The sequence below is a fragment of the Ochotona princeps genome, chromosome 18 (assembly GCF_030435755.1).
Source record: "Ochotona princeps isolate mOchPri1 chromosome 18, mOchPri1.hap1, whole genome shotgun sequence".
Classification (NCBI taxonomy): Eukaryota; Metazoa; Chordata; class Mammalia; order Lagomorpha; family Ochotonidae; genus Ochotona; species Ochotona princeps.
In genome coordinates, this window is record NC_080849.1 from 51,611,151 (window position 1) to 51,754,911 (window position 143,761).

Here is a 143,761-nt window from a genome sequence, read left to right on the forward strand (position 1 = left end):
TTACCTGTTACGTTCCTGATCATCTATGAATTCTTCCTACAATTTCTTTTCCTTGCTGTGCATCTTTGTAACTAGAGGGGTTCATTTCTCTCTTTTCTTCTCCTCCTCTTCCTCCTTTCCCATTTTCCCCTCCTGCCCTTCCTCGTTGTATTATCCTAATTCTAAACTGTTTCATGGAGTCTGTGTACAAACTGTAGGGTGAAAAACAGGAGGCAGGGCCCGGCGGCATGGCCTAGCGGCTAAGGTCCTCACCTTGAAAGCCCCGGGATCCCATATGGGCGCCGGTTCTAATCCCGGCAGCTCGACTTCCCATCCAGCTCCCTGCTTGTGGTCTGGGAAAGCAGTAGAGGAGGGCCCAATGCATTGGGACACTGCACCCGCGTGGGAGACCCGGAAGAGGTTCCAGGTTCCCGGCTTAATAAAGAAAAAAAAAAAAAAGAAAAAGAAAAACAGGAGGCAGTTCAGCAGCGTTTTTAAAAATGGTTAACTTCATTTCTCCCTGGCCTACCTCCTATTGCACGGCATTGAGAAACTGATGTTCAAAATCTGAACTTGATGCCACAGAGTGAGTGGATTCACCTGCAGCTGCTGTAGCTCCCAGCAGGGTTTTGTATGGGTGCTTTGTGTGCGGAAGCTTGGTGGATGTGTCTTGTGCATCAGCTAAATTTGTGATGGTTTCTCAGCTGTGTGGAGGCTGCTGCTCCTGGCAGGTGCAATGCACAGCACTGAAGACCTGTGATGCAGAGCAGCCAGGGCTTTTTCTTTTTTTTTTTTAATAATTTATTCATTAATTACATTGTATTACGTGACACAGTTTCATAGGTACTGGGATTCTCCTTAACCCTCCCAAAGCCCTCCCTCCGTGGTGTATTCCTCCACCTTGTTGCATAACCACAGCTTAAGTTCATTTTGTATTCCCTCATTGCAAGCATATAACAAACACATAGTCCAGCGTCCTATTGTCCAGTCAAGTTCAACACCTTCTTAGGGAGACCCCCTCTGGTCTGAAGGCAGAGCCAGCAGCGTCTCATCCCGCTCAGTTAAAAGGTCCAACAGGCCTGGAGGTGTAGCCAAGCGGCTAAAGTTCTCACCTTGAAAGCCCCGGGATCCCATATGGGCGCCGGTTCTAATCCCGGCAGCTCCACTTCCCATCCAGCTCCCTGCTTGTGGCCTGGGAAAGCAGTTGAGGACGGCCCAATGCATTGGGACACTGTACCTGCGTGGGAGACCTGGAAGAGGTTCCTGGTTCCCGGCATTGGATCAGTGCGCATCGGCCCATTGCGGCTCACTGGGGGAGTGAATCATCGGACGGAAGATCCTCCTCTGTGTATATCTGGCTGTAATAAAATGAAGAAATCTTTAAAAAAAAAAAAAAAGAAAGCTATGCAATTCTCTAAAAAAAAAAGAAAACCCTGGGAAAGTCATCTTAACCTGGTCTCTTCAAATTCTCATTTGGTACCAACAATTGAGAAAGGTGGTGTGTTAATTGATTTTGGGATATTTGAGATGGATTCAGAACACAACAGCTTAGTAAATTAAGGTCTTAGTGCACCTGTACTTCTTTAATCTAGAATAGGCCCCTGGAAATAAATTTGCTGTAATTTCTTATGTGTTTGTGTATGTTTTATACTCTTCAAATGTATCTCCTTTTTTTTTGTTAACAGTTTGAGTGTTTCTGGATGCAACGTGGAATTTCAGAACGAAATCTTGCAAATAGGAATTCTATCAGGCGCTGGCATTCGGGATTGGGAACTCCTCAAGGATGCTACTTTCCTGCCTCCCTTTTCCAACATCGTTTTCGTAAGTGGACCATTATAAGCATCCTCTTTTCTGCGTGATTTAGCGGAAAGAGATGAGAATTGTGAATATGTATTTCTCTATGGAGTTAGTCACTGTTGAGGGCATGACTTTGTTGGCTCTCCTCTGTCTGCTCAAACCCATCTGGTGCTTGGTGCAGGATGGCAGCATTGTTTTCTGCATTGTATTTTGACCTGCTGTCCACCACCCAGGCATCGGGAATGAGGTGTGCCCTTCGGGACACACGCTGCCATAAAGTGAAGTAACATGCCACTAAATGACTAATGTGTAACTGAAGAAATGAAAATCAAGAACCTTCTTGCAGAAAATGATGCTACTCTACGATCTATGAAACACTGAATGATTTAATAGGAAGAAAGTGTTTTGAAGAGATGAAACTATAGAAAGCATCAAATCCCATGCAGTAGAGTTTCCACTGATTTTTGTTGGTGAATTGTGTCTCTTCTAGACAAGAAATAGATAAGTTTTGTTTTTTAATGCAGTCTTCCAATTGAGAACGTTTCATTGAGATTAAGCCATTTACAATCAGGTTTAAGATGTATGGGTTGTAATTTGGTCCTGTCATTTTAGGAATGACTGTTCATTGGTTTAGTCTTTTGTTGTCATTTTCCTGCGATGTTCTTCCCATTTGTGTTTGGTTTTGCGTTTGGTTTTGGTGGGTGCTATTCCTCTTCCCTGTCAAGAGAACATCTTGAAGTATCGTTTGTAGGGCAGGTTTGGAAGAGGCAAATTCTTTTAATGTTTCTTTCTGTGGAAGAATTTTATTTCGTATTCAAAGACAAAAGAAAGGTTTGCTATATATGTGATCCTGGGCCGACAAGTCTCTGCTTTTAGAATCTGGAATATGTCACTCCATTCTCTTCTGGCCTGTAGAGTTTCCTGTGAGAGATCTGCTGTGAGTTTAGTTGGCATTCCTTTATATGTCAACTGGTATTTTTCACATGCACATTTCAGGATATTTTTCTTATGTTTGATTGTAGAGAGCTTGAAGATCATGTGTCTTGGTGAAGATCTCTTTTGGTCAAGCCTGTTGTGAGTTTGGTGCCCCTCCTGGATGTTGTTTCCCAATTCTTTCTCTAGATTAGGGAAATTTTCCTTTATGATTTCATTAAATATCTGTGTAAAACCAGTTTCTCCTTCTGCACTTTGTTGGACTCCCATAACTCTTATATTTGGCCTCTTAATAGTGTCTTTCAATTCTTGAATAGTTTTTTTTTCGGCCTGATCCAGCTCTGTTTCCAGTTTTTTGTTTGCTTCCCCCTGGTGACAGGAAATATCTTCCAATTCTGAGATTCTTTCTTCTGCTTGCTTCATTCTACTTTGGAGACTCTCCATTGTTCTTTTAATTGGCTCTACTGTGTTCTTCATTTCTGATATATCAGCCTTGATTTGCTTTATTCCTGCTGTTGCTTGTGTCAAATATTCCTTCAATTGTTTGAACTCTTGTATGTGCTTCTCATTGTTGATGAGAAGCTTTAAAATAATTTTTTAAAATTCTGTGTCCCCCATTTTCTTGGAGTCTTCCTCGGTGAACTCTGAGCTTGGCGCAGGGTTTTGCTCCTTTGCAGGGGAGTTTTCAGTACTATTCATTGTGCCTTTGTCTCTTCTTTTGCTCTTGGTCATTGTACTTCTGGTGTGCAGAGTCTTGTCCTTGAGGCAGGTTTCTAAGCTGTGTCACCCAGAGGTCTACAGTTTGATATTACTAGTTGCAGTTGGTACACAAGTCTTTGCTTGTAGCCTATGGTGGCACTCCCTCCAGTAGTTCCAGGTCTGGGTTCTTACGTTAGATTTCTCTTTTTTTCTTTTGAAGTCTATTTTTGACAATCTTTATATAGTTAATTAGGGTAAAAAGGTTCAAGGCCTTAGGAAAGTGGGTAAGACTATTATTTCCTTATTGTTTCCTTCATGTTTAAAGGGGGATATTAAGGGAGAAGGCCCACCCAGTTTCCCACCCACCACTTCCTGGATGTAGGGCATGATCCAAGGTTCTTGCTCAAGTGGTTTTGATGGTTCACTCCTTGTGAATTGCTGCCAATCTTGCTACTCCAAGCACAATGAGGTCTTTAAAGAATCCACTGATTGACATAGTGCTTCATAGAGTGTCCGTTTGCCCATTATCTTATGTTAGATTTCCACAAAGAACTCCGTAGCCCCAACTGCTGGCTCACCAGTCTCCCCCTCCTGTGATACGTTGCTGAGGCTGCACTGTTGTCTGTACAACCTTTCTCCCACTTGCGGTTGGAGCCCGTTCCAGGATTAGGGAGACACCCGGTGTCATATATAGCTAGGTTGTTGGTGGCGCTGATTTTGCGGGAACCTGTTGGACGTTAGTTCTGAGTGCCACACGGACCTATTTTGACCCGTACAATGCCAAAGTCGGTATTATTTTCCTGTGGAACCAGTGCAATCCACAAAACTCAGTGAGTTCTCGCATGCTCACCACATGCGCAGTTGACTGTTGTCCCCTACAGTCCTAAAGCTTTTGCTACAGTGTACAAAATGGCGCCTGACATACCACTACTAGAGTTCTTGATCTGCTGGCTGTCAGGTCTGAGGGCTACCCAGACCTGTCTTGGGTGGAACCTGTAGGATGCCACGTTGCTGCAGTTCACTGAGTCAGAAATGAGTTCACTCCCAGCTCAGCATATCCTCAGTCCTTTCCCTTGCCTATGCCTCCTTAAGGAAAATGGCACCCAATTAGGCTCTTGGGTGCTGACTGGGCTGTGAAATCCACCCTGTTCTCGCACTGCCCATCTGGGATCTGCTGCTGTGTCTCTGCTCCTGGTCAAATCAAACGGACCAGCAGGACCGAGTGTTCTTTGTCTGGGTTTACCTCCCAAGCTCGCAGTGAAAGTCCCTTCTCACCTGGTTGCTGGTGGAGTTCTCTCTGCTGGTGGAGTTCAGATCTCCATTAGCTGAATGCTGCTGGAGTTATCAGTCACTGCAACAGCACACTGTTGTGTGCATTGCTTTCCTGTGTCTGTCAGTCTCCAGGTACCCTTTTGCAGCTGTTCTGTCCTCTCCTGTTTTCTGGAATGTGTCTTCTCTGCGTGATCCTGATTACATGTTTCTCTGTCTGTTTAAATGTGTCCTTATCCTATTCCACCATCTTGATTCTCCAGGACAGTACCATAGGGGAAATGAGTGGGGAGATGGGATTTGGAGAGAGGATGAAGGGATTTGCAGAGGGAAGAAGGGGAATTCACAGAGACTATGGAACTCGATTGTAAGGTACAAAACATTGCCCAAAACATTTTGAATAGGAAAGAAACATGATTGGCAGCCTTATGTCTATTCGTTAAGAGAAGAGGCTCTAGTTTGTCAGCATTCAGCATGTAAACACACAACCTGTTTTTATTTTTATGCTCTTAGCGTTAATACTATGTGATTTCTGTAGCTTGCTTTTCTTTGCTTGCTCTTTCTCCCTCTTGCTTTTGCTCTCTCTCTCGCGCTCTCTCACACCCTTCGTTCCCTTCCTACCCTCCTTCATGTCTTCATGTCTTCCTTCGTTTCTGCTTCCTTCCTTCCCTCCCTCCCTCCCTCCCTCTCATCCTTCCATCTTTCCTTGCACGCCTGCACATGCGCAGGAGACTGAAAGCAAACTCCAGTCCCCTGGCTTCAGAGTGTCCCGGATCTGGGTGCTGTGGCCATTTGGGGAGTGATCCAATAGGTGAATGAACATCTTTGTCTCTCCTACTTTCCCTGTGAACCTGCCTTTTGAATATGAAACAGAAAGGCAAAACCAACACAATGTAGATCTTGGTAATGAGAAAATGATCCTTCTAGGAAAGGCAGGATGACAGGGAGTGAAAGAGAAACAGAGATGTGCATTGTGCTGGGTCAGTCTTGAAATGGCAGGCAGGGTAGGAGCCGTGCTGAGCTAGAGTGAAGCCAGGGCTCAGGAGGTTTGTCCAGGTCTCCCATGTGTTGAGCCCAGCGGCCAGGTACCTAGTTGATTTTTTTCCTACTTGCCCATGCGAAGGAGCAGGGAGCTGGATTACAAGAGGAGCAGCTGGGACTAGACTCAGTGGCCATGTACGATGCTGGCCTGCAGGGAGATGTGTGCATGATGTATGGTGACACCGTGCTGGTCCCCAGGAAGTCCTACTGTCTGTCCTCCCCTCTCCCCCTCTCATGTCACACCCTCCCTCAAGCAGAAATTGGTTGTTGAAAGTTCTACAGAAACTCCTCCAAGCAGTTTGTGGATGTAAGAAACTTTATTAAAACCTTGTCGACGTAGTGTTGTGGACACTTTCTGAGTGTCCAGTTGGTGTCTGGAAAGTACGTGGTGCTTCCATTGGAACTCTTCTGGTGGTCGTCCTGCAGTCTGCTCTTGGCAGTTGTTTTCTTGCAGTCTTCTTGTGTAGACTTCTGTGGTGAAGGGGTCAGCTTTCCTTCTCACTGCATGAGTGAGAGGTTCCAGTGCGTCTCTTTGTCTTGGGAAGCAGAGAGCTGCAATGGCCATTGTGTCTCTGCTGATTCGGCCTCTTGAAGTGTTTGTGTATTGACGGCATGAGGCCGCCTGTGTCTGGGTCCTTTGTCCTTCTTGTGTGGGTCAAACTAGCCTGTCCCCACCATTCCTCTGCTAGGAGAATGGTATGGGGTGAGCCAGTGCATCATTTTGTCTTTGTCAGGGGTTTATTTTCTTGTGCACAATTGGTAAGTTGGAGTTGGCAGATGACTATGGCCAAATCCAAATCTCTTCCAAATGTCCACTTGGACAGGTAGGAAACAGTTGCCTCAGTAAACCTTGCCAGGTGTCCTGAGGGAAGAAAGTCTGTGTTGATGATCCGGAAAGACAGCCTCACGTCAACGTCAGCTGCGTGAAGCGTGTAAGAATTGTGTATCTGTAGGTTCAGTGGTCAAGAAGTCATTCTCAGTCAGTGCTGAGGGTGGTCTTGGCATGAGTGGTGGTGTTTGAGGCGTGTGACTTGCATGTGCGGTTGCTTGGTTTCTGGGTGAGTGAAGGGGACAGGGGTGGTGTTGTTGAGCCGGGGCCTCCTTAGCAAGGTTGGGGAGCAGGTGGAGTGTGGGCAGAGCACTGTGCGGCCCTGTGGTGTGAGCCCTGTTGGTGTTTGTGGCTGTGTAGGCGGCTGCAGGGGAGCAGCTGAGAGGTGGCTGGTGGGCTTGGATGTCTTCTGCCTGTTCTTGGGTGTGCCCTTGGTGTTTGCATGCAGCCGTGCCCTGGCAGCTCGCAGCCCTTGTGCCTGCCCCGGCAGCAGAGTGTGGGACTCTTGGCTTTGGGTGCAGTCAGGTGGCCGCTGGTAGTAGGGTGGGAGGCTTGGGGAGCGTTGGGGCCAGCGAGGGGGTGCCTGGCCTTCTCAGGTGCTGTCAGAACTGCCCTTGTCACAGGTGAGGTGAGCGTGTGGGAGATGGCAGTGAGGAGCCCTGTGTCTTAGGCCTGGCTGGGAATGGCCGCACTGGGCCAGGTGTCTGCTGCCGTGGAATGCAGCTGCTCTGGGGCCTGTGATGTTGGCCTCCTGCACCGCCTGTGGCCCTGCACCATGTCGATCTGCCCATTCTTGCCATCTCCTTGGTCGGACAGGTACTTCTTGGGCTTCTTGTCCTCCATCCTGGAGGGCTCAGGCTCATGCTCGTGCTGGGGCTGAAGCTCGGCCTCGGCCTCGGGTTCCTGCTCAGGTTCATGGTTGGCGAGCAGTTGCTGCTGGGTCTTGTCAGCATCAGTTTTGGCCAGGCCTCTCAGGGTGTTAGTTTCAGTGGCCAGGGCCGGCTGTGTCATCCTGGGCTGCTTCCCGCAGTGTGTCAGTGTCCCTGGGTCAGTAGCATTGGTGCTGCTGCTCAGGGCTCTGTCTCTTGATCTTGCTCTGACTCCTCCTGCTCCTCCTGCTCCTCCTGCTTCTCCTCCTGCTCCTCCTGTTCCTCTTGCTCCATCACCTCCTGCTCGTCCTATTCCTTCTTCTTCTCCTTCTCCTTCTCCTTCTCCTGCTCTGGCTTCTGCTTCTGCTCTGGCTCCGGCTCCAGCTTGAACTGCTGCCAGTGCATGTGCTTCAGGCAGGCCTTGAGGCAGGTGAGAGTCTTGGGACTGTGGAAGATGGGGGTGGTCCTTGTCGTGCTGGTGGGTGAACGTGTCTTGTAAGCTCTGCAGTGAGCTGTGTAGGGCCCGTTCCTGCAGGTGTTTCTGGTGCAGGACCAGCAGCACTGTGTCTTTCTCCTGCTGGATCTGCTTCAGGATGGCCTCTGTGGCACTGAAGAGCTGCTGGCATGTGTCTTGTTTTTCTCGGAGCAGCCGCTCACGAGTGTGCAGCTCCTCCCTGAGTGCACAGTCAGCCAACGGGTCCTCTTGGATTGACGTGGGGCTCTCCGTGTTGGAGTCTTGGAGTGCCTTGTTCGTTTCCCGAGGTGTGTCGGGTCTTGTCTCGTGTCCTTGTGTGCATTGCTGAATCTCCATGTGCAGTGTGGACACGGCCTCTTGTAACTGGGTCACAGATTGCTTTAAGATCCTGTTCTCCTCCTCCTTCTGGACAAGGGTGTCCTGGAGCGTGCGCAGCTGCTGAATTTTGCATGTGAGAACTAGGTCTTTCCCTTGGACAAGCTTCTCTAGCTCCTGTTGTTTGTTCCTCATTTCCTGGAGTGCTGAAGACTCTGGGTCGTGTTGTGTCTCCGGTGACATGGTGTCGGTGTTGGAGTGTGAGAGTGTGCTCAGGGTTTGCCGTAAAGTGTTATTTTCCTTCTCTTTGTCCTGGAGGTTCTTGTGGAAAGCTCGTAGCTGCTTGTTTTTTGCCTTCATGAAGAGGTCTTTGCCTTTGAGTAACTTTTGCAAGAAATGCTGTTTGTCCTCGAGTTGCTTGATGTGCAGAGACATTTGGTGTTGTTGCGTCTCGAGTGTGGTGGTGGTGTTCTTGGAAGAAGGCATTGTGTGTGTTTGTTCCAGGAGGAGCGTGGTTGTGGGTTGTGTTGGTGCGAGTGATGGTTTGAGGTTGTGGGTGTCCCCTTGGAGGAGTTGAGAAGACTGGCTTGAGGTCCCAGGTTGCGTGAGGTCTGGAGACTCTGGTGTGAATGGTGTTGTGTGGGAGGCGTCTGGGGAAGCTTGGAGGTGTCTTAGGCAATCTTCTTTGTTGGGAGGGAAGTTGCCAAGAGTCTGTGGGATTTGGCGGGATTCGTCCTCAAACTCTGTGGCTGTGATGTTGTTGTTGTGGAGATTGTGTGTCAAGTGAGTGTGAGTTGGTGTGTTCTGGCCGAGGTTTTGTGTAGTGTCCAGAAGCCTCCTGAACTGGGCGAAGTTGTCCATGGATTGTTTGATCGTCTCGTTTACCTGCTGGATCTCTGCCAACTGGTTCTGCAGAGCGTGCACCTCCTTCTTCTTGGCTTTGAGAAAGAGGTCTCTGCCCTTGTCTATCTTGTGTAAGAACTGTTGCTTCTTCTGGAGTCGTTTGATCTCAAGGGCCACTTGCCGGTGTTGTGTGTCCACGTGTGTGGCTTCTGTCACGACCTGACATAGTGTGTGGATGCTTTCCCGGAGGAGCCTGATTGCTTCATCTTTGGTGGCTAGTGATGTCTTGAGGTTTTGATTTTCCTGCAGGAGCCATTGAGGAGGCTCAGAGCAGGCCAGAGGTCTAGTTTCTTGATGAAAGGTCATCTTGTTGGAGGCTTCTAGTCGAGGCTGGGGCGCTGTGAGGAGCTGTTTGGTGGGAAAGTGCCCAAGAGTTTGCAGGTGCTGGGCGCCTTCCTTTCCCAGCTTTCCCACTTGTGTTTTTTCCTCTGTGTTGTGATGGGTGCAGTTGGTGCTGAAGAGTTCTGATTCGATTGTGAATTGATCCAGAATTTGGGGTAAGGTGTGTTGAGTGGCGGTGTGCTGGGTGTTGTGCAGCTCCCATGCCTGATAGCGTGCTTCCACGTCTGTGGAGAGACTTGTCAGCATGTGTTCTTCACATCCTTGCAGGTGCTTCCCCCACACGCCTTTGCCAAGTCTGTCTGTGAAATAGCTGCCAATGTCCTTTGCCAGTCCCAGGTAGTGGCCTAGCCTGGCGCCTAGGCCCCGGATCCCTGAGAACATGGCTGTGGGTTGCTGAACTGGACTGGAGCGCTCAGAAAGCGTCCAGCTCAGTCGGACAGTCCCACAAAATGTCACGGGAGCAGTGCATGCTGGGCCTTATATAGGCAGCTCACAATGGGCGTTGGTTAGCAACCAGCTGTTGCCTGGAGATGCCCGGAACTTGGGCATGGGCCCCGGCCCTCCCCCTCAAAGTCCACTAGGTCTTTTGCCCTGTTCACATCCTCATGATAGCCCTGAAAGCCCCCAAATGAACTGTCCCTCCCCTAGAGTGTGTGAGCATGCATAGGTTTGAATAATACAGGGCCTGTCCTTCCGGTGTTCCCCCTCCCCCTTCTGTGCTGTGGTTCTTCCTGGCGTTGGAGTTGATTCCTGGATCCCCATGAGAGTGTAGCTTGCCGCTCCTGTGTGCTCTGGGAGGCATTTGGTAATGGCTCAAGTGTCTGAACTCCTGCCATGTTGGTGTCAGTACAGGTTGGCGTTCCTGTCTCCTGGCTCCTGCCTACCCTGTGTGGGCTGTGGTGGGCTTTGGGAGAGTGAGGTCTTAGCACATGCCAGCAGGTTCTCTCTCTCTCTCTGTCTCTCTTTGTGTCTCTCTCTCTCTCTGTCTCTCTCTGTCTCTCTCTGTGCTCTGCCGTTGAAATAAGTAAAAGTAACAATACCAAAAGAAAAATAACATACCAATAAAGCCTGACTTGTATACACTCTTGAGAATACTCAGTTTGCATGAGCTTTTAAAATATTTTTATGTGTGTGTTTGTGTGTGTGTGTGAGAGAGAGAGTGTGCATGTTCCATATTAGTCAACTGAGTTACAGAATCAGTGTGTTTGGGAGCAGAGCTGTTGTGTCATGAGTCAAGCTGGCACCAGTGATGCAGGCGTCCTGTCTGGTGTTGTACTATTGATCCAGATCCCTACTGATGCATTTGGGAAAGCACTGGTTGATGGGCCAAGTCCTTGGATCTCTGCCATCCATGTCAGAGAGGAGAGGAAGCTGCTGGCTCCTGGCTCCTGGCTCCTGGCTCAGATCATCCCCAGCCCCTGTGGCCATTTGGGAAGTCTCCCCATGTGGGGAGAAACTCATTCTATCTCTCCAACTCTGTCTTTCCAAGAAATCTGAAGGGAACTCCCTAGCAAAAGAATGATCCTGGTTGGTTGAGGGGCCAACGATTCCTGTTTGGCTTTCCTGTGCTTTGCATGCAGGTGTCACTTCATTGTCCGCTGTTGGGGGAACTTCCACGGGAGACTGCTGGAGGAGCAAAGCAACTCCAGTCCTCTTGAACCTTATCTGTCTCTTCTGGTTAGCTTGTAGCTTTTCAGAACGTAGATATCTTCTCAGTAATTTTGAATATTTGGTCAACCATGAAGAAGTTTGTTGTGAGCACTGGACTTAAAAGAATATGCAGTGCTTCAACTTTTTCAGGATACACGTACATGTGCAACTTGTTGTCATGTTACTTTACTGCTAAGTCTCTTGATTGAAAGTTTTGACAGTGGCCTGAGAGATTACCTTTGATGATCATCTTGTTCTGTTAGAAGGTAGTTGTGTTTGTCAAGTAGGTGTTTGTTTTTGAATGGTCTATTTCACGGGCCCAGGTGAAATGCATTTTAGGATTTCATGTGATTGTGGCAAGAACTGGCCTCTTTCCTCTGCTTGCAACACCATTCTTTTCTCCCACACTTGGGTGTGGTGACAGAGAAGCAGGCCTGGAGTACAACAGGCCTGCCGCCCAGCACAGCCCATGTTCTTGGGCATAGTGTTGCTAAGAAGCTCTGCCAAGAGACGCCATGTTGTCTAGGTGAAGCAAGGGCAATGCTAGCCTTATGGTGCTCTCTGTGCTTGTGTCATTTGCTTGTGTCAGAACACAGTCCTCTGAATCAGGATGGTGTCATAGGCAGGTGCTTTGTTAGGTGAGAATTTCTTTCACCTCCAAGATCTGCCGTTTTGGACTTTGTAGTGAGTCTGGTTTTCAGCTGTGGGTCACGCTGGAGTCCTTTTGTCTACTGATTGTGCAGAGGGGGATTTACATCCTCAAATGGAGCCGAGCCATCTAGCGCCATTGGGAAGAGCATTCTTTGGAGTAAGCCCAGGGCTTGGTGTTTCCATGACAGTGTTTGCCTGCCTTGCAGATTGGAGTGCTTGTTTTGAGCGCCAGTGAGTCTGCCTCGGATCCAGTTTCCTGAGGATGTCTATGCAATGGGAGGCAGCAGAGGGTGGTTCAGGTGGATGGGACCTTGCCACCAGTGTTTCATCCTGGCCCATCCCTGCCAAGGACAGGCCTTTGGGAGTGATGCAGGAGGTGGAAGATCTCTGTGTCTGTCTCTGCTTTTTTAGTGTCAACCGGGGGACAGAAGACCACTTGTTGGCGTAGAGCTGGAAATGAGTAGAGTGCTGTTGGATCATCTCTTTCGGTTGTGTTGTTTGAGAGCTTGTGAAAATTGGAATAGGCATTGGCGTTATGTTGAAGGAGCTTTTCTTTTTTCTACAGATTTCTTTAATTTTGTTGGAAAGGCATATGGGCAGAAAGGAGGAGAGGCAGAAAGGTCTTGCGTTTGCTGGCTCGCTCCCCAGATGTCTGCTGCAACAGCTGGAGCTGAGGCAATTGGCATCCAGGAACTTGGTCCTATCCACCCCATGGGTAGTGGTTCCCAAGACATTGAGCCATCCTCGAGTGCTTTCCCAGGTCATCAGCTGGGAGCTGGCTGGGCAGTGTAGCATCTGGACATGGACTGTCACCCATTTGGGATGCCAGCACTGCCAGACTGAGGATAGCCACTTGAGTTGTCACACCAACCCCTAGAGTATTTGTATCCAAAGCAGCAGTTTTTGAATGCTACAGGAAAACAAAAGCCAAATGCCCATGCCCTAAAGCAGTTTGTTATATGTTTGGTATGAACATGGATAAAGCCAGAGTGTGTCCTAGACACAGGTCATGAGTACACTGTGATACCTATGCATGAGTGTAATTTGCATCACAGGGGGAAAGCACCTGGTAAGAAGGCCATCCGAGGAATGTTGTATGCACTCCAGCCCAGGTTTTGCCAGTTCTAGAGTAGTGGAGGTAGTCAGTTGATCCTTTCCCTCTGCTGAGAAGCTAAAGCAGTAGTAGGTTGTGCAGCAGGTGCAGAGTGACCAGGAAGGCCCTGCTGCTACAGGTGAGGCTGTTGACATAGTTCCCGAGGCCTGTGCCCATGAAGCCTCAGCAGTCACCCTACAGCTTGGGCTCGGCGGCGTGGCCTAGAGGCTAAAGTCCTCGCCTTGAATGCCCCAGGATCCCATATGGGCACCGGTTCTAATCCCGGCAGCTCCACCTCCCATCCAGCTCCCTGCTTGTGGCCTGGGAAAGCCTTTGAGGATGGCCCAATGCATAGGGACCCTGCAGCAGTGTGGGAGACCCAGAGGAGGTTCCTGGTCCCCAGCTTCAGATCAGCGTGCACTGGCCGTTGCGGCTCACTTGGGGAGTGAATCATCAGACAGAAGATCTTCCTCTCTGTCTCTCCTCCTCTCTGTATATGTGACTTTGTAATGAAATAAATAAATCTTTAAAAACAAATCAAAAAATAAAAAAAAAACCTCACTGAACAGCTTGCACACACAGAATCTCTAGTGCTGGTCACTGGGTTCTTCCTCATGAACATCATAAGCATGATGCGTGTGAGGGGAATGGCCGGTATGCTCTGGGAGGCTAGCTGTAGTGCTTTCTGGGGCTCAGGCTGGACTACGATGCCAAACTTTTCAGGCACAGACAAGTCAACAGCAGTTGAGCCAGACAGCATTCAGGGCTCTGGTCTTCCCGAATGGGTCCTCCATCCGTGATTAGTGGAGACACGTGTGGCTCAAAATATGGAAATAGCTCCATGTCCAGAGAACTGGCCCAGGAATGAAGGTTGGCCCTGGCGAGGGCAAGAGACCTCACAGGCATATGGGCCAGGTGTTGCAGGGAAGCATGGTCAGGAATCAATGCCCTCAAGGGGATACAGGGTTTCGAGTTTCTGTTGGGCCCTGTGAGCTTTCCTTCACCAGGGTTACTGGTCCCGTGAAGACGTCTGGGAGGGCTGAGGAGTCCTCACATGGCAGTCCCTGCAGACGTGTAGCACATGGCCCAGGCCCGTAGCCAGGGACTTAGGCTCGTTGAGGCCCTTGAGGTGACATGCAGCACCCATCCCTTCTGAGCAGCTGGCCTAGTGGGAAGAGCTTGTGGGTGGGGAAGAACCAGCATGGTGTTGAGGCTGGCTCAGCCTGCTGGGTGCCACTCTGTGTGCCTGGAGGCGCAGCAGCTGGGCCCCTGGCGCTGGGGCTCTGCAGCTGTAGGAGAGTGCCGCTCCTGGCGCAGCCCGCAGAGCTCTCGCCCGACCCCATGCCTGGAGCCCCTGTGGCCCTCAGGCCTATAGGTGGGCCCATGGGAGACACCTGTCCCCATAGAACATTACTCATGACTTTGGAGTAAGGTGGTCCCGGTGTGTTTGCCTGAAATTAGGATTCTCATTTCTATTTTTGTGTGTCTCAAATGATTGAACTTGGAGTGATTATCCATGACTCATTGAACACTGCTTTTTCAAGATTGGTTTCTTTTCGTTGGACTGTCAGCTATACAGAGAGGAGGAGAGTCAGAGAGCACGATCTCCATCTGCTGATTCACTCACCAAGTGGCCACAACGGCCAGAATTGAGCTGATCTGAAGCCAGGAGCCAGGAGCCTCCTGCAGCTGTGACGGTGTAGGTCTGTAAGGGCCTGGGCCGTCTTGGACTGCTTTCCCAGGCCCCAGGCAGGGAGCTGGATGGGACTAGTACTGGCGCTCATTTGGGATCTCAGCACATGCAAGACGAGGCCTTAAGCCACTATGCTACCATACTGGACCCATTCAGCATTGATAGAACACTTTCTAAAATGCCTGTGATCCTAGATTAGGCAAAATACAGTGAATTATGAATGGTTGGTTTGGGCTGGAAAGATTCTAGATGACTCCTGTTGCCCAGTGGTGTGCTAGACCTAAGGAAGCAATGCAAGCCACTCACAGTATCTTAGTAAAAGGTGGTGTTGTGTGTGAGGTCATTGTCCTTTCAGTGTTTGCGAATTTTGAGTCCTTGCAAGGGAAGAAATGAATGAAGAGGTTGCAGAAGCATGTTGTCTTCCATATAATACAGTGAGCTTTGCCCATTTTCCATTTTGCCTTTGCTCTTCCAGGTGGCCCTTGAGTCCTGCTGCTCTCTCTCGAGCCGCCAAGTGCGAAGTGGAGATGCTACTCAGGTGTACAAGGGGTAGGTACCTTGCGTTTCAAGGGGGTGACCTTGTATAAGTTGGCTATGCTCTGGTGAGAATGAAACCTGTACCAGAAGACATGGTAAACGGGCTGAAGCGATGCTTCTGGTAGGTTTAGGCCAAGTTGTGTGGAGGCGGGCACGATGGCATAGTAAGTGAACCCTCTGTCTGCAGTGTCAGTCCCCCAACGGACAGTGATTGGATTTCTGGCTCCTCCACTTGCAGTCTAGCTCCCTGCTTGTGTAAATGCCACACTTGGGTAAGCAGTGGAGGACCACGCTCGTCCTTGGGCCACTGTGCCCACATGAGCCACCCAGAAGGTATTGCTGACCTCGACCTGACCCATTCCCTGCCGTTGCTGCCCTTTGGGTCGTGAGGCAGCAGGGGCTAGTTCTGCGTTGTTTCTCCTCTCCCTGTTAAACCTGCCTTTCAGATCAAAAGAGACAGATGCTTGAAACAATAGGAGTTAGGGCTAGGAATTGTATTTTGCTTATGTGGATTTTTATTGTTCTTATTATGTAACAGATTTGTTGATTGTTCTTTGAAAGGCATCTCAGGTTGGCAGAGAGCAGGAGAGAGAGAGAGAGAGAAAGAGCTTGCATGGGCTGGTTCACTGCCCGAATGAACCATGGCTGTGACAGCTGGAGCTGAGCTGATGGGAAGCCAGGAGGCAGGGTCTTGTGCGTGGTGAGTCTGGGGAGGTTGAGAAAGGGCTGTCATTCATGGGTTTGGATCGAGGTCTTAGTGGGGAATAAGTTCATGTTGTCTGGCAGCAAAGGCTTTCCTGGTGGATAATCCTATGGTGAGACAGGCTATGCTTTTGCAGTCTTCAGCCATGCTGGACACCTGGGACCCTGCTGCTTTGGGGACGCAAGTTGGTACGACCTCAGAGTGAGTAAGATCAGATCAGAGTGGGTCACTTTGGAAGAAGTTTTATTGGCAATGAGCTGCCATGGCACTTTGAATGGAGGCAGTTCCGTGAATTCCCTAAGGGCTCCTGAGCAGTCAGCCCAAGTCCTGCCAGCAGGCCCAGGAACCCTAGTGAGGGATCACTCCGAGGGCTGCACAAGACCTGAGCCCCTGGATCCTCTTGAGGGCACCTGATTCCTGATGGTGCCTTCCTGCAGCACTTGGCCCAGATGCCTGGGAGGTCCTGGGCCTCAGGAGTGCCAGCCTCCGTTCCTGGGCCAGTTCTCTGAATGTCTGGGATGCCAAGACCTTTAGCCTTTCACCACACGTTTAGCAAGAAACAGATCAGCTTGTTTCTTCTCTCTCTGCATGCATTGGTTTCTTTCTGCCTCTGTCATGTCTGTCTCTCTGTACTGCTCTGTTTCCTCCTGGAGGTCAGCATGCTGCCATGTCCTGTGCCCCGTGCAGCCCTCCCTTCTGCCCATGTCCCTGCTTGTCGCACTCAGTCTTGACTCCCCTGTTGGTTGTGTCCTCATTCAGCTTCAGCTGTCATGGAGTGCTGTTGTCCTAGGTGGTCATGTTTGCTTCCTGTCCTCTCCCTCTTCCTGCCCGTGAATTTGCCCTGCGGTGTTGGCTCCTGCCTCTGTCCTGGTCAGCACTTGCTTTCCTTTCTATCCTGGGTGGACTCCTGCCCTCGCTCCCTGCCTCTCCTCGTGTTTTGTCTCTCCTTGTCCTCCTTGTTGCCCTGTGGCTGCGTCAGTCCCTCGTCTTGAGCCTGTGATGCTTCAGGGCTCTAGTCCTGCAGAAAGCAGTAGAGTCTGTGTTGGGGGAGTGTTTTCATTCCCGGGCATTTCATCATTTGTGCAGCATTCACGTATGCTCATGGACACACAGAGGAGATTAGCGTTGACTTTTCCTGTGTAGTATGGCGTCCTTCTTTTAAAGCTGAGGGCCTGAGAAGCTGAAGCAGTGGTGTAGTAGTGAGGGTCTGATACAGTTGCTGCTCTCTGCTGAGTTGGATTCCTGAGCAGTCTTGAGGTACGGGGTGGGCACCATGGTGTTTCAGGTGAGGCTTCCTCCTGCAGTGCTGACATCCCTTATGGGAGCCTGTTGGAGTCTGAGCTGCTCCAGTTCTGGTGCAACGCTCTGCTAATGGCTCAGGGAAGCAAGGGCAGATGGCTCAAGTGCCCGTGCTGCCTTCACTCACAAGGGAGACCCAGGGGAAGCTCCTGGTTCCCTGGTTCCAATCAGCTCAGCTCTGACCATTGCAGCCATTTGAGGATTCCGTCGGCAGAGGGAAGATCTCGGAATCTCCTGGTCTCTGTAAGCATGTGTGTAACAACAAGAAGGAAAAGAGACATGCCTCATTTGAATATGTGTATCCTTTCAAAGTTTACTGTTGACAGGTACAATCAGCACTGGCGACGTACAGAAAGTGGTGGTTGGTTTTATGAAATATACTTGAGTTTTGAAAATCTAAATCTTTGTTTTTATATCTCAGAAGACTTTAGGTCCGGGTGGTGAAGAACAGCAGATGGATTCAGACAGTGACTGACAGGTGGAAGCGTGTGGAGCGTCGGGTGGAGGATCCAGCAGCAGTTTGCGAGGTGGCCTCTGCAGGATCAGCCGTGAGCAGTGCGTCCAATGGTATGTTTTGTCATGGCGTTGTCTTTGATCGTGCTCTGGTTGACAGGAGGAGCTTTGCGACCATTCCGCAGTTGTCCTCTGTGGGTACTGTGTCTAAGTCTGCAGTGGCTTGTTAGGCTCTGTGGTCTGGCTGGATTACACCAGGCTCAGTTTGTAGCTGATCTTGGTTTCCAGAGGGTTGTTTGTTTTGCAAAAGGATTTGTGATTCAGTGTTTGTTGCGGGCATGAGGAGGGCCATTTGTGATAATATTCACTTCCTCTCTGTTTCTCTACTCTCTGTATATCCACCTTCTCAATGAAAAGAAAAAAATCATTTTTAAAAAGAGAAAGAGAGCGAGCAGAGTGTTTAACTGAGAAGTTTATTGTCATTCAGTCCCATTTCTTCACTGAAGATGGTTTTTCACGTAATAACTTGGTTAAAGAGTTTCTTACATGATTCCCTACTTAAATTACAAGAACTAACTCTTCTTGCAAAACCTGTTGCTAAAAACTATGCCACAAAGTATATAGTATTTTCCTAACAACAATTTATTTCAACATCTGAAGCATTATAGATAATACCAAAATAATGTTATAAATTCAGATACAACATGCTAAATGTGTACAATTATATGACACTGATGACATTTTGTCAATGACAGATTAACATCTAAGACAGTTACAGTATTCTCTGATGTTTGGAGAAAAACACCTAACAACACAGTTTTAAGAACATATCCTGTGATTAAGCTACCCATGATGATGACACAGCAGTGTGAAAATATGAGCCATTAGGCTTGCAAAGTTATGTAAGTTCATTGCTTAATGAAACATTCATTGATATATCAGAATTTTTTGATGGATCATGCTTTCATATATTTTTGCTCCCAAATGCCAGTAGGTCCTGCAAATTAGCCTAGCCTGGTCCGCCTTCAACCCCAGTTCTTGTGTGGGGGGGAGCGGTTTTTTTTTTTTTTTTTTTTTTAATTACATTGCATTATGTGACACAGTTTCATAGGTTCTGGGATTCTCCATCTCCTCCCCATGCCCTCCCCCCATGGTGGATTCTTCCACCTTGTTGCAGTATTGTAGTTCCAATTCAGTCAAGATTCTTTCATGGCAAGCATATACCAAGCATAGAGTCCAGCATCTCATTGTCCAGATAATTCATCGGTTTCTTGGGGAGCCCATCTCTGGTCTGAAGGTAGAGCTGGCAGAATATCAAGCTGATCAATTGAAAGCCCCAACATAACATCAACAACAATTTACAACATGATGGAATTTAATTGACATGGTATTGAGTAACTAATATGTTCAAAAGATGCAAGTTCTTAAGCACATTCTGTGCCTACTTCATTGACATTTCAGTTTTAGTTTATATAAAACGAGCTTCTATACACCTTTAAATGGCAATAGGGTCCTATTCAGCTGTCTTGTGTCTGTTTTCATTTTTGTACTTAGCAGTTTATAGTGCTGAAGTATAATTTTGCTGAACCTGGCAGTTTTTAGGGTGGTCTAAACTGGATTATAACTCTAAGAAGGCATATGTCAACAGTTGAGGTGCAGAACATTTTTAGGAGGGGTGTGCGGAGGACTCATCAGTACCCTAGTGGGGAGTAACTAATCATTTATGTCCTACCCTGTAAGGTATATGTAAATCCACAATGACCATTTCCTGTCTGATTCTAAGCTTTTCTTGTTCTCTGCCTATCTATTCTATTTGTTTGTTTGCTTTGAGGGGTCTCTGGAGCAATCCTGATGGTCGTTGCAAGAGAGGGTGTGGACCCAAAGTAGGAACCAAGCATAGACCAGAGAAAGCTGCCCTCCCTAGTCCAGAATGCAGTTTGCTGTTCTTCTGTTTCTGCAGACCACTGAGGGCTCCTGGCTGTTATTTCGATGACCTTGGATCCTGCAAGGCAGGAAGGATTTGTGCTTGTTGCATCCCATGTGGGAGATCCAGATGGGGGTGGGTGACCTCAGAGTTCTCGGCCTCTGAAGGCACTCCTGTTTTCCATGGACTCTTTGGCAGTTGGGATGTAGTCCTTGGTGCCTGATAGTCCTTGGTGAGGATCTGGGAGTCTTCGGGGGTGGGGGGGAGTGTTTTGTTGTGATCCAGGGAAGTGGTCTGGAATATCCCTCTGATCCACTCCATTTCAGCTCCCTCGATTACGTATGCGTGCTGTTGCCTGGTCCATGGAAGCCCTAGAAATAATTTCATATATGTCAAACAACCTTTGTGGTCATTTCTGACCCATTCCCAACCCCCCAGCCCCTAACAGTATACACACCCTCACGCACAGGCTTGTGTCAGTGGTGAAGGGGTGGGGTGGCCCCAGCTGGTGTGTCCAGTGTGGCATGGCCTCCTTCTCTTGAAATTGTTTTTTTATAGATTTATTTATTTTTATTGGAAAGGCAGATCTACAGAGAGGAGGAGAGTCAGAGAGAAAGATCTTCTATTTGATGGTTCACTCCCCAAGCGTGTGCAATGGCTGGAGCTGAGCCAATCTGAATCCAGGAACCAGGAGCTTCTTCCGGGTTTCCTGTACTGGTGCAGGGTCCCAAGGGTTTGGGCGGTCTTCAACTGCTTTCCCAGGCCACAAGCAGGGAGCTGGATGGGAAGTGGAGCAGCTGGGATTAGAACCGGCGCCCATATGGGATCCTGGCATTCAAGGTGAGGACTTTAACCTCTAGGCTATTGTGCCGGGCCCTCTCCTGAGATCTTAAAATTTAAAAAGATTGAAAAAGTAAGCTGGTGTAGTTAGCACAGAGTTAACATTAACCAGGCCCAGAATACCCACCAACTATTGGCCACTTGTATCCCAACATTGTAACATTTGCCTAGGGACAAGGTAGTCTAAGAAGCTGCCTACAGTTGGGGAATATAATACAAACTCTTAAATTTTGTTTTTCCTTTTCAAGGTTCCTTGTAATGCTCTGGATCCTTTGCGTTTCTAGCTAGTTTTCAGGCAGACTGACATGCCTTACTAGAGTGCTGGTTCAAGTGCTGGCTGCGTTCCAATTCAACCTCCTGCTAAAGCTCCTGCGAAGGTAATGGATCATGCTTCCAAGGCTTGAGCCCCTGCCACATATAGGGGAGACGGAGGTGGAATTCCTGGCTCCTGGATTCAGCCGGGCCTAGACCCAGCTATGAGTCAGAGGATAGAAGATTCTGTCTTTCTGTTCATCCCTGTGTCTTTGAGATTTTGCCTTTTAAGTATACATATGTGTGTATATACATTATCTTTTAAAGTAACCTACATGAAAGTCATGGAAGTCTTGATACAGGAATCTTAGTTAAGATTGGAATCTTGGGCCCGGTGGCGTGGCCTAGCAGCTAAAGTCCTCGCCTTGAACGCCCTGGGATCCCATATGGGCGCCGGTTCTAATCCTGGCAGCTCCACTTCCCATCCAGCTCCCTGCTTGTGGCTTGGGAAAGCAGTTGAGGACGGCCCAATGCATTGGGACCCTGCACCCACGTGGGAGACCTGGAAGAGGTTCCTGGTTCCCGGCATCGGATCGGCGCGCACCGGCCGTTGCGGCTCACTTGGGGAGTGAATCATCAGACGGAAGATCTTCCTCTCTGTCTCTCCTCCTCTCTGTATATCTGACTTTGTAATGAAAATAAATCTGTAAAAAAAAAAGAGAGAGGAATCTTACATTTTGGCAACACAAGGAATTTGTATCAGGTTGCTGGATCATGAGATACCTAAGTTAGAAAGAGTTTTAAAGAAGAACTGAAAAGCATGACCATTCAGGAGGCTGTTGTTTGGCCTGGCAAATAAGGTGATGCCTGTTAAGACATCTGCATCCACCATCATTGGAGTTCGTGTTTCCGATTCCTGGTTCTGGGTCTCAATTCCAACTTCCCGCCGTCAGTAGGAGATCATGCAGAGTCAGGTTTTGTCTTTCTGGTGAGCAGTTATGAGGCAAACAATGATCCTGAGAAGCAAAGCCTCCTGCTGGCCAGGAGGGCACCCGAGCAAGGCTTCAGCAGGTTTGCCCTAGTAAAGGACCATCTGTACTGTTCTTTTGTGTCTGACAGATCTTTCCTGGCATAATGTGTCAAAGGTTCATCCCTGTGGTAATGTATCAGGATTTTCTTTCTTTTTAAGGGCTAAGTAATGTTCCATCTTATATGCACACCCCATTTTATGTGTGCATTCATGTATCAGTGAACATTTATGTTACTTCTGTCTTAGCTATAGTTATGGGGAGCTATGCTGCTCTGAGCAATTGATACTCAAATACCCATTGGAATCTTTACTTTTCAATTCTTTGGATCACGCAATTCTGTGTTTGAGTTTTTTGAGTGATTAACTTTTTGCCTTATCACCAATGATGCACAGCTTTCTAATTTCTTCATATCCTCCCCAACATCTGTTTTTGTTTTTGTTTTTGTTTTTTTTTGAGGTGGCGTGAAGCTTAGTTGTGTCCGTCCTAATGAGTGTGAGATAGTGTCTCAAATGATTTTGATTTGCGTTCTCCTGGTGATTAGTCATATTGAATATCTTTGATTGTACTTGATCGTTTGCATGCCTTCTTCAGGGCGGTGCCTATTCAAATTCTCCAGCAACTTTCTTCGTTAGGTTGTTGCTTTTGCTTTGAATTGTAGGAACTGTTCATTTATTTAGATGCTGATCCCTTATGAGATGCTTGAATTGAAAATGTTTTCTCTCATTTGGTGGGTTGTCTTTTTATCCTGCTTCTTTATTTTTAGTGGCAGTTTGTTTAATAAAAAATAAATTGCATTATTCAGACTTGAGAGTAAAATCATGGTAAGCTACATAACTGCCTATACATGTGTTCTTTTTAAAAAATATTGAGTTGTTTATTTGAAATAGAAATACAAAGAGAAGGAGGGACAGAGAGCTTCCATCCGCAGGTTCATTGTCCAAATGGCCGCAGTGGCGGCTGGAGCAGAGCTGATCCAAAGTAAGGAGCCAGGAGCCTCCTCCCGGTCTCCTGCCTGGGTGCAGAACCCAGGGACTTGAGTTATCATCTGCTGCTTTCCCAAGCCATCAGCAGGAAGTCTGCGCTGAAGTGTAGCAGCAGGGACGCAAACTGGTGCTCATATTAGATGCACTGCAGGAAGGTGATTAGCCTGCCACGCCGTGCTGGCCCAGCCCCTTCTTTCTAATGAGTGAACCAAATCCACAGACTGACACATTCCGTAATAACTAAAATGATTTATCTGAATTGATCATTAAGTAAGCATGTGATAACTCTCCAGCTTCCTGTCTTAAGGCTGAAGCCTTTAAAAAGTAGTTACTACATTTAAAAAAAAAAAAAGATATTTATTTGCCTTTGGAGAGAAGAGACAAGGAGAGAAAGATCTTCTGCCCACTGTTTCACTTCCCAAATGGCCACAGCAGCCGGAGCTGGGCTGGTCTGAAGTCAAGATCCCGGAGCTTCGTCCAGGTGTCCCACGTGGGTGCAGGGTCCAAGCACTTAGGCCATTCTTTTTCTGCTTTCCCAGGTGCATTAGCTGGGAGGTGGATTGTAAGAGGAGCTGCTGGAACTTGAACTGGTTCCCATGTGGGATGCTGTCACCACAGTCAGAGGCTTAAGCTATGACACAGCGACTCCATTGATATAAAAGGAGAGACAGGGAGAGAGGAAGATGATCTTTTAGTGTTTCACTCGCACAGATGTCTGCAACTGCCAGGTGTGGGTCAGGCTAAAGCCCCATCCTGGTCTTCCACATGGGAGCAGAACCAGGGCAGCTGGGCATTAGCAGTGGGAGCATGCAGAGCTTGCATTAGTGCTGTGATATGGAACGCTGTCACCTTGTGGCAGCTTCACATGCTGCAACACGATGCTGCATGTGATCTCTTTTTCCCTTGCAGTATTCTGTAATGCTGCGCTTAACTGAACTGTTGGTTGTGTCTCTCCAGCTCTTTGTTCATGTGTGTATTCTCACTGCTGTTTCATGGAAGTAATTGCTATAAGCTTTTAAAAAGATGTACAGTGTAGGTACAGTTAAATTTGCAGATCTGAAGTGTTGGTTGATGAGTTTTTTTTTTTAAAGATTTTATTGATTTTTTTTCCTTTTTTTAAATTTTATTATTTTTTCTCCATTAATTACAATGTATTACGTGACACAATTCATAGGTACTGGGATTCTCCCTCCTTCACCCCAAACCCTCCCCCCACCCCGGTGGATTCTTCCATCCTGTTGCATAGCCACAGCTGAAGTTGTTCTGGGATTCCCTCATTGCAAGCATACACCATACATATTATTATTATTGGAAAGCGGGATATACAGAGAGGAGGAGAGACAGAGAGGAAGATCCTCCATCCGATGTTTCACTCCCCAAGTGAGCTGCAACGGGCCGGTACGCGCCAATCCGATGCCGGGACCAGGAACCTCTTCCGGGTGTCCCACGTGGGTGCAGGGTCCCAAAGCCCTGGGCCGTCCTCGACTGCCCTCACAGGCCACAAGCAGGGAGCTGGATGGGAAGTGGGAGCTGCCTTGATTAGAACCGGCTCCCATATGGGATCCCGGGATGTTCAAGGCAAGGACCTTAGCCGCCAGGCCACGCCGCCGGGCCCGGTTGATGAGTTTTTACAGTTTTCAGAGTAATGTGTCCATTGCTCCTTGTATTTTGTTTCCAGATGTATTTAAAAAAAAATAGGGTAAAAGGATAGATCTTTTTTTTGATTTTTGATCTCTAGATTTTAAAGCGGCAAGTTACAATAGCAGGAAGGAAAGAAGACTTAGTTATTCCTCTAAACTTTCTGCTTTTCGGTAGCTGGATGGATGAATTAAGGAATCTAGGGTTTTAAAAAGTACCCCTTGCTAGCAGAGGGATATATGTGTGACATGTTAGAGCAAAGGTAAGAAGTGCAGGTGCACTGTGGTTATGTATTGATGCCTGTAAGGTGCGGGTGCAAGTACCAGTACCTTCCACGGCTGCCTCAATTTCTTTCTTTTTTTTTTTTTAATTTATTTTATTGTATTGTTGTTGACAACGTTTACATAGTTAATTACAGTTAAAAAAAAGGTTCAGGGGGTATAGGGAAGTGGTTAATAGTATTATGTCCATATTGTTTGCATCATGTATCCGCGGTAAAGGGGAATATTGAAGGAGAAGCCCCACCTAGTTTCCCGCCCACCCCAAGTCCCGGATGTGCGGCATGCTCTGAGATATTTGCTCAAGTGGTTTTAATAGTTCTGCAGTTATGAATCGCTGCCCGTTTCGCTCGATGAGGTCGTCCACTGATTGATATGGTCCATCATAAAGTCTCCGTTCGCCCCATATTTTGCTGCCAACCACATACAGCTGAGATGAATGATTGACCTGTCTGTCTTCTGTCTTTTCTTGGTTAGAGTTCTGAGTCCAGCAGTTCGATTGGGGAGATCTCCAAAGAAACTTTGAGGTATTCCCAGACCAGATTCTTGTATGTGCTAGCAAGCACAGGGCCCGGCACAGTCCATCACCCCGATCAGCTGGTGGTTGCAATTGCCGGGTTGGTTTTGTTTTCAGTCCCGAGTTGCACTGGAACCAATGGGTGTTGCAGTCCAGTCTGGTTCTGTCCAGCACATACTCGGCCCTTGCATCAACCAGTGGGAGCTGCAGCCTAGTTGGGGCGACCCACAATAACCCCCTCCAGGCCCGCCCCCTACTCTGGTTTGCCAGTATGTGTAGCAGTAGGCCAGTCTGTCCCCCATCCCATTGGGCTCTTGTACTTGTCAGTGGGTATTAAAGCTTAGTTCCATCTAACCAACTCAACCAACCAGCCCTCATGGATGTTGTTGAGTGCCTCTCTGTCTAGCCACCGCAGCCTCCGTCCCATTTTTCATGCCCTCCCACGGGACTAGTGACCCAAGAAGGGGGAACCCACTTTTTCCCTCCCAGGCCTCTCCCACTCCCGGTTTATGCACTCTTTAGGTGGTTCTGTGGTTTGACTTGACAGAATTAGTCCCCAGTGCCAGCTGATGCTGCGGCTAAGCCCAAACATCCTTCACCCACTCTGATTTATGCTTGTACCAGCAGGAATAGTCAGCCCAGCCTGGCTTTTCCCTGATCTAGTCCACATGCAGTGAACAGGTGTTGCAGCCTTGCTTAGTCTGATCTGTCCCCATCCCAGCCCACGCTCTCCAGTGGGAGCTGTACGGTGAGGGGACCAGCCCCTTAATCCCCTTGCCAGCTCTGCCCCTCCCTTCCTGGATCTCGTGTGTGCTGGTTGGGTGCTGCTGTCAAATCCAGTACAGGCAACCACGCCCTGGCATTCCATAATGTGTATTGGTTTTGTCGCGACCAAACCCAGCTCAACCCACACTCGTTCAGGTGATCAGATTTGCCAGTGTATGACATGAGCTGATTCAGCCTGGTCTGCCCCTGACCCATGCCGAATGTGTGCCACTGGGAAACTTTCCATGGCCTATTCTGGGCTGTTTCCTATCATGCTTCTTGTGCTAACCTGCAGGGACTGTGTCCTGCCAGAGGAGTTGCCCAGGCTCCTCCATCAGAACCCCTCCCAATGGCAGATTTTGCGCATACCAGGGGGTCCTTGAGCCAACCCTACTCAGTTCACCTCCTGTCCTAGCAGGAACAGTCGCTGCCTCAATTTCAAGCAGCCAATAGACATCATCCCCTCTACACTCAGGAGAGTCCTGTGATTATTAATACAATGTTAACTACAGCCGAAGAGTAGAAATGTCTTGAGTATGTTATTTGACAGATATTAGCTAGCTTGGTTCCTTTTTTTTTTTATTTTTTTATTAAATTGTTGTTGTTGTCTTAAAGATGTATTTAGTTGTATTGGAAAGTCAGATTTACAGAGAGGAGAGACAGAATGATCTTCCATCTGTTGATTCCCTCCCCAAGTGGCCACAATGGCCAGAACTGAGCTGATCTGAAGCTAGGAGCCAGGAGCTTCCTGCAGGTCTCCCACACAAGTGCAGGGTTCCAAGGCTTTGGGCTTGTTCTTGACTGCTTTCCCAGGTCACTGGCAGGGAGCTGGATGGGAAATGGAGCAGCCAGGATACAATTGGCACTCATATGGGATCCCAGTACATGCAGTGTGAGGACTTCAGCCACTAGGTTTTTGTGCTGGGCCTCCAATGTGGTTCTTTAATCTTTGTTTTGTCTGTGATGTTGATTGGTTGTGTTTAAGATTAGGAACATTATATTAACTGGATGTGTTTTCTTTTAGTACATTTAAAAAATATTGTTTACATAGTTGAGAGTGATACACGTCTATGTGGGCCTCTAATTAGGGTGGAGAGGGTCAGGTACCAAGAAAGCTGGGAGGGACAGATATTTCAGTTTTTAAATGTTTCTCCTGTGTCCACAGGGGTGGAGAAGCAGGGAACTATTGCTGCTGTCAAACTGCATCAATACCCAAGATGGTGGGGATGGTCATTTGATGACGCTTGAGAGACCCCAGTGTGGGTAAGAGCATTCTGTGGGTGTTACTTGAGTGGCTTTGATCGTCCTGAGAAGTTGTTGGTTTCATTGTTCCAGGGTTGCGAAAATCTTTCCAAGGTCTGTTGCTTGACAGAGTCCACCTTAGTGCAAGCACAGACCCAGGAACCTGCTGCAAAGCTTGGCCAGGAGAACTGTCCAACCTGCTGAGCTTCCCATGCTCTGAGGAGACAGTTGATGTCCCCTGCTGGCCTGGATGAGCTGGTGGTTATTTCCACAGTGTGCATCTGGCCAAGCTGTCCACGGCACATGCGTTAGCAACTGAGGAGATGCAGTTTAGATATGTGCACTGCAAGGTCAGACACAGATTCAGTGATTTTCCCCGAGTCTAGGATCTGAGTCTAGCTAGAGGTGTAGCTAGAGTCCCCCAGAAAACCTTTCCTGGAGTGACCTCAGACTTGACTGTTGTGTGCGCCATGAAGTGCAGTGTCAGGTGCGATGCATCACTTGTACCAGCCAACACGCTTATTGGTGGATGTAGCTTTCTGGTCAGTTCCACTCCAGCCCCGTGTCTTTTTTTTTTTTAAAGATTTATTCATGTATTACAGCCAGATATACACAGAGGAGGAGAGACAGGAAGATCTTCCATCCGATGATTCACTCCCCAAGTGAGCTACAACGGGCCGATGCTGTGACGATCCGATGACGCGAACCTGGAACCACTTCCGGGTCTCCCACGCGGATGCAGTGTCCCAAAGCTTTGGGCCGTCCTCGACTGCTTTCCCAGTCCACAAGCAGGGAGCTGGATGGGAAGTGGAGCAGCTGAAATTAGAACCAGCGCCCATATGGGATTCTGGTGTGTTGAAGGCGAGGACTTCAGCCGCTCGGCCACGCCGCCGGGCCCCAGCCCCATGTCTTACGGACACTGATGAGTGCTGCAACCCAACCCAGCACTTCATTCATACCAGCAAATGTCACAACCTACAGGGGAAGGGGTGAACTCCCAGTATCCCACACCAGGCCCACCCCCAGTCCTGTGCTGTGGCATCTTCTAGTCCATCCTGCATCACATATGACTCTTTTGCACACACATGGTTGTTTCAGGTTAGTTCAACTTGGCCCACCCCAAACCCAACCTTCACAGATGCTGAAAATTACCATTGCCTTGTCCGACCTGGCTCACTCCCAGCCACAGTTGCTACACTCACCAGTAATAAGTACAGCCTAGCAGTTCCCCTGCCAGGCATGCTCTCAGCCCCAGATCCTGCACCTGCTGTCCAGCCTGAGATGACTGATAGCCAGTCTTGGCACTTGCCATCTGGTGCTGTGGGCTTAGCCCATCTGGTTGGTGTGGCCTGCATCCATTTTGGTTCTTGTGCATGCCAGGGGTTTGGCAGCCCAGACCAGCCCCACCTGTCCCCAGCCTGGCCCACCCACAGACCCAGCTCTCACATTCATCAGTGGAAGCAATAGCCCTGCAAAGAAGTCTCCGGAGTTCACCTGTAAGTTTTTCTTCGAGCTCCAGGCCTTGTGGGTGCTTTAGCCCAGTCTGAGATGGTCGGTCCCCAGTCATGGCATTCACCAACAGGGGATATAACCTGGTTCAGTCCTGCCTGTCCCAGTCCCAGCTCTCACTGGTAGGTGCATCAGCCTAGTCCTGCCTGGCCTAATGCTAGGCCTCCTGTGAACTGTTGAGCTTTGCGGTCCAACCTGGGCTGGCCTGCACCCCGGTCTGGCTCTCATTCATGCCATTGTGTGCTATGGACTGACCCTGTCCCCCTCCCCCAGACCTGGCTAACACATATGCCAATGGGTGCTGCAGCCCAGCCTGGTCTAGTCTTCTTCCAGTCATGGCTGTGACGCTCACAGTTAGAGCTAGAGCTAGTAGGGGAATTTCTTAAGCCCCCCTACTAGGCCAGATCCCAGTAATGGATCTTGCATGTGCCAGCAGGTGCTGCTACCCAGGACTGATGGTTGGCTCCTAGTCCTGCCGCTTGCTGCTGGGTACTGTGGCCTAGCCTGACTGGTTCACACCCATTCTAGCTCTCATCAATGGGTGCTACAGCCTAGCCCAGCCTATGCCACCCCCAGAGCCAGCTCTCATGAGATTCTGTGGTGTCATGGCCTAACCTGGCCTGTCTCGCACACCTGTTCTGACTTTCACAATTACAAGTGGGTGCTGGAGCCTAGCCTGGTCTGGCATTCTTCCAGGCCAGCCCACATGCAAGTGGATAGGTGCTGTAGCCTTATCCAGTCTAGTTCACCTGCAGCCCTGTCTCGCACACTCACCACTAGGAGCTGCAGCCCAGTAGGGGAGTCCCCTAAGTTCCTCTACCAGCCCTTTTCCCAGCCCCAGGTGGTGCACATGCTAGGGAATGCTTTGACTCAGTCTGGCATGTCCTACCCGCAGTCTTAGCTCTTGATGGCAGCTACTGCAGCCTAGTGCAATGAGACACGGCCACACCCTGTCCTGGCTTTCATGCTTGCCACTGGGTACTAAGGCCCAGTTGGCATGTTCCCAGACCCAGCCCACACAAATGTTGATGAGTGGCACGACCTTGGCTGACCTGGCCTGTCCAAATCCCCAGCTCTTTTGCTGGCCAGCGAGAGCTGCAACCTCGTAGGAAAGTTCCCCAAGTTCCCTTATCAGGTATGCTGTAAGCCCTGAATCTGATACATGCCAGTAGGGGCAGTAGTCCTGCTTGTCGTGGTCTGCTCTCAGTCCTGGCCCTTGCATATGCCACTGGGTGCTGCAGCCTGGTCCCACCCAGTTCTCCCAGCTCCTGCTCCTGTAAGTGTTCGGTGAGTTCAGGTGAGGTGAGTTCAGTGTTACAGCCTGACTAGGGCCCTTACTATCTGCAGCTTTCCATGTGAACCTACAGGTGCTACGGTCCCACAACGGAGAGTCCACAATTCCCTACAGAATCTTGCCCAGATCTGGTTCTCCCACATTCTCTTGGATGCTGTGGCCCATCCCTTGCTCTGACCCTTGTGGGCAGGTTCTGTGGCCTCTCCCAGCCAGGTATGTCCCCCAGTCCCAGCCAGGAATGCACCAGCAGGTGGCGGGCATTGCTATTTAACCCATCCCAGATCTCCCATGTTGGTGGGTGCCTTGGCCTGACACAGACATGTTCTCCATTTCCCTTCTCTAAGCAACCCCTTCTCACCTCCTTCACCTGCCTGTGAGTACAGTGGCCCCAGTGTGTGGAAAATGCTGGAAGTAATCCCTCCCATGTCAAACATGACTTAAGCCACTCCCACTCCAATAAGTCCTGTGGCAATCTGTAGAATCCCCACCTGGCAACAGAGTGGAGTGTCACAGCCTGGCATTTATCCATCTTCCTCACTTATCTTTTTTTTTTAAAGATTTATTTATTTTATTACAAAGTCAGATATACAGAGAGGAGGAGAGACAGAGAGGATGGTCTTCTATCCGATGATTCACTCCCCAAGTGAGCCGCAACGGGCCGGTGCATGCAGATCTGAAGCCGGGAACCAGGAACCTCTTCCGTGTCTCCCACGCAGGTGCAAAGCCTTGGGCTGTCCTCGACTGCTTTCCCAGGCCACAAGCAGGAAGCTGGCCTGCCAAACAGGCCCCCCAGCCATAGCGTTCATGTGGAGTGGTATGTGGCAGTCAGAGATGCTCTACGCTAACATCCTAACTGAGGACTCCCATGTGGGCTGGTGAATTAGCCTGGCCAAAATGGGTCTTATGGACTCTCCCCTCCATATCACCAGGTCTCAATCCCCTCGCTTGTGAGCAAGTTTCGTGGCCCGGGCATTGGGAGTCACACAGGATTCATACCTCATCAGCATTTACATTGGTCTTATCTGTGGATGTCTCTAGGCAGCAATTACATACCCTAAAAACCCAGAGCTTTCCGGTGGGTGGCCAGCAGGCAGAGCCTGGTGCCCTATGGGTGCACTGGCTGCCCAAATACTTGGACTTGGTCACTGCTGCCATAACCTGAGTCGCAAGCATTGGGGTCCGGCCTGGCTCAGGCAGCCCCGCAGCAGCCACACTGCAGGGGCCTCCTTTTGCCCCAGCCATACAGCTGAACACTGCCCTGGCTCTTCCTGGTCTCTTTGCTAATTCTTTATACAGTTATATAATGCACTATCTTGAACTTCAGAGATTCCACCATGCAGTGTGCTGCTGGAACTTCCTATGTCCATTCAGCTGTGTGTTCAGGTACCCATTACTCAATCTGCGATTCTCTCCCCTTTCCATATGCTTCCCAGACTCCAGCAATCACTGTTCTAAATTCAGTAAAACTCTTTTTAAAATTCCCACATATGACAGAGGACATGTGGTAATTGTCATTCTGAGTCATGCTTATTTCATTTGACAGTGATCTGCAAAATGTCAGGATTTCATTTTTTATGGCAGAATGATATTGCATGTATATGTATGTGTGTGTGTATACATACATACATATATATATATGTATATACACACACACGTACACATATATACACCACATTTTCCTTAACCATTCATTGCAAACTTTCTTTTTAAGGGCCAGACAGTATTTTGGGTTTGCCATCTTATCTGATCTCTGTTGTAGCTTCTCAAGTTTTTTCCTGTAGTGAAAGAGAGTCATGTAAGAGCAAGCAAACAAACAAACAAAACAAAAAAACCTAGTGTGGTTAGGTCCCTAAAAAAAGCTATTTTGAGAAGCAAGTGAAACATTGGGTTTAGCCCATGTTATGTATGCTTCACTGCTTCTGCTCTATGATCATAATCAAATTTTCTTATCTCAGGTGATTTGGAAAAGGGATCATCTTGATAACTACTTTTTTCTACGATTTATTTTATTCATTTTTAAAGCAGAATGGTGCATGTACACACATGCATACAAACACACAGTAAGAGACAGAGAGATATGGCTATGAGAGCAACAGCTGTGCCAAGCCCAAGCCAACAGTAGGAACTTCACTGGAAGGGGCCATCATCTGCTGCCTTCCCAGGAAAGTTGGCAGGAAGGTGCATAGGAAGTGGGGCAGCCAGGAGTTGAGCCAGTGCTGCATTACAGTGAGTTGGCTCCTGCGTACTTTTCAGGGTTACTCTGGATCTTAAGTAAAACAAGATCCCAGGTAGTTCTGTAGCATCCCAAAGCCAGAGATAGTGAGGGCGGAGTCCAGAGCTTGCTGCTTACTGTTCACAGGTAAACATTAATACATTTCTTTTTTTCTTTTCTCTGTTTTTAATAATAAATGGGGTCTTATGCCTCAAATCAAGACATCGTTTGAGTAAATTTTTGAAGATTCATGTATTTATTTGAAATAGTTAAGTAGAGAGCAGGAGAGACAGATCCTCCATTGGCTGATTCATTCTGCAGATACCCACAATGGCCAGAGCTGAGACAGCGCAAAGCCAGGAGCTTCTGTGTGTCTTCCAAGAGGATGACTGTGCTCCGACGACTTGAGTCATCTTCCACTGCTTTTTCAGGTGCATTGAGAGGGAATGGCTAGGACGTGGAGCAGTTGAGCCGGCACCCACATAGGATGGTGGCTCTGCAGGCTGTGGCTCTATATGCAGAGCCACAGAGCCAGTCTGCAGTGGCTTGTTAGGCTCTGTGGTCTGGCTGGATTACACCAGGCTCAGTTTGTAGCTGATCTTGGCTTGTAGAGGATTGTTTGTTTGCAATAGGATTTCTGATTCAGTGTTTGTTGCAGCCATGAGGAGGGCTGTTTGTGACAATATTCACTTTAGCTTTTGGTCTTTCAAAAAGCTTTATGAAAAACACATGCTATAGAAAAATGTATTCATAGGTTTCAAAAATGTTATATTTAAATAAATTTATTTACTTATTTTTTTTAAAGATTTATTTATTTTTGTTGCAAAGGCAGATATGCAGAAAGAAGGAGAGATAGCAAGATCTTCCATCTGCTGATTTACTCCCCAAGTGGCCGCAAGGCCGAAGCTGCACCAGTGTGAAACCAGGAGCCAGGAACCTCTTCCAGGTCTCCCACATGGGTGCAGGGTCCCAAGGCTTTGGGCTGTCCTCAGCTGCTTTCCCAGGTCACAAGCAGGGAGCTGGATGGGAAGCGGGGCCACTGGGATTAGGACCAGACCCATATGGGATCCCTGTGCGTTCAAGGTGAGGACCTTAGCCACTAGGCTACTGTGCCAGACCCAATAAATTCATTTTTAAATTCCATTTCCCCTTGAACTTTTCCAAGAACACTGGAGTTTTGCCTTGTGCTTTTTTTCTTAGATCACTGCCACTCTGCTCCTCCCTCTCCTTCCTCCACTTCCCTTCGCGGAGCTTCGCAGATGTTCTCTGAGCCTAGTGTTTCCATCCTGTTGGCTTCAGCTCTGCTTGCAGAGACCTGCCTTTAGCGACTGAATTCCTAATTTCCGAGAAAAGGAATCCAGTTCCCCAACTTTTCACTGAAGTTGAAATAAAAAGGAAAGAGGCTCAACCCAAACAAGGCTTTGTAGTTTGCCATCCAAAGAATATTCTTCTAGGGGCTGTGAGAAGCTTTCTCACCTCGATGAGCTTTTACAAATAGGGTGGGCCAGCCACGCTCCATCTAATCAAAGGATGATTGATTATAATAACCCCTGTGGCTTTGTAGAGTCTTTGATGGAGAAGTCAGGGAGGACTTCTGGTAAATAAGGGATGAGAAATATGCCTCTGTGGAATATTTAAGTTTCTTTGTGTAATATGTTATGTTGTGAGCTGAAGCCTGCAGCAAACTAAGAAGCCAAGGCAGCAGCTGAAAATAACACCACTGATGGAGAGTGTTGGTGGAACCAAATCGGTGTGATGTTTCTAGAAACTGTGGATCTCCAACAAGAATTAAAACAGCAGCTGAACAGAAAATATGTATCCGAGACATAATAATAAGATGAATGTGAACTGTACAAGCATGTTTATAGCATTGTTATTATTAATTCAAAAAAGGAGTGAAGGAACCGATTGACTCAATTATGGCATAGCTCCTGCAGTGGAACCTTATGTGTGTTTTTAAAATGGTAGCTTTTGGGAGTGGGCATATAGCCTAGCGGTAAGGATCCTACCTCCCCTCCCTGACTTGACTGTGAGTCCTGGTTCTGGCCTTGATTTCAATGTCCTGTTCAATGCCCTCTTGAGGACTGGAGTAGCTGTTTTCCTGCCATCCATGTTGGAGGCCTGGATTGAGTTCCCAGCCTCTGACCTCAGCCTAGCCAGCGCAGCGCTAGGCACTGCAGGAATCTGGAAGTGAAAAAGCATATGGGAGCTCCCTCAGTCTCTCTGCCTCTTGAGTAAATTGAAAGTGCAGAACTAAAAATAAAATGATAGATTTCAGTGGTTCTGGTATGAAAAATATCCATGATGTACAGCAAAGTGTGATATTTCTGGATAGCATATATATGAGAATGTGTTCACTGTCTATATTGTTTGAACCATTTAGGAAAGAGATACATTATGAGAGAGGAAAATAAGGAAGCTTTTCATGAGGAGAGGAAAAAATTTTAGGTGTGCCATTTATTTTCACTGTTTGAGAGAGAGCAGGGCCCGGCACGATGGACTAATGGCTAGAGTCCTCGCCTTGAATGCGCCGGGATCCCATATGGGCGCTGGTTCTAATCCCGGCAGCTCCACTTTCCATCCAGCTCCCTGCTTGTGGCCTGGGAAAGCAGTCGAGGACGGTCGAAAGCCTTGGCACCCTGCACCCGCATGGGAGACCCGGAAGAGGTTCCAGGCTACTGGATTTGGATTGGCGCAGCACCGGCCGTAGCACTCACTTGGAGAGTGAATCATCGGCTGGAAGCTGTTCCTCTCTGTTTCTCTCCTCTCTGTATATCCGCCTTATAAATGAAAATAAAAAATTTTTTCTAAAAAAGCTTATTATTTTTATTACAAACTCAGTTAACTCTTGGGAGACCAGGCCTTGCACCTCTCCCTAGTCCCAAAGGGAACTTACTGTTCTTCTGTTTCTGCAGACCTCTTAGAGTTCCTGGCTGTTGTTCTGATGACCTTGGATCCTGCAAGGCAGGAAGGGTTTGGGCTTCTTGCATCCCATGTGGTAGATCCAAACGGGGGTGGATGACCTCAGAGTTCTTTGCCTCCGAAGGCACTCCAGTTCCTGGTGGTCTCTTTGGCAGTTGGGATGTAGTCCTTGGTGCCCGTACTGATAGTCCTTGGTGAGGATCTGGGAGTCTCCAGGGTTGGGATACAAGCCTCCTCTTGTCCCCCTGCTCTGTGCATATGACCTCCTGTGAAGAGGTTGTCAGGATTGCTCTTGATTCCCCCGGAATGTCTTGGTAGTTTTACTCTTGTCTAATGCTGATTTGAATCTGTTGTCTATAAGTTACCTGTTACGTTCCCGATCATCTATGAATTCTTCCTACAATTTTTTTCCCTGCTGTGCATCTTTGTAACTAGAGGGGTTCATTTCTCTCCTTTCTTCTCCTCCTCTTCCTCCTTTCCCATTTTCCCCTCCTGCCCTTCCTCGTTGTATTATCCTAATTCTAAACTGTTTGGTGGAGTCTATGTACAAACTGTAGGGTGAAAAACAGGAGGCAGGGCCCGGCGGCATGGCCTAGCGGCTAAGGTCCTCACCTTGAAAGCCCCGGGATCCCATATGGGCGCCGGTTCTAATCCCGGCAGCTCCACTTCCCATCCAGCTCCCTGCTTGTGGCCTGGGAAAGCAGTAGAGGACGGCCCAATGCATTGGGACACTGCACCCGCGTGGGAGACCCGGAAGAGGTTCCAGGTTCCCGGCTTAATAAAGAAATAAAAGAAAAAGAAAAACAGGAGGCAGTTCAGCAGCGTTTTTAAAAATGGTTAACTTCATTTCTCCCTGGCCTACCTCCTATTGCACGGCATTGAGAAACTGCTGTTCAAAATCTGAACTTGATGCCACAGAGTGAGTGGATTCACCTGCAGCTGCTGTAGCTCCCAGCAGGGTTTTGTGTGGGTGCTTTGTGTGCGGAAGCTTGGTGGATGTGTCTTGTGCATCAGCTGATATTGGTGATGGTTTCTCAGCTGTGTGGAGGCTGCTGCTCTTGGCAGGTGCAATGCACAGCACTTAAGACCTGTGATGCAGAGCAGCCAGGGCTTTTTCTTTTTTTGTTTTTTTTACTAATTTATTCATTAATTACATTGTATTACGTGACACAGTTTCATAGGTACTGGGATTCTCCTTAGCCCTCCCAAAACCCTCCCTCCGTGGTGTATTCCTCCACCTTGTTGCATAACCACAGCTTAAGTTCATTTTGTATTCCCTCATTGCAAGCATATAACAAACACATAGTCCAGCGTCCTATTGTCCAGTCAAGTTCAACACCTTCTTAGGGAGAACCCCTCTGGTCTGAAGGCAGAGCCAGCAGTGTATCATCCCGCTCAGTTAAAAGGTCCAACAGGCCTGGCGGTGTGGCCAAGCGGCTAAAGTTCTCACCTTGAAAGCCCCGGGATCCCATAGGGGCGCCTGTTCTAATCCCGGCAGCTCCACTTCCCATCCAGCTCCCTGCTTGTGGCCTGGGAGAGCAGTTGAGGACGGCCCAATGCATTGGGACACTGTACCCGCGTGGGAGACCCGGAAGAGGTTCCAGGTTCCCGGCATTGGATCAGTGCGCATTGGCCCGTTGCGGCTCACTGGGGGAGTGAATCATCGGACGGAAGATCTTCCTCTCTGTCTCTCCTCCTCTGTGTATATCTGGCTGTAATAAAATGAAGAAATCTTTAAAAAAAAAAAAAAAAAAAGAAAGCTATGCAATTCTCTAAAAAAAAAAAAAGAAAAGAAAACCCTGGGAAAGTCATCTTAACCTGGTCTCTTCAAATTCTCATTTGGTACCAACAATTGAGAAAGGTGGTGTGTTAATTGATTTTGGGATAGTTGAGATGGATTCAGAACACAACAACTTGGTAAATTAAGGTCTTAGTGCACCTGTACTTCTTTAGTCTAGAATAGGCCCCTGGAAATAAATTTGCTGTAATTTCTTATGTGTTTGTGTATGTTTTATACTCTTCAAATGTATCTCCTTTTTTTTGTTAACAGTTTGAGTGTTTCTGGATGCAACGTGGAATTTCAGAACGAAATCTTGCAAATAGGAATTCTATCAGGCGCTGGCATTCGGGATTGGGAACTCCTCAAGGATGCTACTTTCCTGCCTCCCTTTTCCAACATCGTTTTCGTAAGTGGACCATTATAAGCATCCTCTTTTCTGCGTGATTTAGCGGAAAGAGATGAGAATTGTGAATATGTATTTCTCTGTGGAGTTAGTCACTGTTGAGGGCATGACTTTGTTGGCTCTCCTCTGTCTGCTCAAACCCATCTGGTGCTTGGTGCAGGATGGCAGCATTGTTTTCTGCATTGTATTTTGACCTGCTGTCCACCACCCAGGCATCGGGAATGAGGTGTGCCCTTCGGGACACACGCTGCCATGAAGTGAAGTAACATGCCACTAAATGACTAATGTGTAACTGAAGAAATGAAAATCAAGAACCTTCTTGCAGAAAATGATGCTACTCTACGGTCTATGAAACACTGAATGATTGAATAGGAAGAAAGTGTTTTGAAGAGATGAAACTATAGAAAGCATCAAATCCCATGCAGTAGAGTTTCCACTGATTTTTGTTGGTGAATTGTGTCTCTTCTAGACAAGAAATAGATGAGTTTTGTTTTTTAATGCAGTCTTCCAGTCGAGAACGTTTCATTGAGATTAAGCCATTTACAATCAGGTTTAAGATGTATGGGTTGTAATTTGGTCCTGTCATTTTAGGAATGGCTGTTCATTGGTTTAGTCTTTTGTTGTCATTTTCCTGGGATGTTCTTCCGATTTGCGTTTGGTTTTGCGTTTGGTTTTGGTGGGTGCTATTCCTCTTCCCTGTCAAGAGAACATCTTGAAGTATCGTTTGTAGGGCAGGTTTGGAAGAGGCAAATTCTTTTAATGTTTCTTTCTGTGGAAGGATTTTATTTCGTATTCAAAGACAAAAGAAAGCTTTGCTGTATATGTGATCCTGGGCCGACAAGTCTCTGCTTTTAGAATCTGGAATATGTCACTCCATTCTCTTCTGGCCTGTAGAGTTTCCTGTGAGAGATCTGCTGTGAGTTTAGTTGGCATTCCTTTATATTTCAACTGGTATTTTTCACATGCACATTTCAGGATATTTTTCTTATGTTTGATTGTAGAGAGCTTGAAGATCATGTGTCTTGGTGAAGATCTCTTTTGGTCAAGCCTGTTGTGAGTTTGGTGCCCCTCCTGGATGTTGTTTCCCAATTCTTTCTCTAGATTAGGGAAATTTTCCTTTATGATTTCATTAAATATCTGTGTAAAACCAGTTTCTCCTTCTGCACTTTCTGGGACTCCCATAACTCTTATATTTGGCCTCTTAATAGAGTCTTTCAATTCTTGAATAGTTTTTTTCGGCCTGATCCAGCTCTGCTTCCAGTTTTTTGTTTGCTTCCCCCTGATGACAGGAAATATCTTCCAATTCTGAGATCCTTTCTTCTGCTTGCTTCATTCTACTTTGGAGACTCTCCATTGTTCTTTTAATTGGCTCTACTGTGTTCTTCATTTCTGATATATCAGCCTTGATTTGCTTTATTCCTGCTGTTGCTTGTGTCAGATATTCCTTCAATTGTTTCAACTCTTGTATGTGCTTCTCATTGTTGATGAGAAGCTTTAAAATAATTTTTTAAAATTCTGTGTCCCCCATTTTCTTGGAGTCTTCCTCGGTGAACTCTGAGCTTGGCACAGGGTTTTGCTCCTTTGCAGGGGAGTTTTCAGTACTATTCATTGTGCCTTTGTCTCTTCTTTTGCTCTTGGTCATTGTACTTCTGGTGTGCAGAGTCTTGTCCTTGAGGCAGGTTTCTAAGCTGTGTCACCCAGAGGTCTACAGTTTGATATTACTAGTTGCAGTTGGTACACAAGTCTTTGCTTGTAGCCTATGGTGCCACTCCCTGCAGTAGTTCCAGGTCTGGGTTCTTATGTTAGATGTCTCTTTTTTTCTTTTGAAGTCTATTTTTGACAATCTTTATATAGTTAATTAGGGTAAAAAGGTTCAAGGCCTTAGGAAAGTGGGTAAGACTATTATTTCCTTATGGTTTCCTTCATGTTTAAAGGGGGATATTAAGGGAGAAGGCCCACCTGGTTTCCCACCCACCACTTCCTGGATGTAGGGCATGATCCAAGGTTCTTGCTCAAGTGGTTTTGATGGTTCACTCCTTGTGAATCGCTGCCAATCTTGCTACTCCAAGCACAATGAGGTCTTTAAAGAATCCACTGATTGACATAGTGCTTCATAGAGTGTCCGTTTGCCCATTATCTTATGTTAGATTTCCACAAAGAACTCCGTAGCCCCAACTGCTGGCTCACCAGTCTCCCCCTCCTGTGATACATTGCTGAGGCTGCACTGTTGTCTGTACAACCTTTCTCCCACTTGCGGTTGGAGCCCGTTCCAGGATTAGGGAGACACCCGGTGTCATATATAGCTAGGTTGTTGGTGGCGCTGATTTTGCGGGAACCTGTTGGACGTTAGTTCTGAGTGCCACACGGACCTATTTTGACCCGTACAATGCCAAAGTCGGTATTATTTTCCTGTGGAACCAGTGCAATCCACAAAACTCAGTGAGTTCTCGCATGCTCACCACATGCGCAGTTGACTGTTGTCCCCTACAGTCCTAAAGCTTTTGCTACAGTGTACAAAATGGCGCCTGACATACCACTACTAGAATTCTTGATCTGCTGGCTGTCAGGTCTGAGGGCTACCCAGACCTGTCTTGGGTGGAACCTGTAGGATGCCACGTTGCTGCAGTTCACCGAGTCAGAAATGAGTTCACTCCCAGCTCAGCATATCCTCAGTCCTTTCCCTTGCCTATGCCTCCTTAAGGAAAATGGCACCCAATTAGGCTCTTGGGTGCTGACTGGGCTGTGAAATCCACCCTGTTCTCGCACTGCCCATCTGGGATCTGCTGCTGTGTCTCTGCTCCTGGTCAAATCAAACGGACCAGCAGGACCGAGTGTTCTTTGTCTGGGTTTACCTCCCAAGCTCGCAGTGAAAGTCCCTTCTCACCTGGTTGCTGGTGGAGTTCTCTCTGCTGGTGGAGTTCAGATCTCCATTAGCTGAATGCTGCTGGAGTTATCAGTCACTGCAACAGCACACTGTTGTGTGCATTGCTTTCCTGTGTCTGTCAGTCTCCAGGTACCCTTTTGCAGCTGTTCTGTCCTCTCCTGTTTTCTGGAATGTGTCTTCTCTGCGTGATCCTGATTAAATGTTTCTCTGTCTGTTTAAATGTGTCCTTATCCTATTCCACCATCTTGATTCTCCATACAGTACCATAGGGGAAATGAGTGGGGAGATGGGATTTGGAGAGAGGATGAAGGGATTTGCAGAGGGAAGAAGGGGAATTCACAGAGACTATGGAACTCGATTGTAAGGTACAAAACATTCCCCAAAACATTTTGAATAGGAAAGAAACATGATTGGCAGCCTTATGTCTATTCGTTAAGAGAAGAGGCTCTAGTTTGTCAGCATTCAGCATGTAAACACACAACCTGTTTTTATTTTTATGCTCTTAGCGTTAATACTATGTGATTTCTGTAGCTTGCTTTTCTTTGCTTGCTCTTTCTCCCTCTTGCTTTTGCTCTCTCTCTCGCGCTCTCTCACACCCTTCGTTCCCTTCCTACCCTCCTTCATGTCTTCATGTCTTCCTTTGTTTCTGCTTCCTTCCTTCCCTCCCTCCCTCTCATCCTTCCATCTTTCCTTGCCCGCCTGCACATGCGCAGGAGACTGAAAGCAAACTCCAGTCCCCTGGCTTCAGAGTGTCCCGGATCTGGGTGCTGTGGCCATCTGGGGAGTGATCCAATAGGTGAATGAACATCTTTGTCTCTCCTACTTTCCCTGTGAACCTGCCTTTTGAATATGAAACAGAAAGGCAAAACCAACACAATGTAGATCTTGGTAATGAGAAAATGATCCTTGTAGGAAAGGCAGGATGACAGGGAGTGAAAGAGAAACAGAGATGTGCATTGTGCTGGGTCAGTCTTGAAATGGCAGGCAGGGTAGGAGCAGTGCTGAGCTAGAGTGAAGCCAGGGCTCAGGAGGTTTGTCCAGGTCTCCCATGCGTTGAGCCAAGCGGCCAGGTACCTAGTTTTTTTTCCTACTTGCCCATGCGAAGGAGCAGGGAGCTGGATTACAAGAGGAGCAGCTGGGACTAGACTCAGTGGCCATGTACGATGCTGGCCTGCAGGGAGATGTGTGCATGATGTATGGTGACACCGTGGTGGTCCCCAGGAAGTCCTACTGTCTGTCCTCCCCTCTCCCAATCCCATGTCACACCCTCCTTCAAGCACAAATTGGTTGTTGAAGGTTCTACAGAAACTCCTCCAAGCAGTTTGTGGATGTAAGAAACTTTATTAAAACCTTGTCGACGTAGTGTTGTGGACACTTTCTGAGTGTCCAGTTGGTGTCTGGAAAGTACGTGGTGCTTCCATTGGAACTCTTCTGGTGGTCGTCCTGCAGTCTGCTCTTGGCAGTTGTTTTCTTGCAGTCTTCTTGTGTAGACTTCTGTGGTGAAGGGGTCAGCTTTCCTTCTCACTGCATGAGTGAGAGGTTCCAGTGCGTCTCTTTGTCTTGGGAAGCAGAGAGCTGCAATGGCCATTGTGTCTCTGCTGATTCGGCCTCTTGAAGTGTTTGTGTATTGACGGCATGAGGCCGCCTGTGTCTGGGTCCTTTGTCCTTCTTGTGTGGGTCAAACTAGCCTGTCCCCACCATTCCTCTGCTAGGAGAATGGTATGGGGTGAGCCAGTGTATCATTTTGTCTTTGTCAGGGGTTTATTTTCTTGTGCACAATTGGTAAGTTGGAGTTGGCAGATGACTATGGCCAAATCCAAATCTCTTCCAAATGTCCACTTGGACAGGTAGGAAACAGTTGCCTCAGTAAACCTTGCCAGGTGTCCTGAGGAAAGAAAGTCCGTGTTGATGATCCAGAAAGACAGCCTCACGTCAACGTCAGCTGCGTGAAGCCTGTAAGAATTGTGTGTCTGTAGGGTTCATTTGTCAAGGAGTTATCCTCAGTCAGTGCTGAGGGTGGTCTTGGTATGAGTGGTGGTGTTTGAGGCGTGTGACTTGCATGTGCGGTTGCTTGGTTTCTGGGTGAGTGAAGGGGACAGGGGTGGTGTTGTTGAGCCGGGGCCTCCTTAGCAAGGTTGGGGAGCAGGTGGAGTGTGGGCAGAGCACTGTGCGGCCCTGTGGTGTGAGCCCTGTTGGTGTTTGTGGCTGTGTGGGCGGCTGCAGGGGAGCAGCTGAGAGGTGGCTGGTGGGCTTGGATGTCTTCTGCCTGTTCTTGGGTGTGCCCTTGGTGTTTGCATGCAGCCGTGCCCTGGCAGCTTGCAGCCCTTGTGCCTGCCCCGCCAGCAGAGTGTGGGACTCTTGGCTTTGGGTGCAGTCAGGTGGCCGCTGGTAGTAGGGTGGGAGGCTTGGGGAGCGTTGGGGCCAGCGAGGGGGTGCCTGGCCTTCTCAGGTGCTGTCAGAACTGCCCTTGTCACAGGTGAGGTGAGCGTGTGGGAGATGGCAGTGAGGAGCCCTGTGTCTTAGGCCTGGCTGGGAATGGCCGCACTGGGCCAGGTGTCTGCTGCCGTGGAATGCAGCTGCTCTGGGGCCTGTGATGTTGGCCTCCTGCACGGCCTCTGGCCCTGCACCATGTCGATCTGCCCATTCTTGCCATCTCCTTGGTCGGACAGGTACTTCTTGGGCTTCTTGTCCTCCATCCTGGAGGGCTCAGGCTCATGCTCGTGCTGGGGCTGAAGCTCGGCCTCGGACTCGGGTTCCGGCTCAGGTTCATGGTTGGCGGGCAGTTGCTGCTGGGTCTTGTCAGCATCAGTTTTGGCCTGGCCTCTCAGGGTGTTGGTTTCAGTGGCCAGGGCCGGCTGTGTCATCCTGGGCTGCTTCCCGCAGTGTGTCAGTGTCCCTGGGTCAGTAGCATTGGTGGTGCTGCTCAGGGCTCTGTCTCTTGCTCCGACTCCTCCTGCTCCTCCTGCTCCTCCTGCTTCTCCTCCTGCTCCGCCTGTTCCTCTTGCTCCATCACCTCCTGGTCGTCCTATTCCTTCTTCTCCTTCTCCTTCTCCTTCTCCTGCTCTGGCTTCTGCTTCTGCTCTGGCTCCGGCTCCAGCTTGAACTGCTGCCAGGGCATGTGCTTCAGGCAGGCCTTGAGGCAGGTGAGAGTCTTGGGACTGTGGAAGATGGGGGTGGTCCTTGTGGTGCTGGTGGGTGAACGTGTCTTGTAAGCTCTGCAGTGAGCTGTGCAGGGCCCGTTCCTGCAGGTGTTTCTGGTGCAGGGCCAGCAGCACTGTGTCTTTCTCCTGCTGGATCTGCTTCAGGATGGCCTCTGTGGCACTGAAGAGCTGCTGGCATGTGTCTTGTTTTTCTCGGAGCAGCCGCTCACGAGTGTGCAGCTCCTCCCTGAGTGCACAGGCAGCCAACGGGTCCTCTTGGATTGACGTGGGGCTCTCCGAGTTGGAGTCTTGGAGTGCCTTGTTCGTTTCCTGAGGTGTGTCGGGTCTTGTCTCGTGTCCTTGTGTGCGTTGCTGAATCTCCATGTGCAGTGTGGACACGGCCTCTTGTAACTGGGTCACAGATTGCTTTAAGATCCTGTTCTCCTCCTCCTTCTGGACAAGGGTGTCCTGGAGCGTGCGCAGCTGCTGAATTTTGCATGTGAGAACCAGGTCTTTCCCTTGGACAAGCTTCTCTAGCTCCTGTTGTTTGTTCCTCATTTCCTGGAGTGCTGAAGACTCTGGGTCATGTTGTGTCTCCAGTGACGTGGTGTCGGTGTTGGAGTGTGAGAGTGTGCTCAGGGTTTGCCGTAAAGTGTTATTTTCCTTCTCTTTGTCCTGGAGGTTCTTGTGGAGAGCTCGTAGCTGCTTGTTTTTTGCCTTCATGAAGAGGTCTTTGCCTTTGAGTAACTTTTGCAAGAAATGCTGTTTGTCCTCGAGTTGCTTGATCTTCAGAGACATTTGGTGTTGTTGCGTCTCGAGTGTGGTGGTGGTGTTCTTGGAAGAAGGCATTGTGTGTGTTTGTTCCAGGAGGAGCGTGGTTGTGGGTTGTGTTGGTGCGAGTGATGCTTTGAGGTTGTGGGTGTCCCCTTGGAGGAGTTGAGAAGACTGGCTTGAGGTCCCAGGTTGCGTGAGGTCTGGAGACTCTGGTGTGATTGGTGTCATGTGGGAGGCATCTGGGGAAGCTTGGAGGTGTCTTAGGCGATCTTCTTTGTTGGGAGGGAAGTTGCCAAGAGTCTGTGGGATTTGGCGGGATTCGTCCTCAAACTCTGTGGCTGTGATGTTGTTGTTGTGGAGATTGTTTGCCAAGTGAGTGTGAGTTGGTGTGTCCTGGCCGAGGTTTTGTGTAGTGTCCAGAAGCCTCCTGAACTGGGCGAGGTTGTCCATGGATTGTTTGATCGTCTCGTTTACCTGCTGGATCTCTGCCAGCTGGTTCTGCAGAGTGTCCACCTCCTTCTTCTTGGCTTTGAGAAAGAGCTCTCTGCCCTTGTCTATCTTGTGTAAGAACTGTTGCTTCTTCTGGAGTCGTTTGATCTCAAGGGTCACTTGCCGGTGTTGTGTGTCCACGTGTGTGGCTTCTGCCACGACCTGACATAGTGTGTGGATGCTTTTCCTGAGGAGCCTGATTGCTTCATCTTTGGTGGCTAGTGATGTCTTGAGCTCTTGATTTTCCTGCAGGAGCCATTGAGGAGGCTCAGAGCAGGCCAGAGGTCGAGTTTCTTGGTGAAAGGTCGTCTTGTTGGAGGCTTCTGGTCGTGGTTGGGGCGCTCTGAGGAGATCCTCTCTGGTGGGAAAGTGCCCGAGAGTTTGCAGGTGCTGGGCGCCTTCCTTTCCCAGCTTTCCCGCTTGTGTTTTTTCCTCTGTGTTGTGATGGGTGCAGTTGGTGCTGAAGAGTTCTGATTCGATTGTGAATTGATCCAGAATTTGGGGTAAGGTGTGTTGAGTGGCGGTGTGCTGGTTGTTGCGCAGCTCCCATGCCTGATAGCGTGCTTCCACGTCTGTGGAGACACTTGTCAGCATGTGTTCTTCACATCCTTGCAGGTGCTTCCCCCACACGCCTTTGCCAAGTCTGTCTGTGAAATAGCTGCCGATCTTTGCCAGTCCCAGGTAGTGGCCTAGCCTGGCGCCTAGGCCACGGATCCCTGAGAACATGGCTGTGGGTCGCTGAACTGGACTGGAGCGCTCAGAGAGCGTCCAGCTCAGTCGGACAGTCCCACAAAATGTCACGGGAGCAGTGCATGCTGGGCCTTATATAGGCAGCTCACAGTGGGCGTTGGTTAGCAACCAGCTGTTGCCTGGAGATGCCCGGAACTCGGGCATGGGCCCCGGCCCTCCCCCTCAAAGCCCACTAGGTCTTTGGCCCTGTTTACAGTCCTCATGATAGCCTTGAAAGCCCCCAGATGAACTGTCCCTCCCCTAGAGTGTGTGAGCATGCTTAGGTATGAACGATACAGGGCCTGTCCTTCCGATGTTCCCCCTCCCCCTTCTGTGCTGTGGTTCTTCCTGGCGTTGGAGTTGATTCCTGGATCCCCATGAGAGTGTAGCTTGCCGCTCCTGTGTGCTCTGGGAGGCATTTGGTGATGGCTCAAGTGTCTGAACTCCTGCCATGTTGGTGTTAGCACAGGTTGGCGTTCCTGTCTCCTGTCTCCTGCCTACCCTGTGTGGGCTGTGGTGGGCTTTGGGAGAGTGAGGTCTTAGCACATGCCAGCAGGTTCTCTCTCTCTTTGTGTCTCTCTCTCTCTCTCTCTCTCTCTCTCTCTCTCTATCTGTCTCTCTCTGCTCTGCCGTTGAATTAAGTAAAAGTAACAACACCACCAAAAGAGAAATAACATACCAATAAAGGCTGACTTGTATACACTCTTGAGAATACTCAGTTTGCATGAGCTTTTTAAATATTTTTATGTGTGTGTATGTGTGTGTGTGTGAGAGAGAGAGTGTGTGCATGTTCCATATTAGTCAACTGAGTTACAGAATCAGTGTGTTTGGGAGCAGAGCTGTGGTGTCGTGAGTCTAGCTGGCACCAGTGATGCAGGCGTCCCATCTGGCTGTTGTACTATTGATCCAGATCCCTACTGATGCATTTGGGAAAGCACTGGTTGATGGGCCAAGTCCTTGGATCTCTGCCATCCATGTCAGAGAGGAGAGGAAGCTGCTGGCTGCTGGCTCCTGGCTCCTGGTTGCTGGCTCCTGGCTTCCAGCTCAGATCATCCCCAGCCCCTGTGGCCATTTGGGAAGTCTCCCCATGTGGGGAGAAACTCATTCTCTCTTTCTCTTCCTGTCTCTCCAACTCTGCCTTTCCAAGAAATCCGAAGGGAACTCCCGAGCAAAAGAAGAATGAGCCTGGTTGGTTGAGGGGCCAACGAATCCTGTTTGGCTTTCCTGTACTTTGCATGCAGGTATCATTGCCCGCTGTTGGGGGAGCAACCAAGGGAGACTGCATTCAGTCTGACATGCCGAAGCTTGAATGTTGTCCTCTCGGCTCAAAACGCCCTGTGCTTTCTGGCAGAGAATCATCACTGTGTTGAAGTGTGTTTAGCTTTTCTTTCTTTCCAGGATGATGACTCTCCCATGGTTTGCCTCCTGGATTTGTTTCCCTCTTGGACATTTCTGTATTTCTTTTTCCTCTTCTTCCATGGATGGTAGCGGAGCTTCCATCCATGCCATAGTTAGGGGGAAGGCGTGTTGAAATGGCAGTGTGCCTGGCACTTGGGGACACTCCTTCACAGAGTCTGTGTTGTTTCATCTCCACAGCCTCCCGCCAACTCCTTTATATGCATACACGTGTGGCCATGCAGCCAAGTGGACTGGACCACCAGTGTAAGTGACAATGCAAAGGAAATCACTAGTGTGAGCTTCAGTTGTATTTTTGCACTGATTTCTGTTTGCTGCTTTTGTGTCTTCCTTCCTGCTGTAATTTCCTTATGTGCTTCAAGTTTGAAGAAGTGTTGATGTGTATTTGTAGGTCCCATGATGTGACCCTAGGCTGCGTAGAAGTACAACTGAAGGAGGTTTCCGTTGGCACTCTGAAGGAATGCAGGTTTTGCATGCATTGTGACATCTGCTTTCAACCAACAACGAGTATATAATGAGAGTGATGCATGCCCATGTGGTCCTTGGATTCGGTGGGGAGGGTTGAGGTATGGAGGTAGTGGGTGGGACAACTGTTTCAGTTCTTGTTCTGTTTTCTTCCTGGGTCCTGTGTTGGTGAAGGGAAGGAGACAGCTGCTTTTGGTCCAAGCACATCAGTGCCTGGGCGGTGTTGGGGGATGGTGATGGGATGATGCCTTAGAGACCCCAAGGTGGGGAAGCACATTGTGAGTGCATTCCTTTAAAGCCTTTGCCATTTCCGAGACATTGTGAGGTTTTAGCCTGTTGTGTTGCTCTTTGTGGCAGTTTGTTATGGCCGTTAATTGCAGTTGTGTGTGTCTATACGTATATTGATAGAGATGTACATACATACATATGTATGTAATGAGTAGTGCTTTAAGTTTTTGATTCACTTTCTTTTGACATTAAATCATGTTTTCTGAGAGTTAATTCTCCATGTCCTTTCTTCTTCTTTTTTTTTTTTTATTAATTAATTGCATTGCATTATGTGACACAGTTTTATAGGTACTGGGATTCCCTCCACCATGCTCCAAACCCTCCCCCCATGGTGGATTCCTCCACCTTGTTGCATTACCACAGTTCAAAATCAGTCGAGATTCTCGTATTGCAAGTGTATACCAAACGTAGAGTCCAGCATCTTATTGTCCAGATAAGTTCAACGGTTTCTTGGGGAGACCATCTCTGGTCTGAACGTAGAGCTGGAAGAATATCATCCCGATCAATTTAAAGCCACAGCGGAATGTCAGCAGCAATTTATAACGTTATGGACTTAATTGACATGGTATTGAGTAATGAATATGTTTAAGAAAATGCAAGTTCTTAGCCACATCCTGAGACTTCTTCATTGACATTTCCATTTTAGTTTATATACAACCGGGTTCTAAACAAGTTAAAATGGCCTTAGATTACTATTCAGCTGTCTCATGTCTATTTTCATTTTAGTATTTAGCTGTTTAGAGCGTGAAGCATGATTGTGCTGAACCTGGCTGTTTTTTGGGTAGTCTGAACTGGCTTATAACTCTAACAAGACATGTGTCAACAGTTTAGGTGCAGAACAGTTTTAGGAGGGGTGTGCAGAGAACTCTTCAATGCCCTAGTGAGGAGTAACTAATCTTTGTGTCCCACCTAGTGAGGTATAAGTGAATGCACGCTGACCGTTTCCTGTCTGATTCTAAGCTTCCCTTGTTGTTCTCTATCTGTTCTAGATTTTTTGTTTGTTTGTTTTGAGGTGTTTCTGGAGGGATCCTGATGGTCATTGTAAGAGAGGGTGTGGACCCAAAGTTGGAACCAGCAAGGACCAGAGAAAGCTCCTCTCCCTAGTCCCGAAGGAAGTTTATTGTTCTTCTGTTTCTGCAGACTGCTCAGGGTTCCTGGCTGTTGTTCCGATGACCTGGATCCTTTGTTCTTTACAGATTGGCTGCACAGTTCTGGTTGAACTCTTTGCTTAAGCAAACATTTGTTTTTAGTAGTAAGTTTGCCTTTCTTTTGTAAATTAAAGGGCTATAATGTATGGAAAACCTACTCTTACATAATAAAAACCTATAGTATGGACTAATAAATCATTCTCATTGGTTCATGGTGTCCTGAAGTCACAACTGTATTGTACATGTATATCGAAACTTGGTGAGTTATAATGGTTTCTCATTTCCTTTTTGTTAATTCAGAGAATGGAGACTGTGCTGACCCTACAGCTATGCAAGCTACTGCTCACCATGAACGTGTTGGCATTTGAAAGTCGCCTTTGAAGCAAAATGTGGATGTAGAAGCAGAGGTAAGTAAACTGAGCTTGGAAAGTATTTTAGGTAAACTGTTATGCCATGAAAAACTTAGATGTGAGATGAACTGTTACTCTTGATGTTTATCTAATGCTCTTCTGAGTGTAAATATAATTTGCTAGAAGACAGTTTGTTTGTGTGTGACCCCTGGGTAGTGTAGGCAGAGGCCTTGGAGAAGATACGAGTTGAGTTCCTGCTCCTGTGGTAGAGGCACCTTGCTATTGGAAGCCCTGTGGAGTCCACTGAAGAATGTGTGCAGATGGCCCAGCGCAGTGGCCTAGTGGCGAAAGTCATTGTCTTCAGCACGCCGAGATCCCGTATGGGCAATGATTCTGATCCCAGCGGCCTGCTTCCCATCCAGCTCCCTGCTTGTGGCCTCGGAAAGCCGTAGAAGATGGCCCAATGACTTGGGATCGTGCGCACGCATGGGAGACCTGGAGGAGTCCTGGCTCCTGATTCTTACTGGTGCAGCAGTGACTGTTGTGGTCCCTTGAGGATTGAATCATCCAACAGACGATCTTCCTCTCGGACTCTCCTCTTTGCAGTAGAAATAAGTAGATCTTGAAAGAAATGAGTCAAGGGCAGTTGAGCATTGTGGAGTGTGGAGGTCCTGGCCAGGTGTTTGATGATAACTGAGCTTTTCTTCATTTTTGGTTTTGAGTTAGCATTCATGTAATCTTATCTTTTCAACTGAATGTGGGTCTTTGAAGAGTTACAGTGCATTTATCATTGCATTGTTTATTTATAGTATTCAATTCAATATATTTTCAAAAGGAAAATATATCTTAGAATCTGGAATCTGTATATGTGGTGCAAACGATAGCTTGCTTTATGCCTTAGGTGTAAATTCATTAAAAATGTATCAGCATCTCATGTTCTGTGACAATATCAGGAGCATTTTGTTTAGAAAAATAGCTTTAGACTAGATAGAATATTGCTGTTTTCTTTCAAATAAGACACTGTTTTAACTGGGAGCTCAAGAGGGATTTGGAGTGAGGCTTTACTTGGTGGAACAGCCCATCTGTTACTTGTAAACATTTTGAGAGTATGTTTTGAAGAGGAAATCTTTTACTGAATGTTGTTTTTGTTTTTTAACTAATTGACTTGACGTGTGTTAGTCACTGTACTGATCCCTGCAGGACTGGGTCAAGCCACAGGCAGGAATCTGGAAGTCCATTGGAGTCTGTCCCATGGGTTGTAGGGATGTAAGTACCTCAAGTGTCACCTGCTGAATCCAGGTGCACTAGCAGGCATCTGTAGTGGGTTCAAAGTAGGTGGAAGTCACAGCAGGCATTCTGATCTGGGATGCAAGTATCACAAATAAAAGAGCTAGGCCCAGCGCCATAGCCTAGTGGCTAAAGTCCTCACTGTGCATGTGCTGCCGGGATCCCGTATGTGCCCTGATTTTGTGTCCTGGCAGCTCCACGTCCCATGTAGCTCCCTGCTTGTGGTGTGGAAAAGCAGTAGAGGATGGCCCAAAGCCTTGGGAAGGTGCACCCACGTGGAGACGTGGAAGAAACTAGCGGCTCCTGGCTTTGAATCGGCTCACCTCTGGCCATTGTGGCCATATGGGGGATGAACCAGCCATTGAAAGATCTTTTTCCTCTCTGTCTCTCCTTCTCCGTAAGATCAGATTTTCCAATTAAAAAAATCTAGAAAATAAAGATTATCATCGTATTTATTGTTAAGGCAGAAATACAGAGAAAAAGGTCAGGGAACAAGAGGAAGAGAGACTGATCGTCTGTCCACTGATTCACTCCCTCAGTGGCTGCAACTGCCAGGGCTGGGTCAGGCCCAAGCCAGGAGCAAGAGCTGCTTTTGGGTGTCCCACATGGATGCAGGATGTACTTGGGCCAGCTTCTGGTGCCTTCCTAGACACCCTAGCATGAAAATGAGTCAAAAGTAGGGCAGCTGCTCCATGCACTCTCTGGAATGGCAGTGTGGTTGGTGGTAGTGAACACGCCGTGTCACAGTGCCAGCCCCGTGTAATAGGTTTTTTCTTTTTTTTTTTTTTACCAGATGCTTCTTGGCTGTGAATTTAGGGCTCTATTATATGTTGTGTGGTTTTCTTTTTGGTTTGATATCAATGAGAGAAGGACCTTTGTCGTGTTTTTTAAGTGGGAAACAGCTACTTTGTTTGCTTTGTTTGGAAGGAAAGAAGTACAATTCTCTGAATTGAGTCTCTCATTTTGTTAATTTAATAAACCTAGAAATTGCAGCAGCAACAACTATGAAAAATTCACACCATTGTAGTTAAGAAGGGTGTTAGCTGTTATTAAAGCTAATGCTAAAACTAATGAGAAATAGACACTGGGCCTGGTGCAGTGGCCTAGCAGCTAAAGTCCTCAGCTTTGAATGCACCGTGATCCCATAAGGGCGCAGGTTCCAATCCCAGCGGTGCTGCTGCTCCTCAAGCTCCTTGCCTGTGGCAGTTGAGGACGGCCCAAAGCCTTGGGACCCTACATCGATATGGGAGACCTGGAGGAGTCCCTGGCTCCTGATTTGGGTATCTCCAGCCATTGTGATGCAACCATTGCGGTCACTTAGGGGGTGAATCATCTGATGGAGGCTCTTCTGCTCTGTCTCTGCTCCTCTCTATCTACATCTGACTTTGCAATAAAAATAAATATTTCCACCTTGCAGAGTGGTACAGTTTTTCAGCAAAGAGATGTCATTTCTGTCTGATTGTATTTATGTCATTGATGAGAATAAGATGTCAAAAGCACTTTTGTAACTGTCAAACTAGTGGGAATGGGCAGATGGTCTTACAGGTTGCCTAGTCCTAAGGGAATCCGTGTTAAGTCAGCTTTCAGTTAATGTTAGATATTTTCTGCTCTTGTTGCTATTATTATTATTGTTATTTTAAGATACAGTTCATAGACTCTGGGATTTCCTTTACTCTTCCTCTAAGCACTCTTTCTATTTAGTGATTCCACTATCTGATTATAGTAATATAGTCCTTCATAATCAGTTATAAGTACTTCATTCTGCTGTGTAAGTGTATGCTGGCATTGTAGATATGGAGAGTGGCAGAGTCCAGCATCCTATTTCACAATTTCATTGAGAGTCTGTTTTTAATTTGGGAGTAGAGATGCATATTTCATTGCATCTTTGCAACTGGATATGATAGTCCCTATTCCACAGTTATTATTGATCCCCTGAAATGAAAAACCATGAAACAAAATCAACAACAGGAAGAAAAGTGGAAATGTAGGAAAACATGGAGTGAAATAACATACTGCTGAGTGACTAATGTGTAAGGGGATGTATAGTAACTGTGTATTGGAGACTATCCTATCCAGATGTGAGGATCCAATGCAGTATGCATGTGTACTTCCAGACAAAAATGGACTCCCAATGAAACGGTTTGTTATATCTTCACAATAGGATGCTGGATTCTCTGCCTTTGTCCATGCTTGCAATGATGAACATATGACTGTGTGTAAAGAACTATGTTTTTGTAATGAAAAAGGGGAACTCGGTGTTGGCGTGGGGATAGAATTGGGGAAGGGATAAAGGAAATCCCATGGCCTATGGAAATGTATCATAAAATGATAATAAAAAGAGGTAAACAAATCTCATTTGATATCAGCAACAGAGACATGTTATATGTTAGGTTCATTTGGGATATTGAAGATGGATTCAGAAGAAGACAAAGCTTAGGAAAGGAAGTTGTTAGTACACCTGTGCTTTACTAACTTAGAATAAATGTGTCAAAGTTCATTGTAATTTCTTATTTGTATATATATGTTACATAATCTTTAAATTTGAAATATATCTCCTCTTGACATTGAATTTCATCCCGGTTGAAGGCCTACACAAAACATTTCAGGAGAGGTTGTGTAACAACCATAAATGTGTAGTGCACTTTATCAATATTAGGTGAGTTTTATCAGATTACTGTTCCTTTCTTTCTTTGATTTTTGTTGTTACAAAGACAGATATACAGAGGGCCTGGCGGCGTGGCCTAGCGGCTAAAGTTCTCGCCTTGAAAGCCCCGGGATCCCATATGGGCACCGGTTCTAATCCCGGCAGCTCCACCTCCCATTCGGCTCCCTGCTTGTGGCCTGGGAAAGCAGTCGAGGACGGCCCAATGCATTGGGACACTGCACCCGTGTGGGACACCCGGAAGAGGTTCCTAGTTCCCTGCATCGGATCGGCGCGCACCGGCCCGTTGCGGCTCACTTGGGGAGTGAAACATCGGTTGGAAGATCTTCCTCTCTGTATATCCGGCTTTCCAATAATAATAAAAATCTTTAAAAAAAAAAAAAACAAAAACCTAATACACTTAAAAAAAAAAGAAAGACAGATATACAGAGAGAAGGTGATACAGACAACTGTTCCGTGTGCTGGTTCACTCCCCACGTGACAGCAAAGGCCAGAGCGGAGCCAGTCTGAAACCAGGAGCCAGGAGCTTGTTGCGGGTCTCCCACACAGATGCAGGGTGCCAAGGCTTTGGGCCGTCCTTGACTGCTTTTCCAGGCCACAAGCAGGGGTTGGATGGTAAGTGGAGCAGGCAGGATATGAGTAGGGGATCCTGGTGAGCTTTTAGCCATTAGGCTATTGTGCCAGGCCCTACTATTCCGTTTTCTTAACAAGAGTGGAACAATAATGTTGGGATGAAAATGACAGGAAAAAACTCACCCTGAGTGGTAGCTTTGAGAAATGTCATTTTAAATTCTTTTTTTTTTTTTTAAGATTTATTTACTTTCATTGTGAAGGAGGATATACAGAGAGGAGGAGAGACAGAGAGGAAGATCTTCCGTCCGATGATTCACTCCCCAAGTGAGCTGCAATGGCCGGTACACGCCGATCTGAAGCCAGGAGCCAGGTACCTCTTTTGGGCCTCCCACACGGATGCAGGTTCCCAATGCTTTGGGCCGTCCTCGACTGCTTTCCCAAGCCAAGAGCAGGGAGCTGGATGGGATGTGGAGCTGCCGGGATTAGAACTGGTGCCCATATGGGATCCCGGGGTATTCAAGGCGAGGACTTTAGCTGCTAGGCCATGCCGCCTGGCCTGAGAAATGTAATTTTAAATTCTAAGATTCTGATATAGCAAGAGGTTAATTATAAATTATCTATGTATCTGTTAGTGCATTTGATTTAAAAACTGCTTTACAAGGATTCCTGTACGAGGATCGAATCGGAGGTATTTTGCTGTGTGTGAGTTCCTTTATTCTTAAAATTTGTAGATAAGGAGGGCCAGTGCAGTGGCATAGCACGTTAATTCTCTGCCTGTGTTTCTGGCATTCCGTATGGGTGCTGGCTTGCGTCCAAGCTGTGCCCCTTCCAATCCAGCTCACAGTTGATGGCCTGAGAGACCAGCAAAGGATGGCAGATGGACTTTTTCCTTCCATTTTCCCTTCCCTGAGAAGATATGAAAAACTGGATACAATTGCACAGTGTTGTGATGTTAGAATGATTGTTCAGTAAGCAAACCAAGTCTACCCTGCTTAACAGCAAGATCTTTTGGGCTATATATTGTATAGCAGAACATTTTGTGATAGCATTCTTGTGAATTTTTGAGACTTAAGTAGCAGCAATTGTACTGAAGTTATTTTGTTTAACAGAGTATCTAAACAGAATATCTTCTAAGCCTTTCTTGAGGCCGAAATTAGAGCCTATTGTAAAGGACAGAGAATAATGTAGATCTTCAAGAAATGTGAAATCTGTGATTTGATGGGCTCTGGCCGATCAGGGAAGACTCTGTGGCCTATGATAATTGTAAGTGAGCTTCCTCCAAGCAGAGTGAACAGTTTCAGAATTTGGCTGTTGGGAGCATAGGCAGTAGAGGAGCGGACACTCCAGGGATGGCAGCTGTGTGTCTGAATATTTGCCATCAAATAGACAAGAAGGAATCAAAGTAAAATTAGGTTAGTGTCTCATTGTATTTTGCTCTGCTGTGTTGGTTTTATTTTTAAATTGAGAGGCAGATGGCTCTGTCCTCCACCAGTCCACTCCCCAAATGCCTATGTGGCTGAAGCCGGACTGGGTTGAAGTCAGGAGGTAGTGCGGGAGGCAATGCAGCTCTTCCCCCAAGGAGGCAGGAGACCAAGTCGTACCTTAGCTTGGAGCTTGGCAGGGTCTGCATCGTCAGGAATGTGTAATTGGGACTCTAAGCTGAGAGTCAGAAACTCCAGGCTCTCCTAAGTGGGCCAATGTGTGGACATTCTAAGCTGCCCCTCTTAACTGCTAAGTTCAGTGCACACTGGGTTTATCCGTTTTCCTAATCTTTATGTGAAATTAGAGAATTAGAACATGGTAAGGGGATCTTCAAATAATTTGTTTTTATTATTTTTTACTTTAACCACAGAATATGAAGACATACTGCAGTCATTTGTCCCAGCCGATCTTTAAAAGTCCGAGCCACTATCTGCAGAAATAATTCTCTTGAAGATGAAGAAGGCAGTACTAACTCTGAACACAGATGCCCTAAAGTCATCAATCAAAAGACATGGATTAACAGAATGGATCAAAAGCAGTGCCCATCTCTCTGTTTGCCTATTGGAGACGTGGCTACTCAACAAATACATGAAAGCTGAGTGTGAAAGGCTGGAAAAGCACATTTCATGCCAAAGGGAAAAGACCCAGTGTAGACATTCTACTAGCAGATGAGATGGACTTTATCGTGAAAAATCACTAAAAGAGGTAAAGGGCCACTACATAATGACAAAGGGAACCATCCACCAACAAGAAATAACAATGGTAAATGTGTACACACCAAATGCAAGAGCACCTAGCTATCGAAACAAGTATTGACGGAGCTAAGGGTGAAGATAGATGCCAGGACAATAATGGTGTGTGGATCTCAAGACCCCATTCACTTCAGTGGACAGATTGAATGGACAGAATCTCAACAAAGAAGCAACAGATCTCACACAGAACAAATGGACTTAATAGATTTATACAGCACCTTCCATCCCATAGACACAGAATATGCATTTGTTTAACTTTACATGGAGCCTTCTGCAGGATCGACCATGTTCTTTGTCACAAAACATGCATCACCACCTTGAAAAAATTGAAATCATACCATGCATCTTGTCAGAGGCTACAGAGTGAAACTAGAGATCAACAAATCCAAATACCCCAGGAAATTTGTAAACTCTTGGAAGATGAACAGAATGCTATTGAACAAGCAGTGGGTTGGACAAGAAATTAAACACGAAATTCTTGAAACACATGTAAGCTTGGACACAACTTAGCAAAACCTGTGGGACACTGGCAAGGCCATTTCAAGAGGTAAATTTATTGCAGTTGGTGCCTGCAGCAGTAGACAAGAAAGATATCCAACAAATGAGCCAAGAATACACCTGAACGAGGTAGAAAAACAACAGCAAAGCAAGAGAAAAAAAGCAAGAATCAAAATAAGAAGAACTAAATCATACAGAGACCAAGAGAGCAGTACACAAAATCAATGAATCAAAGAGTTGGTTCTTTGAGAACATAAACAGAATAGACATCCCACTGATCCAAGTGACCAACAAACAAGAAAAAATGAGAGGACAAAAATTAGTATGATCAAAGATGAAAATGGGAACATGACAGCAGATACTTGAGCCACATGCAGAATAATCAGATTACTACCAACAACTCTATGCCATGAAATGGGAAGGATTCCTGGAAATGATAGATTCCTGGACTTGTACCGTCTGCCAAAACTGAGTCATGAGGCAACAGAAAAATCAAAATAAACCTAGAACCAAGGCAGAGATTGAATCAGTGATTAAAGCCCTGCCAAGAAAGAAAAAGGCCAGGCTCAGACGGATTTGTTTGCTCCTTTTTTGTTTTTATTTTGAAGATTTACTTATATATATGAGGAGAAACAAAGAGGAAGATGTTGCATCCTCTGATGTACTCTCCAAGCAGCCACATTGGCTGGAGCTGTGCCCATCTGAAACCAGGAGCTCAGAGCCTCCTCTGTGACTCCCACGTGGGTATGGGGTTCTAAGGCTTTGGGATGTCCTGCATTGCTCGCCCAGGCCACAAGCATGGAACTGAGTAGGAAATGGGGCCATCAGGATTACACCCAGTGCCCATGTGAGATCCTAGCACGTGTAAGGCAAGGACTTTTGCTGCTAAGCAAATGCATTGGGCCCATTCACTGCTCTGTTCTACAAAGCATTCCTAGTAGAACTGAACCTAATTCTTCCTAAACTATTCAAAAGAAAAGAAAGGGAGGCATCAATCCAAACTCCTTCTACGAAGCCAGTATCCCCTTCCTATCAAAGCCAGACAGAGATAGAGTAGAGAAAGAAAGCTACAGACTGATATCCTTGCTGAATAGCCTTGCTGAATATCCTTGTTGTGATCTTGGACAAAATACTGCCAACAGAATACAGCAGTATATCAGACAGATCCTTCATCCTGACCGGGTGGGGTTTATCCCTGGCATGTAGGGATGGTTTAACATACGCATAATGAAATCAGTTTTTGAAAAAACACCATGTCAGAATACAAAGACATCGTGTTTAACCCTGCAAACAAAGGGTATAATGCAGACCAGAGTACCAGGAATCAAAGAAAATCAACTGAATGCTTCTCTACTAAGGAATGGAGGTAGACTCCCATTTAACTTTGAGGTATCCCTAGACAGTACACAATTAGACTCTCTTCTGTTGCCTATGCCAACAGTGTCATGACCCATAGAAAGAGCAGAAAGTTGGAAGTATTGCTTGTTGGATTTTATGTGGTTGGGGTCTCGTGTTGCTCTCCCTTATTATGGCTGAGGGGTTGTTTTTCCTCTTTGTGAGTGGCTCTTGTTTTCATTTGCAGTTTTTTAGTTTCAAATCCAGTTATTTTTGCTGTGAATTTTTACCTTTTTGTACTTTCTGTTCATTTGTGTGTTTTGCAGAAGTCCTTGTGACTCATTAATAGATCATTCATATGAGACGTTTTGATTGTAAGCACCTGTGCTGTAAATGACCTTTCGACACTATTTTTGCTACATGTCATGGGCATTGATGTTCTTGTTTATGTGGTCATTGTTGTTTATATGGTTATTTCTTCAGCAATACTTGGGTCATGCAGTAGCATCAATCTCTTTTTATAAATATATATATTTATACATACATATGTATTTTTTGATTAATTACATTGCTTTATGTGACACAGTTTCATAGGCTCTGGGATTCCTGCAACCCCTCCCAGTAGCATCAATTTCTACAACAAGGTTTTTGATTTTTGGTTCCATCACTTTAGCAACACATTGGTCATTGTGTAAGTATGTTGTTTAAATTTGTGTTTATGTAAATTCTCTGCTTTTTACCCCGTTGTGGACTGTTTTTTTCTCTGTCTCTGTGCTTGAGGGGGTGTATAACAGAAGTGTAGCAGAGACTGGCAGGTCCGGATGTGGAGACCTAGGGCAGTATGTATCTCTGTATCCAGACCAAAGATGGACTTCTGTTGAAACTGTTGAATTTATCCTGACTCTGTGACAGTGTCCATGGCTACAATGTCTGGAAACACTTCAGTAGCAAAATGATGGACTTAGGACTGTTGATGAAAGACTACCCCTTGCTTTGCTAGAGGGGGAATGAGTAGCCGAGGGAGGTTTTGAGAGAGGGGATGGCTAATCCCCAGAGCCTATGGAACTGTGTCATCAAATAAGGCATGAGAATCACCTATAGCAATGGCCCGTGCTTTGCCAATCCGAAGCCGGGAACCTGGAACCTCCTCTGGGTCTCCCACCCGGGTGCAGGGTCCCAAAGCCTTGGGCTGTCCTCGACTGCTTTCCCAGGCCACAAGCAAGGAGCTGGATGGGAAGTGGAGCTGCCGAGATTAGAACCGGCGCCCATATGGGATCCTGGGGCATTCAAGGCGAGGACTTTAGCTGGCCGGGCCTTTGTTTGTGATCTTCTTGATGATGACAACCACCCTTTACACTTCTGTATGTTTTTATTTAGTTCCATTTGACTTTTAGGATTATCAGTTGACCATTTGAGGAAGCAGTTGTTCAAAAATATGCCTAAACTGCAAAAACACAGTGATTCCCAAACGCAAGACTTTGGCAGATTCTGTGCTTCCTGAATGTTGAAGTTAGCTTTCAAGACCTTAGTTACCAGTTTTGCTTATTCCTTGAAAAACTTTCTAAATTTGCCTACATATCAGAATGACCACTAAATTACATGAAGGTTGTGAGTCTTGTCATGTTTGTCATTGAATGGTTTTTGGAAAGTTCCATAAGTAGTCTAGAAATACAAATTGTGGCAAGATTTATTTCTTTGAGATTCAGTTTTTAAGATTTTCCATTTTGGAATTCATTTTGATAATACGTAATTAAAATCATTAGCTGGACAAGATACTTTGTTTCAACAGAGAATAAATTGAGCAAGTCCATGTGCATCTAGACCTCTTTCATCGAAGTTTATCTTTAGGTTTGAAGAAGCTACAAGCCCAGTTGTCTGTGCGTACAGAGACACAGCAGCAGAGGATGCTGTGAGGTTGATTCAAAAGTGCAGTGGCTCTGAATAGTATACTATTCAGGAAAGCATGTGGTAATAAACTGCTTGCTGAGATTGCACAAGTGTTTGATTCCTAACCTGAAAAGTAACTGCACATTATTGATGATTTTTTTGCAGTTAAAGTTTCTGCTTTCTTATTTTTAAGATTTGTTGTTAATATCCTATGTCTTTTGTTTAACATTGCCTTATATTATTGAAGCCTTTTTTGCTACCGTTTTTGTCATGTACATGCATGATGTCCTAAAACGTGATTCTGTACTGAAATTAAGTACCTTGTCCAAAAATACTCCCTTGAAATGTGATGATAGTATAAATTTGAGTTGTCTGATGTAAGACCATTGTAGAACTATACCTGTAGTATGTGTCAGTGCATGTATCTTGAATTGATTCAGTTGTTCTAGAATATTCTTGATATTTAACAATGATTTTGGGGATGAGTCTTTAGATATCAAAGTTTATTGATTGATTGATTGATTGATTCATGTAGTTATTTTCAATGTAGAGATGGAATGGGAGATCACAGACCAGGCTGTGATCTGCTTTCTAGTGGTTCACTTCACAAGAGGCCGCTGGGGGATTGGCCAGAGCAAAGGCTGGAACTCTAGCCAAGTCTCCCTCTGTTTTCCCAAGCACATTAGCAGGGAGCTGAGTGTGCAGTGAAGAAACCAGGACTCCAGCAGGGTACCTATAGGATGCCTGCACAGCAGGGAGCAGCTTAACTGCAGGTAACCTCTGTCCCCTGCCTCAGGTGGCAGGTGGCCTGGGATGGTATGTTAGTGTGGGCATGCAGGGGAGGGGTTGCATTTAAATTTAGCTGGGCTTGTGTGAATTTCAAATGAACTACTGCTTAATTAGATTAATAATTTTATTATAGAACGTGTTTTGTGTTAAAATATGAGCTACACATTATTCGCTTCAAATGAAGTACTCCTGAGGTTTAGAGTGCTTGGATCTCATTTCAGGCTCAGTGCCAGTGCCCCTTAATGTAAAGCACTAGGCATTAAACAAGTGTATAATGAGCTCTAAATGTTTTGACTATTATTTTTAAGTAGTTTCTTTTTAAAAGATTTACTTATTTATTGGAAAAGATTTATAGGGAATTGGAGAGACACAGAGAGGGAGATCTTCCATCCACTTCCTCCCCCAAATGGCTGCAGTGCCTGGAGCTGAGCCAATCTAGTGCCAGGAGTCAGGAGCTGCTTGCAAGTCTCCCACATGGGCACAGGGTCTCCAGGAGTTGGGCCATCCTCTGTTGCTTTCCCAGGACACAAACAGGGAGCTGAATGGGAAGTGGAGCAGCCAGAACATGAACTCCAGGGAAGCTGGTGCTTGAAGATAGAGGATTAGTCTACATTACCTGACATTACTAATCCTTGAAGTAGTTCCTTAAGCATTCTGAAGTAGATTGGAAAGATTTCAAGATGTGTCTCTCTTTAATATCCGTGTCAATTTGAAGCAAGACAGATTTTTGGACAGACTATTGCTTGAATCATTTGGAAATGCAGACAGCTGTGAGTGTGGGAGTTGGTATGAGATACAATATTTCAGTCCTCCACCAAAGGTTGTGCTGCTACTTTTGCGCTGCTGCCAAGTAATTCAATGTGCTTTGTACTTTTTTGGGGGATATTGTGGATGACAGGAAGCAGCTGATTTTGGATAGTTCGCATCATGTTATTCCTGATGCTGTAGGATGAGAAGCTTTTCAAAACCCCAGAAACAGGTAACATCGTGGGTTGCTTTGGGACTACCCTGTGGTTTTGTATGGGTATTGGGGGAAGAGAGGCTGATATTTGTGTTTTTGTAAAGGCATAGCTGGTTCAGGTGTTTATTTTGGGATTTAGGTAGAGGACCTGACAAAAAGACTGATGATATTAGAAATTAGGTTATTTTAAATGATATTCAAATAGAAAGTGTTATGATAACTTGAAAAAAGATAGGATTTTTGCTCAGTTTTCTATGATCTTGCAGTTTCTGTCTTGTAAATGTAGAATTCCTAGCTGTGAAAAGAATTGATATGCTTAAGAGGAAGGGAAACATTCAGTGTATTTTCTTATTTATTGTAACAGTACCACATCCTGATAGAATTCCGGGTGGCATGTGGCACACGCTAAGGGATGCTCTCTGGAGTTGTATGGCAGCTGGGGATAGCTTTGAGTGTGCTGCCTTATTTTTTCCTAAATTCTATATTAAGCTTCTTTTTAAATGATTTGAGAAGGCAGTGTTACCGAAAGAAAGAGAGAGATCCTTCATCTTCTGGTGCATTCCCCACATGACCAGCATTCCCCAAATCTCCAGGTAAAAGCCAGGAGTCCAGAATTCCATCTGGGTCCCACATGTGGGTTTCAGGACACCGAGTGCTTTGGCCACATCCCCCGCCGTTCCTGGGCACATTAGCAGGGAGCTGGACCAGAGGTGGATCAGGTAGGCCTCCAACGAGTGCTCCCATGGGATGCCAGCATCACAGGGAGTGATTGAAGCTGCTGGGCACCAGAGCAGCTCCAGTGCTGTTCCATCGATTTGAAACATTGCATGTGCACATGTGCATGTGAACAGAATGCAAGCAGATGATCCAATAATGTAGACACTGACAGTGCGTCATGTGTTTAAATAGGGGTACTTAAACTTTTACTCCTTCAGCATTTTTGACGCATTTTTATTGTGATGTAAACCTTTAAAGCCCTTCCTCTCTATCTCTCCTCCTTTCAGTATATCTGACTTTGTAATAAAAATAAAAAAATAAAATAAAATAAATGGGCCCGGCGGCGTGGCCTAGCGGCTAAAGTCCTCGCCTTGAACGCCCCGGGATCCCATATGGGCGCCGGTTCTAATCCCGCAGCTCCTCTTCCCATCCAGCTCCCTGCTTGTGGCCTGGGAAAGCATTTGAGGACGGCCCAATGCATTGGGACACCGCAACCGCGTGAAAGACCCGGAAGAGGTTCCAGGTTCCCGGCATTGGATCAGTGCGCATCGGCCCGTTGCGGCTCACTTGGGGAGTGAATCATCGGACAGAAGATCTTCCTCTCTGTCTCTCCTCCTCTGTGCGTATCTGGCTGTAATAAAATGAATAAATCTTTAAAAAAAAAAAAACTTTTAGCCTACAGAACAAACTGAAAGAATAGTATATGATAGCAAGTTTAAATGGTAGAGTAATGTACTCTAGTGTTTATACTTTCTATTATCTGTAATAAATTTCACTTTTGTTTACAACTTTGGTTTGAATTTAAACAGTTTGATCTTTTTTCACAACAGTTTCTTTTTTCTAAGTGCAATTATTAAAATTCTTCAGATAATAAAAGACTAAACTCTCAAGTCCATCACAAGAATAGCTTTCTGTTTCATTTAAACGAGAGATCCCTACCCAGATTTTTCCATTAAAAAGGTTTGAAGATTAATTTTATTAAAACTGTTTTTCATTGTGCATGCACACGCACACACATACTTGTACACACAGATATCCGTTGAATGCTTTATTTACTCACGTGAGTCAAATGTTGAACAAAAATCAGTTTTGTTTTTTTGAGAGTCAAATGGAGTGAGAGCCATCACTCCATTGATGGTTTACTCCCCAGGTGCCCACAATGGCCAGGACTGTCGTGGGCAAAAGCCAGGAGACAGAAACTCAATCTAGATCTCCCATGTGGGCAACAGGGGGCCTTGGTTGGTTGATTCATTGCTTCTCTCTGTGTCAGTGGGAAGCTGGAGTGGAACCGGAGCTGCAGCTCAAACCCAGGTACTCTGATGTGGAACCTAAGTATTTTAACCAGTGTCTTCTCATCTTTGAGAAATGCTTAATATGATTGAATTAATGGAAATTAGCCTAAGTACTTTACTGTTTCTGACAACTTCTCTAAATGGTGTTGTTACAGCTAAAGGTATGAAATACAGGGCAGGCGTTGTGGTGAAGAGGTAAGCCACAGCTTGTGACACTGGCATGCCACCTCAGAGCATCAGTTCTCGTTGCAACTGCTCTGCTTCTGATCCAGCTCCCTGTGATGTGCCTGGGAAAGCAGGACGTGATGGCTTTAATACTTGGGCCTTTGCCACCACACAGGAGACCCAGATGGAGTTTGGGGCTCACGGCTTCTGCCTGGCCCAGACAAAGTGGCGCCTGAAAGACTCAGTGTGTCTCTGCCTCTCACCTAAGGACACCCTTATAAAAATGTGTAGTGTCTGAACCACCTCTGAGGTGCCTCAAGTTTTGTTTTAGGGGACAGATTTTTTTTTTAAGTCAAAAGGGAAATGATTATGTTTTGTTTTGGATTTAAACTTGATATAAACTGGATTTAAGATGTAATAGTTGAAGTTTAGATACTGTTCTTTACAAAAGATCTTTTAAGTGGTAAACTTCATGGGGAAATGGTATTGGTAGCTATCACTGGTGATTATGATAAAGAATAGCTTGAGTGTATAAATAGTTGGAGTGTGTAAATTTGTAAATAAATGGCTTGAGTGTATAAATTTACCTTTCTATCTGGTGTCAAAAATTAAACAGCTTATCAAGCATGAGACTTCAGCTTTAATTATTGTCTGTTTTCCCATTAATTTTTTAATTAAAGCAAATCCAATTTTAAAGGATGTAGGAATGTTTTACATGCACCTTAAGAGGTGATTTAATTTGTCCTGATATTCACCTAACTATTGTCGCTAATTTACCCAAGTGTATGAAATAGCATTTCAGGAATGAAAGAAGGAATACTAATTTGTAAGAAAGAAGGTCATATAATAAACATTTAGTAGGTTGAACTACTCCTTGAAAGAATAAGTTTTGGTTCGAAGTCCGCAACGAAGATGAGATTTTTCTCTGGTTGATCTCGGAGGAGTTTAAATATTCCACTTAGCCAACAGAGTTGTATGAGAAGCTGACAATACAGTCATTTCACTTAATTGAAATTTCCTCTGGATCATAGCACCTTTATTTCATAAGTAATTATTCTGAAGATACAGAAAATCAAAATTCTGGTTTAATTTTTAAGTTCCCCCTGATCTTTGAACCAGTAAGAGTTTTCTTAAAACATTTCAGTTGGGCCCGGCGGTGTGGCCTAGCGGCTAAAGTCCTCGCCTTGAAAGCCCCAGGATCTCATATGGGCGCCGGTTCTAATCCCGGTGGCCCTGCTTCGCATCCAGCTCCCTGTTTGTGGCCTGGGAAAGTAGTCGAGGATGGCCCAAGGCTTTGGGACCCTGCACCCATGTGTGAGACCCGAAAGATGTCCCCGGCTTCGGATCTGTGCAGCACCGGACGTTGCGGTCACTTGGGGAGTGAATCGTCAGACGAAAGATCTTCCTCTCTGTCTCTCCTCCTCTCTGTATATCTCACTTTGTATTAAAAATAAATAAATCTTTAAAAAAAAACAAAACATTTCAGTTGAAAAGGGACTAAATATGGATTCAGAAATGTTTTCTGGGTTTTTTTGTTTTGGTTTTTTGTAAAGTAGCAAATACAAAGTATATAAATTAAAAAAAAATTATTTTTTTATTGCAAAGTCAGATATACAGAGAGGAAGATCTGCCGTCTGATGATTTGCTCCCCACGTGACCGCAACAGCCAGTTCTGCACCAATCTGAAGTCAGGAGCCAGGAACTTCTTCCAGGTCTCCCATGCAGGTGCAGGATCCTAAGGCTTTGGGCCTTCCTCAACTGCTTTCCCAGGCCACAAGCAGGGAGCTGGATGGGAAAAGGGGCTGCTGGGTTTAGATCCGGCGCCCACATCGGTTCTCGGTGTGTTCAAGGAGAGGACTTTAGCCACTAGGCCACTGCCCTGGGCCCCATAAATGTATTAAAACTACCAGATACACAAATCCATTTCAACATCAGCTGAGATCTAATTTTTTTCTTGCTCTGTGGTGATTACAGAATAAACGGAATGTCAAACATGATTAAACATTCATTTAGATGAAAATATTAAAAGCGCAAATAAAAATCCTAGTTTTGAGTATATAACTTATTGAACAACCATTTTCCCATGGTAACTTTCATGTACAACTTCATTTACTGGTAAAATGCAAAGCTACTTTTTGCTTCAGACTTTGTCTTAAGGTTGGGAGGATGGGCTGTTTGATTAGAATAGGGCTAATGATTCGAGTGAACATTAACTGGTTTTGTTTTATCATTCAGAGGCCTTAATTTATGTTGTATAAGTAAATGATGCTTTTTTTTAAACGTTTCTATTGGTTTTGGGTAAGTGTCCTTACTTTAATGGCACACTCATTAAAATAGTTTTTATCCCAGGTAAAAACTGAAGAAAATAAACTACACAGTTGGGATTAAGTCTGAGGCAACTGTGTTAACAAATGTTACTTGATAAATCATTATATTTGTAAACAAGTAAGTTAATTTGTTCTTGGTTTTCTTGCTTGGATTCCTTTATGGTGTTGATGTGATGAGACATCTACCTTATTTTCACTGACAGTTTTCCATCCATACTTTTTTTTAAAAACACAGAACCTTAATTTTTTTCTTTAGAAAACATCACGTAGGAGAATATTTTTTTTTTTAGATTTATTCATTTTATTACAGCCAGATATACACAGAGGAGGAGAGACAGAGAGGAAGATCTTCCGTCCGATGATTCACTCCCCAAGTGAGCCACAACGGGCAGTGTGCCATCCGAAGCCGGGAACCTGGAACCTCTTCCGGGTCTCCCACGCGGGTGCAGGGTCCCAATGCATTGGGCTGTCCTCAACTGCTTTCTCAGGCCACAAGCAGGGAGCTGGATGGGAAGAGGAGCTGCCGGGATTAGAACTGACGCCCATATGGGATCCCGGGGCGTTGAAGGCGAGGACTTTAGCCGCTAGGCCACGCCGCCGGGCCCAAGGAGACTTTTTTATCAGTAAAGTTGAGTAATTAAGATTGGTGAAAAAAAGAAATTCAAAAGAAATCAAACTAAAACCCCTATTACGTGTTTCTATATTTCTTGGTTCTAACAGGAAGAGCTGAGGGGGTCTTTGATATTAATTCATCTTCTTTCCTCATTGTTTTGATCCCAAGGTGCAATCATTTCCCAACATGGCAAGGCCGGAGGCAGCAGAGAGAGAAGGAAGGACACTTCCAGCCCCAGCAGATCCTTCCTAGCCCCGGAGGTGACCATGACAAGTGAGGGAGGAATGGCTACTTACCTTATTCCGTATCTGTGAACTATCACCATCACCCCCCTACACACAGAGAGGTAAGAATCCCTGCCTGTCACACTGGCTGACCAAGCAGCCGCCCCACCTCCACTGGGCTGTGGGGCCAGAGGCTGGGCGCTTTGCTCTGCCCCACTGCAGGCTAGAACTGCAGCTGTGCTTGACTGAACCATGAGTGTGGAGCTCAGAAGGGGAGAATCCGGACCAATTAGGAGTACCTTCCTTTGCAGGGATACTGAAAAGCCATGCCTCAGCTTCTCCTTGCTTCTCCTCTGGGTTGGATTGGCAGGGGTGACCAGTGGCGCGCAGCAGGGTCCTTACACAGTAGTGATGGCTCAAGTGGCTGAGTTCCTGCTGTCCATGGGAGACCAGATGGAGTTCCAGGCTCCTGGCTGCCAACCTGCCCAGCCCTGATGGTGCAGGCTTTGGGGTAGTGAACCAGTGGGTGGAAGATGGATCACACTCTTCACATTTCAAGTGATAAGCTGGTACAATTTGCAATAAAATAAAAAGTAATTTCCAGGGTATGTGTTTACCCTTGCTGTTAACCTGCCTGCAGACCCATACTGGGAGTATCTTGCCTGGGACCCCAGCTTCCAGAAAATGCACACCTTGGAAGACAAGCCGTGATGACTCAAGTGCTTTGGGTTCCTGACTCCCCGCTGCGTTCCCTGCTTCACCATAAGGGTCTGTTGCAGTATGTGAGTGAGAAAACACTAGACATGTCTAAGGTTTATTAAGGAGTCTTTATTAATCAAGCTTGGTGATAATAGAGCACAATAGCAAATCACAAGTTCATACGGCACTCCAACCAGACATAATCCACCCAATCATAATCCAACCAATCATAACCCCAAAAGGAACAAATAGCCATTACCCTTAAGTCCATCTGTTGAGCTGAAGACCTATGTCCCAGCTTCCCCAGCAATGTAAGTTATCCTAAGAGACATGCAACGAATAACCTGGACACACTTACAAAGCTGCAGACATTCACCTTTCCCTGGCTTCAATGCCCACACTCCATCACTGCTAGGCCTCCCCTCTCCTGGAACTCCTGACAGCACACAAACCAGAAACAACATGACTATGTCCATTGCTCCATCTAAGCAGTACATAGGGGCCATGCTCAGGGGATTACCTGTCCTGGGTCAGCCAAGAGTCGAGGTACCTGAGTAATGAAAGCACCTGGCCAGAGAGCTAGTCCCTGCTTCACAGGCCTTTTAAAGGGGCTTGTGAGGGGAGTGGTTACAGAACAATCCATACCGTCCCCTCTCAGTTGATAGGTGAGTTGCAGGTGGGTGGGAGCGAATACCTTGTGTTGTGGGCTAAGGGGTTGATTAGGATGGACAGGAACAGGAACTGGGCTTGTAGCTAAAAACACCTAGACTAATTGGACTTTCAATATCCTGGCTAATTTAGGATGGGGGTGGTGGCTGAGGATGGAATTAACATTCCATTGCTGTTAGGACCCACCTTAAGGACAGAGGGTAGGGACACAGCCAAATTTCATTTGCCCACTAGCAATGGGTGCTGGCTATCACTGGCTGCACCCCATAACAGCTGCATCGAATGAGAGCTGGCTCTCTCCCTGCCTCTGCTTCTTGACTAAATGGATAAGTAAAGTTTAAAAAGCAGATTTCCAGGTTGCGAGACAAAAACAGTGCAATCGTTGGTTTGCTGTATCATCCTAACTCTCGGTGGGCCGGGCCCCAGCGCGGGGCACCCTCCAGGCGCAGGGGCTGCTGAGGTGGAGCCCAGAAACCCGCTGACGGGAAGCTATGGCCCGGGGTCCGCCCCGCTCCGGGCTGGCCGCTGCCCGGCCTGCCCCACACGGGCCCTGCGGTGAAGAGCCCGGGGCTCGCCTGGAGGCGCCGCACACACTCGGGCGCCCTGCAGCCGAGGGGGCCGGGCTGGCTGTGACAGGACGGTCCTTCGGAGCTGCGCGGGGAACCCAGCGATCCCAGACACCGGAACGAGCGCGGAAGGGCAGCCTGCTCACGGGGCTGCCAGGTGCCCGGATGGGTGCGCCTCGGGGGCGTGGCCTCGGGCGGGCGTGAGCGAGCGCGTGCTCGTGTGTGTGGGTCGAGTGTGCGTGTGTGCCGGGGGGCGGGGTCGTGGAGGGGGCGGGGCTGGGGCGGGGCGCGTGCGCAGCGGATGGAAGAGACGCCTCCCGGCGGGAGCTGGCAGCTGTGGGAGCAGCGCGGGCAGAGCAGCGGGCGCCGGGGAGGACTGCGGGCCGGCCGGTCTCTCCAAGGTGGCCGAGGCTCGCGGGCGCTTCGCGAAGGGTACGGCGGGCGGCGCGGCCGGCCCCGCTCCTAGAGCCGCTGCGGCGCAGCCCGGGCTCGGGGCACGGTGAGCGGGAGCGGGCCGCGGGGTGTGTGTGTGTGGCGGGTCGGGGCGACCTCGGGCCGCGGCCTGGGCCCGGGCTGCTCGGCGCTCCGGCAGCATCCCGCGCCGCCCTCGGTGCAGGCCCGCGCGGGGACGCCCTGGGCCCGGCCCTCACCCTGCGGGAAGGCCGAGGGGTCCCGGAGCTCCGGCTCGGCGGGCCCCCGGCCGGGGAGGACGATTCCCGGGGGGCCGCGGGCGCTGTCAGGGCCGTCGCCCCGCGGAGGCTGGATGCGGGACAGACAGCTTGGACGCGTTGTTGTCGGGGCGGCCTCGGGAAAAGCGAGCGGCTCTTTCCAGGGCCGTTTCCCGGTTCGCGCTCGGCTGCTGCGGAGCCCGGTGGGTTTGCCCGGCGCTCCCCGAGGACGGCCTGGGGTCGCCGCCTGCCTGGCTGCGGGATGGACACCAGCTCTCTGGCCCTCGAGCGTGTGTGCCGGCGGCCCCGGGGATCAGCCCACTGTCTGCGAGGTTCAGCGAGGAGCTGGACGTGCTAGCGGTGTGGAGGCCAGTGCTTGAGGGCCTGGGTCCGGGTCGACCGACTCACGCTGCTTCCAAACCCTTTATTCTTCACCTTCGCCTTGTCTTGCCTTTAGGTGCCTCGTGGGATTTAGAAAGAGCTGGGAATACTCATGGAGCTCCCATAAGCCGCCCTTTTACATGTTACATAACTAATGATCTATTTTATTTGATTATGTTTGGGGGGCGTTTTAACACTAAGGCATTTTATCTTTTTTTTTTTTTTTTTAAGTTTATCAACCCTGTTGCCTGTTTAAGCCTTGTCAGAATTGTGCTGGCCTTCGCTGCCCCTGTTCATTTTTCCCTGCATTATCTTCTGACTTCAAAGAGTCAGTCTCCTTACATTTTAATAAATTACTGAGAGTTCTTACTGCGATTAATGATTTACTGTCCCTTTTGTTCCTGGTTCAGTTATTTAAGGAATCTTGGCGAACTGTTTTCTGAGACAGGCTTTCTTCATGCTAATTATGGTTAGAGACAGAATGAGATAGTTATGAATAATCACTAGGATCGTTTCCATTTTCAAATTGTAAGAGCTGTGAACTCTTGAGTGTGTGACATGGTGATACAGTATCAGTAGTTTTTATGGGGTCCTGACCCTGAGCGGCTGCAAGGCACTGTGTCCGCGCTGTTTTTGCTCGAGGTACTGCAGGCTTCTGGAGAGTTCCCCATCACCATTTCTGGGCAGTCTCGGGTTCTGTGTGAGAGCTTCTGTTTGCAATGTTTACTGCCGTTGACAATGCTGTGAAGTTGATCACTTTTGACATGAACGTGGGTCCTGGTCTGTGCTTAGGTGTTCGTTTTCATATTTCTTTCCTCTAGCTCGTGCCTTTGAATTGAAGTGCTTTTCTTCTTGTTTAGCTCCTTGGAGAGTTGCTGCTTGTCCGTGAAGCATCATGAAGGCGCCCTGTGTGGTCCTGCTCGCCCTTGCCGTCCTGACGCTCCTGACGTGGCTTCCTGTGTCCCTGAGCTGTAACAAAGCACTCTGTGCTAGTGATGTGAGCAAGTGCCTCATCCAGGTATGGCGATGAGCATTCATGGTCACACATGTCGCTGAGCAGTGTCAAGTGCGTGTGTTTACATACACAGAATGTGAATATATGTGTGTAGGGTTTGCTCTAAGGCCCAGTTGTAGGTCAGGGCCTCAGGCAGCGTGTGTGGCACACTGGTGGGTTTTGACACCCACAGTTCTCTTGCATGTAAGTAGGGTGAGTTTCAAGAAGTTCGGTTAGTGTCATATTCCATTTAATATCCTTGCTGTTACAAGGTGATGGCCACACTATTCAGTTGAATTCAGTGGTTTCCTTGTGTAATCAATCTAGTTTATGTAGCAATGAGGCTCAAGGTGATGCAGTAATAGACAGATTGTACCCTGCATTCAACATGTTATCTATTTCTGTGTAACAATTATCCAAAAACACTGCACTTTTATGCGGTTAGTATTTATAATTTCACACAGTGTGTGAGGGTTCAGAATTTGGGAGCCATGTAGCTGGGTAGCTCTGCCTCAATGTCACAGGACTGCAGACACATTGCTGGCTAGCAGTGGAGAATGTGCCTCCCAGAAACTAGAAAAGTCTCCCTTCTGGTCCTTACAGCAAGCCCGGCACAAAGCTCCCAGGGCAAAGTAAGTTCAAGGGATTGGGCAAGGTCCCTGGGGTGAGCAGGTAGGTGCCTGTGGAACTTGGTCTGTGTTTGACTCCAAGGCTCATGGGCCTTTTGACTGAATATACTAGTTACAATTCCCCATAAAATTGTGATAATTAATGATAAACCTCATGTCTTACGTAGCTGTTCCCTTTTCCCACCCTGTTAAACGAGCAGTCGTCTTTTGCCTATTGAGTGTCTGTCTTTATTGGCCCCTCTGGTCTTTGGCTGTGGGCTAATGAATTCAGCAGGCACACATGTGAGCATTCTGTGCTCGGCTGAGGCAGCCAGACTTTCTTGTAATCCCCTCTGTGAGACTAATTGTATACACAGGTATGTGCTAGTGTGGCGATGATTTCCACTCATGATTCTGTTCTTGTTTCTGACATTTTAGTGCTCTTTATGAGTTGAAACTGTAACTGCCCATATTCTGATCACATGTCCTTTGCATTTTAAAACAAGACATGTAACTGGGGAAGTGTCTTGGGTGCTTTTAACCTTGTTACTGTGGATGTTGGCAAGTATAAACAGAGATGAGTGTCTTGGATCAGCAGCAGCAGTTAAAACAGGCGCAGCCTTATGGCTGCCCTCCTTCATCTATACACTCCTGTGCCAGTCCCCCCAGCTGCGGTTTAATTTCCAGAAAATTCAGAACTCTTTGGAATAAAAGCTAATAGTTTTTTTTTTTTTCAGAAGAAGTTAACAGTAGTTATTTTTAGAGATAATACTTCTCCAGTCATCTAGTCTGGATGTGGGAAGTTTGATCTGGCGTGTCTGCGGGCACTTCTGCTGGCACAGATGTCAGCTCAGTGCTGTGGCCGGATGGGGAATCCGGGCCGCTCCACAGGTGCTGGTGGGTGTGATATTTTGCCTGGGTTTGGTTTTGTTTGAGGATTGATGTGTATTTGGAGGGCAGAGTGCTAGACATCTTCCAACTGCTGGTTCTCAGGCCAGACCTAGGAGCCTGGCGCTCCGTCCAGGTTTCCCTGTGTGTGTGCAGGACTGCAGGTCCTGGGCCATCTTCTGTGCTTGCTAAGGTTCACAGGCGGGGAGCTGGATCAGAAGCGAAGCAGGAGTGGCCAGAACCTGGGCTCTGATGTGGGATGTGGCATCGTCGGTGGCAGTTTAGCACACTGCGCTACCGTGCTTGGTCTCAGATTGTTTCACTGGTCACAAAAGTGAGGGAAAGCAGGGCAGTCACTTACGTGTGCACAAATGCAAGCCCCCCCAGGATCGACTCGTGACTTGACTTGTGACAGGCTGCATTGATGCACTGGGGAAGGAGCTGCCACCTCTGCTTCTACATGTCAGGGTTGATAGCATCTCTGCCAGGTGATGGTCAAGAAGAGCTGCACTGGCTGCATTTGAATCCAGTTTTGCCACTTACTGGCCACATGACCTTGGGCAAGTCAGCTCAGCTCTCAACGCCTCAGTTTCTGTATCTGTAAAATAGATACCTGCCTTGTGAGTTATAAGCACTAGGGAAAAGTTCTGCAAGCACTTACATGCAGCCTACATGCTCTAGCAGTCAATTACAACCTTAATTTCTGTTCTGTAGCTCTATTTGAGTCTTCTGTGCTTTATCTACAGGTGATTTCTAAAAGTGGCAATCAGTACCTCATGTTTAGATTATAATAATTATAGAAGTATTTCTGCCATTCATGTAAAAATAAGCCTTGAAAAAAAGCACGTGCTTCCTGCCCATGTGATTGCGATGGCTGCTGTTCGGAGGAGTAGCCTTCATTTCCTGCCCACTTGATGCCTGCTGGCTGTCCAGCTGCCTCCTGCCCAGCCTCTGATGTGTGCCACTACTGAAAGTGCAACCCGTGACCCACCAGGCCAGATTCACTTTTGAGGAACGGGCTGCATTGGCTGACTCTGCACCTGTCTGTGACAGCAAATCCTTACCGCTCTGCCCCTGGCCTGATCACTGCGGCCCCCACCCCTTCAGTCCCAGCATAATAGGAGGTCAGCAGTGCCCGGCTGGGACTTCTCCTGGGGTTACACACACCTAGGGGAGCACTGATGACCACAGGGTTGAGGGGAAGGGCACTGTGGGCCTCAGAGTGTCCAGAGTCTCCAGGACAGGAAAGTCCTTCACCCTGGAGAAGTGACTCACAGGCCACAGCTGTCTGTAACGAGCTCAGCCAGAAACCTGTGTGGATTGTCTACTTCAAGTAAATATTTTGTGGGATAAGCACGATGGCTCAGTTGGCTAATCTTCACCTGCGTGTGCTAACAGCCCATATGGGCACCAGTGCGTGTCCCAGCTGCTCCATTCCTAATCAAGCTGCCTACTTATGGCCTGGGAAAGCAGTAGAAGATGGCCCAAAGCTTTGCGACCCTGCACCTATGTGGGTGACCTGGAAGAAGCTCCTGGCTCCTGGTTTAGGATTAGCTCAGGTCTGGCCATTGCAGTCTTCTGGGGAGTGAGCCAGCAGATGGGAAATCTCTCTGTCTCCCCTTCTTTCTGTAAATCCATCTTTCCAATAAAAATACATAAATTAAAAACAAATGTGCCTGGCGCAGTAGCCTAGTGGCTAAAGTCCTCTCCCACAGTACACCTGGATCCCTTATGGGTGCTGCATCTAATCCTGGCCTCCCTGCTTCTCATCTGACTCCCTACTTGTGGCCTGGGAAAGCAATTGAGGACAGCCCGAGCCTCTGTGCCCCTGCACCCTTGTGGAAGACCAGGAAGAAGCTCTGGCTTTGGAACGGCTCAGCTCCGGCCGTTGTGGCTACTTGGAGAGTGAATCATCAGATGGAAGATCTTTCTCTGTCTCTGCTCCTCTGTGTATATCTGACTTTCCAATAAAAGTAAATAAATCTTAAACAATTAAGTAAGCATTGTCGACCAATGGGGGTAAGGACATCTAGCCCACAGGTCATAGAAGTCCTGAGAAATCCTTTGGGATTTCTCTGCTAAGGCAACTGTGACCAAGACCTGAACTTGAATAAATCTAGAGTGGGCTCATTTTTAGATTGCTGCCTTTATATGGCTGGTGAGTAATGGTATGAGTATCCAAATGGCAGAGAAAATGTTCCCCACCTCTGTCTGGCGTTGTATGATCAGTGACAACATTTCCTTTCTGGAATGACTGTTTTTCTTGAGTTTCTGATCCTCTTTCTTGCATCATCACTGTTTTCCTGCTGAACAGAGTTCCCAGTCTTGGTGTTTGCAGACCTGATGGCTGTCCTAGAACTGCAGCAGGCTATAAGGGAGTAGCTTTTCCTGCTTGCATTTCTGAGTTTGTTCCATTGTTTCTTGCATTATGAGTGCTGGTTCCAGGCCTTGCTGCTCCACTTCCCCTTGGTCTCCCTGCTAATGTGCTAATGTACCCAGAAAGGCAGTAGGGGATGGCAAGTGCTTAGGCCCCTGCATCCCACAGAGAGACCCAGATGGCGTCCGCGTCCTGGACAAGGCCTGGCCCAGCCCCTGCTGTTGGGTTCATTAGTGGGAAGATTCCTGTCTGTTCTCCCCTCAAATCTGCCCTTCTGTTACATTTAAAGAAGATTTACTCTCTCCTTTTGTTGTGACTTGAGTTCATGTAACTTCCTAAGAAAGTGTGGGAAATAAACTTTCTAGTCCTGCATATCTTGAAAATGGGTACATAGGGCCCTGCGTGATAGCGTAGCAGCTGAAGTTCTCGCCTTGAACATGCTGGGATTCCATGTGGGCACCGGTTCTAATCCCGGCAGCCCTGCTTCCCATCCAGCTCCCTGCTTGTGGCCTGCGAAAGCAGTGGAGGACAGCCCAAAGTCTTGGGACCCTGCACCCGTGTGAGAGACCCGGAAGAGGATCCTGGCTTCAGATTGGCTCAGCTCCAGCCGTCGTGCTCACTTGGGGAGTGAAACTCGGGACGGAAGATCTTCCTCTCTGTCTCTCCTCCGCTGTGTATCTGCCTTGCCAGTCAAAATAAATAAATCTTTAAAAAAAAAAATAGAAAGTGTGTACATAATCGATGGTTTGGCTGCATCTAGAATTCTGTTAAATTCTTTTCTCTCATAACTTTGAAGACGTGTGTCTGTGACCGCGGTGTTCCATGTTGCTGATAAGAGATCTCCTGCCTGCCTGGGTCTTGTTTCTACAGTAGACCTTGCTAGCTGTTTCTTCTCCCTGGAAACTTCTGCTGTTATCTCCCTTTCCTTGTGAAGTATAAACCAGAGGTCCTGGTATGGCACTTTCATCCATTTGGAGCACCCTGTGAATTTTTGGGGAAAATGTCAGTTTCGAGCCAAAGACAAAATTCTTGCTCTTGTATCTACATATTCCCCTTCTGTTATTAGTTAACAGTTAAGATTGTTTTGTGTGTTTGTAACTTCAAAAAAAAAAAAAAGATTCTGATTCAACCTTTCAAAGTGTATAATTAAGTTTTTTTAAAAAAGATTTATTTATTTGAAAGTAAAATTTACAGGGAGAATGAGAGACAGAAAGCTTTCCAGTCGGCTGGTTCATTCCTTAAGAGGCTGCAATGGCCGGGGCTGAGCTGATCCGGAGCCCTGAGCCCGGAGCCTCTTCCGAGTCTCTACGTGGGTGCAGGGTCCCAAGGCTTTGGGCCGTCCTTGATTGCTTTCCCAGGCCCCAGACAGGGAGCTGGAAAGGAAGTGGGCAGCTGGGACAGTAACCGGCGCGCATATGGGAGACCAGTGATTGCAAGGTGAGGAATTATCCACTAGGCTACCATGCTGGGTCCAATTAGGTGGTTTTGATTTTTTGTTGCATGAGTTGGAATAGGTGTCTCACAGAGGAAAATTTACAGTTTGGACAATGAGAGTGGTGGTGGGGTAGAAATGAAAGTTTAATTGAGGAACAGACTCCTGTTGACCAGGAGGGACCCCAAGGAATGTTCCAGTAAGATTTTGGACAGAACTATAGGGATTTCCTGTCAATTGAGCAGTTCTCCACGTAGTTTCTATATTGGGGGTCTGATTTTTCCTCAGCATGTTCATTAGGGGTCTGGTCTCAGTTGAGAAGGATTTATCTTACATACCTATCAGGAAGTGGTAATGGTCTCTGATCAGCTGAGAAATGTTATCTTGCTAACCAGAAATAAGATGAAAGAAGTTGATGACCACTTCAGAGAAGTCACAGTTGAAAAATGTTGGCCAGCTGAGATGTATGTGGTCTGGTGTGAGGGCAGAACCTGATGTGTTTTTTCTTTTCCTTTCTTTTTCAATAAGGTTTTATTTCTTTATTTCAAAGTCAGTGTCAGAGAGTGAGAAAGAGTGAGAGAGAGAGAGAGAGAGATTCCACGCAGTGATTTACTCCGGAAATAGCTACAATGGCCTGAGCTGGGCCAGTCTGAAGGCAGGATCCAGTAGCTTCCAGGTTTCCCACAGGGTGCAGAGGCTCAAGCATTTGGGCCATCCTCCACTGGCATCATCAGAGAGCTGGCCTGGAAGTGGAGCAGCCGGGACATGATCCCAGATGGCACGTCGGGCGCACAGGCCTGGTTTCTCTGTGTTCTTTGTGGCGCAGGACCGCTCCTGTCTCAGGACCCACTTGTCCCTCTCTGCCTGTTCTCTTTCTGCCTCCTCACATGTCCACAGAGTTGTGCATCCATCACCACAATCTAACTTTAGAACATTGTTTGCCTTTGAAAGAAACCCACTTTCTTTAGTGCTCATTCCCCCTTCCCTCCCTCCTGTGTGTAGGTAACCATTCATTTACTCTCTGTCTATATGCCTGTTAGGAACTTTTAACTTAAATGGACTTGTACAATGTATTCTATGTCTGACTTCTTTCCTATTTTCTTTATATGTTTTCTGTAAGCCTCTTATCAGATATATGATTTGTAAATATTTTCATAGTTTGTTTTTTACCTTCTTTATTACAAAATGAAATCTAACCCGTTTGTCCTTTGGTTGCTTCTATTTTGGTGTTGTATTTAAGAAACTGTTAGTTAAAGTCTTACAGATTTGTCATGCAGTTTTTGAAGAGTGTTTTAGTTTTAGGTATTACATTTAGATCTAGATTGCAATTAGAGTTGGTTTTTGTATATGCTATGAGATACAGAGAGGTCTAATTTCATTATTTTGTCCCAGTACCAGCACTCTCTCCCCCCACTAAACAACAGTGCAGTTCTTGTTCAAAAATCACTTGACCATGAATGTAAGACTTGCTTATAAATTCTCATTTCTGTTCCATTAGTCTGTAGGTCTGTCTGTCTGACAGAACCACATTATCTTGATTTCTGTAGCTTTGTAATGTGTTTTGAAAATAGGAAGTATAAATTGTCAATTTTGTTCTTTTCAAGATTGTTTAGGCTGTACTAGAACCTTGTATTTCTGTGTGAATTGTAGCATTAGCATATTAATACTATATTCAAGGTAGTTAAGATTTTAAAAAATACAATGAACTTTGCTTTTTAGAAAAGCTTCCGGTTTCCGGGAGAGTCGAGCTGAGGAGTCTTCACGTGTTCCTTTGCCATGCACTTCTGCTGGCTCCCCATTGTCAACATCTTGAGTTAGTGTGGTGTACTTGCTCCTGCGGATGGGCCAGTGCTGATACACGGTTATCAGCTGGAATCCACAGTTCATATGAGGTTCATGCTCTGTGTTGTGTTGTACCTTTCTGAGGGTTTTGAGAATTGCCTGATGTAATGTATCTGCCATTACACAATTCAGAATAGTTTTCACTCCCTAAAAATACTCTGTGCTCCAATCTGTTTATCTCTCCCTCCCACAAAGTCCCTAGTAGTCATGGGTCTTTTTTGTTGTCTCTGGTTTTGCCGTTTCCAAGGTATTATGGAGTTGGAATCGCAAAGCAGGTGTTCTTTTCAGATTGGCTTCTGTCGCTTGACAATATGCAGTTGTTTCCTTTATGCCTTTCGTCCTGGCTTTATAGCTCCTCTCTTTGTATCTCTGACTTCCCATTGTGTGCATGCATGCACTAGGTTCTGTTGTAAAACTGTTGCATATTTGCTTATCCATTGCATGTTGAAGAAAATCTTGGTTGTTTCGAAAATTGGTTAGTTCTGAGTAAATCTGCTGTAAGTATCCTTTTTTGTGGATGTACATTTTCACTTCATTAGGGTGAATACCAAGAAATGCAGGTGTTGGATTGTATGGTAAAAGTATGATTAGCTTTGAAGGAAATTGCCAAGCTATTTTCCAAAGTGGCTGCATCTGTTTTTGGCGGTGTGTGTACTGCCCATCCCTGCCAGCAGCACGCAATTGCCTTGTGGCCCAGCATCCTCAGCAGCGTTTGGTGTTATCACTCCGCTACTGACTGTATAGAATGTATTAGATCTTTTCTATCCTGTCATAACTTCTTATTTATACCTTGGGAAATGTAATTTGTTTTCCTTTTATTTCTAGTGAGATTTTCAGTTTTAGATGTAACTTTACAATGGCAGTGCTTGTTAGATTTCCGAGGTAGCCCTGCTCACCTGTTTTCAGCGGCGTCACTTTGTTAGCTATCTCTGAGGATACTTACTAGTGGAGGTGGGTGACCCCCCCACTCTGTTACCTGGATTAGCCCTCCCCCTTTTTTCCGTTTAATTTTCTTCTGTTTTGTATGACAGATTTGCCTCAAATGTGTAACATTCCTTTTTTTTTAAGATTTATTTATTTTTATTACAAAGTCAGATATACAGAGAGGAGGAGAGACAGAGAGGAGATCTTCCGCCAATGATTCACTCCCAAGTGAGCCGCAACAGCCAGTGTGCCATCCGAAGCCGGGAACCTGGAACCTCTTCCGGGTCTCCCACGCGGGTGCAGGGTCCCAAATCCTTGGGCCGTCCTCAACTGCTTTCCCAGGCCACAGTCAAGGAGCTGGATGGGAAGTGGAGCTGCCGGGATTAGAACCGGCACCCATATGGGATCCTGGGGCGTTCAAGGCGGGGACTTTAGTCGCTAGGCCATGGTGCCGGGACCCGTAATGTGTAACATTCCTTAGCTGTCCATCTGTGGTTGAGAATGAAGTGATTGAAAACTTGCTTTGGAGTTGTGTGTTGGGATGGAGTTCTCAGACTGGAGGGCTCCACTTGAAGCTGTTGGTCCTGCTCTATTCTCTGCTGTGAGGCTGATCATTTTATTAAAGAGAACATCTCGTTTGTTTTGAGTTGTTGGCTTTCTTGTGATTAGAGTCTGTCAGCAGATGCGGGATTCGTGTGGGGGTGGCCCTGGCATGTGATACAAACTGTCTGTGCCCGCTTCAGTCCTCTTTCTCTTCAGCTGAAGGACAGGCTAGCTGTTGGTATTTTACATATGAATAATCATTAACCAGGCTCCTCTCAAGGACTTCAGGAGATGCTCAGGGTTAAGTGGAAAATTGTGAATATACAATTTCCTAGGGGAAGGTTCATAGCTTTGAAGAGGCTGAGTGGTTGATGGTTCTGAGAAGATTAGACACTGCCCAGGCTTGTTTACGTTGCAGCATACTGAGTTACCCACTTTGATATTCAACAGAGTACAGGGCACATTGACTTTAGATGACAGTAACAGCTTTTCTGCTTAAACTTGCAGAGCGTGTACAGATATGACTGTGTATGGAGGGAGGTGAAAGTAGGCAAAAGACAAAGCTGCCATGCTATAGAAGCTTAAGGCAGATATTACTTCCCTCCTACAGGGAACGTAGAAGTCCCTTATATTGGCTTGGTTTAATCTGAACATCTTGTAGTGTTGAAATGGTGTACTATGAGGATAAATTAGAACATTTGTTTATACTGAGCCCTCTGCACTCATGAAATCACTAAATATAACAGATTTTCCCTGGAAGCTCATAGTTATGTAAATATTTTTTCCTAGTGTGGTTTCAAGGCAGTGCAGTCATTCCTGCCACTCCTATAATTTGCTATGCATGGGTAGTCCCTATATAAATATTTATTTTGTGCTTCTGACAGGAAATAAGTCTAACTTTAAACATCAAGAAAGTAAAATCATCATTTTGGTGTACTTCTTCCTCATATTATGAGTGTTTTCTCTATCCTATTTCAGGGGGAAATATTGATGATACAGCATTTTGCTTTTAAAAAGGTCTTTACCACTTTCTTTCGTTTTTGTAAAAAGAATTGCTAAATATTTATGCTTAACTCTCGTCATCTTCAGGGTCTTCTTTAGAATTTAATCATCAGGCCTGGTGTAAAGGCTCAGTTGGTTAATTCCTCACCTTGCATCTCCCGGGATGCCATATGGGCACCGGTTTGTGTCCCAGCTGCTCCGCTCCCACCCAGCTCCTTGCCTGTGGCCTGGGAATGCAGCTAAGGATGGCCCAAAGCTATGGGACCCTGGACCATGTGGGAGACCTGAAAGAAGCTCCTGGCTGCTGACTTTGTACCAGCTCAGCTCCGGCCATTGTGGCCACTTGGGGAGTAAACCAATGGACAGAAGATGGATTACAGTGTGGTTTTATTTTGTGAACATTATTTTCTTGTATTTTTTTTTTTTTTTCTTTTTCGGGCTACTTCCTCACTTAAAAAAAAAAAAAAAAAAACCCTAACCTGTTTTGTCCAGATTTCTTTAAAAACTGTTGAGATTCTTTGAAGTTAATATCCAAGGGTAGTAAGTTAGGCTTGAGATAATTTAAAGGAAAAATGAATCAATCCCGTCTGAGTGATTAGTGCAAATATAGTAGCTGTCAAAACGTCTAAGTGAAAATTAGAATTTATTTTCATGGATCACTGCACCCGTTGAATCACTGTAGTAAAACAAAAATGAAGATTTCACTTGGACATGTGCCAATTTTCAGACTGCATAAACTCAGGAAAGCAGTAAAATAACACTCATTTATCCATCACTTCACCCCCACAGTGGTGATGTATATCTACCCCAGTCACTGCACTGGGAAGCAGTGGAGGATGGCCCCTGCCCGTGGGAAGACTTGGGTAAAGCTGCTGGTTCCTGACTGTCCCAGCCCAGTCTGACAGCTGTAGCTCTGTGAAGAGTGGAACCGGGGGTGAGGACCAGTTCCTCTTTCTCCACTAACTCAGCCTTCCAAAGAAAAAAAAGACATGATGCCTTTGATACATATTGGTAGTTCATGAGTATATGTGTGGATTTATATGCTTATGTATTTGGCTGAGAGAATTTTTGTTTCCAGTATTGATTTACTTTTATTTCTTTTATTTCAGGGACAAGGTTGACTAACCTATTAGAATTGATAAAGAATAGCATGACAATGAATTCTGCTTGATATTTTGGTTTAGAGTTTGGAGATCTTAAATATCACCAGGTCAAAACAGGTTCGTTACAACACTATCTAATTGGGCCCAGTGTGGTCCTCGCCTTGCACATTCTGGGATTCCATATGGGCACCGGTTCTAATCCCAGCAGCCCCGCTTCCCATCCAGCTCCCTGCTTTTAGCCTGGGAAGCAGTGGAGGACAGCCCAAAGTCTTGGGACCCTGTACCCATGTGGGAGACCCGGAAGAGGCTTTGGGCTCCTGGTTTCAGATCAGCACAGCTCTGGCTGTTGCAGCAATTTAAAGAAAAAAAAAAAGCACAATAAGTAAAATAAAATATCCTCAAACAATTTTTTCCAATTCAAAAGAATAAACTATCATAGTTAGTGTGGTTTTTTAAAAAATATTTTTATTGGAAAGTCAGATATACAGAGAGGAGGAGAGACAGAGAAGAGGCTCTTTAGTCCGATGATTCATTCCCCAAGTGGCCACCACGGCCAGAGCTGCGCTGATCCGAAGCCAGGAGCCTGAAGCCTCTTCTAGGTCTCCCACACAGGAGCCAAGGCTTTCGGCCATACTCAACTGCTCTCCCTGGCCACAAGCAGGGAGCTGGAAGGGGAATGTTGCTGCCAATATTAGAACCAGTGCCCATTTGGGATCCCAGCGCATGCAAGGTGAGTACTTTAGCCACTAGGCTCCCATGCCGGGCCCGATTTATTTGTTCTTAAATATCCATTTGACCAAATTAAGAGGTTGTAAAAGTGTATGAGCAAGTTCTAGTTTAGTGCTCTATCGATTACTGATGTTTACACAGTATTCCTTTGATTAGATTTCTTACATTCTTATTTTTTTTAGAACAAGGTAGTATAAATACTTATGGTTTATTTAACAGTGTTTTCAAATCCCAGTTTGTGTTTTTGAGTCTTTGTTGTACAAATGTTAATGAATTGGGTCTTAAGTAAGAAGTCTTAGATGTTTTTGTTTTGCATCAGTAATTAACATATCACTAGAATATTAATTGTATGTAGCATAATTTTTTCTCATTGAAGTTATGTAAAGGTGCTTGTTAATGCAGTAGGTAGCATGGCAGTCTCAAAAAGTTATTTAGAATGGAGCATGTATGGTGGTTTTGCAGCTAATCCTCTGTTTTAGCGCCAGCATCCCTTATGGGTGCTGGTGTGCGGCTGCCCACTTCAGCTCCAGCTCTTCGCTTATGGCCTAGTAAGGCAGCAGAGGATGGCCCAAAGCTTTGGGCTGCTGTACCCACATGGAAGACCCAGAAGAAGGTCTTGGCTCCCCAGCTTCAGTTCAGCTCAATTCAGCTCTGGCTGTTACAGCTTTTTGGGGAGTGAAGCAGTGGATGGAAGACCCCTGTCTATATCTTTAAGGTCTCCTTCTCTTTCTGTAAAATCTTCCTTTCAAATAAAATAAATCCCTCTATATATTTAAGTGTCTTTTAAAAAAAAAGATTTATTTTTATTACAAAGTCAGACATATAGAGAGGAAGATCTTCCATCTGGTGGTTCACTCCCCAAGTGGCCGCAACGGCTGGAGCTGTGCCAATACGGAGCCAGGAGCCAGGAACTTCTTCCGGGTCTCCCACGTGGATGCAGGGTCCCAAAGCTTTGGGCTGTCCTCAACTGCTTTCCCAGGCCACAAGCAGGGAGCTGGATGGGAAGTGGAACTGCCAGGATTAGAACCAGTGCCCATATGGGACCCCTGCATGTTCAAGGCGAGTACTTTAACCACTATGCTATCGTGTCAGGCCCTAAAGTGTCTTTAAAGTAATTTTTAAAAACTGCACTCTGGCATTTAAAACTGATATTTTGTGTAACACTCAGTTCCCCCCCTTGTAGACATTAATAAAATACCTTTAAAAATTTCTAAAAATTTATTTTTATTGAAAATGCAGGACTACAGAGAGAAGGAGATGTAGATAGAAAAATGTTCTGTCCACTGGTTCATGCCCTAAGTGGTCACAATGGCCAGAGGGGAGCCAGTCCAAAGTCAGGAACCAAGATCTTTCTCCAGGTTTCCCATATGGGACAGGGTCCCAAGGCTTCAGCCGTCCTTGACTGTTTTCCCAGGCCGCAAGCAGCCAGCTGGATGGGAAGTGGAGCAGCTGGGACATGAACTGGTGATCATATGGGATTGCAGTGCATATAAGGCGAGGATTTAGCCACTGAGCCATCGCACTGGGCCCAGTAAAGTATATTTTAAATGAGTCGATTATTTCTCCAAATTTTCACCATAGCATATTCATTTTATATAAGCTTTTGAAAGACGATTTTATGTACGTATTTGGGAGACAAGTTTCCCATCAAGTAGCTCATTCCCTAAGTGCCTCCCATGGCCCGTGTGGATGAAGCCAAGGGCTGTGAACTCAGTCTGGCACCTAGGGGACTGGCAGAAACTCAACCAGCCGAGTCATCACTGCTGTCAGGAGCCAGAGCCAAGGGTCAGCCCTGGGCACTTCAGCAGGAGATGTGAGAGAGAGAGCCTGCCCATCTGCTTTGCCACCTTTGAAATGGCTGCAGTAGCCGGGGCTGGGCCAGGTCAGACCCCAGAACTCCATCCTGCTCTCCCACACAGGATAAAGGGTGGCAGGGGCGCAAGAATTTGGGCCATTCTCTGTTGCCCTCCTCATGTGCATTAGTATGGAACCAGATCAAAAGTGGAACAGCTAACCAATCAGCCAAACTGCTGTAGGCGATGTCTTTACCCACTGAGCCACAGTGCCAGCTCTAGAGGTGGGCAACTTAACCCATGTCTGCAGCATCCCACATGCTCACTCAGACTTTTTAGATGGCTTGCCAAACTCAAAGTATTCATCCTTACCTATTGAGGATAGGTCAAAAGTGTAAATTTATTTTCCATTTAGTATGGAGTTTTGACTTTTCCATCCTGAGGTCATTGAACATTGGACTACCAGAATGTCTAGGTCTGTAATTCAGACAAAGTCAAATGTCGTATTCCTCAGTACCTTGGGTCTAACAAGGAGGCAGTGCTGGCAGGAAAAGCGTGCGTCAGCTACAGGTGTGTGGACTGAGAAAAGCATGTGTAAAGCCACAGGTTACGGACTCAGAAGTCCCCAGACCACTGATCCCCAGCCTCATACTCTCTCTGAGACCAGCAGACCAGGAAAGAGCAGGTGATACAGTCATTACCTGGCCGAAGCAACAAGAATCGAGCATTGAATTCCATGTTCACTGGTTTTGCGACTCTTAGTGAAAAGTACCTATTTTACTTTTAAAAACAGTGGTTAAACTTAGGCATTAGCACTTCCATATAGTAAGAGTGAAAGATGTGAGAACTTTTGATTGAACAACCCATGGGTAACTTAAATTTAATTATTAGCTCATTTTCTTTAAGAAATATTAGTAACTAAAATTATTGAAATGCAAAATTACTGAGAAATAAGCTTTCTGTTTCCCATTCCCATGTCTAATAAAAAAGGATATCTAACCTACGTAAAATAGTTCAGATCTCAGCCACTTCCCAATTAAATGATATCATCTTTAAGTTATAACTTTATTTGAATAAAAATGAGGGCGATAGCCACCCTTGGAGGGGCTTTTTGAGAGGGAGGGCAGCAGTGTGTCGGTGTCAGCGGAAGCCACCTGGGAGCTCTGGGGGAGGTGGCGGCACTAGGGAGTGGGAAACATTGAGTCCGCTTTTATTTTGGACTGCTGTGAGCCTTCTGTTCACATATTCCATTTGGCTGAGTACTACCCAAGTTTAGTCATAGTAAAGTTAATAAAACATACAAATAGCCTGGTTCAAAAAAACGTTTCCAAATTTCAAGTCATGCTTTCTGTTGAAGAAGTGGAAATTTTGAAATAATAGTAAGATGGAAGCTAATGAAGTGTTGACTAAAGACCGAGAAAAGGGAGACTGACGTTGTGATGCGGTGGGCTCAGTCACCACCTGGAATGCTTGCACGCTCTGTCAGGGTGCCAGTCTGAGCCCTGCCTACTGGTGGCTTCCTCCTGGCCACCCAGGCTTCCAGTTAGCTCCCTCTGTTGCCTCCTCAGACCAGCAGAGGAAGACCCAAGGGCTTCGGACCCTCCCTCCTTCATGCAAGACCTGAATGAAATTTCTGGTTCTTGGTTTTTGGCCTAACCCTGGCTGCCGTGAGCACTGGAGAGTGAACCAGTGGTTGGAAGGCCTCTACACACACAGAGAGACACTTCTCTGTTGTTCTGCCTTTAAAATCAATAACAAATCATTTAAAAACACTGAGAAAATGGATGACATAAAATAGAGACTGTTTCTGAATTTTGGCATGCAGGGTGTTTGCCTGTGTGGGGTGGGCATTTGGTACAGATTAAGGCACCATTTGGAAGCCCAGATCTGGGCTTCCACTTTCAGATCCGGCTTAGTGCTCCGGCACATCCTGGGAGGTAGCAGGAGGTGGCTCAGGTGGTTGGGCCTCGTCCTCTGTGGGAGACCTGCGTTTGAATTTCTGTCACCTGGACATTCATGGAGGAAACCAGCACAAAGGAGGCCTTTTGTCTACTTCTTGCTCCCTCGTTCTAATAAAAAAATTTTAAATTAAGTGTGGGGCCAGGCATGGTAGCCTAGTGACTAATACCGCCTCGATTTGCAGTCACCAGGATGCCATCTGGGTGCTGATTTGTGTCCTGGCTGCTCCTCTTCCCATTCAGCTCCTGGGAAAACAATAGATGATGGTTCAAAGCCTTGGGGCCCTGCATCTGTGTGGGAGAGCCAGAAGAAGCTCTGGGTTCTTGGCTTCAGATCGGCTCGGCTCCAGCTGTTGCAGCCGCTTGGGGAGTGAACCAGTGGACACAAAATCTTTCTCCCTGTTTCTCCTTCTCTCTGTAAATCTGTCTTTCTAATAAACAAAACGAAACAAAACTTTTAAGAAAAATCAAGTGAATGTACAGTCTTACAATCATTCATTGTTTATAACCATTGATATTTTCCTGCTGTTTTATTTTTATTTGTTGAAATCTTACTTAGTGCACCCATGAAGCTGGTGACTATAACGTACATTAAAAGTACGTGATCTCAGGCCTGGTGCAGTAGGCTAGCAGCTGAAGTACTCACATTGCACACACTGGGATCCCATATGGGCGCCAATCCGTATCCTGGCAGCCCCGCTTCCCCTCTAGCTCCCTGCTTGTGGCCTGGGACAGCAGCCAAGGACGGCCCAGAGCCCCCAAAGCTGTGGGACCCTGCACCACATGGGAGACCCTGAGGAGCTCCTAGCTCCGGGCTTCGGATTGGCTCGGCTTTGGCTGTTGTGGCCGCCTGGGGAGTGAATCAGCAGATGGAAGAGTTTCCTCTCTGTCTCTCCTCCTCTCTGTATATCTGATTTTTCCAATTAAAAAATAAATCTTTTTTTAAAATACATGCTCTCAGGTATGCATGTGGAACCATTGGTTAAGCTGTTGCCTGTGACACTGGCATCGCATAGGAATGCCTGTTTAGCTTCCAGCTACTACTGTGGTGATCCGGCTTCTGCTAATGCACCCAAGAAAGAACTACAAGATTCAGCAAGTGTTGGATCCCTTACCACCCATGTGAGGCCCAGGTGGAGCTTTTGGTTAGAGCCTGGTCTAGCTGTGGCACCTGCATCGCACATGGGTGCCAGCAAAGGATGCAGTTGCTCCACTTCTGATTCAGCTCCCTCCTGGTGTGCCGAGTCCGGGAAAGCAGCAGAGGACGGCCCAAGGCCCTGGAACCCTGCCCTCTAAATGGGAGACCAAGAGGTTCCTTGCTGTGGCCTGGAAAGTGAATCAGCACATGGAAGAGCTCTTCCTTGCTGCCTCTTCCTTTTTCTGTGTAACTTTTTCAAATAAAGACATGAATCATCTAAAAATAAATTTAATCTCTAAAAACTGTGATCTCAGGTAACACAATATTAAGTTGTGAACTGAATGTATAGGTATTAAATTGATAGATTCTTTTATGACAGGGTGGTGCATATGTTTTTTAATTTTAAATGTTTATTTAAATAATTAAGTTCTTTGGAAAGCAGAGAACTTCTCTCAAAGACTGGATTGGGTTGAAGCCCGAAGCCAGGGGTTCAGTCTAATTCTCCTCCGTGGGTGGCTGGGCCCTGCTGCTTCTCAAGGTGCGTGTTGTCAGGAAGCTGGAATCAGATAGGTGGGGCTCACACCCAGACACTGACATGGAGTGTGCTGTGCCAAATACCTGTCCCAAAAGTGCTGATTTTAAGAATCCAGATGGTGTATAATCACCATTTTCTCAGAAATGCGTAAGATTTTGCCAAAATGGGTAACATTTGTGTTTTTCTTCATTCTACTCTGAAATACATTTTCTGAAGTCTTTACTGTAGCGGTTGATTGAATTATGCAATCGAGTGCTTTGGGTTGACTTGATTAAATAACTTTTTAAAAGATTTATTTATTTATTTATTTATTTATTTATATTTGAAATGAAGATTTACACAAATAGAAGAGTCAGAGAGATCTTCCATTCACTGATTCACTCCCCAAATGGCCACAAGAGGGTGGAGCTGGGCCAGGCCAAAGGCAGGAGCCTTGGAACCCCATCCAGGTCTCCCACGTGGGTGCAGGGGCCAAGCTTTTGGGCCATCCTCTTCTGCTTTCCCAGGCACATTAGCAAGGAGCTGAAGCAGTTGGGACTCAAGAATGTGCCCATGTGGGATGCTGGCACTGCAGGTAGAAGCTTAACTTACTATGCCCCAGCACCAGCCCCATTGAATTCTTTATTATAAAAACCTTAAGGTGTTTTTATCTTGGCTCCAGCCTTTTTAGAGTTCACTTATATCATGATAACTGAATTGTCTAAAGACAAAATTATCTTTCAAATATCCTGAAGAAAAGATTGGGGGTATTTTTATGTTTTATTTTTATATTGCATATATATATATATGTGTGTGTGTGTGTATATCATATTTTATGTGCTTATTTTTCCTTTATTATGTGTGTTTTCTGTAATCTTTGATTCAGTCGGCATTTGAGTTATTTTTTTTTTGGTTTTTCCAGTACTTGAATTCAGAGCAGTTTATGAATTTTTTATATTTAGAAACATTCATTCTAACTGTATTTTGTTTGCTGCGAATAAAATTGAAATATACAATATGAAGTATATTTATGACCAAATATTATTCAATATTTAAAGACATGAGGCATGAATACGAAGGAATCTGTTACTCAGTGAGCTCTGCGTAGCTGCCATTCAGACTGTTTATATGTGGAATCTCATTGTTTGTTTCTTAAGACAGTAAACACAAGGCAAATGATTTCCATGTATTTTTGCTGTGAGATTTTTGAGATCCTAAATGCCTTCTTTTACGCTTACTTGTATTCACAATAGTACTTTTCTACTGGAAAATGACGTGTGATTTTTGAAAATTAAAAAATATAAATGCTGAATGGAAGGTTGGTTTGCGGGGCCTGGTGGTCTTTTCTGTCTCTTTACAGAGAAAATGTGAACTGTGGGGAATGTCCATGCATTGGAGAGTTACTTGCTCACATGACTAAAAGTTAGGTTTTTTGTAAAACAGATTTATTTTTTGTTGAAAGGGTTGATTGGGAGAGAGAGAGAGAGAGAGAGAGAGAGAGAGAGAGAGAATATGAATCTTCATCCACTGGTTCACTTTCCAAATGTCCACAGTGGCAGGAGCTGAACCAATCTGAAGCCAGGAGCCAAGAGCCTCTTCAGGCTCTCCTGTGTGGTGCAGAGTTTCAGGGCTGTAGACTGTCCTCTGCTGCTGTCTCAGGCTCTAAGGGGGCTGGAGCAGAAGTGGAGTAACTGGGACAGGAACTGGCACCTCTGTAGGATGCTGACACTACAGCGCAGGGAATTAGCCTGATGCACCACCGTACTGGCACCTAAAATTTCTGGGTTTTTGTTTGTTTGTTTGTTTGTTTTTCCTTTCTTCCTTCCTCCCTGCCTTTCTTCTTTCCTTACTTTGCTTGTAGGCCACTAAAAATTTTCTTAATTATTATGATTGCATTTATTTTTTATAGAAACTAAAGTGTTTTATTCTTTACTGTAGCAAGGTAGAAACAAATATTGGCATTGATACTGCTGCTTGGCATCCACCAGTTTTAGAAGTGGTCCAGTCTTAACCCAGATTTTGGTCTTTTTAACAGTACACCAGTTAATCTTGTCCTGAGATCACTTCATCCACAGCTCTCCTGTGCAGGTTTTTGCTTTGTGTCCCATCACTGCATTGTCAGTTAATAAGCTTAATGTTGCAGGATATTCCCTGCCACAGCAGCCAGGGAATGTGGAGAACATGCATCCGAGAGGACCTGGTGAAGTTCATTTAAATCCAGTCAAGTCCAAGCAACTTTTAAGTAGGCTAATTGGCTTTAATTTTCCCATTTGTTTTTCCCCAGTAGCTTAAAAAGTAAACAACTAAGACAATAAAGGGATATTTCCTATTTAGACCATTAATTAAAGTTTGGAACAAACTTCTTTTCTGTGACCAAGTGGCGATTTTCATAAAACCAAACCAAAAAGAAGAAAAAGTCTCAGTGTCCCTAACTGATGATTTAAAAAAAAAAAATTCAGAAACTGTTCTAGCAGCAGACAGGTTTTATGAAGAAGCGAGTCACAGCACATAGCTTTGGCACCTCTGCTTTTGTAGATTTCCATGTAAGTTTGAGCTCGTCTGAATCAGCATTGGCACTCTGTGATGGAGACTTCATAGTTCTCACCAAGTGCCTGCTTGCTTATTGCCTACAGCACAAAGTACAGCTTGGGCTTACAGAATTCTGGAGTCCTGACATAGTACACTTATACAGTCACAAATCATTCTGACCTCAGACTACTGAGTCAGTTAGAAAACTCCACAAACTTGGATTCCTGACAATGCTATGTAACAGTTAGGGGGAATTTCTGCAGATGACAAAAACAAGGTGTTAACATTTTTGTTGCAATGATCTGACTCCAGTAGTTTAGACAAGTAGTAAAATGAATTTAATAGGAGTAAGTTTTATAACTGATGTTTAATTTCAAAAGCACAGCATTGGCTTAGAAAAACAGGGTGGGGCGAGTGTGGTTGACTCAGTAGGCGAAGACTCTGCTCTGCAGCACTGGCATCCTATATGGGCATTAGTTTGTGTCCCGGGACTCCACTTATGATCCAACTCTGCTTATGACCTGGGAAAGCAGTGGATGGTGGCCCAGGGCCCTGGGACCCTGCACCCACTTGGGAGTTGGCTCCCAGCTTTGGATCAGCTGAGCTCTGGATACTGTGGCCATTTGAGGAGTGAACCAATGGATGGAAGATCTTTCTCTCTCCCTCTCTCCTTCCCTCTTTAACTCTGCCTTTCAAATATGTAGTGCCCCAAATCATGATGGTAAGAGCTCTGGTCTGCTTCTTGCCAGTTGTGTTATTCCCTGTAAGAAGTGGAGGGAGACCACTTAAGACCATCACGGTTTTCACTCAGGACAGGGCTAGCTGAGGGATGACCACATTTAACGCCACAGGCAGGTGTCTGGCCTTACAGTTAAGATGCTGCTTGCAATCGTCACGTTCCACACCTGCAGGCCTAGATCCAAGTCTCAGCTCTGCTTCCCGTCCCGGCTCTCGGCTGATGTGCACTCTGGGAGCAGCAGGTGTCGGCTCAGGCTTATGGGTCCTATCACCCAAGTGGGAGACATGGGTTAAGTTCCTGCCTTCTGGCTTTTGACTTTAGCCTGGGCCAGCCCTGACTGGTGCAGGCATTGGGCAGGAAACCAGCTGATGGCAGTATTCTCTGCCTCAGAAAAAAATAATTAATTTAAGGAGTTATTTATTTTATTGGGAAGTCAGATGTTACAGAAAGGAGAGACACAGAGAAAGACTCTCTGTCGGTAGTTAACTTACGAAGTGGCCACAATGACCAAAGCTGAACTGATCTAAAGCCAAGAGCCAAGAGTCCCTCCAGGCCTCCCACGCGTGTGCAGGGTCTCAAGGCCCTGGGCCATCCTCAGTTGCCTTCCCAGACTACACTCAGGGAGCTGGACAGAAAGTGGAGCAGCCAGGACACAAACTGGTGCCCACATGGGATCCCAGTGCATACAAGATGAGGACTTAAACCATCAGGCTGCTGTGCCAGGCCCAAAATTGATTTCTTCAAAATATAAAATTGATGTCATATCATAGGGAACAATGGAAGAGATCATTGGGAGTGTCTGATCAAAAGTGAGCAGATAGGGAATAAAAGGTATTCTTTCATTTTGTTTATTTTTTTTTTAAAAATTTCACTGTTGCTTATATAATTGAAAAGGATGCACATCCACATGGACCCGCTGGTTAGGGTGGGGAGGGTCGAGGCAAGAAGGAAGGTTAGTGGGACAAATGTTTCCCTCCTGTGTCTGCTGGGGGCGGGAGAGAGGGCACGAGCCCCTGCTGTCATCACCTGGGGATGGGGGAACAGTCATCTGATGACACCTTAGACTCCAGTGTGGGAAAGTGTTTCCAAAGGTACTGTTTGATTGATTTTTATAGTTCTTTTTTTAAAGATTGATTTATTTTTATTTTATTTAAAGTCAGATATACAGAGAGGAGGAGAGGCAGAGAGGAAGATAGTCTCTCTGATGATTCACTCCCCAAGTGACCACAATGGCCGGAGGTACCCTTATTCAAAGCCAGGAGCCAGGAGTTCTTCCTGATTTCCCATGTGGGTGCAGGGTCCAAGGCTTTGGGCCATCCTCCACTGCTTTCCCAGGCCACAAGCAGGGAGCTGGATGGGAAGCTGCTGGGATTAGAATTGGTGCTCATATGGGATCCTGGTGCATTCAAGGCAAGGATTTTAGCTGCTAGGCTACTGTGCCGGGCCCTGATTTTGATAGTTCTGAGAAGTTGTTGGTTTTGTTGCTCCAAGATTGAAGAAGCTTTCCAAGGTCTAGTGGCTGACCAGGTCCACCTTAGTGCTAAGTCTACAGACCAGGAACGTGTTGCGCAGCTTGACCAGGAGAGTGGTCCAACCAGTTCTGCTTTTCATCCTCAGAGGAGACACTCGACATCCTCTGCTGGCCTAGGTGATCTGGCTGTGCTGTCCACCAGGTGCATCTGGGCAGGCGTTAACTAAGGAAGCCCCGTCCCAAGAACATGCCCTCCCGGGTTAGACCACATATCTTGGGATTTTTAAATAGAGCTTTTTTTATGGAAGTGACTAAAGCCTACTCCATTTAATAATGAAATAGCCACATCTGTCAGAGGACTGGAGCCAAGAAGCAAAGCTTTATGAGAATGCAGAATGACTTTTGCTCTTGGTCAGTGTACTTCTGGTTGTCACTTCTCCTCAGGGCAGGTTTCTAAGCTCTGTCACCCACAGGTCTACAGTTTGATTTTACTTATTGCAGTTGGCACATGGCTCTTTGTTTGCAGTCACTTGTGTCACTCCCTCCAGCAAGTTCCAGGTCTGGGTTCTTATGTTAGATTTCATCATGGTCTCCATAGCCCCAGCTCCTGGCTCACCACTCTCCGCCTCCTGTGATACTTTGCTCAGGCTGCACCGTTGTCTGTACAACCTTTCTCCCACCTCCGGTCGGAGCAGGTCTCAGGATTAGGGAGACACCAGGTGTCTTATATGGCTAGGTTGTTGGTGATACTGATCTTTCTGGAACCTGTTGGCTGTTAGCTCTGGGGGCCACATGGACCTATTTTAACCCATATGATGTTGAAGTCCATATTATTTTCCCTGTGGGACCAGTGCAATGCACTGAGCTCAGTGAATCCTCTCCCAGCTCAGCACATGTGCAGCTCACTGTTGCCCCTATAGTCCTAAAGCCTTTGCCACACTTTCCAAAATGGCACCTGATGTGCCACTACTGCAGTTCTTGATCTGCTGGCTGTCACATCTGAGGGCTACCTGGACCTGTCATGGGTGGAACCGGTAGAATGCCACGTTGTTGCAGTTCACTGAGCCAGAAATGAGTTCATTCCCAGCTCGGTGCATACACAGTACTGTCCTTGGCCTTTGCCTCCTTAAACAAAATGATGCTCGATTTGGCTGTAAAGGGTGGACTGGTTGTGAAGTCCACCCTGTCCCGCACTGCCCATCTGGGACATGCTATCTCTACTCCTGGTCAAATCAAAACATTAGCAAAATGGGCAGTTCTTTGTCTGGGTTTACTTCCTGAGCTCCTGGTGTAGTCCCAGCTGCTGGTGCAGTTCAGGTCGTGGCTGGCTGAATGATGCTGGGTTATCAGTCACTGCAACACTACACCAGTGTTTCTGCTGCTTTCCTGTGTCTGTCAGTCTCCAGGTGTCCCTCTGCTCTTGTTCTTTCCTCTATTTCCTGGAATGTGCCCTTTCTGCTTCACACTGGCTACTGTTTCTTCATCTATTTAAGCATGTCCTTACCCTATTCCACCATCGTAATTCTTCCTACACTTATCTGTTAAAGAAGGTAAACCCAGAAAGCACTGATGGTTACAGGGTATCTGTGTAGGTTTGCTGAGAGGCAGTCTGGGGCAGGGGTAATGGGCAAGTGCTGAAGGAGTTGTCCTGGCACCTAATTCACAAACCAGCAATACTGGTTAGCTTTTTTCTGTAAAACCTATCCCCCCAGACTTAGTGGTTTACAATAATTCCCACTTACTTCGCTGTTGTTTCTGTAGGTTGTCATTTTGAGCCTGTATTAGCTGAGTGCTGGCCTCGCTCTCATGTGTGCTTGATTGGAAGCTGGCTGATCTGGGATGCCTTCAGAGGGACTGACTTGTTAGGTGGGCTTAGACTGGACTTCACACAGCACTGGACAAAAAAAGGCCCACCCCCCAGCTCTGATTCTTGTGAGTTCTGGCAGGTGCTACAACCCAGCCTGGCCTGGTCTGCCCCCAGCCCCAGCTGTTGTGTGTGCAGGTAGATGCTCTGGCCTGACTCAGAGAGGCTCTCTAGATTCTCCCTTCTGCTCTTTTGATAACCTGTGTATGCTGTGTTCCAATCTGTGGAGACCCCCAGAAAGCATTTTATATATGTCAGACAAGCTCTCACTGGTCCCCATCCCGACCCATCCCCAGTCCCCCGGCCCCTAGCAGTGCACACCCTCCTGCTCTCACATGTATGGTGCTGATGATGGCTATGGCGTGGCTCCAGTTGCTGTGTGCCCATGGTGGAACAGTGGGTGCTGCACCCACTTCCTCCAAGATCTTTTAAAAACTTTGAATAGACAACTATGCTGGCACAACAGAGTTGGCATTAACCAGGCCCAGAATGTCCATCTATTGACTGCTTTTCTCTTGGCAGCGTAACTAACACTTGCGTAGGTGGAAGGCAACTAAGCAGCTGCCTACAGCTGGGGAAAAAGAGACTTCACGTATCAGGAAGCCACAGCTCCTACCAGAAGCTGACTGTTGGTGTGTGTGTATTTGGACAGTCTAAGCAATTGCTGGAAAGTAGGATTTGTTATTGTACTGAACTATTCTGTTGAGTTGATATGAAGATGCAGTTATGGCTTAAAAAATAAAATGTTTTCTTTGTTTCTTAAATATGTCAAAAGAGAAATAATCTACTTAATGTTGTAGATATTTATTCTCAGAAAGAGTTAATGGTATTGAATAAAAAATGAAGTTGCAGTATGGGGCAAGCATTTGGTCCTCTTGTTAAGAAGCTGCATCCTATATTGGGGTACCTATGTTTCATTCGTGGCTCCGGTTCCTGAATGTAACCTCCTGCCAGCACAGGGTGAGGGAGGGAGCAGACCTAGGTCCGGTTCCTGGCACTTGGCTCCTGGGTTGAGCCCCAGCTAGCCCTGGCCGTTGTGGTTATTTGGGAAGTAAATAGTAGGAGCTCTTTCCTGTGTGTGTTCTCTCTTTCTCTCTCCCCCTCTGTCTGTTCCCTTAAATAATAGATAAATACTTAAAAAGTATCTTAAGTAACTATACATGCAAGATGGTTTTGGTTAAAAATTAGCGACTATAAACACTTGGGATTTCACACTGGGCTGTGTTGTCTCCAGGAGCTCTGCCAGTGCCGGCCCGGGGAGGGAAACTGTTCCTGCTGTAAGGAGTGTATGCTGTGTCTTGGGGCCCTCTGGGACGAGTGCTGTGACTGCGTGGGTAAGTTGACATGCAGTGAACTTTTTTACCACAGAATCCTTCATGCTAAGCAGCTTGAAAACATACAAATATGTTTTATGTATATACAATACAGTAAGCCTATAGGACATCATTATTTGTATTTGTTTATATTGAATAGCATGTACATATATGTGAATTTTTATAGGAAAAGGTCTGGAAGGAAATCTGAACTGTCTGCTCTTGTGAGAGAAGAGTAAAATAAGGGAGGGCTCAGCACGTGGCCTAGTGCCTGGGGTCCTCGCCTTGCACATGCTGGGATCCCATATAGGTGTCAGTTCTAATCCCGGCAGGCCTGTTTCCCATCCGGCTCCCTGCTTTTTGGCTGAAAAGCAGTCGAGGACAGCCCAAAGCCTTGGGACCCTGCACCCATGTGGGAGACCTGGAGGAGGCTCTTGACTCCCAGCTTCAGATCAGCTCAGTTCAGGCCTTCACAACCATTTGAGGAGGGAGCCAGCAGATGTCTCTCCTTTTCTCTCTGTAAAATCTGCTTTTCAAATAAAAATAAATGTCTTTAAAAATTAATACATTTTTTCAATTTATATGAAAATTCATCTTATACTACAAGCACGTTGGAAAAAAAAAGAAATGAAGAAAGAGATCTTCCATCCATTGGGTCAATCTGAAGCCAGGATCCAGGAGCTTTCTCTCACATGGGTGCTGGAGTCCACGACCTTGAGCCATTGTCCACTGCTTTCCCAGGCTGCCAGCAGGGAGCTGGATCACAAGTGGGGCAACAAGGACTCAAACCTGGTTGCATGAGAAAGTACAGATGGTGGGCCCTGGAGTGATAGCCTAGTGGCTAAATCCTTGCCTTGCATGACCAGGATCTTATAGGTTCTCTGACCCAGTGAATGTCTGAAACCATATATAGTATCTAACTATCCATACTATGGTTTTTTATTTTATTATGATGTTTACATAGCTGAGAAGGATGCACGCCCAGGTGAGCTGATTAGGGCGGGAAGGGTCGGGGATTAGGGGAAAGTGCATGAGACCATTGTTTCCAAGTATCTGTGGGAAGAGGAGAGAAAGGGGAAGGCCACACCCAGCATCATAACCCCATCAGTACTCAGGGATGGGGAACAGCCAACCGATGTCATCAGGGTCTCTGATGTGAAGCATGCCCCAAGGGTTCTGCTCAGGTGGTTTTCATTGTTCTGAAATGCTGATGATTTTATTGCTCCATGAGTGAGGAAATCCTTCCAAGGTCCATTGGCTGCCATAGTCCACACTCGAGTCTCCATTTGCACAGACATTTGTTGTCAATGCTGGGCTAGGGGAGTTGTCCAATTTGTTGTGCCCTCCCTCTGCTATGGTATTTGATGTCCTCTGCATGCCCCAGTAGACTTCCACGCCCACCGTATGCATCTGGGCATGCCATTCCCTGCCCCATCTTAGCAACTGAGAAGGCCTAGTTCGGACACATGCACTCTACGGTCAGACCACAGATGCTGCAGTTCTCCCCATGGTTGGAGTTCTGATCTAGCGATTCAGTTGTGGGAGGGGGTCCCCCAAAAAATCTAATCTGAGCTGACCCCAGACCTGAGACCTGTGTATGCTAGGCAATATGGGATCCGGCTCAGTCCGTCACCGTGTCAGCCTATGCACACAGAGGTGGTTGTAGTTGCTGGATCATTTCTGTCTCCAGCCTCATCTCTTATGCAAAGCAATGGACGCTGTGGCCCAGACCAACCCTACCCACCACATTCAACCCTCACATCCACCAGTGGGAACTGCAGCCCGGAGAGTAGCCCTCAATAACACCCACTAGGCCTTCCCCCAGCGCTGGTTTCTGCACATGCTGGTATGTGCAGCACACCGATCCACTCTGTCCTACATCCCATTAGGTTCTCATACACACCAATGTGTGTTGCAGCTTAGCTCAGTCTAACCGATCCCACTATCAAGCCCACACTTATGCTAGTGGATACTACCGCCTGTCCAGCCAAGTCCACCCCCAGCCCTGATTCTCATCCTCACTGATGGGAGCTGCAGCCCATCAGAGAGGTGCCCACAATTTTCCTACAAGGTCCAGTGCCAGTCTGGGATCTTGCACTTTCCAGTTGGTTCCACAGTTGAGCTTGACAGGACATAATCCCATTCCCAGCACTTGCCAGCTGATGCTGCAGCAAAGCCTGGCCAGCGTGGCTTGCTCCCTAATCCAGCAGGGGATTATTCACTGCTCCCTAATAAATTGCCCCCCAATCCCGGGTCTTATACGTGCTGGTGGGAGCCATGGGCCAGTCTGGCATGGCCCACTTCACTTTGGCATTTGCCGGTGAGCGTTGTAGCCTGGCCTGGTTCAATCTGCCCCCAATTACAGCCCACACTGTTGGATGCTGCAGCCTATGCCAGCCTGGATGGTCCCAAATCCTGGCCATAACATGAACTGGCTGCTCTTGCAGCCCAGCACATCTTGTCCTGCGCTCCATCCTTGTTCTCAGATCTGCCAGTGCGTGTTATGAACTGGCCAAGCCTGGCCTACCCCCAGACCTGAGCACATATATGCCAATGGGTATTGTAACCTGGCCCAGTCCGGGCTGCTCCCAGCCTCGGTTCTTGCACTCACCTGCAGGAACTGCACTCTGATAAAGGAGTTTCCCAAGCTCCTGTTTCAGATCACCTCCCAGTGGCAGATCTAGTGCACAGCAGTGGGTCCTTGGCCCAATCTGACTTGATCTACCTCCTGTCCTGGCATGAACAGTGGTCTTGCCTGACCGGCCCCAAACCATTCCGATTCTTACTGTTGGGTGTTACAGCCCAGCCATATCTAGTCCATGCCTAGACACAGTTCTCGCATGGTTCAGTGGGTGCCAAGACCTAGCACAACATACCGTCCATCCAGCCTGGCTCTCACAAGCACCATTGGGTGCTGGAGTCTAGTTGAGACTGACATAGCCTAGACCCATTCCACATATGGAAGGATACTGCAGTCATGTCCAGTTCAATTTGCCATCCCCATTCCGGCTCTCCCGCTCACCAATGGGAACTGTAATTCAGCTGGGTATCTCCTTAGCTCTCTGATCAGGCCTATTCCCAGCCAAAGATCTTGTGCATGCCAGTGGTTGCTCTGACCCTGGCTTGGCGTAGCTCATTCCCCATCTTGGCCTTTGCCAGTGGATACAGCAGTCTGACCTGGCCCAACCTGCACTCAGTTCCAGCTCCCGCTGCTGGGTGCTACAGTGTAGCTCTGCCCAGTCTGCCTCTATCCCCAGCTTTTGTGCAAACTGGTGGTGTGATAGCCTAGCACAGCATGACCCACACTCCAGCCTGGCTCCTGCGCATGCCAGTGTGTTTAACGTTTGGCCTGGCCCTACCTGGACCACTGCCCCTCCCATCCCCTCAGAACCAACTGTATGCTTGCTGACAAGTAGAGCTGCCTTGCCTGTCCTGACCAACACCCAGGCCTGAATCATATGCTCGCCAGCAGGAGCTATGGCGCACCAGGGGAGTGTCCCAAACTCCCCCACCATGCCCACTCCCAGACCCAGATCCCAAGTGTGACAGCCAGTGCTAGGCCCATATCTGCCATAGTCTGCTCTCTCTGACTCAGCCTTAGTGTGAGCTGGTGGATGTTGTGGCCTGTCCCACCCCACACCCTATTCCTGGGTGCGTCTATGGGTGCTGCAGACTGGACCAGCCTAGCCTGTTCCCAAACCCAGTACCCATGAGTGTCAGAGGGTTCCATGGTCATGGCTAGCTCAGCCCTTCTTCACTACACCCCAACTCCTGAGCAAACCAGTGGACACTGCAGTTCCACCAGGGTGAGCTCATATAGCTTCCACAGAACCTGCCCCCAGACCTGGTTCTCTCATGTGCTAGTTAGTGTCATGGCCCAGCCTAACATTTCCCATCCCCTTTTCTGACTCTCACTGGTGTGTACTGTGATCTAGCCCTGCTAGGTAGGCCCCAATACCTGAGCTTTAGTGTGTCAGTGGGTGTTAGTTGGCAGTAATAGATGCTAACTAGCCCAGCTCAGGTCTCCCATGTAGGGAGATGTATTGGTCTGACCCAGAAAGGTTCTCCAACTTCCCCTCTCAAAACTCTGACACGGGGCATGGCCCAAAGGCACCTTCACTACCATGTTTGACCCCTTTTTTTCATTTAGAGAAAATCCTCATAGGATTTGCATACAGTTCAAAGAACATTTTTTCTTCCTTTTCTTTGCACTTTTTAAATAAACATTTTTAACTTTTAGGAAAATTAACTATATGTTGAAATAACAAGAATTTATACTCCCACAATCAGCAACTTTAGTTAAAGCAAAGATGATGATGTGAACCATTCACTGTCAGACTGGCACATGTTTTAAGCACAATGGCTAAGGATCCAAGTTTTGAAGAATAGAACTATGACCAGTATATATATATATATTTTTTTTAATTAATTTTTTCATGATACAGACTTACATATATATATGTATATATACACATATATGTATATGAGGTATGTATGCATGTGTGTGTGTGGTAGCTAAGGTTCTGTGATTTGGGGATGTGTTATGTGTGCCCCACAAGGGTTCGTGTGCTGTAAGCTTCCGTCCTGGTGTGAAGTAGTGTGAAACTTACGAGAGGTGAATCAGGGGAGTTCTTTCATTGGGGCCATTTTCCATGGAGGGATTAAGCAGTTTTTATGAGGTCTTGGTAGTTATTTTAAAAAGCAAACCGGATCCTTGTATCACCCTGGTTCTTGTTTTGTTTTATGATTTCTCTGGCATCTTCTCCCACCATGTGACCATCTGTTATGATATCATGGATCCAGGGCCCCTTGCAAGAACCAGCACTTTGACATATGTTTATTATCTGTCCTTTTCTGTGTGTGTGTGTGTGTGCAAGTATTTAAAAGCAAATTACAGGATAAATTTTTGTTTACATTTTTTAAATTTATTCATTAGTTACATTGTATTATGTGACACAGTTTCATAGGTACTTGGGTTCTCCCCACCCCTCCCCAAACCCTCCCACCATGGTGGATTCCTCCACCTTGTTGCATAACCACAGTTCAAGTTCAGTTGAGATTCCCCCATTGCAAGCGTATACCAAACATAGAGTCCAGCATCTTATTGTCCAGTCAAGTTCAACGGCTTCTTAGGTATACCCTCTCTGGTCTGAAGACAGAGCCAGCAGAGTATCATCCCAGTCAATCAAAAGCTCCAACATACCATCAGCAAAAATTTACATCATTATGGAATTAATTGACATAGTAATGAGTAACCAGTATGTTAAAAATAAATGCGAGTTCTTAACCACCTTCTGTGACCACCTCATTGACATTTCAATTTTAGTTTATACACAACATATAACATACATAACATAACATGTTATACATAACATCATATCATCTTAAATTAAGGCAAACGTGACCTTTTGGGATTGGCTCATTTCCCTTAGCATTATGGTTTCCAGTTTGGCCCATATATATGGTTTCCAGTTTGGCCCAAATAAATGCGAGTTCTTAACCACATTTTTACCCTATGTTTTCAATGATCTGGGAGTTACTAGGGTAGAGATACTCACGCTGGCCTGCGGGGGGTTTTTGTAACCCTCAAACTGCTTGTCCACTGCTGCCACCTTGTGGGTAACCAGAGTTACTGCTCTCGTTGGTGTTCTGTACCCTTGTGGCCTGCTAGGAGGGTTTTAACTTCAGACTACAGATGGGTTTTTCAATGTAGAGGTGCCCATGGTCTGTGAGAGTGTTCGAAAGTGTGCTCCCGAGTGTACACCCAGCACTCTCGTCACTTCTCACTGACCGGCCTTTCCAGTGTGGTGCGCTATTTGCTCCAGGCACTCGCGCTGGTCCTCCTAGCCAGGCAGCTGTACTTTTAATCTGAAGAAGCCGTGCACTTTATTACACCTAATAGATGCTAGGAAAAATAAACACAGTACCTTCTTTAAAAACCTTCACCAGAGGAGACTGAGAGTTCTGTTTCCGTCACCATTAGTGCTAAGATGCTTATGACAAATGCAGTGGTTTAGAGCAACAGTGATCAGTCGATTAGCTCATGGAGTCTGATTTGGGTTGCATGGTATGGGGACCACTCCTTCACCTGTGGCTACTGGACAACTCATAGCTGGGGCTGACTGGATGATTTCTTGATTCTCTTTACAGCAAAACTCCTTGAGAAAGCTGGCTATATTGCTTGCCGCTCTAGTCATTTCTCTTAATAATTTGAGATGTATAGATTTGTGAGAAGTGTAGAAACCCTAGCCTCATCCAGAAGCTATGCATTTGCTGTATTGCTCAGAGCCTTTCCCCTTCCCCCTACCCCTACACACACACACTCTCATCTTCACCCTTCTGAAAGCAGGTTCTACAAATCATGTCCCATCACTACTAGAAACACTAGTGTGTATTCAGCAGTGTGGCACTGTCTTATGGCTACAACATTGTCTTACTGTTTACAACTTTTCAAATCAGAATGGGTGGTGGTGGTGTGCCAGCATTGGCAATCTGCAAATGCCATTTATATTTCACCAGCTATTTCAAGGGTATCTTTTTTTTTTTTTCCTTTGGCCCAAGATCTTATCTAGGAATAGGTGCAACGTTTAGCTCTCTTGTCGTTTCAATCCCCTCAGGTCTGAAACAATCCCCCAGTCCTTCCCTTCAATGGTTTTTCAGAGTGTAACTCATCTTGCTCTTCCTGCTGTTGACAGAACCAGAATTAAGTCACAGATTGTTCATGGAGGTTACACTGTTACGCCTGTGTCAGGTGGCACAGCACCAGCCTGTCCTATTACTGGATCCCAACCTTGATTTCCCTGTCATGTCCATCTCTGCATTAAATTATCAACCTGTGTGTAATTGATTAGTATCTTTTAGGTCTTCCAAGAATCTATCAGTATGTTCCTCATCAGGATTCCATTCACCAGCCTTACGCATCCGTCAGAGATTCCTGCCAAACCACTTTCAGAGGGGCCAGGTGGTGCTTTTGTTTCATTTCTTCCATACTTACTGTTGTGAGGAACAACTTTGTCTTTCCTTCATTTGTATTCCCTAATACAAAAAATCATAAAATCCTACCTTCGTCACAGGTTCTAATCCATTGTCACCGTTATTTTAAGGCTCGCAGTGCTGAGGGAGTTGGCAGGAGCCCATCAGCCACTGAGCACGTCCTTGTTTTGTGGCACAAAAAGGGTTCCTGGCTCATGTGCTTGGCCCAGCCCTGAATCAGCCTTTACTCCAAGGAGTCCTGGTTTCTGCTAGTAGAAGATGGCTTTTCACCAAACAAAATCTGGGTCACTGATACGTTCAAAGCTGCTGGGTTGGAGTGTCATCCCTCCTAAGTTCTCTCAGAAAAAAAAAAAAAACACAGCAAAGTGTTTATAGATCATGGTAGAAAGCAAGCCATTTTAATATACTGGGGTTTTGATTGCAGGGCAATAACTAACAAAACCGCTTGATGTTACAGTCGGTAAGAAAAATGACTTTTCCCTCTGTCTGCTCTCCCTCCCCCAGGCATGTGCAATCCCCGGAATTACAGCGACACACCTCCAACCTCCAAGAGCACGGTGGAGGAGCTGCACGAGCCCATCCCTTCCCTCTTCCGCGCGCTCACGGAAGGCGACACTCAGCTCAACTGGAACATCGTCTCCTTTCCTGTGGCAGAAGAACTTTCACACCATGAGAATCTGGTTTCGTTTTTAGAAACCGTGAACCAGCCACACCACCAGAATGTGTCTGTTCCCGGCAACAATGTCCACGCGCCGTATTCCAGTGATAAAGGTAAAGGCAAACACTTGATTCTGTTTCTTCCCGCCTGTAGTCTGTTCACCTGGTTCATGAAACCTGTATTTTCTTTTGGAGCAGATTGTTGGTTTGAAATTTGTGTAGTTCCAAGTAAATTCTAGATTTCAGTAGCCTGAGTAAATAAGCAAATATGTCAGTATATTTTCCCGGCAGTAGAGACCATATTATTAAAAATAACTGCTCTGAAACCTGATATTTTTTTTTGAGGTTTTAAAAATGCACTTTTAACATTTTATTTAAAGCTAAATGTATTAATTTGCCAACTTTTTTATACTATTTTTTTCTTTATTTTGGATAATCGTTACATAGTTAATTCGGGCACAAATGTTCAAGGGCTACAGGAAAGTGGGTAAGACTATTATTTCCTCATTTTTTTTTTCCTGTAGCTGGAGTAAAAGGGGAGATAAAGGGAGAAGCTCCACCCAGTCTCCCACCCACCCCCGGTCCCTGATGTGGGGCATGCTCTGAGGGTCTTGCTCAGGTGGTTTTGATAGTTCACCATTTATGAATTGCTGCCAGTCTCGCCACTCCAAACACGATGAGGTCGTTGAAGAATCCACTGGTTGACATAGTCCATCATAGAGTTTCCGTTTGCCCAGTATTTCGCTGCCAACATATGACTGGGGTAGTTGATTGATTTGTTCTGTCCTTTTACTTCTCATGGTTAGGGTTCTGAGTCCGGCAGTTCGATTGGGGAGATCCCCAAAGAAACTTTGTCTGAGGTGTTCCCCAGCCAGATTCTTGTATATACTAGCAAGCAAAGGGCCCGGCACAGTCCATCACCCCAATCAGCTGATGGTTGCAATTGCTGGGTTGGTTCTGTTTTCAGCCCCGACTTCCACTGTTACCAATGGGTGTTGCAGTCCAGCCTGGTTCTGCCCAGCACATACTCAGCCTAGTTGGAGGGACCCACAGTAACCCCCACCAGGCCTGCCCTCTGCCCTGGTTCCCGTGCTTGCCTGTACAGCAGACTACTCTAGCCTGTCCCACATCCCATTCAGCTCTCATGCATGTCAATGGGCACTGAAGCCTAGTTCCGTCTAACCGCCTCCATATCCAGCCCACACAGATGCTGTTGGGTGCCTTTCTGTCTAGCCACCCTTTCCCCTGTCCTGGTTTTTGTGCTTTCCTACATTAAGTTTTAATTATTCTTTTTATAAGATAGCAACAGGGCTGCTCACCCATCCAATGTTGTTCACTGTCAGGGAATGTTCAGAGTATTATTCCATGAAGTCAGGTTTGTGTAACAGCATTGCCAAGTTCATCAGCTACACTACATTCGTAGCCAAGTTGCTATTGCAGACAGTGGCTGCGATGGCTGGAACTGGGCCAAGCTGGAGCCAAGAGCGTCATGTGGTTCTTCTGTCTGGGTGGCAGCGGCCCAAGGTCTTGGGCCAAATTCTGTGGCTTTTCCTAGGCCTTTAGCAGGGAGTTGGACTGAAAGCAGAGCAACTGGGACAGGGACCAGTGCCCCTATGGGATGCCAGCATTGCAGGCAGTAGCTTTATCTGCTGTGCCTTTATTTCATGTATTCTTTCTACCTAGAGTAATCACGGGGTTAACCTCCAGGATGACCTAAGTGTAAACCATGAGAAGCCGTTGTCTGGTTGGAAAGTACGCTGAAATGACGACACTGTGATACAGCTGGGTAGGGTGCTACTTAGGATGCCTACAGCGGGCTAGTTTGAATCCTGCTTGCACTGCTGTCCAGTCTAGTTTCCTGCTAATGTGCCTGGAACTAGTGGATGATCACCCAAGTACTTGGACCCCTGCCATGTGGGTGACAGGTGCAGTTCCTGGATGGGGGGCTTCAGCTGGCTCTGCCCTGCCTATTGTGAGCATTGTGTGAGTGAACTTGTTTCTCCCTCTCTGCTACTCTGCCTTTCAAAATAAATACATTTTTGAGATAATAAGAATATTCCTAATAGCTAATGCTTATTTACACCAAACATTATAAACACTTTGGATTTATTTACTTGGAAGGTAGTTACAGAGAGAAAGGGAAAGATCATCCACCTGCTGATTGACTGCTTTAATGGCCCCAATGGCCAAAGCCGGAAGCTTCAGCCACGTCTGCTTGTGGGGGCAGAGATCCAAGCAGTTAGACCACCCTCCCGCTGCTTTCCCAGCTGCATCTGCAGGGAGCTGAAGCAGAAGTGGAGCAGCACATGGGATGCTGTACCATGGAAGCGCCTTAAGACCGCCCCCTCCATGTAATTTAGAACAGTATTTTTCAAACTTTTGACTGGAGAATCCTCTTTAGAAGAAATTAACCAGAAATACCCAGTTTGAAAAACACAACTCTACCACACAACCCAGTACCATGGCCTTCGCGTTAAAGTCATAAGAGCCTTTGTTCAGCTGAGTGGAAGGATCTGACTTTCTTCCAATGTCATTAACAAGTGGATGTTTTCTTTCCTATCCTTGTTTGTCCTAGGCAGACCATTACTAAGAAAACGGAATAATGTTTAATACTATGTAACTGTATTGATGTCTTTCCTGTTTTCTCTCCTGTTCTGAACTTTGAACTTCTTGCTTTTTCAGAACACATGTGTACGGTGGTTTACTTTGATGACTGCATGTCCATACACCAGTGTAAAATATCCTGCGAGTCCATGGGGGCATCCAAGTACCGCTGGTTTCATAATGCCTGCTGCGAGTGCATTGGCCCGGAGTGCATTGACTACGGAAGTAAAACGGTCAAATGTATGAACTGCATGTTTTAGAGACAGAACAGAAATATAAACCAAAGCCATTTAGACAAAACAGACATGAGAAGTTAATTTACTGGTCACGCCAGAATGCCAGCAAGTTAAGATGTAGACAACTGGGGAGGAGTTCCTTTCCAAGTCAGACGTGCAGCGACGTGTTATGATTCTACTGCTCTCATGACTCCCTGCCCAGCAGCAGTGCCCTTTCCCTTGAACCCACACACAGCCCTGATCGTAGAAGCAGGTGCACCAAGAATTCCTTCAGGACCTGAAGCTCTTACCAAAGCCTCACGCTGTGCGCCCGCATTGCTGAAGCCGGCAGGAAGAGGCCTGCCGACCAGAGCTGATGCTTGTGCTGATCCTGGGACACTAAGTTTTTCTACTTGTATGTCTGCTTTCCTGTGCCTTATATTGGTTATCTGTTTTATAAGTAGACGTTCAATTAGATCACTCTAAGAACTTGCACCAAATCATTACAGAAAAGCTTAATTTCAGTCTCCATCCATCCAGCAACTACTCTTCCATTGGCCCGCTGTCTGGCTCAGCTGTTTTCCTATCACCAAAGCTTGGAATTGAATATATTCAGAAACCCACAATGTCAGCATTACCATAATCGGAGGTGCTTGGCTGTCTCTGGAGCTGGAGCACCGGGTGTTTGGGACTTGTCCAGGACCAGAAGTGTGTGGGCTGCCCAGCTGGCTCTATTTTGATTTTTAAGGAGACACAGAAGCCATGGTGGTAACCATTCAGTTCTGTATCTCCAGGTACCCTTTGAAAGCAAAGGGGAAGTGCCACCAGAATCATCATCCTCTTCAATGTCACTGTCCTTCCTTTCTCACTTGCCCTCACCACCGGACAATATTACTGAGTCTCTGCTGCCCTAGTGTCCTGTGTCACTTCCCGGAAAGATGAGATGTATTCTTCACTGGACGCCGAGTTGGCCAGGTCCCCTACAGAGTTTCCCACAGGGCCAAGTAGCCAGTGCAGTGCCAGGAGTTACAGCCATCACTGGATGTCTGGATCAACTCAGCGGGTCTGGTGCAAATCGGCCAACTCTATGTTTGAGCTCCAGCTGTGTCAAGCAGGAACAACTGGTGGCCAGTGAGTCACTTCCTGGCAGGGTTTTCACTAGGCAGTGGCTGCTCTGACTGGTAAGGACAGATGAGCATGTAGATCAAAGACAAGCAGAGCGAATAGTGCTGAGGCTAGGACTGTACTGGATCTCACTGACCAGCACAGGCCTGGTTTTAGCAACATGAACATGCGAGCTGGACTAAGCAAATCCAGATCCTGTCTTGTGGTTTGCTTCTAAGAGATTGTCAGACCCTCAAGAATTTGGTGACTTCTTTTACAACTATAACCAAAAGGGGCCGACATGTTACAACATAAGGCCTACTGCTAAATCATGGGAACCTTACCAGAAAGATCACCTTCCCCAGAAACGGGAGGATAACACAGGGTATTCATAAGGTCTAGCTGGATGCAGATGGCTCACTTGACCACCCCCACCTTGTAGAAGTATGTGATGTACTAAGCACTCCTTTCTTAGTGAAGATTTAATAAGACTATGGAAAAACCAAGTCAGTTACTTTCTCTTCCTTACTGTGTGTATTTGAATCCAAATACTAATGACCTTTCCCTACAGCATATGTGATATCCTTAGAGCCGCTAGAGGCGTTCCTGTTCTCTAAGTTTGTTCAACAGTGGATATGTGGTGGTCTTTATGGGATGGTTTGTTTTTTGTACCAAAATAAAGTGTTTTTTCATAGCTAAAAAATATTTTTTTTTCCATGATAGACTCCATCCTCCATCCTTAATACGCATGCTGACAAAGCCATAGAAATAACTTCATTCATTTCCATTCCCTATGCCCATCATGCTGACGTGGGCAGAGAAGTTGGCTTTACCCAGAATTGCAGAGCACACCTGTGTAAGTGCCCTGCTCAGGTAAATCATTTGAAAGTAAAAGCAGCTGTGTGGCTTACAGTAACAGCCAAAAGCACACTAGGAATCAGACGCCACTTAAGAGCAGCAGGAAACTGTTTGTCCCCGAGTAGGAGTGCCATGGCTCACAGGTGGACTGGTGCTGGAGACCAGAGTGAGCCAGCGCAGCCTCAAGGGCTCGGGGAACGGAAGGAGACTCACAGTTAGGAAAGGCTGAGTGTACTGGAAATTGTAATGGGAAACAAACTAAAATTATTTATGCTCATTCCTTTTCTTATTTTATAGTCCTTCATTTGTTAAATTTATATCCAGGTCTGATAATGTTATAATTAAACAAGTATAACTATATTGTAGGAAGTTAGGATTCCTATGAATTTTTTTAAATCCTTGCACAAGATGCTGTTCACTCCAAATACCACTGGAGGATTTGTAATCCGTGTCTTACATAATGTTACACTAAAGATAAGCTTAAAGATGGTGTGCCCTTCTTGGTCACAAAACCTCAATCCTCAAGGGTAAATCCAAACAAAAGTGTTTATATTATAGTCTCTTTTACAAAATTACAAATTTCTCTAGCACCTATTTTAATCACAAGTAACCATTTAGGAATACCTCTACATATTGTACGTATTGTAGAATATAAAAATAGATAATGCTCTCCGATAGTTTGTATGACTCATTTATCTGAACAGTAGTTATAAAGCCATGTACAATATTATGATTAAATATTTCCATTTTTAAAACCTTGATACCTTTTCTGTTTTTTGTTTTTTAATTCTAATGAATGATCAAGATACATTACTCTTTCACAAAGATGTATTTTTTGGCAGGAAAACACTGGGGGCTATCCTTTTACCTAGAATAGCTCTGTTCAGAAGTACCTTGAACACACTTTGACTCCACTTCATGAACGCCTAAAACTGAGGGTTTTCTTGAACATGAAAACATTTCAAAGAAATCTGTAGCCAGTTGCTTCACTTCAAATCTGTTTTTCAAAAAAATTTCACTTCAATTACCTTTATTCTCAACTTGCTTTCTATTTGTTAATGATGACAACCAATGTTTTAAAACTTCATTTGTCATCTTTAAGTCTTCAATATTAACTTTTTAAATATAACCCCTTTTTCCTACCTGCTACTTTTCTTAATGAACAGTTTAAGCAATTTCCTTAACTGATTTTTCTTACTTTGATATCTCCTATTAGAAACTCTCCCTAACTCAAATGATATTTTTTATTCAAACTTTACTTTTGTTTTCTGATTACTGAGAGTTTGCCCAAAACATTCCATCTCCATTTCTATAATGTAGTTCAAGTTTTGAATGACTTTCCAGATTGAAATTGTGACAATGGAGAAAGCAAAATAGCCTCACTAAAATTTATATCCTCTGTTGCCATGCTAAGTTCAATCACTTATATATTGATGTTGTGGTAAAAATTCTTTTTTTTAATTCAGTTTTTCAAAATCTTTTTTTCTTTTTTTTAGTCACTTTTCCCCCCGGTAAGGTCAGAAAAGCACTAGATTTTAAATCAATAACTGTTATTAAAGCCATGTAAATGTTCCTGTGTATAGAAGACATGTATTTGCTGGCAAGTTCTTCTCCTAAAACATTTCATTAATACTGTTTTCATTTTCTTGGTACTAAATTGTAATAAACTTTAGTCTCTTATTACATAAGATACTCTTAAAAGATCTAGTGAGACATTAAAACATTTGAACAATTATTTACAAGTCAGAGTAGCATCAACATGGAGAAAAAGAAAAATATGGAAAATTTACATACAAGTAGGTCACATATTCAAATGCTTTATGAAACATCTTTGAAAAATTTTAAAATTTATTCTGCATTCCTAAAAGTCTAGGGCCCGGCGGTGTGGCCTAGCAGCTAAAGTCCTCGCCTTAAACGCGCCGGGATCCCATATAGGCGCCAGTTCTAATCCCAGCAGCTCCACTTCCCATCCAGCTCCCTGCTTGTGGCCTGGGAAAGCAGTTGAGGACGGCCCAGAGCACTGGGACCCTGCACCCACGTGGGAGACCCGGAAGAGGTTCCAGGTTCCCGGCTTCGGATTGGTGCACACCGGCCATTGTGGCTCACTTGGGGAGTGAACCATCGGACGGAAGATCTTCCTTTCTGTCTCTCCTCCTCTCTGTATATCTGACTTTGTAATAAAATAAATAAATCTTTTAAAAAAAAGTCTATTACATTTCACATGATCTACAACATTTAAAAGACTTGTTTTTCTTTGGTTGTCCTTCAAAAAAAAAACTTTTAATAAAAAAATTGAAAGAAGCGTGAGTCATGTGTTGGTTAATTTTGGCAGAGAACACCCCAAGAAGCTGTCATTTCTGTCCAGTGACGTCAGGCTTAGAGGCCTGTCCCCACAGACTCAGAACAGAGGCTCTTCAAACCAACCATTCTATGCTTGCTTCCCGTGTAGGGGAACTTGGAGCACTCAGCCATCCTACTTACCCCACAAGCCTCCGATGCCAACAGCTGTCAGTTGCCGTGCTCTGCTCTGGAGTGAAAACAACCTTCCAGCTGTCCCAGGGCGACGTCACAGGATGACAGCACGCTTAGAACTGAGACGCTGTGCTGTACGGTAAAACCAACGGTGATGGAAGGGCAGTGGGCAGCAGGGCGTGTCTAGAAGGCACCTGAGTGGCATGAGACTCCTGAGGACAGTGCTCTGTGGCTGTGGATGGCAGATGATGAGGGTATGGGTGTGAAAGGCAAGCTGAGCTGCAGGTGTGAAGCCCCCCTGAATGCCTGAAGTCGGAAGGCCACAGCCATGTGAGGTTCACCCAAGGCTGCGGTGTTGGGGACAACAGCTGTACAGCCTTACAGCTTGTTCCTAACAAGCACAAAGTAAATTTGCTTTCCTCTTGCTTAAACACAGATGATGGGAGGCCTTTGTTTTGGGCTGAACACGTACACTAGGCCCAGCAAACTATGCTGAAGGCCACACACTCAAACCAGGGCTTTAGTTAAGCAGAGACAGTCCAGTGCACCTGAGTCAGGGCAGAACACATGTCCCCTCTGCTCTATCCCTTACAATAAAGTGACCAAATGCTAAACCAGTGTTTTCTCTGTTGTTTTCTTGTTTCCACCTTACAACACCCCCTGTTCAGCTGCCTGGTGGGAGCTCACACTCCAGTGTGGAGAATTGAGGCTGCCCTGTTAATGAATTTCTAATGAAAGTCAATCCAATCTGTGTTGTATCTTTGCCTTTGGATGCTCCTTTTAGGACTCAGCGAGGATGCTTAGGTTCTAGGACCGGCTTTGGAGAAGAGAATCCTGTGTGCAGAAGCAAAGAGGAAAGCAATGTTTGCCCACTGGCAGCTAGAATGTGGAGTCCACCAAGTGCCACTTGTAGCCCAAAGCCGGGAAAGCTGTCGGCCTGGGCTAGTCTAGTGAAAAACACCCACATTGGGCTTCTTCTGCTGCCTGACTTTGGAAATTCACCATGCTGCATGTGTGATCTTTCTTCACAGTGCAGGTCATTACACCTGCTGCCCCTAGCCCCCAGGGCCCAGCCTGCCATGTTGCCCATGGGGGGAGAAAAGACGGCCCTTCTGAGCACCCCAGGTCCTGCTCCTGCACGCAGGGGTTCCACACCTTGCCCTAGACAACAAGCCTGGGAGGGCCCTGAGGCTTGCACAGGGGCGCAGCTGTTCCTGACTGGAATTGAATATTTCTAAGAATGTGCACGAAGGTCCAGGCCTTGTCCAGGGCCCCTGCCTCCATCTTGCCTCTGGAATTCTGGGTGCCCCATTTGGGTGACAAGCTTCCTCCTGTGGACATTGCATAGGGTGGGTTTTGTAGGTCAACAGTTGGAGCCTACCTGCCCCATGCCCGTCTCCCCACTTCCACTCCCAACACTGCTGACTTTGCCTTTCTCAGTAGACCAAGTACATGCCACATCTCCGGTCCGCACTCCCAAGAGTCTTGAACAACTATGGGGGTCCTTCAGCTATGGAGTCAGTTTTTTACACTGATTCAACCTCTTTCTCCAAACCAGGCGTAACATCAAAATTGCACATCCTGGAAGAGGTCATCTCTGACAGCCACTTCTAACGTATCAGGTCCTCCACACACACCTATCCCATGCAACCTTTTATATGGTTCATGCTGGATCCCTTTCCAATAAACTGTGCAGGTTAATTGCCTCCAATGTCAGGGAGAGCCGTCGAGGATGGCCCAATGTCTTGGGAACCACTACCCACGGGGGTGGATGGGAGAAAATTCCTGACTCCTGGATGCCAATTAGCTCAGCTCCAGCTGTTGCAGCAGACATCTGGGGAGCGAACCAGCAAACGCAACTTTTCTGGCTCTCCTCCTTTCTGCCCATATGCCTTTCCAACAAAATTAAAGAAATCTCTAGAAAAAAGAAAAGCTCTTTCAACATAACTCTAATACCTTTTCCAATTTTCATAAGCTCTCAAATACAACAAAAAGAGGTGATCCAACTGCACTCTACTCATTTCCAGGTCTGCGCTTTGTATTCTCCCGGTTGAAACTGGAAAAGCAGAGACAGACACAGAGATCTTCCACCTCCTGCATCACTCCTAAAGGCCTGTCCTTGGCAGGGATGGGCCAGGATGAAACACTGGTGGCAAGGACCCATCCACCTGAACCACCATCTGCTGCCTCCCATGGCATAGACATCATCAGGAAACTGGATCCGAGGCAGACTCACTGGCGCTCAAAACAAGCACTCCAATCTGGAAGGCAGGCATCACTGTGATGGAAACACCAAGCCCTGTGTTTACTCCAAAGAATGCTCTTCCCAATGGCGCTAGATGGCTCAGCTCCATTTGAGGATGTAAATCCCCCTCTGCACAATCAGTAGACAAATGGACTCCAGCGTGACCAACAGCTGAAAATCAGACTCACTACAAAGTCCAAAACTGCAAAGATCTTGGAGGTGAAAGAAATTCTGTCCTAACAAAGCACCTGCCTATGACACCATCCTGATTCAGAGGACTGTGTTCTGACACAAGCAAATGACACAAGCACAGAGAGCACCATAAGGCTAGCATTGCCCTTGCTTCACCTAGCCAACATGGCATCCCTTGGCAGAGCTTCTAAGCACCACTATCCCCGAGAACATGGGCTGTGCTGGGCGGCAGGCCTGTTGTACTCCAGGCCTGCTTCTCTGTCACCACACCCAAGTGTGGGAGAAAAGAATGGTGTTGCAAGCAGAGAAAAGAGGCCAGTTCATGAAATCTTAAAATGCATTTCACCTGGGCCCGTGAAACAGACCATTCAAAACAAACACCTACTTGTCAAACACAACTTCCTTCTAACATACAAGATGATCATTCAAAGGTAATTTCTCAACCCACTGTCAAAACTTTCAATCAAGAGACTTAGCAGTAAAGTAACATGACAACAAGTTGCACGTGTACTTGTATCCTGAAAAAGTTGAAGCACTGCATATTCTTTTAAGTTCAATGCTCACAACAAACTTCTTCATGGTTGACCAAATATTCAAAATTACTGAGAAGATATCTACATTTTGAAAAACTACAAGCTAAGCAGCAGAGACAGACAAGGTTGAAGATGACTGGAGTTGCTTTGTTCCTCCAGCAGTCTCCCGTGGAAGTTCCCTCAACAGCGGGCAATGAAGTGACACCTGCATGTCAAGTACAGGAAAGCCAAACAGGATTCGTTGGCCCCTCAACCAACCAGGCTCATTCTTCTTTTGCTCAGGAGTTCCCTTCGGATTTCTCGGAAGGCAGATGGAGAGAGGAAGAGACAGAAAGAATGAGATTCTCCCCGGGTGGGGAGACTTCCCAAATGGCCACAGGGGCTGGGGATGATCTGAGTCAGAAGCCAGGAGCCAGGAGCCAGCAGCCAGCAGCCAGCAGCTTCCTCTCCTCTCTGACATGGATGGCAGAGATCCAAGGACTTGGCCCATCAACCAGTGCTTTCCCAAATGCATCAGTAGGGATCTGGATCAATAGTACAACAGCCAGACGTGACGCCTGCATCACTGGTGCCAGCTAGACTCACGACACCACAGCTCTGCTCCCAAACACACTGATTCTGTAACTCAGTTGACTAATATGGAACATACACTCTCTCTCACACACACATAAACATATTCAAGATGCTCATGCAAACTGAGTATTCTCAAGAGTATATACAAGTCAGGCTTCACTGGTATGTTATTTCTCTTTTCTTGTTGGGACTTTTACTTATTTCAATGGCACTGCAGAGAGAGAGAAACCAGCTGGCATTTGCTAAGGTCTGTTGTTACTTTTACTTATTTCAGTAGCACAGGAGAGAAAGAGAGAGAGAGAGCGCACCAGCTGGCATGTGCTAAAGCCTCATTCTCCCAAAGCCCACCACAGCCCACACAGGGTAGGCAGAAGCCAGGAGACAGGAACGCCAACCTGTGCTGACACCAACATGGCAGGAGTTCAGACACTTGAGCCATCACCAAATGCCTCCCAGAGCACACAGGAGCGGCAAGCTACACTCTCATGGGGATCCAGGAATCAACTCCAACGCCAGGAAGAACCACAGCACAGAAGGGGGAGGGGGAGCACTGGAAGGACAGGCCCTGTATCGTTCATACCTATGCATGCTCACACACTCTAGGGGAGGGACAGTTCATTTGGGGGCTTTCAGGGCTATCATGAGGACTGTGAACAGGGCCAAAGAGCTAGTGGGCTTTGAGGGGGAGGGCCGGGGCCCATGCCCGAGTTCCGGGCATCTCCAGGCAACAGCTGGTTGCTAACCAACGCCCATTGTGAGCTGCCTATATAAGGCCCAGCATGCACTGCTCCCGTGACATTTTGTGGGACTGTCCGACTGACCTGGACGCTCTCTGAGCGCTCCAGTCCAGTTCAGCGACCCACAGCCATGTTCTCAGGGATCCGTGGCCTAGGCGCCAGGCTAGGCCACTACCTGGGACTGGCAAAGGACATCGGCAGCTATTTCACAGACAGACTTGGCAAAGGCATGTGGGGGAAGCACCTGCAAGGATGTGAAGAACACATGCTGACAAGTGTCTCCACAGACGTGGAAGCACGCTATCAGGCATGGGAGCTGCGCAACAACCAGCACACCGCCACTCAACACACCTTACCCCAAATTCTGGATCAATTCACAATCCAATCAGAACTCTTCAGCACCAACTGCACCCATCACAACACAGAGGACAAAACACAAGTGGAAAAGCTGGGAAAGGAAGGTGCCCAGCACCTGCAAACTCTCGGGCACTTTCCCACCAGACAGCAGCTCCTCACAGCGCCCCAGCCTCGACCAGAAGCCTCCAACAAGACGACCTTTCACCAAGAAACTAGACCTCTGGCCTGCTCTGAGCCTCCTCAATGGCTCCTGCAGGAAAATCAAAACCTCAAGACATCACTAGCCAGCAAAGATGAAGCAATCAGGCTCCTCTGGGAAAGCATCGACACACTATGTCAGGTCGTGACAGAAGCCACACACGTGGACACACAACACCGGCAAGTGGCCCTTGAGATCAAACGATTCCAGAAGAAGCAACAGTTCTTACACAAGCTAGACAAGGGCAGAGAGCTCTTTCTCACAGCCAAGAAGAAGGAGGTGAATGCTCTGCAGAACCAGCTGGCAGAGATCCAGCAGGTAAACGAGATGCTCAAACAATCCATGGACAACCTCGCCCAGTTCAGGAGGCTTCTGGACACCACATAAAAAGCTCGGCCAGGACACACCAACTCACACTCACTTGGCACACAAACTCCACAACAACAGCATCACAGCCACAGAGTTTGAGGATGAATCCCGCCAAATCCTGCAGACTCTTGGCAACTTTTCTCCCAACAAAGAAGATTGCCTAAGACACCTCCAAGCTTCCCCAGACGCCTCCCACACGACACCATTCACACCAGAGTCTCCAGACCTCACGCAACCTGGGACCTCAAGCCAGTCTTCTCAACTCCTCCAAGGGGACACCCACAACCTCAAACCATCACTCGCACCAACACAACCCACAACCACGCTCCCCCTGGAACAAACACACACAATGCCTTCTTCCAAGAACACCACCACCACACTCGAGACGTAACAACACCAAATGTCTCTGCACATCAAGCAACTTGAGGACAAACAGCATTTCTTGCAAAAGTTACTCAAAGGCAAAGACCTCTTCATGAAGGCAAAAAACAAGCAGCTACGAGCTCTCCACAAGAACCTCCAGGACAAAGAGAAGGAAAATAACACTTTACGGCAAACCCTGAGCACACTCTCACACTCCAACACCGACACCACGTCACTGGAGACACAACACGACCCAGAGTCTTCAGCACTCCAGGAAATGAGGAACAAACAACAGGAGCTAGAGAAGCTTGTACAAGGGAAAGACCTGGTTCTCACATGCAAAATTCAGCAGGTGCGCACGCTCCAGGACACCCTTGTCCAGAAGGAGGAGGAGAACAGGATCTTACAGCAATCTGTGACCCAGTTACAAGAGGCCGTGTCCACACTGCACATGGAGATTCAGCAATGCACACAAGGACACGAGACAAGACCCGACACACCTCGGGAAACGAACAAGGCACTCCAAGACTCCAACACGGAGAGCCCCACGTCAATCCAAGAGGACCCGTTGGCTGCCTGTGCACTCAGGGAGGAGCTGCACACTCGTGAGTGGCTGCTCCGAGAAAAACAAGACACATGCCAGCAGCTCTTCAGTGCCACAGAGGCCATCCTGAAGCAGATCCAGCAGGAGAAAGACACAGTGCTGCTGGCCCTGCACCAGAAACACCTGCAGGAACGGGCCCTGCACAGCTCACTGCAGAGCTTACAAGACACGTTCACCTACCAGCACCACAGGGACCACCCCCATCTTCCACAGACCCAAGACTCTCACCTGCCTCAAGACCTGCCTGCAGCACATGTACTGGCAGCAGTTCAAGCTGGAGCCAGAGCCAGAGCAGAAGCAGAAGCCGGATCACGAGCAGGAGGAACATGAGGAGCAGCAGTTAGAGGACCAGGAGGAGGAGGAGGTGGAGCAGGTGGAGGAGGAGCAGCAGGAACAGGAAGAGGAGGAGGAGGAGCAGCAGCCAGAGCAAGAACAGGAGGAACAGGAGGAACAGGAGGAGCAGGAGGAGCAGGAGGAGAAGCAGGAGGAGAAGCAGGAGGAGCAGGAGGAGCCGGAGCAAGAGCAAGAGACAGAGCCCTGAGCAATACCACCAATGCTGCTGACCCCGGGACACTGACACACTGCGGGAAGCAGCCCAGGATGACACAGCCGGCCCTGGCCACTGAAACCAACACCCTGAGAGGCCTGGCCAAAGCCGATGCTGACAAGACCCAGCAGCAACTGCCTGTCAATCATGAGCCTGAGCCCCGTCACAACCATGAGCCTGAGCCCCGGCACGAGCATGAGCCTGAGCCCTCCATAATGATGGAGGACAAGAAGCCCAAGAAGTACCTGTCCGACCAAGGAGATGGCAAGAATGGGCAGATCGACATGGTGCAGGGCCACAGGCCGTGCAGGAGGCCAACATCACAGGCCCCAGAGCAGCTACATTCCACGGCAGCAGACACCTGGCCCAGTGCGGCCATTCCCAGCCAGGCCTAAGACACAGGGCTCCTCACTGCCATCTCCCACACGCTCACCTCACCAGTGACAAGGGCAGTTCTGACAGCACCTGAGAAGGCCAGGCACCCCCTCGCTGGCCCCAACGCTGCCCAAGCCTCCCACCCTACTACCAGCAGCCACTTGACTGCAGCCAAAGCCAGGATTCCCACACTCTGCTGCCGGGGCAGGCACAAGGGCTGCAAGCTGCCAGGGCCCAGCTGCATGCAAACACCAAGGGCACACCCAAGAACAGGCAGAAGACACCCAAACCCAGCAGCTGCCACTCAGCTGCTCCCCATGCAGCCGCCCACACAGCCACAAACACCAACATGGCTCACACCACAGGGCCGCACAGTGCTCTGCCCATAATCCACCTGCTCCCCAACCTTGCTAAGGAGGCCCCGGCTCAACAACACCACCCCCATCTCCTTCACTCACCCAGCAACCAAGCAATCGCACATGCAAGTCACACGCCTCAAACACCACTACACATGGCAAGACCACCCTCAGCACTGACTGAGAATGACTCCTTGACCACTGAACCCTACAGACACACAATTCTTACAGGCTTCACACAGCTGGCGTTGATGTGAGGCTGTCTTTCTGGATCATCAACACGGATTTTCTTTCCTCAGGACACCTGGCAAGGTTTACTGAGTGAGTTGTTTCCTCTCTGTCCAAGTGGACATTTTGAAGAGATTTGGATTTGGCCATATGTCATCTGCCAACTGTAACTTACCAATTGTGCACAAGAATATAAACCCATGACAAAGACAAGATGATGCACTGGCTCACCCCATACCATTCTCCTAGCAGAGGAATGGTGGGGACAGGCTAGTTTGACCCACACAAGAAGGACAAAGGACCCAGACACAGGCGGCCTCATGCCGTCAATACACAAACACTTCAAGAGGCCGAATCAGCAGAGACACAATGGCCATTGCAGCTCTCTGCTTCCCAAGACAAAGAGACGCACTGGAACCTCTCACTCATGCAGTGAGAAGGAAAGCTGACCCCTTCCCCACAGAAGTCTACACAAGAAGACTGCAAGAAAACAACTGCCAAGAGCAGACTGCAGGACGAGCACCAGAAGAGTTCCAATGGAAGCACCACGTACTTTCCAGACACCAATTGGACACTCAGAAAGTGTCCACAACACTACGTCGACAAGGTTTTAATAAAGTTTCTTACATCCAGAAACTGCTTGGAGGAGTTTCTGTAGAACCTTCAACAACCAATTTCTGCTTGAGGGTGGGTGTGACATGAGAGGGGGAGAGGGGAGGACAGACAGTAGGACTTCCTGGGGACCAGCACGGTGTCACCATACATCATGCACACATCTCCCTGCAGGCCAGCATCGTACATGCCCACTGAGTCTAGTCCCAGCTGCTCCTCTTGTAATCCAGCTCTCTGCTCCTTCGCATGGGCAAGTAGGAAAAAAATCAACTAGGTACCTGGCCGCTTGGCTCAACACATGGGAGACCTGGACAAACCTCCTGAGCCCTGGCTTCACTCTAGCTCAGCACGGCCCCTGCCCTGCCTGCCATTTCAAGACTGACCCAGCACAATGCACATCTCTGTTTCTCTTTCACTCCCTGTCATCCTGCCTTTCCTAGAAGGATCATTTTCTCATTACCAAGATCTACATTGTGTTGGTTTTGCTTTTCTGTTTCATATTCAAAAGGCAGGTTCACAGGGAAAGTAGGAGAGACAAAGATGTTCATTCACCTGTTGCATCACTCCCCAGATGGCCACAGCACCCAGATCCGGGACACTCTGAAGCCAGGGGACTGGAGTTTGCTTTCAGTCTCCTGCGCATGTGCAGGCGTGCAAGGACTGGAACCACACTCTGAGGCTTTCTCCAGCACAGCACCACACCGCTGGTTTGGAATTGGAGCTGCTGCCAATCAAGAACCACCTCACACCACAATACCTTTGCCACACGGGTGGCTTGGCCTGCCAGGCCACACTGCTGCCTCCTCAAATCAATCTCTTCTAAAAACATCCATGTGTACCACACATTGGAATGAGTCCACAGCAATGGCTTAAGGATAGGAAGGTGGGGAATGGTAGGCAGTCATTTAAGGATCAATCACTTTTGGTCCTGGCACAATGTCCTAGTGGACAAATCCTCACCTTATGTGTGCCAGGATCCCATACAGGCACCACTTCGAGTCCTAGCTACTCCATCTGCCATTTGCCACCCAGCTTCCTGCTTCCTGACCAGGAAAGCAGTACTGGAAGGCCTAACGCCTTTGGAACCCTCCCCCGCATGCAGCACCCAAAGGAAGCCTTGGCTGCTGCATTCGGGTGGGTCTCCTTAGCCATGGTCCTTGCAGACACATGGGGAGCTAACCAGAGGACAGAAGAGCTTGCTCACTGCTTCTCCCTCTCCGGGAAACCCAATTCCGCAGCAAAAATAAGTCTTTATTTTTCATTGCATTCCATTTGAAATGCTAAAGGACAACACAGAGGGATGGAGAGACTACGAGATCCTCCCATCCAATAGTTCTCTACCAAAGTGGCAGCGATGGTTGGACAGGAACCAATCTGAAGAAAGAACCCACAAGCTTCTTCATGGTCTTCCTTGTGGCTGTAGGAGCTCAAGGCCTTAAGCCATCCTCTGCTGTTTCCCAGGTAATCAGCATGGAGCTAGACTGCAGGTGGCACACCAACTGGCACTCTTACAAGAGGCCAGCACATCAGGTTGAAACTCAGCCTACCATTCTATAGCCTCAACTACCTCCACTAGAATCTGCCTCCAAGGATTCTGGAGGGCTATAGACCCATCACATCTTCTCTCCTCACTTCCTGTACAAGAGGGGCTCTGAGCTTGCCTATCCCTTGTGTGGAACTCTCTTCTCAATGGATCCCTCTCAGGAACTCGAGAACTTCCACTCCTTGTTCATGACCAGGTTCCCTGCATCTTCATCATCACCCTGATATCACTGCCTTCTTTCTATTGGATTCAGCCACTGAAGTGATCTCATCATGCAGTATGTGTTGTGTGCCAAGGCTAGACCACACACCCACAGGTTCTGGTCCCTGAGACTGGAGAGGCTCCTGTGCCTGAGGTCAACATGAGCTGAAGTCATGGGCTCTTGGCCAACTCCAGGGCCACTGGTGGGCCTATCCCTGCTGACACAGGTGCAGCAGTCTGGCCCACAGGCGTCCTCAAGGTGACCTGCCCAGCCTGTTCCCAGCTCCAGCTCTCTCACTCACTCATTGATGCTATCTCCTGGACCACAAAGGCCACAGCGCTGGCTATTCAGGCCAACTGCTCTGAAATCCTGAGCCCAGATTTCTCTTGTTTTGCTTAGGGCTACAGCAGGCTGGTCTAGAGAGTCCTTGGGTGAACTACTCCCTACTCAAATACCTCCGTGGCTGAGAGTGTACGCGGCTTCTGCTGCCACAATGGACAGGGTGCAGATTCGCCTGCCTTGTGTCACCACTCACCAGTAAGTTCACATGACCATCAGGGTTGATGATGGGCCTGGTGCACTAGGCTACTGTACTTGCTGCCACTGAGAACTGGCACTGTGTTTGCCCAACACGAGATGAGATCACGGCAACCACTGCTGCCTGCAAAACCCAGGCCTGAACATGGGCTTGCAACAGGAACTTGGCTTACTGCACTGGCTGGGATGCTGCTTCCACTGTTGTGCATGAGAACCACGACTATGGGCTGGCTTCTCTGGCCAGGACTGAAGCACCAGCCAGCCATAACAGAGGCTGCCTCTGGGGTCGGGACATGTTGGGCATACCCGTCAACCTGCTTGTGTTTTGTGACCATCATGGGTGCAGACCAGCACAGGTTGGTCATGGCACTTGGTGGCAAGTGCTAAGATCAGGTGCAGCAAATATCAGGTTACAACGCAGTATCCCTGGCAAGCAACAAGATTGTGCGCTTGGAGTGGGCCTACTATGGGGCATGGGTACCCCCTGCTAAGCCACTGCTCACACTGGTGAGCATGAGAGCCAGAGCTGCAGTCAGGTTGGGATGCGCAACATGCAGCACCTGTCAGCCTATGTGTAGGCCAGGTCAGGCCTTGGTTGGGCCAAGCTAGGCCACAGTACCTGGGCCTGTGCACAAGGGCAGACAGGTTGCAGGATGACCAGACTGGGCCTCCACACAGGTCCACATGCACAAAAACCAGGACTGGTGAAAGGCCTACTGGAGGTTTGTGGGTGTCATCCTCACTAATTCTAGGCACCCACTGTTGTACTTGAGGACCTCCCCTGTGATGAGGAGGGATGCAGCACCCCGCAGTTGGCAGCAGAAGATGTGGCAATCCACCTGCTCCTAATGCTATGTGCATTGGCTGGTACCGGTGCTGCACCAAAACTCACCCTGCACTAGCTGGTACACATCACAGTCAAATCTTGATCAAAATCCCAAGCAAAATTTCTTCCAGACACCCAACTACACCACCAGAAGCATAGGCAGCCTCAGGGAGAAAATCACAACTGATGGGGTCTAAACTGGCAATGTGTGTGTCCCAAAGGGGAAACCTCATTTCCGATGCCTGGGCGGTGGGCAGAAGCTACGAAGGCACATGCAGAAAACAAAGCTGCCATCCTGCACCAGGAGATAGAGGGTTTCAGGAGACAGAGGAGAACCAACAAAGTCATGCCCTCAACAGTGACTAAATCCATGGACAAATAGGAAGCCCAGGTTAATATAAGATCATACCAACAGTGAAATACACGACATCACTACCATTTTTATAATAGCAACATAAATCATTTCATTTTCCTACTCCCAACTTGTCAGCCAGCATGCCAATAGTAGAGGACATTCGAACAATGTTGGAAAATTACACAAAAGGACACAAAGTGTTCCACAAAGCTTCTTCTTCAGGAACATAAACATAACATGAATTTCAGTGCAGCAACAACAAAATGTCAAACAACGTGATTTCAGCTTTCAAAGGAGAAATCTAACAGAGAGACAGAGATCTACCTTCCACTGGTTCACTCCCCAAAGGGCCACAACGGCCAGACCTGGATCAGTCTGAAACCAGTGGCCTGGAGCATCTTCCTGCTCTGGCAGTGCAGCAGTGCAAGCACCTGAACCACACTCTGATGCTCTCCCAGGCACAACAGCAGAGAGCTCATTTGCAAGTGGAGCTGCTCTCACTCAAAAAGGACCCCAATGGGCAGTACAGGTGCCACAGGGGAGGTTTAGCCTGCCAGGCCACAGTGCTGGCTCCTCAAGCAATTGTCTGCTAAAAACATGCATGTGAAACATGAAGATCATGCAGTCCACAGCTATGGCTCAATTCCTAGGTTCCTCAAGTGGGGCAAAGGAAGTCAATCTTTCAAAGATCAACTGCTTTCCAGCCTGGTCCAATGGACAGGCAGACACATCCTCACTTTGCATGCACCACAATTCCATATAGATGCCGCTTTGTTTCCTGGCTGCTCCACTTCCCATCCAGCTCCCTGTTGGAGGGAGGCTGGGGAAAGCAGGAGAGCAAGGCACAAAGTCTTAAAACCTGCACCTGCAAGTGAGACCCACAAAAAGCTGCTTGCTCCTGGCTTCGCATCACCTCAGCTCTGGTGAAGGACCGGGCTGGGCTGCTGCGGCCACTGCTGTGCATGAGAGCTGCAACTATGGGCTGGAGCTCTGCCCAGGACTGAAGCACCTGCCTGCCATCATATCATCCTCTCAATAGTGACTTACTCCATCAATCAATAGTAAACCCAGGTTAGTCTAGGATCAGACCAACAGTGAAATACACATCACCAATAGTACCTAGACTGCAGGAGGCAAACCATTTGATCTTTCCCCACTTCTAATTTGTGAGCCACCACATCACTCCTAGGGGACACTGAAACAACTGGACAAAAATAACACAATAGGACACATAGCATTAGAGAATGTCTTTCAGCAACATAAAAACTACACCCATTTCAGCTGTACAACAACAATCTCAAACAACACTAGCATTCATCATCAGTAAGGGATTAGCATATGTTTTTGTTCATGCTTAAGAATTAGAAAATGGAAGATATGATTGAAGATAAACCAGTGAAATGATGCATATTCACAATTCTTCAAAAACACAGTGAAATCACGCAGAAAAGAGGCTGCTTATAATGTTCCACTTACGAAAAGCGAGGCAGGAAAGTAGCATCCTTGAGGGGTTCCCAATCCCGAATGCCAGCGCCTGCTGCAATTCCTATTTGCAAGGTTTCCTTCTGAAACTCCACGTTGCATCCAGAAACACTCAAACTGTTAAAAAAAAAAAAAAAGGAGATATATTTGAAGAGTATAGAACATAAAAAAACACATAAGAAATTACAGCAAATTTATTTCCAGGTGTCTAGTCTAGATTAAAGAAGTACAGGTGCACTAAGACCTTAATTTACTAAGCTTTTGTGTTCTGAATCCATCTTAAATATCCCAAACACAATGAACACACAGCCTTTCTCAATTGTTGGTACCAAATGAGAATTTGAAGAGACCAGGTTACAGATGACCTTCCCTAGGTTTTCACAAATCATTTATAAAGGGACTGTATATAGCACTGACCTTGACTCCCTTGTCTTCTCCCCTCTTCTGTCTCTCAAGTCTTCAAAACCTGATCTCATCCCAGGAATTCCCCATCTCACTTGATGCAACCACCAATGTTATGGTCAACAGTCCCAGAACCACAGAGGATACGCTCAGTCAGGATCCTGAGCCATGCTCATCATTCCTCTGCTTGAATCCTCTAGTGCAGTCACAGGCAGACATGCCTCTGTTCAACAACTACAAAGGAGAGCTAAGGGGGAAATCTCCCAGAGAACACTGCAGGAAATATCTGGAGACAATCAGAGGGAAAGCCGTGAGGAAAGGCAAGAGCTGAAAACACCCGGGTGCTGGCAGCAGGAAGGATCATGCTTTCAGAATTCTAGAAAACCTTTAAAGGACAGGACAAAAAGGACTTAGTGGAGAAACAGGAAGAAAAAAAAAAAAGAGAAATCAGCAATAATACTCCATCTGAGAAACTGAAAGCAAGCCTGCAGCACTGCAATCATGTTCCCTTTTCAAATTTGGGGTACTCAGATATTAGTCTACCTTCCTAGAGACTTTGAAAAACTCTTCCTTGGGTCTCATTCACATTCATAATACTCATCCATCTTTTAACTTTTCATATGATCAATACCACCACTTTTCATTGTGTTGTTGTTTAAAGTGGTCGGGAAGGCTCTCATTGCAACCTAGGTAACATTAATTCCCAGGAATTACAGGTACCTAATAGCCATTCTGCTGGTTGCTATGCTGAGGTCTGGTTCACATTTCATAAAAAGATTCTTCTGAAAATTGGCCAACCTTTAAGACCTCCTGCCCGTTCCCACTCAGTTTCACAGTTATTAAAGTGCTTTCTGACATTTCATTTCATGAATAAGCAGAATCAGGCAGAACGGACATCTGTTCACTCAAAAACTACTCTCTCTCTGCCAGGTAGAAAGAAGGGGCTAATAGAGAATAAACACAGGGAATAATATCATGAACACCAGGATGAGGAACACTAAATGGTATCTTAAGTATTTGCCTTCCTTCACTTGCCAGTCTTTTAAATTATTCTCAGAAATGAAGAAACTAAAGGCTACAATCATGAAACTTTTTCTCCACCATCATTTTCAGACAGTCATATCATTCCTTAAAGCTTGGGCTCTATGACAATATACAGTATTAATTCTGTTTAAAGATGCTTTCATTAACATTAAATAACAGTCAAGGTTTTCTGACAATTTAATCAAAACACAATGGAAGAAACAGAAGAGAAAAGGTACAGATGCAACAACAACAGAAAAGATAAATGACTCATTGCATCATCAGCATGGGAAATTGAATCCACTGCGCCAGAGCCATGGCTCAAGATCATCCTTCATTCCAAAGGACAAAAGCCCATAGAAGCACCAGTTCATTTCCCGGACCTGGAAAAAGACTGGACAAGGGTGTCCAGCCAATAGATGTCCACAGCATTCCATTACTCAAGTGCAAAAGATGTAAAAGCTGTGAACGGGTGGGCCTTTGGTCCAGCAGTTAAGATGCCTGATCCCACAGCAGGGTTCCTGGATTGCAGTTCTGGCTCTAGCTCCTCCATTCCAGCTTCCTGCTGATGCAGTTCTGGGGAGGCAGTGGGGGAAGGCTCAAGGGCTGGAACCCTCCATGCCATTCCCAGTTCGAGCCTTCAGCCACAGCCACAGCAGACACTTGGTGTGTCAACCAGCAAATGTAAGCTCCCTACATCTCTCTCTCTCTCTTAAAAAGCTGAAGTCTCCAGACTTCTTCAAACATGCCCCTCTGGCCAATATTAATTACACTATAAAAAGGGACTGATGGACATTTACTGTCGTTTCAGGCCGTGCGTGGAATTTATGTATTTTTATGGGTTGATTTGTATTTATTTGAAAGTCAGAGCCACCGAGAGGGCGCAGTGCACTAGTAGCTAAAGTCCTCACCTTGAACGTGCCAGGATCCCATACTGGCACTGGTTCTAATCCCAGCAGCTCCACTTCCCATCCAGCTCCCTGCTTGTGGCCTGAAAAAGCAGTCGAGGACAGCACAAAGCCTTGGGACCCTGCACCCACATGGGAGACCTGGAAGAAGTTCCAGGCTCCTGGCTTTGGATCGGCACAGCACTGGCCATTGCTGTCTCTTGGGGAGTGAAACATTGGGTGGAAAATCTTCCTCTCTGTCTCTCCTCCTCTCTCTAAATCTGACTTTGCAATAAAAACAAACAAATTGCTGAAAAAAATTCCATCTGCCCATTATGGTTTCAATCAGAAAACAGAGGTGAGCATTGTAGCAGGGCAGCTTAAGCTAAGCATGGGACTGACTTACCCCATAGAACTCCATGCGGTTGTGACCTGCTTCTACTTCCAGTCCAGCTTCAACCTTTCATACCTGGAAAGCCACAGATGCTGCTGCAGGGATTGGAATCCCAGTTACCCATGCACAACACCCACAGGCCTTTCAGCCTCCAGCCTCTGGCCTCGGACAGTGCTGGCTCTGCCAGGAATTTGGGGAGTGAACAAGCACATGGAAGACACCTCTTCATCTCTTCACCTTTCTCTTTCTCTCTCTGGCACTCTGCATTTCAATCAAGAAAAAATAAATAAAATGTAAAAACCACACAAAGAAACAAAATACAGAATGCAATTGTAAATGAGGTTAGTGGGAAAACTTTCCAAATATTTGTCAAAGGCTTACAGCAAATGAATATTAGGAAAAAAAATCTATGTATGGATTTCAATGCTTGGATCAAAAAGAAGCTTACCTTTAGATTAACTTCTCCATAAAGTTTTTCATCTAGCTATTGACAGACTCCACAGCTCTCTACTTAACAGGGATAGTTTACACAACACCTGGCCTAGTCAGCTTCACTCCACCTAGGCGTAGCTAATAAGTTATCTTTGAGCTCAATGCAAAGACAAAACAACAAAACCCACTTTTGCAAAGCAGGATCCAGTTTGATCCCAAATTGACAGTTGTACCACCCTCCTGCAGAGCCTCTCACACTGATGACAATCTCTAAACAGACACACACACACACACACACACTCTTAATCTCACAGAACAAGACTGAGTCACTAAGTTCATAATTAAATAAATAAAAGTGGTGGAAAATCCGTAGTTTCTCAGTGTCTTCTTCATATTATTTCTATGAGAGGCTTTAGAAGCAGTTAGCTTCCTTATTAACTAAAACAATTTGAATTTTTCAGTACAGGATGCAGTTTCTGGATTAACTAAAAAAAAAAAATGAGATTTTATTTGGGGAATTTCACTTCATTCCCTCAAATCAAACTGATACTAGCCAAATAAAGTGTTCCCATTGACAGAACACTAAAAGCTGTCCTCTCCTTATCAAAAAACAAACCTTACAATACACGTTGGAATCTTACATTCACAACCAAGATTAATACAACTTAGAAACAATGACTACACTGGAGTTGGCATTTTGGTCCAGCAGGTTAAGCCAACAACCTATGACAAAAGCATCCCAGAAGGTTCATCTCACAGCTGCACCACTTCCGGATCAGTCTGTCTACTAGTGTGCCTGGGAAAGCGCAGAAGGTGGCCCAAGGACTTGGACCCCTGCATCCATGTGGGAGATCCTGCTCCTGGCTACAGCCTGACCCAGCCCCAGCAGGGGCAGCCACTGAGGGACTGAACCAGTGCACAGAAGATCCACCTCTTTTTCCTCTTCCCTCTATCTTTTCCTCTGTAACTCTGCCTTGCAAATACATAATATCTTCGAAAATAAAGCTTTTCTTTTCATTTTGCGTAATTGTTGCATGATAAAGTTCCACAGGCTCCGCACATTGCTCTCTCTCTCCCCAAGTTCCCTTCCCCTCCCCCCAACATTGATCTCCCCTCTAGTTTTACATTGGTGGTCCATTGTGAACAGTCATAAGCCCATCATGCTGGTACTGAGGTGTTTCCCGACACTGTGGGCATGGACAATATCGGAGAGTCCAGCATCATGAGAAAGTCAGGTTTTACACAGCAGAGAGACAGAAAGATCCTATGTTTGCTGGATCACTCCCCTGGTGGCCACAGTAGCAGGAGCTGAGCTGATCCAAAGCCAGAAACCAGGAGCTCCTCCGGGTCTCCCACATGAGTCCAGGGTCCACCACTTTCCCAGGCCATAGGCAGGAGCCAGACAGAAAATGGAACTGCTGATATAATGCAGCACCCACATGGGGATCCTGGGACATGCAAAGCAAGGACTCGAGCCACTAGGCTAGTGCCTAGGACCCAAAACAACATGTTCATTTAAGAATAAAGAGAGAGAAAGAGAGAAACATTGTAACCACATGCTCAGCCTAATCCTGCAGGTTCAACTTGCAGCTCCTATGCCTGCATCCCATAGCAGAGTGCCTGCTGTGGAGTCCCAGCTACCAGACACCTCCAGTTGAGCTTCCTGCTAATGCACCTGAATTCAGCAGGTGACGCTTGAGGTCCTTGCGTGGCTCTAACCCATGGGAGAGACTCCAATGGAGTTCCAGATTCCTGCCTGTCGCTTGACCCAGTCATGCAGGAATCGGGGCAGTGACAAACACACGTCAAGCCTCTGTCTCTGCCTGACCCTGCTCGCTCGCTCACTCTCCCTTTCAAATAAAAATTTTAAAACATTACCACTATAGGGCTCTGCGCGATAGTGTAGTGGTTAAATCCTCGCCTTGCACTCCAGGATCCCATATGGACACCGGTTCTAATCCCGGCGGCCCTGCTTCCCATCCAGCTCCCTGCTTGTGGCCTGGGGAAGCAGTCAAGGATGCCCCAAAGCCTTGGGACCCTGTGCCCGCGTGGGAGACCTGGAAGAGCTCCTCGCTCCTGGCTTTGGATTGGCTCAGCTCCAGCTTTGCGGTCACTTGGGGAGTGAGTCATCAGAAAGATCTTCCTCTTTGTCTCTCCTCTTCTCTGTATATCCGCATTTCCAATAAAATAATGATTATTTAAAAAACATTACCGATATAAGCCAAAATACAACCATCTCATACCATTCACAGATACCCACAGTAATAATATATCATCTAATTAACACATACAGAATGTATTAGCTTAAAATTCAAACTCTTTCTGGGCAAACAAATTCAACAAAGATGATTTATTTAGCCCTCCAACACAGGCTTCTTAGTGGCTACACGACAATTCAGAATAAAGAGTTAAAAAATAAAAATGTTAAGAAAAGGGTTTTCTTTTCACTACCAGTCTTCAAAATATTTACATGTAACAAACAGAGTGCTCCACAAAGTTAACCCTCAGGAAAACGTCCTTATTTAGCCCACTGAGAAGAAATAAGTCCTTATTCAGCTCACTGAGAAGAAAGTGGGTTTTTCTTTAATCCAACCAGCAACATTCTGGCTAGTCTACAATTATTTTTCTAAACAATTTGCTACTATACAGTGTACTAGAATAAGATGAGATACTGCTGAATGTTTAATAACACTGTAAGATAGATTTCATTTCTGAAAATATGTTGAAATTCATACTATAATAAAGGAAACTCAACCAAAAAAATAAAACCATGCAGCTCTTTTCCATGGTCATATGACAGAAAACTGAACAACACAGCTCATTCACTATATGGAACTTTCTACCTGCAGACTAATAACAAAAATAAAAGCAGATGAAAGCATCCTCTACCGAGGACCACTGGGAGGTTTCCTACACTTGCTCACCTCACACAGCCCTCCAGCACTGACACTGCCCACCCAGGAAACACAACACTGCCAGGGGCCAACATCATACACACAATGCAAAGTAACCAGAGTTCCTTGAAACTCCGGCAGCTCCCACAACAACAGCAGCTGAGAATACAACCAACTCAGTTAGACACCATTTATGAGAACAGGAGCTGCCTACAGCCCTAGTCCATTTGTCACTGCCTGACAAGCTGCTGACAGCTGGACCTGGTAACAAGACCTGTGGCCTTATGAAACCAATCCATTCTCATGACATTCTACACTGTTTGCCTGTTGGGCCCTGTGCAGGTGTCCAGCACAAATCCATGGCCTCCCACAAAAATACTAATCCTAGACTGCACCATGGTATCACTCAGGACAAACGTGCTGTGTTCTTGTGCTTCGTAGTTGGTTCTTATTCAGAACCATTTCCCTTTCTTCGCATGCTGGGGAAGAAGCCTTTTCCTAGAAATAGCCCTGGCTCTGGCCCATGGACCTCCTGGTATGCGCGAAACATGACACCAGGAGGGGTCTGAGGGCCGAACCTGAACAGTTCCTCTGACAGAACACTGACCCTACAAATAAGCGCAGGAAGCATGGAGGTAAACAACCCAGAAGAGGCTATGGAAAGTGTCCCACTGGCATACATCTGGCTCGGGTTGAGGGCGGACCTGGCTGAGTCAGTTTGGGGCATCCACTGGCAAGTCCAAGTGCTGGAGCTGTGTGGGGGTCTGGCCAGGTTCGGTTCTGATAAAAACAGTACACAACACAAAATGCCAAGGCGAGGCTGCCTGTGCCTGTTAGGAACGCAGCACCCAACCAGCACACTTCCCACTGGTTTAGGTGAGGGTCGAGTGTGTGATGGGCAGAGCCGGGATGGACTGCAATACTCATTAGTTCCAGTGGAGGTTGGGGCTGAGAATAGAACCAACCCAGCAGCTGCAACCACCAGCTGATCAGGGTGATGGACTGAGGTGGGCACTGTGCTTGCTAATACATATAGGAACCTCATCTGCGAACACCTCAGTTTCTTAGGGGATCCCTTCAATCAAAATGGAGGAATCAGAACATTAACCAAGAAAAGATAGAAGATGGAGTAGATCAACCAACCACCTCAGCTATATGTTAGCAGCGAAATACTGGACAAGGGGAGACTCTATGATGGACTATGTCAATCAGTGGACTCTACCAGCCTCATTGTACCTGGATTGTTGCTGATGCTATGTTGGAGCTTTTAACTGAGCGGGATGATACGCTGCTGGCTCTGCCTTCAGACCAGAGGGGGTCTCCCTAAGAAGGTGTTGAACTTGAGTGGACAATAGGACGCTGGACTATGTGTTTGTTATATGCTTGCAATGAGGGAATCCCAAAGGAACTTAAGCTGTGGTTATGCAACAAGGTGGAGGAATCCACCATGGAGGGAAGGTTTTCGGAGGGTTGAGGAGAATCCCAGTACCTATGAAACTGTGTCACGTAATACAATGTAATTAATGAATAAATTAGTAAAAAAAAAAAAAAGAAAGAAAAAGCCCTGGCTGCTCTGCATCACAGGTCTTAAGTGCTGTGCATTGCACCTGCCAAGAGCAGCAGCCTCCACAGAGCTGAGAAACCATCACCAATATCAGCTGATGCACAAGACACAACCACCAAGCCTCCTCCCACAAAGCACCCACACAAAACCCTGCTGGGAGCTACAGCAGCTGCAGGTGAATCCACTCACTTTGTGGCATCAAGTTCAGATTTTGAACATCAGTTTCTCAATGCCGTGCAATAGGAGGTGGGCCAGGGAGAAATGAAGTTAACCATTTTTAAAAACGCTGCTGAACTGCCTCCTGTTTTCCTTTTTCTTTTATTTCTTTATTAAGCCGGGAACCTGGAACCTCTTCCGGGTCTCCCATGCCGGTGCAGTGTCCCAATGCATTGGGCCCTCCTCTACTGCTTTCCCAGGCCACAAGCAGGGAGCTGGATGGGAAGTGGAGCTGCCGGGATTAGAACCGGCACCCATATGGGATCCCGGGGCTTTCAAGGCGAGGACCTTAGCCGCTAGGCCATGCTGCCGGGCCCTGCCTCCTGTTTTTCACCCTACAGTTTGTACATAGACTCCACCAAACAGTTTAGAATTAGGATAATACAACGAGGAAGGGCAGGAGGGGAAAATGGGAAAGGAGGAAGAGGAGGAGAAGAAAGGAGAGAAATGAAGCCCTCTAGTTACAAAGATGCACAGCAAGGAAAAAAATTGTAGGAAGAATTCATAGATGATCAGGAACATAACAGGTAACTTATAGACAACAGATTCTGTTGTGGGCTGTGGAGCTGATTTACATTGCTTTAGCTGAGCACTCAGGAATCAGGCCTAAGGCTGTAGCACCTGGCCTTTGCAGACTCATTGACGTCCTATTGTCCCGTTCATGGGCTTGGGGGGAAGAGGAGATAATATGTAACAAAGAGGCTTTGGAGCAGATGGCTCCCAGCACTTGTACCACCACCATATTCTCTGTGTGTCGGTGCTTTTCGCTTGGACATTCGCTGTGCCTACTATGCCGGCTCAGCGGAAGAATTCTAATCTGTCCAGGCATTTTCGCTATTGTGAGACTGGCTTTTTACACAATGTGAACTTGGAGGTTAATGTCAATGATAATGTCTTACAAAAGGGCCTTCTATTATTCCTACTGTTTTGGGTGTCCCCATTGACCTTATGCTAATTAAGGGACCTGTGTTTAGGGTTTCATCCTTTCCTTAATCTTTAGGTTCTCCTTTGTGATACAAGATTAGGTTGTAGGATAAGGATTATAGCAGGAATTTCTGTTGTTTTTGGATAAAGCAGATGGCATGGTTGTCCTTAGAAACACCCACTTGAACATGACGTGGAAAGTCTGAGCCAGAGTTTAACTGATTCTGTATAAATAAAGCAGATGGCTTTATTGCCGTGTCCACTATCATCATGGAATCCTAGTGGTCCGTCTCTTTCTTTCTGCGCCTCGTCCACGCACCCTTCCCGAGTTCCGAAACCCAGGCTGGAGCTGGACTCCAGCAAGAATCTTTTTTTTTTTTTCTTTTTTTTTTTTTTTTTAAGATTTATTCATTTTATTACAGCCAGATATACACAGAGGAAGAGAGACAGAGAGGAAGATCTTCCGTCCGATGATTCACTCCCCAAGTGAGCCGCAACGGGCCGGTGCGCGCCGATCCGATGCCGGGAACCAGGAACCTCTTCCGGGTCTCCCACGTGGGTGCAGTGTCCCAAAGCATTGGGCTGTCCTCAACTGCTTTCCCAGGCCACAAGCAGGGAGCTGGATGGGAAGTGGAGCTGCCGGGATTAGAACCGGCGCCCATATGGGATCCCAGGGCTTTCAATTCGAGGACTTTAGCCGCTAGACCACGCCGCCGGGCCCTCCGGCAAGATTCAAATCAGCATTAGACAATAGTAAAACTACCAAGACATTCTGGGGGAATCAAGAGCAATCCTGACAACCTCTTCACAGGAGGTCATATGCACAGAGCAGGGGCACAAGAGGAGGCTTGTATCCCAACCCTGGAGACTCCCAGATCCTCACGAAGGACTATCAGTACGGGCACCAAGGACTACATCCCAACTGCCAAAGAGACCACTGGGAATTGGAGTGCCTTCGGAGGCCAAGAACTCTGAGGTCATCCACCCCCGTTTGGATCTACCACATGGGATGCAAGAAGCCCAAACCCTTCCTGCCTTGCAGGTTCCAAGGTCATCAGAACAACAGCCAGGAACTGTAAGAGGTCTGCAGAAACAGAAGAACAGTAAGTTTCCTTTGGGACTAGGGAGAATTGCAGGGCCCGGTCTCCCAAGGGTTAACTCCACACCTTAGCTTGGTTTCCCAGGGGTAACAGGATGTGCAATCTTGGCCTGACACAATTAGCTCCTGCCTTAACCACAAATTCCTGCATCCCCTATATCAAGATGCCCCTGGGGGTCTCAGGAGCTGCTTGAACATTGGAAAAATACTGGGAGGAACCAGAGAGTATAAAAGGCAGGCTAGACTTCAATAAAGTGGCATTCTCTCTTTGCACACATGGCCCAGTGTGTGTTATCTTCTTTGTAACCCTAGTCCCTCTGCTCGACTGAGGGTACATGGTGATGCAGGCGTTGCCCACAGGAGCTTTCTCTGGTCCTTAGTTAGTCCCAACTTTGGATCCCCAGCCTCTCTTGCAATGACCATCAGGGTAGCTCCAGGGCCCCCCCAAACACACACACACACACACACACACACACACACACAGAATAGAAAACAACAAGGAAACCTTACAACCAGACAGGAAACGTTCAGCGTGGACTCACACATACCTTACTAGGTGGGACACAAAGATTAGTTACTCCTCACTAAGGTACTAAAGATTTCTCTGCACACCTCTCCTAAAACTGTTCTGCACTTCAACTGTTGACATATGCCTTCTTACAGTTATAACCCAGTTTAGACTATCCTAAAATCTGCCAAGTTCAGCAAAATTATACTTCAACACTATAATCTGCTAAGTACAAAAATGAAAATAGACACGACACAGCTGAATACTACCCTATGGACTTTTTAAGGTGTATAGAAGCCGGCAGTATATAAAGTAAAATTGAAATGTCAATGAAGTAGTCACAGGATGTGGTTAAGCACTTGCATTCCTTTAACATATTGGTTACTCAATACCATGTCAACTAAATTCCATCATGATGTAAATTGTTGTTGATGTTATGTTGTGGCTTTCAATTGATCGGGATGATACTCTGCCAACTCTACCTTCAGACAAGAGATGGTCTGCCAGAGAAACCACTGAATTGATCTGGACAATAAGATGCTGGACTCAATGCTTGGTATACACTTGCAGTAAAAGAATCTTGACTGATTTTGAACTGTTATACAGCAACAAGGTGGAGGAACCCAACATGGGGGGGGGCACGGGGAGGGGTTGGGGGAATCCAAGAGCCTAGGAAACTCTGTCACATGATGCAATGTAATTAATAAGAAAAAAAAAGGAAAACATAAATGAAAGGAATGTGGGTTTTACAACCACTTTTCTTTTATGACATACATCATTCTTGTATGGGGAGGACAGGGAATTTACATCATTACCAGAACACGACCAGTTACACCTCAGAAAGAAATCCTTCAAGATTTCCTGCAAGACACACCAACAATCCTAAAGTTGAGTTCAACTATTATGAAAGCTTGCTCGCCCCACTTGCAATATCTAGCAGTCCCAGGTTCGACCTTGCAATCTGCCCAATAACAACTCTTAGGTAAGCGGCTCCCTAACTTAGCTGAGAGCCCTCAGAAACCTTCTGAATCCCCTTTGCTATTTGTTCTTTTATGCTTGTGAGCAAAGCCCACTAGGCAGAGTGAAAACAACTGCTCCATGAGCAACCCATGACAGCCACCTTGAGGCAGTCCTCATCTCACCACTAACTGAAGTTACTAACAGCGCATCAACAGTTCTGAGAACTTTCAGCTGAAGACCAGGCAGGTGCCCACAGCACAGTGCGGCCCGCCCCCATGGACCCCAGCACCTGACCAGGGGTGCAAGCACTAATGGCCCCACTCTGCTGCTTCCCACACCTTCTTCCGGCGCTGCCGCAGCCCGCACACCCACAAGCCTACAACCCCGGCCCACAACGCCCCGGAACCACGACCCTGCAGGACCACCGTCCTCACAGCCACTTCCAGAAGCCCACCTCCCTCCGCCGCGGGCGCCCAGCGGGCTCCCAGAGCACCAGCCCGGGACTCCCTTGCCAGCGCTCCACAGCCAGAAACACTCACCGAGGCCGCTCCTCCAGCGCTCCCGGGGCTCCACGTCCGGCCAGGACCAGGAGCGCGGGCTCCACGTCCACCCGTCAGCCCGTCCGCCGGCTGCAGGAGCACACACACGCCAGCATGTCCTGCCAGCTGGACGCCCCACACCTGACTGTGCACGGGGCCACACCACGCAGGGCACGCACCGCCCTCATCTCGCTCCTATTGGTCCCAGACTGTGCAGGCCCACCCTCCCGCCGCTCTTACTGGCCCTGGACAGCCTTGCCCGCCCCAGGGCGCTGGTATTGCTCCTTGTTAGCCACGCCCCATCCCAGGTGCTGCCTGCAAGTACTTTTTTTTTTTAACATATATTTTTATTGCATTTCCTTTTTTTAAAAAAAAACTAATTACATTGCATTATGTGATACATTTTTTTATGCACTGGGATTACCTCCACCCCTCCCAAAACTCTCCCCCCTCGGTGGATTGCTCCACCTTGTTGCATTTCCATAGTTCAAATTCAGTTGACATTCTTTCATTGGAGGTATTTACCAAGCATAAAGTCCAGCATCTTATTGTCCTGGTAAGTTCAATGGTTTCTTGGTGAGACCCTCTCTGGTCTGAAGATAGAGCCGGCAGAGTATCATTCCAATCAATTAAAAGTCCCAAAATAATATTTCCAACCATTTACAACATTATGGCATTAACTGACATGGTATTGATTAACCAATATGTTAATAGGAAAATGCAGGTTCTCAACCACAACCTGTGACTTCTTCATAGACATTTCAATTCTGGTTTACATTCAACCTTATTCTATACACCTTAAAATGGCTTAGATTGCTATTCAGCTGTCTCATGCCTATTTTAATTTTAGTCTTTAGCAGTTTATAGCATTGAAGCATGATTTCGCTGAACCTGGCTGTTTTTCGGGTGGTCTAACTCTATAGTTCTGACAGGATATAGGTCAACATTTAGGTGAGCATGTTTAGCAGGGGTGTGCAGAGAACTCTTCCATACCCCAGTTAGGAGTAACTAATCTTTGTCTCCCACCCAGTAAGTGCATCCCTGCTGACCATTTCCTGTCTGGTTCTAAGCTGTCCTTGTTGTTCTCGATCTATTCTAGTTTTGTTTGTTTTGAGGGGTTTCTGGAGCACTCCTGATGGTTACTACGAGAGGGGGGTGGGGACCCAAAGTTGGAAGCAGGCAAGGACCAGAGAAACCTCCTCTCCCTAGTCCCAAAGGAAGTTTACTGTTCTTCTGTTTCTGTGGACCGCTCAGGGATCCTGGTTGTTGTTCCGATGACCTTGGAACCTGCTAGGCAGGATTTGGGCTTCTTCCATCCCATGTGGTAGATCCAAATGGGGGTGGTTGACCTCAGAGTTCTTGGTCTCCGAAGGCACTCCATTTCCCCGTGGTCTCCTTGGCAGTAGGGATGTAGTCCTCGGTGCTCCTTGGTGAGGATCTGGGAGTCTTCAGGATTGGGATAAAAGCCTCCTCCTGTCCGCCTGCTCCACTCTGGGGTCCCCCCCTGCTGTATGCGTATGACCTCCTGTTAAGAGGTTGTTAGGATTACTCCTGATTACCCATATGCCTTTGTAGTTTTGCTATTGTCTAATGCTGACTCAAGTCTGTTTTCCATGAGTTACCAGTGAAGTTAACCATTTTAAAAAATGCTGCTGAACTGCCTCCTGTTTTTCTTTTTCTTTTTTCTTTTTTTTATTTCTTTATTAAGCCGGGAACCTGGAACCTCTTCCGGGTCTCCCACGCCGGTGCAGTGTCCCAATGCATTGGGCCGTCCTCAACTGCTTTCCTAGGCCATAAGCAGGGAGCTGGATGGGAAGTGGGAGCTGCCGGGATTAGAACCGGCGCCCATATGGGATCCCGGGGCTTTCAAGGCGAGGACCTTAGCCGCTAGGCCATGCTGCCGGGCCCTGCCTCCTGTTTTTCACCCTACAGTTTGTACATAGACTCCACCAAACAGTTTAGAATTAGGATAATACAACGAGGAAGGGCAGGAGGGGAAAATGGGAAAGGAGGAAGAGGAGGAGAAGAAAGGAGAGAAATGAAGCCCTCTAGTTACAAAGATGCACAGCAAGGAAAAAAATTGTAGGAAGAATTAATAGATGATCAGGAACATAACAGGTAACTTATAGACAACAGATTCAAATCAGCATTAGACAATAGTAAAACTACCAAGACATTCCGGGGGAATCAAGAGCAATCCTGACAACCTCTTCACAGGAGGTCATATGCACAGAGCAGGGGGACAAGAGGAGGCTTGTATCCCAACCCTGGAGACTCCCAGATCCTCACCAAGGACTATCAGTACGGGCACCAAGGACTACATCCCAACTGCCAAAGAGACCACCGGGAATTGGAGTACCTTCGGAGGCCAAGAACTCTGAGGTCATCCACCCCCGTTTGGATCTACCACATGGGATGCAAGAAGCCCAAACCCTTCCTGCCTTGCAGGTTCCAAGGTCATCAGAACAACAGCCAGGAACTGTAAGAGGTCTGCAGAAACAGAAGAACAGTAAGTTTCCTTTGGGACTAGGGAGAAGTGCAGGGCCCGGTCTCCCAAGGGTTAACTGACTTTGTAATAAAAATAAGAAACCTTTTAGAAAAAATTTTTTATTTTCATTTATAAGGCGGATATACAGAGAGGAGAGAAACAGAGAGGAACAGCTTCCAGCCGATGATTCACTCTCCAAGTGAGTGCTACGGCCGGTGCTGCGCCAATCCAAAGCCAGTAGCCTGGAACCTCTTCCGGGTCTCCCATGCGGGTGCAGGGTCCCAAGGCTTTGTCCCATCCTCGACTGCTTTCCCAGGCCACAAGCAGGGAGCTGGATGGGAAGTGGAGCTGCCAGGATTAGAACCTCGCCCATATGGGATCCCGGCACATTCAAGGCGAGGACTCTAGCCACTACTCCATCGTGCCGGGCCCTACTCTCTCTCTCAGTGAAAATAAATGGCACACCTGAAATTTTTTCCTCTCCTCATGAAAAGCTTCCTTATTTTCCTCTCTCATAATGTATCTCTTTCCTAAATGGTTCAAACAATATAGACAGTGAACACATTCTCATACATATTCTATCCAGAAATATCACACTTTGTTGTACATCATGGATTTTTTCATACCAGAACCACTGAAATCTATCATTTTATTTTTAGTTCTGCACTTTGAATTTACTGAAGAGGCAGAGAGACAGAGGGAGCTCCCATATGCTTTTTCACTTCCAGATTCCTGCAGTGCCTAGCGCTGCGCTGGCTAGGCTGAGGTCAGAGGCTGGGACCTCAATCCAGGCCTCCAACATGGATGGCAAAAAAGCAGCTACTCCAGTCATCAAGAGGGCTTTGAACAGGACATTGAAATCAAGGCCAGAACCAGGACTCACAGTCAAGTCAGGGAGGGGAGGTAGGATCCTTACCGCTAGGCTATATGCCCACTCCCAAAAGCTACCATTTTAAAAACACACATAAGGTTCCACCGCAGGGGCTATGCCATAATTGAGTCAATCGGTTCCTTCACTCCTGTTTTGAATTAATAATAACAATGCTATAAACATGCTTGTACAGTTCACATTCATCTTATTATTATGTCTCGGATACATATTTTCTGTTCAGCTGCTGTTTTAATTCTTGTTGGAGATCCACAGTTTCTAGAAACATCACACCGATTTGGTTCCACCGACACTCTCCATCAGTGGTGTTATTTTCAGCTGCTGCCTTGGCTTCTTAGTTTGCTGCAGGCTTCACCTCACAACATAACATATTACACAAAGCAACTTAAATATTCCACAGAGGCATATTTCTCATCCCTTATTTACCAGAAGTCCTCCCTGACTTCTCCATCAAAGACTCTACAAAGCCACAGGGGTTATTATAATCAATCATCCTTTGATTAGATGGAGCGTGGCTGGCCCACCCTATTTGTAAAAGCTCATCGAGGTGAGAAAGCTTCTCACAGCCCCTAGAAGAATATTCTTTGGATGGCAAACTACAAAGCCTTGTTTGGGTTGAGCCTCTTTCCTTTTTATTTCAACTTCAGTGAAAAGGCGGGGAACTGGGTTCCTTTTCTCGGAAATTAGGAATTCAGTCGCTAAAGGCAGGTCTCTACAAGCAGAGCTGAAGCCAACAGGATGGAAACACTAGGCTCAGAGAACATCTGCGAAGCTCCGCGAAGGGAAGTGGAGGAAGGAGAGGGAGGAGCAGAGTGGCAGTGATCTAAGAAAAAAAGCACAAGGCAAAACTCCTGTGTTCAAAAGTTCGTGGGGAGATGAATTTTAAAAATGAATTTATTGGGCCTGGCACAGTAGCCTAGTGGCTAAGATCCTCACCTTGAACGCGCAGGACTCCCGTATAGGTGCTGGTCCTCATCCCAGTGGCCCCGCTTCCCATCCAGCTCCCTGCTTGTGCCCTGGGAAAGCAGTTGAGGACGGCCCAAAGCCTTGGGACCCTGCACCCATGTGGGAGACCTGGAAGAGGTTCTGGGCTCCTGGTTTCAGATTGGCTCAGCTCCGGCCTTGTGGCCACTAGGGCAGTGAATCAGCAGACAGAAGATCTTTTTATCTCTCCTTCTTTCTGCATATCTGCCTTTGCAACGAAAAATAAATAAATCTTTAAAAAAAAAGTAAGTAAATAAATTTATTTAAATACAACATTTTTAAAACCTATGCATACATTTTTCTATAGCATGTATTTTTCATAAAACTTTTTGAAATGCTAAAAGCTAAAGTGAATATTGTCACAAACAGCCCTCCTCATGGCTGCAACAAATAGTGAATCAGAAATCCTGTTGCAAAACAAACAACCCTCTGGAAACCAAGATCAGCTACAAACTGAGCCTGGTGTAATCCAGCCAGACCACAGAGCCTAACAAGCCACTGCAGACTTAGACACAGTACCCACAGAGGACAACTGCAGAATGGTCGCAAAGCTCCTCCTGTCAACCAGAGCACGATCAAAGACAACGCCATGACAAAACATACCATTGGACGCACTGCTCACGGCTGACCCTGCAGAGGCCACCTCGCAAACTGCTGCTGGATCCTCCACCCGACGCTCCACACGCTTCCACCTGTCAGTCACTGTCTGAATCCATCTGCTGTTCTTCACCACCTGGACCTAAAGTCTTCTGAGATATAAAAACAAAGATTTAGATTTTCAAAACTCAAGTATATTTCATAAAACCAACCGCCACTTTCTGTACGTCGCCAGTGCTGATTGTACCTGTCAACAGTAAACTTTGAAAGGATACGCATATTCAAATGAGGCATGTCTCTTTTCCTTCTTGTTGTTACACACATGCTTACAGAGACCAGGAGATTCCGAGATCTTCCCTCTGCCGACGGAATCCTCAAATGGCTGCAATGGTCAGAGCTGAGCTGATTGGAACCAGGGAACCAGGAGCTTCCCCTGGGTCTCCCTTGTGAGTGAAGGGGGCCCAGGCACTTGAGCCATCTGTCCTTGCTTCCCTGGGCCATTAGCAGAGCGTTGCATCAGAACTGGAGCAGCTCAGACTCCAACAGGCTCCCATAAGGGATGTCAGTACTGCAGGAGGAAGCCTCACCTGAAACACCATGGTGCCCACCCCGTACCTCAAGACTGCTCAGGAATCCAACTCAGCCGAGAGCAGCAACTGTATCAGACCCTCACTACTACACCACTGCTTCAGCTTCTCAGGCCCTCAGCTTTAAAAGAAGGACGCCATACCACCAACTAAGAGAAATGTCAACGCTAATCTCTGTGTGTCCATGTGCATACGTGAATGCTGCACAAATGATGAAATGCCTGGGAATGAAAACACTCCCCCAACACAGACTCTACTGCTTTCTGCAGGACTAGAGCCCTGAAGCATCACAGGCTCAAGACGAGGGACTGACGCAGCCACAGGGCAACAAGAAGGACAAGGAGAGACAAAACACGAGGAGAGGCAGGGAGCGAGGGCAGGAGTCCACCCAGGATAGAAAGGAAAGCAAGTGCTGACCACGACAGAGGCAGGAGCCAACACCGCAAGGCAGAATTCACGGGCAGGAAGAGGGAGAGGACAGGAATCACAGACAATCACCTAGGACAACAGCACTCCATGACAGCTGAAGCTGAATGAGGACACAACCAACAGGGGAGTCAAGACTGAGTGCGACAAGCAGGGACATGGGCAGAAAGGAGGGCTGCATGGGGCACAGGACATGGCAGCATGCTGACCTCCAGGAGGAAACAGAGCAGTACAGAGAGACAGACATGACAGAGGGAGAAAGAAACCAATGCATGCAGAGAGAGAAGAAACAAGCTGATCTGTTTCTTGCTAAATGTGTGGTGAAAGGCCAAAGGTCTTGGCATCCCAGACATTCAGAGAACTGGCCTAGGAACGGAGGCTGGCACTCCTGAGGCCCAGGACCTCCCAGGCATCTGGGCCAAGTGCTGCAGGAAGGCACCATCAGGAATAAGGTGCCCTCAAGAGGATCCAGGGGCTCAGGTCTTGTGCAGCCCTCGGAGTGATGCCTCACTAGGGTTACTGGGCCTGCTGGCAGGACTTGGGCTAACTGCTCAGGAGCCCTCAGGGAATTCACAGAACTGCCTCCATTCAAAGTGCCATGGCAGCTCGTTGCCAATAAAACTTCTTCCAAAGTGACCCACTCTGATCTGCTCTTACTCACTCTGAGGTCGTACCAATTTGTGTCCCCAAAGCAGCAGGGTCCCAGGTGTCCAGCATGGCTGAAGACTGCAAAAGCATAGCCTGTCTCACCATAGGATTATCCACCAGGAAAGCCTTTGCTGCCAGACAACATGAACTTATCCCCCACTAAGACCTCGATCCAAACCCATGAATGACAGCCCTTTCTCAACATCCCCAGATTCACCACGCACAAGACCCTGCCTCCTGGCTTCCCATCAGCTCAGCTCCAGCCGTCACAGCCCATGGTTCATTCGGGCAGTGAACCAGCCCATGCAAGGTTGGTCTCTCTCCCTGTGCTGCTCTCTGCCAACCTGAGATGCCTTTCAAAGAACAACCAACAAATCTGTTACATAATAAGAACAATAAAAATCCACATAAGCAAAATACAATTCCTAGCCCTAACTCCTATTGTTTCAAGCATCTGTCTCTTTTGATCTGAAAGGCAGGTTTAACAGGGAGAGGAGGAACAACGCAGAACTAGCCCCTGCTGCCTCATGACCCAAAGGGCAGCAACGGCCGGGACTGGGTCAGGTCGAGGTCAGCAACCCCTTCTGGGTGGCTCATGTGGGCACAGTGGCCCAAGGACGAGCGTGGTCCTCCACTGCTTACCCAAGTGTGGCATTTACACAAGCAGGGAGCTAGACTGCAAGTGGAGGAGCCAGAAATCCAATCACTGTCCATTGGGGGGCTGACAGTGCAGACAGAGGGTTCACTTACTATGCCATCGTGCCCGCCTCCACACAACTTGGCCTAAACCTACCAGAAGCATCGCTTCAGCCCGTTTACCATGTCTTCTGGTACAGGTTTCATTCTCACCAGAGCACAGCCAACTTATACAAGGTCACCCCCTTGAAACGGAAGGTACCTACCCTCGTACACCTGAGTAGCATCTCCAGTTCGTACTTGGTGGCTCGAGAGAGAGCAGCAGGACTCAAGGGCCACCTGGAAGAGCAAAGGCAAAATGGAAAATGGGCAAAGCTCACTATATTATATGGAAGACAACATGCTTCTGCAACCTCTTCATTCATTTCTTCCCTTGCAAGGACTCAAAATTTGCAATCGCTGAAAGAACAATGACCTCACACACAACACCACCTTTTACTAAGATACTGTGAGTGGTTTGCATTGCTTCTTTAGGTCTAGCACACCACTGGGCAACAGGAGTCATCTAGAATCTTTCCAGCCCAAACCAACCATTCATAATTCACTGTATTTTGCCTAATCTAGGATCATGGGCATTCTAGAAAGAGTTCTACCAATGCTGAATGGGTCCAGTATGGTAGCATAGTGGCTTAAGGCCTAGCCTTGCAGGTGCTGGGATCCCAAATGAGCGCCAGTACTAGTCCCATGCAGCTCCCTGCCTGGGACCTGGGAAAGCGGTCCAAGATGGCCCAGGCCCTTGCAGACCTACACCCTCAGGGCTGGAGGAGGCTCCTGGCTCCTGGCTTCAGATCAGCTCAATTCCGGCCATTGTGGCCACTTGGTGAGTGAATCAGCAGACGGAGATCGTGCTCTCTGACTCTCCTCCTCTCTGTATAGCTGACAGTCCAACAAAAAGAAAGAAATGTTGAAAAAACAGTGTTCAATGAGTCATGGATAATCACTCCAAGTTCAATCATTTGAGACACACATAAGTAGAAATGACAATCCTGGTTTCATACAAGCACACCAGGATCTCCTTACTCCAAAGTCATGAGTAATGCTCAAGGGTGGCAGATGTCTCCCTTGGGCCCACCAACAGGCCTGAGGGTCACAGGGGCTCCAAGCACGGGGTTGGGTGAGGGCTCTGTGGGCTGCGCTGCTGGAGTCCAGCTCCAGCCAAGTTTGGAGCTCTGGAAGGGTGCGTGGAGTCGGTGATAAAGAAAGACACAGACGCTGACACTTGGTGGGTTCTCACAACAGCCCCAAATAAGGCTGACCTTTTTATTTACTCAGACACCTCACAAGCTTCTACACAAGCAACTATTTATTCTATTTTTTACTTCAAGACTAATGGGGCATGCACAGACATTTGGTCA

General features: G+C 46.9%; 1 protein-coding gene across 2 annotated transcripts; it reads left to right on the top strand.

Annotated features, from left to right (window-relative positions):
* The first annotated feature begins 68,595 nt into the window (after nt 1-68,595).
* Nucleotides 68,596-106,326, top strand: TWSG1 (twisted gastrulation BMP signaling modulator 1). 2 transcript variants are annotated; one of them, XM_058676957.1, is made up of 5 exons: nt 68,596-68,702; nt 70,211-70,368; nt 95,033-95,132; nt 102,609-102,875; nt 105,444-106,326. In XM_058676957.1, exons 2-5 carry the CDS (start codon nt 70,246-70,248, stop codon nt 105,623-105,625), a joined length of 672 nt encoding a protein of 223 aa, XP_058532940.1. In that variant the 5' UTR covers nt 68,596-68,702; nt 70,211-70,245; the 3' UTR covers nt 105,626-106,326. The 2 variants fall into 2 exon arrangements, with proteins under 2 accessions (XP_058532940.1, XP_058532939.1); XM_058676956.1 differs by having other exon boundaries at nt 68,607-68,800.
* Nucleotides 106,327-143,761: the final 37,435 nt, after the last annotated feature.

Excerpts from the sequence above, each read along its gene's own strand:
- TWSG1 (XM_058676957.1), top strand. The coding sequence starts at position 70,246 with ATGAAGGCGCCCTGTGTGGTCCTGCTCGCCCTTGCCGTCCTGACGCTC. Across the intron at positions 95,133-102,608 it reads CGAGTGCTGTGACTGCGTGG|GCATGTGCAATCCCCGGAAT; the intron begins GTAAGTTGACAT and ends TCCCTCCCCCAG. Across the intron at positions 102,876-105,443 it reads GCCGTATTCCAGTGATAAAG|AACACATGTGTACGGTGGTT; the intron begins GTAAAGGCAAAC and ends TTGCTTTTTCAG.